We start from the raw sequence: 144179 nt of genomic DNA, 5'->3' as shown, positions 1-144179 counted from the left end.
AGCAAAGCAACCATCGAGGGTAATGTATCTCATAATGAATTCCACCATGTCCGCCTAGAGACTATGAAGGTCCAGTCAGTTGTAGTTGCCATCCACATTCTTCTTAACCCTACTTCTTTCACTCTGTTTATCGTAGAAAACAGAAGGATTCTTTCGAGTTCTTCCTTTCCTTGAAATTTTTTCTACCCTCCATACTGAGCCCCGAAATCTTGACAATGAAAGATTCATCAATTCTAAACTTTTCCCCATACACATGCAACACCCCATTATCCCAATTACTCACAAATAAGTCTGTCAACTGATGAATCTGTCCATGAAGTTTTCAAATAAAGGGCGCCATTCCTCCATCCACAATTTCCCTCCAAACCTCCTCATTCTTCTCCCAAAGCTCACACTAGGATGGCTCCATTTTGTTTTTGTCTCCGCCCATTATGATACTGCTTCTGTGATTTTTTTGGATGATACCAAAACTAGACTTTAGGCTGACACAAAACAAACAGAGCCATAGGAACAATCTGGAAACTCGTCTTCACTCTTTTCGATGAAAAACCCTACACGTGATCTATCATCATTAATGTTCAAGAGATGAAAGATTTTCGACGTCCTTTCTCGCCAACTCACACAACTGGAATGGGAAGGAATCCCCTTCCCGCCACCACTTTTCATCATCTCTAACCACACCTAGATTAGCCATGTGGTCAGCTAGCCTATTACCCTCCCTCAAAACATGTTATATTTTAATATCCTCAAATTTGGTCATCATTTCAAAGAACTCTTGTATTAAATGGTTAATCATCCAGCTAGGAGGAGATTTTTTGTTTAAGTAATTAATTATATTTAAAAAATCGCTTTCCAACCACACCTTCTTAATTCCTCCACAACTTGCCATTTTAAGCCCAATGTAGGCTACATTTGCCTTGGCAAAATGGTTTAAACTTTATGGTTTAAACCAAGGATGTAGGCTCTATAGGCAAGAAGCCCCACCATTTCTCCAAGGTTCTCCCCATGGTTAAGCATGCTCCATTGTTAACATGGTAGAGACAAACCCTCATGGTTTGAACCTAGGTTGTAGGAACTACAAGCAAGAAGCCCTGACATTTCACCAAAGGGTCACCCCCTATTTGATATATGAGACACAGTTGTTAAAACATCATATTCTTCAAATTATTTTATAGCTTTAGTAAATGGACTCAAAGTGATGTTATATTAATATTTAGTGGATAAATTTAGTTGATTTTTTTTTATCACATATCTAACTTAGTTAGAATGAATACAATTAGACCATATATTTCACCAAAATTGGCGTTTAATTGAAAATACTCAAACTCACTTGTACTACTAAGTTGGATTATAGTGTCACATGATTTTGAATTTCTTACTCTATGCACCATTGATTAAGTCCCCACCATAGACAAATGTATTTCATGAATACATCACATTGTGTGTTTCATGATGCAAAATGTCTTCTCCTTAGAATGACTTGTGCTCCTTCACATATCACAAATAATTCTAAGAGAGGTATCATAATCACAATAAACTTTAGTTTTAGAGATTTCTAAAAATTCGCTGACCTTATTTCTTAAATGCTATCTAGCATGGGGAAGCCTACTAGAATTTGTCTTTATACATTTTTTTCTCTTTTCTATGATTATCCGACAACATATTTTGCAACATTCACAAGTTAATTTAATTTTCATATCCAATCTCTAACATAAAACAACTTGTTATACATACTTATCCACATCTTTCATTTGTCTAAGGAATTTTGACATCACATTTTTTCTTCTTCACCTAATATGTTGGTTTGTAGCTAACATGTTTTTTCATGTCATAGTTTTATGCAAGATTGACATGGGTCTATTCGCTAGGGACAATTTATTGTAGACGTATAAAATTAATTAAATTAATATTTAATTAATTTAAGCCTTCCCATATAATTAATTAATTTAATTATGTTGATCCCCTTCCTCTTAAGATTAATTAAATCAGATTTAATTAATTTATCACTATAATCCGATAGTTAATTTTCCAATAAATTAATTATTTCCCATTCTTCTAAAGTCATATCAATCATTAATTCTTCTTAATTCCCATTAGTTAATTAATTCTAATTAATTAATTTAAGTCATGTGATTCCTACAAATCACCCTTTCTAATCCTATCATCTAGCCTAATTAATCCACCTACTTCTTGCTCAATTAACCCAAATGAAGAAAGAAGTGCATGAACCTATGAGGGAATTTGTGGCTCGTTTCAACAAAATAGTCAATAAATTAGCAGTTGATAAGAGGCCTACGGAGGAAAATAAAAAATGTTTCTTCATTAATGCACAACCTCCTGACATTAGTTTCCAAATAAGAAGAGGACGAGTAGCTGATCTCGCTACAACACAAAGGTTAGCCATTGAAGTTGAAGATGACCTACTGAGTGCTGGAAAGTGGAATAAAGAATTACAGAAAGGAAAAATTCAACAAGCCAATCTTGCACCTACTGATCCAATGATTCAAAAGCTAGCTAATGATTTACTTCAGTTGAAGAAGCAATTACCACAGAATCCACCACCTTTGTATCAAGATATTCCCAGAAGGAATTATATTCCATATCAACAAAACCGGCAACCAAAGCTACCATCTACAAGTAATCGTCAAACTGCTGCAATGTGTGATTTTCATCTCACAACAGACCATGGTGCAGCCTCATGTCCCGAGATGACTAGGTTTATGCAGATGAACCAGACCAGTGAAAAGATTGAAGAATATGTTGAAGATGAAACTAATCAACAGTTTGGTCCACCTACAGTTAAGTTTTTAGAATATGAGTCTGGCGAGGAAAACGAGAAAGATAGTGACATAAATAATCATTCATGTAATGTGTTTACAAAGAATTGGCGCCAGAAGCTCGAGGAGAAAGCTAAGTTAGCTACAAAAGATAAAGAGGTGGATGAGGTTCCTAAGCAAATTCTTTCCAGGAAACAAAGTAAAGAACTAGGATCATCAAGAAAAGCTGAAAAAGAAGTTGAACATGGTGATTCCTCTTTTGAAGATTCTTTTGATTTCATTGAATATTGTAAAAATACTAAGGTGCAAATTTCTCAATTTGAGTATCTTAAAAAGAATCCGCAGCAATTGGATAAATTGGTGCATTGTATCAAAAAGGATTTCAAGCAACCTCACTCAGACGTACATCAAGAATCGGGAGAGAATTTTGATGAGGATGAGCAAGAGGGGTTTATTTCAAAGTAATCATCTCTTGTTGCCACTTCCTTTTCTAATAAGCCAGATCCTTTCTATATTTCCTTGTACATTGCAGGTTGTAAGTTGAGTAATTGTATTATAGATTCTAGTGCATCTGATAACGTAATGCCTTCCAAAGTTGCTCATGCACTAGGCCTATCTTTAAATAAACCTACTGGTAAAGTGTTCTCAATGGAATCAAAGCAAGTACCTTTAGTTGGACAAATTAAGGATTCTCAAGTCGTTTTAGCTGCTCATCCTCAAAAGAAGTTGAAACTTAACATTTTAGTTGCTGATATTCTAGCTAGCTATGGTATGCTCTTAAGCCATAGTTTTTGTAAAGATTTGGGTGGAGAAATTCAATTAGATTGGTCACATGCCTTGATACCTCTTGGCAACAAGAAAGTTAGATTGGACCCAGAACCCAAAGCCAAATACACAGTTCTCAAATCTGATGATCCAAGAGCTGAAATATTATATGTTGAGACTGGCCTAGGTACATATATGATGTCATCAAAGAAAGAGAATGTTCCTGAAATTCTGGCTCCTGACATATCCACAGAACTTTGGGTAATGCAATTTTATGGAAGCTCATATTCTTCCGGTTCAGGAGCAGGAGTTGTGTTGATATCTCCTCAAGGGGAAAAGTTTCCTAAAGCCTACAAGCTCGCATTTGATACTACCAATAATATGACAGAATATGAAGCTCTTCTTCTAGGTTTGGAATTTGCCAAAGAAAAAGGAATCAAGAAGTTACAAGTTATGGGAGATGCTGAACTAGTTGTCAACCAGGTGAGGAGTCAATATCAGACCAAAAATAAAAGGCTCAAGTCCTATCAAAACAAAGTATGGGATGAGATTGAAAGTTTTGATGCTTTCTCTATACAAACCATCCCAAGAGAACAAAATACAAAGGTAGATTCTCTTGCTGTTTCAGCCTCCTTATTACTTCCTCATCCTGAGTTTGAAAAAGATGTGTATATAGTGGAAATGATCTACCGACCTAGTGTACCAGATAATAATCAAAATTGGCAAGTTTTTGATGATGATAAGCATATCATCTCATTTTTGGAGGGCACCAGAACCTTCTCAAATTTTTCCTTTGATGGTAATCATTCTTTGACAAGCCAACAAAATATAAAAGAAGAAGATAAAGAATCAGAGATTTTGCAACTAAATGGAAATACTATTCCTAAGGGATTAGTCACTCTTGAGAGTCTCTTTGATAAGAATGATCAGTTTGTAAAGAATGATGAAATGAAGCCCTCAAGTTCTCCAGATACAGAAAAAGTAAATATTGGTTTTGAAAATGATCCCAATATTGTTTTAATTGGAAAATGCTTGACCCACAAAGAAAGAAAAGTCATCATTGATTTGTTGAATAGCTATATTGATGTATTCGCATGGTGCTATGATGATCTCAAAGTGTTTATGAATGGTGAATTTAAGCATCATATTTCTCTTAAGCTTGATTCACCCCCATTCAGGCAAAAACAAAGGCAATTCAATCCAAAGATAGCAGATGCAATCTTTGCGGAAGTAGATAAAATGTTAAAGGCAAAAATCATTTACCCAATCCATCATTCCACATGGGTTGCAAACATAGTGCCTGTCAGAAAGAAGAATGGCGAGATAAGAATTTGTGTTGATTTTCACAATCTCAATCAAGCATCTCTTAAAGACAACTATCCCTTACCAGCAATGAACCATCTCCTTCAAACTATCTCTGGTTCTGAGATGATGTCGATGCTTGATGGTTTTTCTGGATATAATCAAATCGGTGTAGAACAAGATGATTAGCATAAGACAACTTTCACTACTCTATGGGGAACCTTTGCCTATAATCGTATGCCTTTTGGTTTGATTAATGCTGGTGCCACCTTTCAACGTGCAATGGATCTTTCTTTTGGTGACTTAAGAAATAAAATTATTGTTGTATACCTAGATGATTTAACTGTCTTTTCCAAGAAGCGAGAAGAACATGCTTATCATTTGGAGTGTGTGCTACAACATTGCAGGCAACAAGGTATTTCATTGAATCCAAAGAAATCCATTTTTGGAGTGACAGAAGGGAAATTGTTAGGTCACACTGTTTCGAAAGAAGGTATTCATATTGATCCAGAGTGAGTCAAAGCCATTCAGCAGTTACCATTACCTTCCAGTAAGCCTGGTGTTCACTCTTTCTTTGGCCAGATTAATTTTATAAGAAAGTTCATTCCTGATTTCTCAGAAATTACAAAGTCCATTGTTGAGATGATGAGAGGTGATGCCACATTCAAGTGGTCAGATGAAGGAAAAAGGGCTTTCAATCAGATCAAGTCGGCCATTGCGGATGCACCTACATTGGTTTATCTAGATTTCTCCAAAGATTTCAATGTATATTGTTATGCTTCTGACACTACATTATCCGCAATATTGACCCAACATCATAATGAAAACATTGAAGCACCGATTTCTTTTATGAGTATTCCACTAAAAAAGCATGAATTGAAGTATTCTCTAGTTGAAAAGCAAGCTTATGTAGTGGTCAAGGCTATGAAGCAATTTCGCTTTTATGTTCTAAATTCTCATTCTATAGTGTATGTTCCAGATATTGCAGTGAAGACCATACTCACACAACAAGAAATCGGTATGAGCAAGCGAGCCTCTTGGATTGCAAAGGTTCAAGAGTATGATATCGATATCAAACCAACCAAGCTTGTTCGCGGGCGTGGGTTGTGTAAGCTAATAGCTGAGAATAATTCTAATGGGAATGTTGCTCAAGAGTTTGAACTACCTTTGGTTTTATTTGTCAGCACCACGGATGAGTGGTTTTCTAACATAGCACATTTTCTCACATACGGAGAATGTCCTGCTCATCTCACCCCTAGGGAGAAATGAACTATCAAGTTAAAGGCTGCTAAATATATTATTTGGGGTGATGTTCTTTACAAAAAAGGAATAGATGACACATTTCTCAGGTGTGTAGACAAAGAACAAAGAAAGAAGCTCCTTCAGTTCTTTCATAATGAAGCCTATGGAGGGCATTTTTCTTCCTCAATAACGACCTTCAAAATTTTAAGAAATTGCTATTGTTGGCATGGAATGTTCAAAGATGCGGATGAGTGGGTAAAGAGATGTGACTCATGTCAACAATTTAAGGGAAGAGTACAACTTGCTGCCCTACCTTTGAAACCTGTGATTATTGAAGAACCATTTCAGCAGTGGGGACTAGATTTCATCAGTCCAATTCATCCTCATTCCAGTGTGGGTCATACACACATCTTGCTAGCCACTGACTATTTCACCAAGTGGGTTGAAGCAGCTCCAGTTAGACAAACAACATCAGAAGTAGTTTGTGACTTCATCAAACAAAACATTCTCATAAGATATGGAGTTCCGCAGAAAATTGTCACCGATAATGCTACCAACTTCTCTTCTTATGAAATATTGGCTTTCTGTTACAAGTATGGAATTATAATTTCACATTCATCTGACTATTATCCTCAGGGAAATGGTCAAGCTGAAGCGAGCAATAAGAACATCATCACTATTCTCCGCAAGTTAGTCGATGAAAATCAGAGAACGTGGCATAAGTATCTATATGAAGCACTGTGGGCTGATCGTACTACGAAGAAGTGGGCTATCAAGATGTCTCCATTTGAATTAGTTTTTGGTGCGGAAGCTAGATTACCTATTCCATTGGAGTTAGTTTCGCTTAATTTGCAAGAAGTAGTTGAAAATCCGGAGTTTAAAGATGCATTGGAAAAATGAATATTGTACTTAACCAAGATGGAAGAACAGAGAGAAACAGTGGTGGATAGAATCAGAGAACATCAAATGCGAGTGAAATAACTATTTGACCAGAAAGCAAGGGAAAGGTCTTTTCAAGTTGGTGATCTTGTCCTATTATGGGATAAACGAAGAGAACCAAAAGGAATGCATGGTAAATTTGACTCGCTTTGGAGAGGGCCTTTTCAGATCAGACAAGTTTGTGGTGAAAACACATTCTTCTTGGCCTATATGGATGGAACATACTTGTCCCTTCCTTACAACGAGCAACATTTGAAACTTTATAATTAGTAGGGCGGATATACCTTCGTCTATGTACATAGGTTAGATAGGTGTTTGTCTTTGTCCCAATTTTGGTTTGTTGTGTGGTTTTCTTCCCTCTTGGTTTTGCATCTAGTTGGTCCTTTGCATGCTTTATCCTTTCATTCCTCATGCTTCTTTCCCAATGGATAGTGTACTAGTCTGCGAACCAGAGATTTTGGGTTCATCCTGCATCCCTTGTGGTCCTTGTCCCCAGTCAGAGCCAGCTGTTTGTCCCATTTGTGAAATAGTGAAAGTTCAAACTTTGGGCGACAAAAGTTAAAATATTGTTAACCATTGAAAATTTTCACAAGTGGATGGAAGATACTCGCATGCATTTAATGTGGTTTCATTGTCTTCATGCATCTTCAAATGGTCATGGTTGTTTCAATTTATTTTGGAGGGTACAATGGTTGAAAGAGGGCTATCTTCCCATTTTAGTCGAAGTCCTCAGAGTGATCCAAATTTAGGTTTGTAAAGGAAAAGTTGGCAAAGAAAAGTAATAAATGATACTCATTTTTCGTATAAGAGACGACTAATGTTTTGAAAGTATTGACAAAGAGGACTTATGGCATTCTCATGTTGTCACAAACATTGATATTCATTACTATCAATATCAACACTTACTCTGATCACTTGTATTAAACAAACCCAAAGCCATATCATTCACATGAGAGTTCGGCCTATAGCAGCCAAGTGTACAAGTGTAATAGATCATTTGTAGATGTGTGTGCAGAATGGAATAAAATGATTGCAGGCTTCTCACAAAATGTATGAATTGAAATTTCAAATCTCTTAAACAATTCCAAATACAGATGTATTAGTCTCGCATGAACTATGTGACAAAAATGTTGGAGTTCAGAGACTTTCAAGTGAATTAAATCTACAAGTATAAAGCCAAATCCACCTGCCTCTCTCATGACATGCAAACATCCATGAAGCAGGGACGAGTTGAGAGCTCAAGTCATTTAGCTGATGCAAATCGATGACCATGTGTATTGTACTAAAATGACAAAAGGGAAATCTTGTTAGATGTGGTGTGCACAATAAGGAAGCGTAGACAAGGCATATGACTTGATGTTATTCGAAGCCTTGAAATAGAACATGCACTAAACAAACTTGGTGAAAAGACTTCAAAAAATTTGAGTCAGATGCAAGTACAAAGTCAAAGGCGTAAAACCATAATGCAGCAACCTTCGCCAACATTCTATCTGTAAGCTTTCTGCTATAGAACAAATATTTGTAAGGTCGGTAATGAAGTGTTAAGCACTCAAAATGGCATTATGATGTTAAAATTGGCAAGTTGGAACAAATTATTAAGTGGCTGACCACATACTCTCGCTCATCAAAGAGTTTGTTATTTTAACTTATTTTTGGACATTTGGTAAAATTGCAAGTGAGCCGTGATACATTCTTTCATCGGTCATTTGGAAGAAAGACACAAGTTGCCGATAATGCCCAAGCATCCGCAAATTGTTTGTGTTGAAGTAGCCGATAGCTCTTTTATCACTTTACGTCTTATCAAATTCACAAAGTGTTGAACATTGGTTGATACGTATGCTGAGTATTCAATTTGCATTCAAAATCGAAGTTCTCTCTCCACTCAAATCGATAACTGCATCAAACTTACTAATGCATGAGATGATATCGGTAAGTTGACCAAAAAGATAAATAAGCTGAATACAAATATTAGCAACCAACTTTCAGATTTAAGTCATGTTTAAAGCAAAGTATGAATTGGTTGTTATCGGCAACTTGGCAAAGATGATCAACATGCTGATACCTTTCTAATTGAAAAGTGGCACCTCCATAAAGCTCGCCTGAAACCCCAGTTGGCGGAAGGAACTTACCACGTGGCCATGAAGGAAGGCGGAGTTCGGTTTGTAACTACCTTCACCATTTGCTTTGCATGCCGATAACGATGCATATCGTGCTACCCAACTCCACTTGCAAATATCAAAGATGAAGTATTGTGTTTAGATGTGTATTCTGCAGATTATCAATAACAATAATAAAAAAAAGTCAGTGAATGATATGAAAGAAAGGAGAATATAAGCTTTGCGTGTCTATTTACATATTATTTGCAGCTGAAATAACTGCATGAGCATTACATGAATCCTTTGACTTGGTGGAAGACGTAAAATCCAGAGTTAAAGCCTTCTATTCCTCCTCATGGATATGGAGAAATGAAAGTCTTGCGATGATGCACAAGAAGTACGCAACAATGTATGGAGTCATTAGATGTTCCAGAGTTTCTTAGAAAGGATACTATCTCATGGACAACTGTGAATAGCAATACGCCACCTTCCTTAGCGTCCTCACTCCTGCATGTAGATATGAAAGCTTTATAACAGTGCGTTGAGGGATTTGTTCAAATATTTCAAAGAAATACGATCATTATTGAGCTAGGTTCTGAGCATGAAAGGCCAATATTCTCTCCACCAGTGCAAAATTCAAGTCTTGGAAGTGGCTATAGACATTTATGAAAACATAAAGATTAGAGTTTTGATTATAGTCTTGTCAGCCTCCCTGTATACAAACCAGACAATATATGGGGTTGGGATAATTTATTGAACACATCACCAAATCCTTCAAGTTGCAATATGTGTAGCATATTTATTTAGTTGGTTTCAAAATCAAGGAAATACAAGTATGGCAGTATAGAGACAAGGTACAGACTGTGTATAGAATGCCATGATTGTGGAAAGTAGGCAAGCGGTTTAGTAGAAGTTTGCAATCAAAATGAAAATGATGTAGAATATTCTACATACATGAGATTTTCCTTTTGATAGAAAGACTCCAAGAAATGAACATATGAAGGCATAAAACCCTTTTGTACGAAGCATTGTAGTTTGAATTTTGTAGTGTTGTATGCCGAATATAGAAGCATAAAGGTATTCTGCCCTGAGAAACCAATTCTCATCTCAGATATTCTTATTTTCTCGTGAACATGCTGATACACTGAAGTATAAAAGCTAAAGGTTGTAAACTTCTTCATATGCACATTCTGCGGGCGTAAAGGAGGTCACTAAAGATGTTTTCTAAAGTTTTAAATCCCTACAATAAGTTGATGTAAACACAGAATACATAGCACCGATTGAAAAAAAAAAAACCTTCTTTCAAAAGAAAACGTTCCAAAGACAAAGTTTCAGTAACATTGACATAGAGGAATTCAATATAAAGAATCTGCAAAAATACCATTAGGAAGTACAAGGCTCAGGAGTATGAGTATGCCCCAATGATCAACACCATGTTTTCGGAGGTTCATGATACCAAGATTGGGCATATTAATTTGCAGGAAATCAAAAAGTTCTTCATGGAAGGTGATAGATCAAAGTTGTCCTGTAGAGTGGTAGGAAGCGACTTGATTGAAGTAGCATGTTTTTCCATAGCAATTCAATGTACAGATTTGATGATAGAATGCTCAAAAAGATATAATCCAGATGCAAAAGAGATAAGAGCTGCAGATGGATCCTTAATGGCCAAACTTGATGGAATTTCAATAGCTATTATTCTTCATTTGCCATATAAGGAAAAGTTCACTCACATCGATAAGCAAAAAGCTTACAAATACTTCAATGATAATAGAAGCAAATGCCTCAACAATCTGGCTAAAGAATGGATGGTTGCACCATGAGGAGGACAATCTCAGCTTCCAAAAACACTCCATCGTTCTCTTTTCATCAAAGAGATTTGTTACTTGATTATCTTACTCCATAGAGTGACAGGAAGTCCCTATTCCACTGAGTTCAAAATGTGGATGTACCTCTTCATAACAGTCATCTCTGCCGGTAAGAAATTCATTGACTGGGGCCATCTCATCAACAACTGCATACATGACTAGTTAGTGCACTTCAAAACAAGTCAACGCTTCCATATGACCTCTTACTTGATATATGTTATTGCTAATTTGAGGTCATGGCTAGGGTTAAGTACTAATGGTGTCCTGAATCAAGAAACTCAAGTTTACCATTATTACAAGCAATTGCAACTTGAGGAAAGCTTTGTGTATTTAAGGCGGGTGAATGATGCTTTCACAATGTGGGCAGTAAGGTTATTACAAGGAGACATTGCCACCAGAATATCAAAGGAAGCCGCTAAATTGATAAAGAAATATGGAAGTCTTTTCATCCAGTTTCCGAGATTTACCTATCTTCAAGTAGGAGGATTTGAAGGTTATCCACACAAGTTACCCAGATACGTTGATGATAAGCTCATTTTAGTTGAGCTTTGTCGGCAATTGGTTTCAGTTCAAAAGAAATGTAGAGATAGAAAGAATAAAGGGGTAGCCTTTCCTATTTGTCTCGGGCACTATAGATGTGAGTCAAGTTCAAGAGCAGATGAGGCAGAAAAATCTTTATCTAAGATCAACTTGTATCCATACCAGATGAGGTTCCCTTTTGATAGCAAGGATTATGTCAAGAACAGCTTAAAGATAGGTCCTGGCTATTTTCATTTTCCTAATCTCGAAGACTTTTGGGAGGATTGCGAAGATGAGTTCGAGGTTAGAAAAAGAGATTGGACAAGGTTAACTTTGAAGCAAATGAAAGATTTCAAGATGGATTGGACTATAGAAGGCATTGAAGATGATGGATCTGATTTGATTGATCCTATCTATTTTGAGCAAGTCCAGTCCCAGCCACTTCCCAGTTTGAATTGGGCAGATCCAGAAATGAGAGATGTCAGAGAAAGAACAAGTTTTGTAATCAAGAATTCTGAAGCTTGGATTAAGAGGAAGATTACTCAAATGACTGCTACCAGACCAACAAAGGAAACTCCAAGAAGAAAAGGAAATCAGCTTGAGAGCTCTACGTCACTGCATTCTTCCCATACTCCAGCTAGGGATACTCCTTCTTACCAGAATACTCAAGGAAGTGATGGAGATAAAGACCCTCCAAGGAGGAACAATCTTCAGAACACATGTGGTGATGAACCTCGACAAAAGAGAAAGAAATCTAGAGCAAAAGGCATAGAAGAAGATTCTATTGCAAATCAAGAAAAGGATCAAGTTCCAGTGGAATTCTTGGATGACACGAGATTTGATGATGGAATGCATTCCATATCTCCCTCAGTTCCTATTGAATCCCCATGACAAGAAGTACAACAAAATACTTTAGTCATGGATTCATCATTTCCAAGCGATCCAAGTGATCAATTTGAAGAAATCAGAGAGGTGACAACAACACTAGTAGCAAGACAAGAAATCATCCAAGAGTCTACAGAAAATTCTTCTTTCCCATGGTTAGAACAAAGTCTATTGAAGAACAGGAAGGTAAAAAAGCTGGTGGTACCTGAATTTAGTAGCATATCTGATCTCTTTGGAAGAGCTGAAAAATTGAAGAAACTCAAAGTATCCTCAAGAATAAAGACTGATCCAAATTCAAGGAATATGTGCTTAGAGATTGCTCAACCCATATCTGAGAAAGATACAAATGAGGCCACCTCTGCGGACTTTGTTGTGACAAAGATTGATATGGGACCTTCTTCTCATGAGTCTGATATTCAGAACTTTAATGTGATGGCAGCCAGAATGGTGGAGAGAAGTGAAAAGGATAAGCAATCCAAAGATCAATTGAAACAACAAGTGCACACTTTGTCTTCTTACTTGAGATCCGTAGTTGATACCTCCACTATGCCACTAAGTGTAGATCACCAGCCAATTATATTGACATTAGAATGAGTAATTGAAAGGAATGTTATGGATAATCTTCAAATATACCAAGCCTATGGAAAGGTAATTGAAGGTTGGGTAGAAAAGGTCAAAACTCTTGCATGTGATTTCCTAGTCCAAGCAAAATCTATCCATGATGAGGCCTTAATAAAGAAAAATACTATTGAGAAAGACTTGAAGAATGTCAAGAAAGAGGAAGCAACTTGGAAGGAAATTGTGAATGATTTCAAACAAACGATAGAAATTGGAATGGACACCCTTGCAACTGAGGAAATCCTGCCTAGTAATGAAAAAGATTATCTAGAAATATGGATAGAAAGCATTAACTGGAAACTAGTGATCATAGATCAAGTTTCATCAGAGTTAGAAAAGCTCATGCTTTTATGTGATCAAGTGTGTACCAAACTCCAAGGACAACTCACTGCTCTTCTCCCAGATGTGACATTGATGGAAGATTTGCAGGTGTTACAGAATAGCTTCCAGAACATGGTAGATCGGCAGCTTTTGAATAGGACAAACTTCAATGAAAATACCATGGAAAAATTGATTGATATTTACTCTTCCTTGAGAATCTCTATGTCTCAGATACTCAGCATGGTGACAGAACTAAGTGGCATTCATAGAAACTTGAAGACATGGAAAATGAGGATAGCCAACATCCTAATTCCCAAAGGAAAATCTGCCACTTCAGCCATCCAACTTTTCAGAATCTTCAGAGACAAAGGACCTGGACACTACAGAAGCAACAGCCTCATCAGCAGCACAAGGAGTTAGCTTAGAATAAGTGTAGGGATGCATTTTGTATAGTCTTCATTTTTGTTGTGTTACTCGCATCATGTTTTTGTCTTTCTTTGTAAATAACTCTCATGATCGAGTTTCCTCTCTCTCATCTCTATTTCTTTATTGTAATAAAGGATAATCTTGGCTCTTTTCATATGAGGTAGTTATCCTAGGTTCTCATTTTGGGAAGTTATTTCAAGTAGTCGAGGAAGTTATTTCAAGTAGTTGAGGAAGTTATATAGTAGTTATAAAGGTGGTTAGGGTATGTACCTCAGGTGGTTATCACTTCACCTATATATACCTCATTATTATTCAATGTGAGGGGGGATTCCACTTTTTCACAAGCTTTGTATGAGAGACTTGGATAGTATTATTCAAGCAATTAAGCAATAGAGATCAATTTGGATGTGTGTTCAACTTATTCTCATGGGTTATTATCAATGTTCTTATGTTTAATTGATGATTACCTAATGCTTTCCCTTTAACATTGAATGTGGAGAAGATTATTTCAAGTTGTGGTATCTCAAACTTGATTATATGGAATTTATTTTAATCTAGATTCATACCTTGTATGGCATTCAATCTTTCTTTATTGTTCGTTCTTTAAATTTTTTGAAAAATCCAAATACCCCCATTATATGAGGGAGCTGCCCCTCTCAAACGCGGAGAAGAATTACCATTCTTTTTTTTGTGATTCTTCAACTGTTGTGAACGCTTTGTTGCTAATTATAGGGAAAAATAGAGTTTTTCAAGAAAGTTTCTTAAAGCAACAAATCCGTTTACCAACAGATTTTTGGCGACTCTACTGGGGAATCGAATTGAAACAAGAAGACAGTCGCTTTGATATTGTTTTTACTTGCTTGTCATGAAACGAGATGGTTCTTCCGCATGAGAACCTCTTCCCTGTGCTACAACCGAATCTTGATTGGATTCATGTAGAGCAAGAAGATATACTTTTGCAATTGGATACTTTAGCCTGGAGGAATAGAAGAAGTAGGGCTGAATATCAAAGAGTAAGTGCTATATTGGTAGAAGAAGAAAGACAAGCTCAGAATACAGTGGTGGTCCGTGAAAGAATAGTGGAAAGATTTCCTCGTGTGTTCTTGATTGCATTAAATCAGCAACCAAATCAAAGACAACCTAGAATATGACAAATTGATCTAGAATACTAACAAGTGCATCAAGTGTTGGTGGAAGAAGTTGAATTATTACTTTCTTAGGAGAGTACATCCTAGACAAGAACTTATTGTCATTAAGAGAATTTTTGTGCTTCCTAGGTGAAAAAGACAAAATATTTGATGTACGCAAGACCAGTACAAGCAAGGTAATTAGGAAGCACGCTGGCAAGCAAAAGGTATACTAGAGGTGATAGAAGCAAGGGTATCATTGACCTTGATACTGCTATGTTAATATTGTGGAACCGAGAACTCAATCTTTGCCACCTATGGGTTATGAGATTGATTTTGATAGCACACAACAATAGATAGATGTTTTTCTTACATTACCAAGGCATGCTATCGAGCTGAGATATGATACATATGAAGAAGTTAAAGAGAAAGTTAAGATGAGTATTGTAGTACCAAAGGCTATAAGGAAAGCAACAAAATTGATCAAGGCTTTAACGGAGAAATTTGGAGAAGGTTCTTCCTCCACACCTGTCAAGGGCACTATAGTCATCACCAAGGAGGAATCTGAAGACCAAGAGGCAGCTATTACATTGAGCACTGAGTTGCCTAAAGGGAATTTTTTGAAAAGGAAGAAACAGGATACATCAAAGGTATAACCGACTCCTTCAGTCAAGCGCCCAAACACAAGATCATCTGTAGCGTCACCGAGTAAGAAACCAAAGAATGTTGCCACACCAAAGGTAACAAAAACTTATAAGAAATCTACTCGGAGACTCATTTTGACTAAAGAGTCCAGTGACACCGAATCTGAAGATGCCAGCAAATTTCAGATTGTTAAGAGCAAAAAGGAAGAAGTACATAGTGTTGATAACTTTTGTGCTAATCTAAAACAATATGGTGGAATTTGATCATTTAGATATGTTAAGTATGAATCCATATCTGATACAGAAAAGAGACAAATAGAAGAAGTTGTCATCTGCACTCTTCTGAAATTCCGATTGGTCCCATTGGAAGTAACTAATTCTCTTCCAAAAGAATTGTATTTGCATATTGATAACAGGTGGAAATATGCCATGGATTCGGAAAATAAGATGAGAGAAAGAAGTCTGGTACATCTCTTTCCAGACATGTCGGTAGATGAAATAAGTGAACATCTGAAAAACTACCACTCAAACTTCCTAGTCAAGCAAAGAGCCTTGAAATTGATGAATGGATTTTATTTGGATGTAGAGAATGAGACCAAGGAAAAATGGCAGGAAATCTTTCGAATCAAGAATGATGGTGAGCAAGTTGAAGTTGAAACAATTGATGTCACCAAGCAAGATCCTGATATCACCGAGCAAGACCATGTTGACACTATTCAAATTGATGAGGATATCATGGATACCGAGGGACAAGAACAGGAAATGATAGAAGGGAATGCATATGCCAAACTAGTATCCAGTGAGTCAGTTTTGGAACAAGCTCAACCCTATCCTCCGTTCACTCAGCCTATTTCAATCGAGGCCCCTCAGGATACTGAACAAGGAACAAAGGGTCACAAGTCTACAGAAGGAGAAGCTACTTCTCAGGCCACCGAGGAACAGACCTCTCAAGCTCCTTCTAGTACTGAAAATGTTACAACTGAGAACCCAAGCACAGAAGCACCGAAGGAGAAAATAGAGGCTACAGGAACCGACAAAAGTGTTGCCTCTACCGAGCAACCTGTCGAGGGTAATCAAGCCTCCCAAGCCATTGTATTAGTTCAACCGATGAAATCTAAAGAAAAGAAAATGAAAAAGCATAGTTTCAAATTAGATTTGTCAAAACCAATAGTGTTGCCGAATGTAGACATATCCAAATTAAAAGGGCAAGCACTCATTGAATTCGGTGAACTATGCAAAGCCAAAGCATAACAGGAGAAACAAATGGCTATTCAAAAGAAAAACAAAGTACTTTAGAAGGTGAAAGAACTATTAACATATATGCTACCTGAAGCTATAGTGACAGCAGATGCAGCCATCCATATTCAACTGGATGAACTCCTAACTAAAATTGAGACATCTGGAGTAGACGCATCTGAATATTTGAGCAAGTTAAAGGACAAAGAGGTCACTGCTAAAATGATTGAAGAGGTACAGAAAGCTATTGCTATTGGCAAAGTAAAACTTGTCAAATTTATTGCTGAGTTGTCCCCTCAACTCAAGCACATTCTTTATTTATTTTAGAAACTCTGTACATTCTCTTTATTCATTAAAGACATCAAAAATAAAATAGAAGTGACTGAGAAAGAGATCACCGATCTCTCAAATAAGTTGACCACTGAGCCAAACTCTATTCAGAATTTCTATACCAAGCTACAAAAGCTCATGGCTCAACAATTGGAACTTAGGAAGGAAGAGCACAAGATCAGGATGGATATAATGACTCTTAAAACATTATTCATTCCACACTTGTCCTCCGTCCAAGAACAGATCAACAAGGCTACCTCCCTATCCACTCAACAAGAGGGAAGCACCTTAGATGGACTAATTTCACTGTTAGCTGAAATTATAGCTCAGAATTCACTCATGGACAATGTCAAGGATGCCCTCTCTACCTCTCTTACTGATGCAAGGACAAAGTACAAATCCATTTTTAACCAGTTGCCTCCATCGAATGGTAACTAAGTTTTGATGTTTGTCAAAAAGGGGGAGTATAGTATCAAAGTATCAAAGGGAGAGTGTAGTATACAAGGGGAGTATACTGAGCAGAACAGAGTATCCAAATGCGCAGTTGAATTTGACAGGAAGAGCAGTGAACCGAGCAGTAAACACAAAACATTGATCACCGAGCATGCAAAATCAGAGTTATGTATAGTATATTGATAAGGGGAGTATATTTGAATATACTATTTTATTGACTAAAGTATATACTGTCTGATTAGTCATATTTTGTAAGTATATAGATTTTTGAGTTATGACTTTAAAAGAAGTTTTGTCAAACATCACAACTAATGTCAAAAGGGGAGATTGTTACTACTCATTAAGTTGCAATTAGTTTTATGTCCAAAGTCATTCTATATACTCTAGTCGGTTACTACTACCGAAATATTCAGTCGGTAAGCATAGAGCAGTCGGTTATAGAAGAAAGTAATCACAGAGCCTAGTATACATCGAGCTGTCTACTGAGTAACACTCTATGTCTACCGAGAAGCAATAATGATACACCGAGTCGATATACACCGAGTGAAACGTGTTACCAGATTCATTGAACCTAGACACACATATGGAAACATGTTACAAGATCGAGGAACAAAGAACCGTTATCACATTGGAAATTGCACTTAAGCATTGTGTATGATTTTGAGGTCATCTATCCAATGAAATATTTTGTATGGTTATTCATTCGATAAATCATGGTTGTAAGATCGAGGCAATGAACCAGATCACCGACATAAGAGATCTATTTATATAGCATGCATTAGGATCAAAAGAAGATATACAAAGAGGTGTATGAAGCAAGACATGTGTGATACATAAGAAAACACTGAGTATTATGACTGTCAGAGACACAGAGGTCACCGAGAAGGATTTCAGAGAACAGCCAAGGAACAGATTAAACAGAAGGGTTTACCAAGTTATTCTATGGGTTATCGAGGTATGCTATAAGCAAGGTAATCTCATTTTGAGCACATAGAAACTGCTATAACATTTCAGATGTGAAGTTGCAGATATTTGTAAAGATTTTATTGTAATATTTTGAGTTGTAAGAGAAACCTTTAACAGGGTAAAAGACTCTAACAAAGTCTATAAATTGTAAAGCCTTTAACCAGGTGCAACATTTAGAATAAGTGTTGTAAAATCCTTTAGCAAGGTAGATTTAACGATCTTGATACTCCTAACAGGGTAAGCTATCAGAAATAGCTAAACATGTAGCTCTAACCAAGCACTCATTATTATTGCAGTAGTGAAGTTGTGGGTGCCATCCCCACCACAATTTTTCTCTCTAACCAAGAGTTTTTGCGTAACCAAAATATATGTGTTATGGAGTGAATCATGTATGATTGTTATTTATTTGTTTTAGCTTTATGCTATGTTACAACAGTTTTTGGTTTATGCTTAATAGTAAAGTTATTGTTCAAGAAAGGATTTGAAGTACTGATTCACCCCTCCCCTCTCAGTACATTAGCTTTCCATATTGGGCCTAACAGTTGGGCGTCTGAGCTTAATTAAAAAAATAATTTTCGTAAAATGAGCATAACGTTTTGCTCGTGTGTCAGATTTTCAAAATCTAAAATGTGTTGGAAAGAGGACTCAGAGATATAAAATGGGTTGTCAATAGATTATCTTTATAATTCTTATAAAAATAGTTTAAAATGTTAAAAGTCAACCCTTCTTTTTAAACTTTAAGTGCACATAATTTTAGCATATGAAATTGATTTTCATTAAAGTTTTTTTTGAAATCACCTAGAAAATCATAAGGAATATAATTTATAATTTTTTGGGGGCTAATCATCTTGTGTTTTCAGCTTTTTTTTTCCGATTGTGCAAGATTAATCATCGTAGACTACTAATCATCTTCTGTAGGACGTTTGTCGCAGGATTTTCCATTTCCACTAAAGTATCTCTTGTATCTAGAGTAGACAATATTATATATGTGGGACTAAAAAGAACTAGTGTCTACCATTTTTTGTGCGCTTGCACATTAGTAGAGTTGACCCACCATTGCACCAAGTATCCTCTCCCCTCGCCTTCGTGGACCTTGGGTAAAGAGAAAGGTGATCAACAACACTCGCCTTTTCTTTTAGTAGTTGAGGGGTATATTTGATTGGGTATTTCATAACCCCACAAGGGTACTTCAAATTGGGACACGTTAGGGATATCATCTCTCCCAACGTGATCTCGAGCGGTGTGTTTTCAAGCTGCTATATAAAAACCCGATCAAACGATCGAAGTGCTAAGTGAATTTGATGTATGTGGAGGCCTTCTCTGCAGCGATAAGCTCAGTTAGAGCCTCAAGTGGCTTTCTTCGGGAAGTTGTTGTTGGATTGGATCTGTAAAAAAAAAACTAAGAACCTTGTTGTAGTAGCCCAAATCCCAAATTTGATGGTGCAAGGGATGTGGATCGCACCCCGAAGTTACCTCTCATGTACCCACTCAAGATGAGACAGGAATCCCTCATATGATCTCTGAATATTTGGGGTACAAGATAAATATAGTATGCTTGAGAAGTGAGTGCGTTGTAAGGGGGAGACAGTGCTACTAGAATCTCTATTTGTCTACTTGTTTGAGGTATCGCTTTGTGTGAGAATCCCATTGGATGGTTTCGAATTTCCAACCTTAGTTGTATGTCTGACAAGTGTCTTCATTGTACAAACTAGTGAAATTTTGTTACATTTGGCTAATTTAGGCCCTCCTCACTTTGACACTTGTCATAAAGCGTTACCTTGGCCAACATGCATTCATTGCCTAATATCTCTTGCCAAGTCAAAAAGTCCAAAAAATTCCTGAATTTGACCAAACCCTTCAATTTTCACTTTATCACTGTCAAACCCCTATTTCACTATCTTCGCTTTAACCAAATGCCCAATCCGTTTTCATCCATCCAAATGATCATCAATCCTAAATTAATATCTCTAGTCAATCCTCTATCCAGTCTTGGGCAACCTTCCCCTTCTTCTGCCTATCATTGATACATTTTCCCATTATCTTTTTTTTTTCCATCCTCAAGGACTTAGCACATCAAATTAATCAAATTTCCAATCCAAAGTCCCAATCAATCAACCATCAACCCTAATCAATCAATCAAATCAAATCATCCAATCAATCAATCAACCTCATTCTTAGGCTCACACTTTGTGAAGGTTTGATTTAGACCTTTATCCATAATCAATCAATCAATTAGCTTTTATGCTTGGGAAATAATCTCCCCCAAGTAATTTTGCTTAATCATTTTTGTTTGATCAAAACCCTAATCCTTTTACCCTCTTTTTCTTAGGAATGTAAGGGTACCCTAAGTAAAATAAGGCTTGATCAATTGTACCTTAATCCAAGGGTCTAAATTTTACCTATCTTGGTTGTCACCTTGCTTTGTGGTCCAAATTATCTATTTCACGCCTCATCTAGGTCCTAGTCCAATGGCTAAGGTGTCATCCTAATCAAAATCAATCTTGTCCTAATCCAAGGACCAATCCAATCCCATCATATCAAACCCAATCCAATCCAAGCAAATCAAATTTAATCCAATCAATCCTTAATCAAACCTAAAGTTGGTAAGTCCTAGTCCTCATATTCATATAACATCATCTCATTACTTTTATCGATCAAGTCTATCCATTCAATTCCAACTTGTCACCCCATTCTCATCATTTTGAGGTTACCCTTGCATGGTCTACACATGCTCACAAAGAAAAATCTTGCTATTCAAAACCCACATTCAAACATCATGGGTTGGTTTGAGGAAATAGTTATGGAAGTTCAAGGATCACCCTATCAATCATACCCATCTAACTCATGCATGCCTCAAAGTTATCCAACTTCTGCCTATTGATGTCTCCCTCCCAAACCCACTTACCAAGTCAATCCCAATTCATCTCACATCCCTTATCTTTCCCCTACGTTTGACAAGGGAAATCTATATTATTCCCCATTCATGTCTTCGTATTATCCCTCATCCACATACCCCTCCAATCCAATATGTATGTCCTCATATTCCCCCCCATCTACATCCCAATCCCCATCTTTTTATAACACCTCCATCATATTCACTCACCATTTAAATCCTTTACCCCATAGTTCTCCTAGCCTTAATCCTAATCCCCTTATCCATAATCCCAATCCTCCATCTAACACTAAACCTCTACATAATCCTCATCCTCCAAAATCCACAACATCCCCATCCTCCAAGTCCTTTCTCCGCAATTTTATCTAAAAAATACTAGCAAAGGAGACAAAATCCCCACCTCAAAACAAAGTTGTTGAATCTCCCCGGAAGTCCTCCATCCACCTCCATCCCCTCCAAATCAAGACAACCCTAAATTTCCTAAGATTCATGATACCACTATCCCCCCATCTACCCAAGTTGAAGAATCCATATCCTCTGACATCACACCATCCCCACAACCCCAAACATGTCAAGACCTTGTTCTAAAGCATACTAGCATAGATTCCTCTCCACATCAAGATCCAGTCATCCCTCCATCTCATGATACCTCTGCATCTCAAAATCCATGTCTACCCTCCACTCCATCTCATGATCCCATCCCCTCCACCCCATCTCATGATCCCATCCCCTCCACTCTATTGCAAGAAAAAATAATCTCTCCATCCAATGCTCTCCTTCCATCTCAAGATCCAATCATCCCTTCCACTCCATCACATGATCCCATCCCAAGTCAAGATCAAAGCATTCCTCCATCTCCATGTCATTATCCCAATACCTCTCAAGATTCTAATATTCCTCATAATTCCCCACATTATCCCAATCCTACACAAGCTACCATCACCCCTATCAAGGCTATCAATGAATCCCATACTTATCAACTTGGCTCTTCCACCTTCATCCACTCTGGTTTCCTCCAAGAGCTTACAATCCCTTCCGCATCCCAACCCCTCAAAATGGATTCGCATCTTATTTCCAAAATAATAAGTATACCATTGGGAAAAGAATTTGTGAAAAAATGAATTATCAAGGCAAAGGGTTAGGCCTTCATAAACAAGGAATATTGGAACCCCTTCGAGTCAAAGAAATTGAAAGTTCATATGGCCTTGGCTACAAAGCTCATGCCCAAGATGTCGGTATATCTTCCATCCGTCCTAAATCCAAAACCCCTTCATATAAATCAAAGTCACACTATCCCCCATCTTCCAAACCCCTTTTGGATCCTTATGTCCTAAAGTCCATCTCTTCCTCATCCACATCCAGTTTGGGTCCTTACACTCCAGAGCTAGACCCTCCATCCCTTCCATCCATCTTGGGTCCTGACATCCCTCCATCCACCACTCCATCACCTCAAACAATTCCTAAGAAAGATCACTGAAGGCACACATCCTTGAATTCCTTCCAACAATCTCCCTCCGTCATCCCATCTATAAAATCTCTAATTCATTAATCCTCATACACCCGTGTGATTTCTATTGGAAGCAACTTGGATGCCAAATGTAAAATGCATAAATCCATAAATCCACAAAAATCTAAGAATCAACATGTCCCATAAAAAAGACATGCTCAAGAAAAGAAAAACATGATCCAAAAGAAGGAAAAATCTAAAAGGCCACAAAGACCCAAAAAGAAAAAAGAAAAAACTATGTGGATTCCCAAGCTACTCATAGAAGAAATGCACCTCAAAATAAAATATAAATTGGCATCCAAACTTGATAATCCAAAAGCTCCCTCCACTCATATGTCCTCTAATCCTCTATCTAACAATCCTCAATCTTCAAAATCCATTTTGGGACCTTACATCTCAAAATCCACTATCTTAATTCCATCATCCCCTTCATCTATTTTGGGTCCTCATGTCCCAAAGTCCACACTTTACCCTCCACTTAATTCAAAACCCTCTCTTCCACAGTTCCACCACCCTTCAAGATGTGTGCCAATGTTGATCTTCCCAACATCCCCTTCAATTTATCCACAAGTCTTCCAAAACCCCATGGATCATCCAACATTTATTTTCCATAATCCCATCCCTTTAATTTAAGATTTTTATCTATTTCTACCAACATCTATGAGCATACCTCCAGTTATCTTGGTTCAATGAAGCACATATTTAAGGGATAATATCCATGGAACTAGATGCTTGAGTCCCCCCTCTATCTCCCTTTCATGCACCCACTACCTTTTACATCTCCTTATCCACCATCCTTAACCTAATTCATATCCATCCAAACTATTTAAAAAAAAATTAAAAAAAGTAAAAAAAGTAAAGAGAAAAAAAATCCATCCAATGGTGAAAACCATTTCTTGTGGCACCTTGGGTAAGTACCATGATGAAAAATTGGTAAACAAACGTCATGTGTAATCCCCTCATCCTATTGCACACTACACTTGGGGGCAAGCTTCATTCAGGCCATCCTACCATTCACATCATCCATATCCCTTATCCTCTATCCACATTCTATCTAAGTCCATCCTCCTTTCCTATCTTTGATCTTGGCTATCCTATCCATATCTTCCATATCATATCCCATACTATCCAAATAAATCATCCATTCCTACCAATGATCTTTATTTAGCTAGAGGCAAAAATAGTGTCCATGCATTCTTTGAAACACACAAGCCTACATTTTTCCTCCATCCATATCCATTCCACATTATTCTTCCATCTCATACATCATTATCCACCATCCGTCTATCCTTAAATGCACTTTTTTTAGTGGGGCATTTTCCTCCTATGCACAATAGTTCTTGGATCCCCATTCCACATATCTTTCATGTTTTACTCCTCCATATCCTCTCACTATCCATCTACTTAATCCATCCACCTCATATCCAAGAAATCTATTCCTCCATTCCATCTTTTTACCAAGCCTCGGTTCTCCCTTGTCATTGGTTCCAATCCATTTATCCTATATCCATAATCCAATCCTATTGTATTCAATCATATTCCCCATGTCATCCAATCAAATCTAATCATATTCCCTATCCCATCCAATCCTATTCAATCATTAATCCCCCTCCCATATTATCCAATCCATTTATGATCCCCATCACACTAATCTTTTCCCATCTATCTGAGCTTATATTGACTTGTGCATAATCTAAAAATCCATCTATATCGTGTTAACCAAATCCAAGTGGCAATCCTCCTATCTACAAATCTCACACAACCGTCTTATTTGTTCCCTTCCATCAATCTATTCACACCTTTCCCATCAGGATTTATCCTACCCATGTCTGACAGTTTATCCAAATCCATCACCTGCCCATTGAGATTTATCCTTGCCATGTCCAGCAGTCTATCCAGATCCATGTGCTACTCTTGGCAAGATATATCAGTTAGCCATGTGCATGTTGTTTGCATGATTGAGATTTTCACTTTGATTTTTATCTTATGTCCCAGGACTATACCTATTCATGGTTGCCTTGATCATCCTATATCTCGATATGTTCAAGATTGGTGTACATTGGGGAATGTTTTTTTGGTCTGATGTGTTTGATGGTTTCTCTTGTATGATCCAATAGTCTTGTATCTACACCACCATTGGTGTTTGTGAACTTGTGTCCATTGAGATACCTAATGTTTGAGAGTCTAGTACATGCATTGGATATTCACAACATCCTGACTTCTATAGTTAGTGGTGTAGATAGTCTATTACAAAATCAAAAATAGGTTTTCTCTCCACATCTACACAACAAGAAATATCATCCACTTACTTAATTTCGTTCATTCATCTCATTTCATCAATTTATCTTGGAGACTCCAATTCATTCATTCCCCCTTCATCATCCTTATCCTTTTTACATTCTTTCATCCTCAATCCTCTAGTCCTCTAATCCATTTTGAGAGCACACCCGTGTTCTTAGAACCCCCATGTCCTCTCAAGGGGGCATACCACTACCTCCTCATCATCCTTCCTCATCTCACCTATGACCGGGGCATCATGCTACTAGTCTTAATCCCTTTTATCCACTATGTTTTATTCTTCTTTGATATAACATCACTTCATGATGCTATATCAAAGGGGCAAAATATATATCAAAGAGGGACACAATTAATAATTTAATTGTGTTGATCCCCTTCCTCTTAAGATTAATTAAATCAAATTTAATTAATTTTATCACTATAGTCCGATAATTAATTTGCCAATAAATTAATTATTCACCATTCTTCTAAAGTCATCTTAATAATTAATTCTTCTAAATTCCACTTAGTTAATTAATTCTAATTAATTAACTTAAGTCATATGATTCCTAAAAATCACCCTTTCTAGTCCTATCATCTAGCCTAAGTAATCCACCTTACTCATGCTTATCATTATCTCCCAATTTTATATTCCTCCACTCATTCTCTCTCCTCATGTCACATCCTCCTAACTTTCTTATTTGTAATCTAATCACTCATCAAGCCACCTAAACAATCTCCTTAATCATTTGCACATCCCTAATCACTGAGTCAACTCTTTGCCATTAACGGCTTTCCCATCTCATCCTCCACTCTTAAATGCTACCCACTTTGATCCTTTCAAGGAAATTCAAATTCTTTGAATCTCCCAATGCCACCACTTCCCAAGGAATTTTTATTTCTTTTATCCATTTAGTCTTCCCACACATCCTCTTATTTTGAAATTTTTAATTCCTCTCCCTTATGTTGGCAACAAGGCATAAAAATGAGAGGGGGGGAGGTGAATCAGTTTTCTCCAAAAACTTTACACAACTCAAACACAACTTTAGATTTGATAATTAACAGTGAAAGCATAAATCAACACCACATCATTAACATGCATAACACCAAGATTTTTGATGTGGAAAACATGGTCAAGGGAAAACCACGGTGGGAACCTACCAATAATATGATGACACCATGTTAGAAGTATATAAAATATTACAATGGGGGATGCACATGCATTCAAGCACACTGCCTAGAGCTCACTACTCAAACACAATAACAAGAGGGCTACAACCCTTAGGAAGAATCACTATCTTACAAGAACATTCAAATTACATCTAGAAGAACATGAACTGATAGAATAGAATCTCCTCATGCCTGGTTACAGTTCTGATTAAGCACAAAACAATTATTCTACTCTTTCGCACTTCTTCACACTTCTTCGCACAACTTCACTACTTCTGAAAGCTCAAAACATTGTTCACACACATAGATCCATCCCTCACATGATTATTATATTTATTTATACATGTCATCAACCTATCTTTCAAGGTTGGCTCAACACACATCACACATTATAAAGATATAACCATACACACTACAATAACATATGTAGACCAAAACAATGTCAGCTAAGACATAGTATGGACCCAAATCAACACCTCGAAAATGAAACACCTGCATGAATTATGCCTCAAACACATGCACAACATGCTACAAGCATTCGATCACCAAGAAAGTTGCATAACAAGAACATATCAGAGAAATCACCAACAACGATCACAACGATCAATGCGTACCACCAACACAAATATAACACTATCTAGAAACATCCACAAGATATGTGAATTACCACAAAAACAACCACAACATCACCACTTACTAGAATCATCATCATCGTCATTATATCGAACTTCAAGAACACTCACTGAACTGACTGTCAAACTAAAAAAATCACTTGTGGACTTTCAAATCATGAACCATCTGAATTGAGGACACACCAAAATGTCCTAAACACTTTGCCAAATCCGCAAACCAAAATATTGCAACTTGGAGCAATGCAGAGAAAAATCTAGAACATTGATCAACACTGAATAAATGAAAAACCAACTGCAATACTGGATCACATAACTCGATCAAATCATCTTGTGAACCAACAAAACTTCAACTGAATCAACTAGAGATACTTATCTCAAAACCCTTTAATCTGCAACAACTCATTTGCAACACACTGGCCAAACCAACTCACTTAATCTGACTACAACACTAGAACACATAGAGGAATATGTTGACATCAATGACAGTTACACATCACTCAACCAATCCAAACACATTTTTTCACATTATCCAAACACCTTCCCCCAGGGAATTTTATAGTCTTTTTCTCTTCCCAAAATACTTCAGGAACTCTTCCCCATGTACCTTGAGAGGTGTGGAGATAAGAAATGCCTTTATAGAAAATCTCTTGAATCTCACACCTTGTCCTCTAAATCCTTTCCTTCACTTTCTTTCAATCATAGCCCTTCATTTCAAAATGAATCTTGTACCTCCATTTTTCCCTCCTCCAATCTATAAATTGGAGTCTCCTTCCTTCACAAATCATCCACTTTCATCATATTCTTATGCTATCCATTTGAGGATGAAGATCCTCTATCATACCATCTTAATGCCAAAATCTTGTTTCATCTAAGCCAATCCATCTAATCCTCACTTATGATTTGATCCAATCCTCTGTTGTGTAGTGGAGAGAAATCCACAATCCACCTAAGGACCAATCCAATCAAGTGAGGAAGGGGCACATTCTTCACTTCACCGAAGGTCTAGTCCAAGGAGCAAGAGATCATCTTCATGAAGGTATAATAGTTTTTGGTATATTTGATTATGTGTTTTATGCTTATTTTGATTGAATCTAACCATTTACCCTTGTGTTTATTTTCCCTTGGTTCATTTATCACATATATAAGGCTATATGTTACCTTCATATCCTTGGAAAAATCCTCTTTAACCCTTCTCTCTACTTCAACTCACACATATGGTATATTACATATGATTAAAAAAATGGAAGAAAAATATAATTTTGTAAATTGCCTACCCTACAAATTCACATCACATAAACCTCCCTTTAGATTAATAAAAAATAATTACATAATATGATCCTTAATCCAAGTAATTTTTTTCTTCTTTGATAAGAATGTTTGACATCTTGACTATTAAGTCTAATTTATTCCAGATAAATGTGCCACACATAGACATCCTCATGAAATGTTAGTGTCTGGGGGAATGTGATTGTGTTAAACAATAGAATATTGAACTCCTTTCATTTTGGTAGTGTAACACCCATGTTAGCTTGCATAGACATTGAGAATGAATTCGGGCTTCCTATCTGTGTAGGAGAAAAAGTGACACTAAGCAAACATGCCCTAACCTCACTTTCAACCACACACTTGTGGAATACGAAAGAGCCTAGAGGTATCACACAATTGGCTACTTCTTCTTGTGGAAGAGAGAGCCACGGGCTACCTATTAGGATTTCTATTCCTTTGTTGTAATTGAAAGATAAAATAATGCAAGTTCAATCCCTAACCCCAAAGAGCAAGTATGAACTAATAACAAGATTGCAGAATTGAACTTAAATAATGGAAAGCTGTAAACACAAGGACAAAACAAGAATGTAAATGCGTACCTGGTGTTAAAATCTGACTGAAAATGTTCGGGACAGGGGCGCGGGCGCCACTGTCCTGATTCTGCTCCTGAAACTGTTGTTTTTGCAACCTGAAAAGCTGTCAGAAAGTTGCTGTCTGACAGAAGGACCAGGGAGCCCAGCGCCCCTGTCCCAGGGACCAGGGTGCCCAGCGCCCCTGTCCTGGCAGGACCAGGGCGCCCCACGCCCCTATCCTGGTCTTGTGCTCTGAAATTTGGTGCGGAGTGCTGTCTCGACCTGCTATTCCCGGATCTGCAACCTGCGGCGTCGTCCGAGTCCCGAAACCTGCACTTATATCTGAAAAGATGTTTGGGCAGCTATATAGGGTTTTGCCTTAGTCAAACCCCCGCTTCGGTGATTTCCACCTCCACGAATAGCCAAGTTGTATTGTAAAATGTATTGTGTGTGCAGACCTAGTGTGTGCGCAAGGTCCTTAAATGCAAGAAAGCAAACTAGAGCAACCTAGAAAGTAAACCCTAATTGCTTGTAAATGATAATGTAAATGCTCTAAATCAAGATGCAAAGTGATCTAAAGCATGAATAAAGGATATATTGAAGCTTATGCAAAGACATGAAAACAACATGAAATCATACCCAACCCTCAAGGGAGGAGTACAAGCCAATCTTCAGTCGGTAATCTCTTATTGCTCTTCAATGTCTTCCAAGCCCTAAATGGATGAATGAAATTGATAGATGCTTGATGGATGGATGTTGGATGTTGTTGAAGTCTTCAAAGATCTGCTCTTTCACTACATATGAGGTTCCTAAAAACGAAAATCGGATCCTTTCAAATGAAGAAAGAGAGCTCTTATATATGAAACCCTAGGTCTTAATTTCAACTTTAGGCCAACTTAGAGATTGAATCTCCCGCCAATTTCTTGGGGTTAAGCTTTATTTTATGATTGGATCGCGCTCCTAAAATTTTGGGAAAAATGTCCGGGACCATGATGCACTCCGGGCGCCATGGTCCCGACAACTTTTCACCAAATTTTTAGGACTGTCGGATATGATGATTTTAGAGAGAATCCCGAAGTTACAGGTGATTTCGAGATGTTTTGACCCCCGAAATCAAGCCCCCAAGTTCAAAATAGGACCTAATTAGGGTTTTTGATTAAATGATGTATTGGAGGAATAAAATGAAAAGGGCACACTTTAATGAAAGGGACCAACTTTATGATGTAGGAAATGATAAAATAGGACCTTAGACCTAATTAATTTAATTAATTAAGTGCTAAGGGGAAATGCAATGCAAAATGCAAAATGCACCAAGGCGGGTGCTAAACTAGGTGTGAAATTGTACCACCCTAGCAACTGCGTACAATTTACGACGCTACACTATCCTATGATTTTTTGCATCTCTCACATTCTTACCATTTTTCTCTACAACAACCTCTTTCATCTTTCTCACAACAATATATTGAAGCTCCTTTCTATCACACTGAGATTATTGGCATAAGCTTGGAATATTTCTCATTCATTCATTGTGGCATTGCTGTGGAGACAACTCTATCCCTACAAATAGCTTGTCCTCCTCTCTTCAAGCATTAGTAACTAGTGCCCTTAGAGATCTTTTAGCATATTTTATTATCTTTACTTTGATAACATATTATTCTTGCATTTATGTCTATACATTTATTTTGTCTATAAATTTGCCTTGTTTGTTCGTGGAGGTGGATACACCAAAGTGGGGGTTTGACTATGGAAAATACCTATATAGTCAGCCCCAACATTTTATTCAGTCTTATATTTGTTTATTTTGAAGGGAGATAGATGTGTGGGAGCTCATTTCATTTTCCCACAATTTTGGGTAATATTACTTCTCCTTTATGTTATTTAATTTGGTTTAAAGGAATACATATTTATTTTTAATTATTGTTATATCACATTCTAGTGCCTTTTGAACCTTGGAACTGATGTAGGTGGTTTTATTGTCTTTCTATTGCAAACAACATGGACATAGAACTAGATAGATTGTTTAAAAGATCCCTATCACATGTACTATTTATTTCGAGGTCCTCACAATTAAATTTTGCCTGCTATTATGACATAAATAGAAACACATAATATTTCCTCAATTTCATAATTAGTGCTTGATAAAATTAAAGGTTGTGATAACCTTCAAATTTATTTGAGTGTATAATAGGAACTTGGGCTGTCAAGGGATTGTTGTCGTTTGTACTAGTATTTCACTTTTCCCACTCTACACTCTATAATAGCACTATTCCACTCTATAATGCTAGAAGCTTATGAGAAACTCTATGGATCTAGAGATATATCATGACCTAAAAAACTAGTGCTATAAGTCTATTATCAACCATGTCAAGAGGTCATGAGTCACTACCTAAAGAACCAACCTCATAATTATTTCCTTAGTCCCACTTGGGTTGAACATGAGTAGTAGGATGTTGAAATGGTGTTGTAGTTGGGAGAGGTGATGAATCAGGATCATTATTTGAAGTATCATTACATACAAATCTATGCTCATTAGATGCATAAGATATAGTACGTAGTGAGAAAGTATATGGGGGATCCATCTATGTGAAATAATTTTCTAACTAGACATGTTTATGGTAGTGAAAGTCTCTAGTGATAAGATAAAACAATCTTCACAATAGCCATTAAAAATATATTGTTGACTCTTCTTATCCATCACCTTATTTCAATCATATATTATGAATATCTAATGATTATTACCAAGTTCCTTGAAGAAGGAAACACCATGCTTGACTTTAGGCTAAGAATCCTTTAGATTAATATTTTAAAACTCCTTGTGGGGAATATATTTTCAAGCATAGTTGGGACAATTGATTGCTTCATCCCAAAATGATGTTACCATATTTCTAAGCTGAAGCATACAATTTCCCAACCCCCTTAGTGATTTGTTCTGTCTTTCAACAACACCATTAGATTCAGTAGTATAGAGAATTGACTATCAATGTCAAATAATGTATGCGTAATGCAATAGTCCATAAATTCTTTTTTCACATATTCCTTCCCATTATTTGTGCATATTTATCAAAAAGAACTTGACTACTTGTCCATGAACACCTTAAAAGTCTTGAAAGTGGTGAAGATATCACTCTTGTACTGAAGTAGATACACCCATGTATGATAATATAAATCATCAATGAAGGATGAGTAAATAATTGGTTCTTCAAAGATGAGTTGGAAATGGCATGAGGTGACTAGGAACCAACTCAAGTAAGGTATTGACATGCTAGGCCTTACCCTTTGGAAAGGCTTCCTAATGATGTTTTCTAAGAACACACCCCTGGAAAATTACCTCTATAGAAGAAATCTTAGGAATTCTAAATACCATATTCTTAGTACTCAAATATTGAAGATTCCTATAATTGAGGCATTTGAACCTCCCATGCCAAAGTCTTCTAAAAAAATTTATATTGGAAATATGCGATGCACCACACGATGATCTAAAACCATGAAACTTACATAATTGAGACCCACAATTTTTAATTTGTAAATAAACACTCCTCTTTGGATGATGTAGTTCTCAAATACTATATGTGTGTGGGGAAAACTATATCATGTTCCCATCATTAGTATGATAAATCTAGTAAACTAATAAAACATTAGTTGAAATCATGGTTGAAATACTAGGAACATAGAGAACATCCTCAATGTAATATTCAGTCAACTGTACTATACTTGGCCTAAAACTTGTGAATAGCTTTCTACTAAAAAATAAGAAGTAATGGTATAAAAAATAGACTCATGAATTGATCATGTGAGTGAGTCATGTGATGTGAGGCTCTTGAGTCAATTATCCAACCACATTTGGTTGAATCCAAACCTCAAGCTATAAGTGCATGTTCTTTACTAGGTTTAGGAATATCAATGTTATGTTTCTTCACGGCCTCTTTCAATGTCACAATTATGACAAACTTGCTATAATGATTCTATAATCCATAAAAAGTACATGTCCTCTTCTTTTCTTCTTATAATTTGAAGTATTTTTATTTATTGTTAAGAGAATGTGGTTGGTGTGTCAATTTTATTCTTTTGTTTAGATGACTGCTGATTTTATGAAAGTGATTCTCCATTTTCTTGAAAACTTCTTACCTTTTTCCCTTATATGATTAGACAACAAGTGAATAAATTATTGAAGAGGTGATAGCATCCATAAAGATTAACTTATATTATTCTTGAGTGAGTCTATTGCAAAATTATTCAAAATCAAGCATTTCTAATGTTGTTCTACAAGATCATCCATTATAGAGTAAAGGGAAGAAGCAAATACTTGATAAGGGCCTTTTAGCTTTGACAAAACAAAGGAGACATGCCATTTATTTGTTTTTATTTTACCACAACTTGTAAGTGGAGAAAGTAGAGAATTAAACTTGACCAAGTAATACTCAATAGAAGGAAATGCACCAAGAGAGAATGTTGTTAAATTGACATCCAATTGAAATATTGTGAATTCATCAACTATACCAACTAGATCTTTAAGCTTGTCTTACACTTGCTTAGAAGTTTTATAATTAACAATATGAAATTGTAAGTTATCAGATTCATGGAGACTAATTATGCCCATTGCCTCATCTAGCTTGTTCCAATAATTAAATTGTTCAAAATCTCTTGTGGACTACATTGGTTGTCCATTTACCATTTTCTATAATCCCTTAGATTGAAAAAGTTATACTTTTACATTTCAGGTGTGAAAATTATGTGGAGTTAACAAATCAATTTTTGAATCTACAATGCACACATTAAGATGCACTTGAATTGTGCCTTACAAGCCCTTCGAAATTGGATTAAAATTATATTTTTTCATCCCCCAACCTCCTTCCCTTTCCCACCCCCACTCTCACTCTCCCCCCGCCCCCTCCTACCCCCCAAAAAAGATGCAAGACAAGATACAACTATTTGTTAAGCTTGGATGCCAAATTATCCTATTATAATTCATGAATTTTTTTTACAATTGGTGAAAAATGATTGTCCAACACTTAATTTTAATTATAATATGAAATATTTGTAAAAGTTTGATAAATTAAAAAAAAAAAACGATTTGTCAATTTTTGATAACTAGGGTGAAGTTATGTACTGTCCAAAATTACAAGGAAATAGAATTTTTTTGAGGCAAAATGTACAATTTTGCAATTTTTTAAAAATCATTATTGTGTTGATGACTAAATGAACTTTCCCTTGACTACAATTTATTAAAGAAAGCTCCATTTTTAACTAATGATAGAAAAGGGAAAGACACCCTTCACATACACTTGACAAATATTTCTTAACCATTTGATTACGGTTAGAATAAACTGTTAAATGTTAAAACCACCAAACCTTGCATAAAATGCTAACAAAAGATGGTAATTACAAGCATGACATTTGTTGGACAATTAATTTCACATGAGAACTGTTTGTCGAGTCTCATATGATTTGCATTACGATAAAAATAGATTGTTTGATCTCCAACTCTGCATGAATATGCATGAGATATTTTCTAGTTTTAGTTGTCCTTAGATTTGTCTAGGAGTTCTATATAAAAAACAATTTATAACAAATTCTTTGTCTCTAATCAATTAAAGATTTATTTGTGTATTTGTTGTGGAACACCTTTCCACCCATGCCTATCTAGCAAATTAAAACGTAACACTTATAATGCACTTTTCAAAATTAGGTTTTGGTATGCCATTCGTAAGATACACATTTTAGTTCGCTAGATAGACACTTCCCACTTTTTTTTTTTTTGTCTATTTTGCATTTCTTTATCATTAACTATGTAATTGTTAATGTGCATTGACTTGAGTGACCAAGTCAAACGGTTGAATGAAGGAATTTTAATGATGTCCACGAGACCCAGTGGTTTAAGGGACCAAGATGTACCAAATTAAGCCATTATCAAGTTATTTTCCATGTTGGATCTTCTGTTATGCATCTTGAGTAAGAAATTGGCTGTTTTGTGAAGCCTTGTCTCAAAAGCTCGTTCAAACTATTCACCTCCAATTTGATATCAAACTGACTATGAATATCTTCATATGCTGAACACCCCTTAATGAAATGCCATTATGTTTCCACATCCTTCTTTCCAGTCTTCTTTGGGCACCTTCCAACTACCAATTTCACATCTCAAATGGTGATATTGAATCCTTGATTACGCAATTAAAATTTTCACTTTCCGTTCATCATGCTCCCAAATATATTTAAATAAAAAAGGATATTTGAAACAAGAAGGTTATTTACAAAGCCCGCGAGTCTGGTCTGTGAAGTACTTGGGAAGGTGTGACGTGAGAGTGAATAGCATTTAATTATTAGGTATATGACCTCGCCACCGACCATAGTATTTTAGTTTACAGGTCACAGACCAAAGCACAAATGTCTCTCTGGTTGGCAGAATAAATGCTGAGGTTGACAAATTAATAACTATCTGTAATGCTTTGTTTTGGTGAGGCATTCAAGTGTCCTTAAAGAGGAGCAGGTAAAGTGAGTGCCAATTTGGTCTCTGTATTTAATGAGGGAACTATTCTATGGCAACCACTCTGGGATGACTGGTTCAAATCGTGCAGGAATTTAAACATTAGTTGTAGATTTTGTGATGTTCATTCATAGTTAGGGTTTTCTTTCTGACATGGAAGCTGTATACAATTTTAGTATTTGCTTACTTTAACACAATAAATTATTTGACAATGACAACAAAGTATTCTATGTTATGTAGATATCACCTCACTTTGAATATGTATGCACATTGGAGACACATTAATGAAAAGGTTACCCAATGATTTCACATTTTAGACTCAGTTTTGTATCAAATGTTTATTTTCTTCTTGTTTCATTAATGTTTTAGTATTACTTTAAATTGTGGTCTAATTAATTTAGTGCATTAGAATTTGTTATGTTTGTAAATAATTTCAAAGAAGTTAATTTTTTTTTTCCGTTGGCTTTGTTTTTTCTTTAGTTTAAGTTGATAATAATAAATGGTTTCATATTCTTAACAACCTCTTCCTTTGTATAGTTGTGAATTCACATATATGCAACGTTTTCTTGTTTAGTATATTATATTATAATATATTATTTAAAGTTCGTTATTTGTTAGTTAAGAGCGGTTTTAGGTTAGTTAGTTTATTTACATTCCTATTTTAATAGAACATTGTATGCATTAGTTATATAGAAAGAGAAAAAATGCATAAGCCTACTCTACAATTCCTATTAGTAAATCAGGAAACATTAAGTCTTAAATTTTGTTATGATCCTTTTAACTATTGTAGTTTCTCTGCTATTGAAGATCAAATACTTTTACCTTACAAAAATATTTCATTATTTAATTAATAAAAATAATGAAATATTATTTTTAGTATAAAAAGATTGAAATATTATTATTAGTATTTAAAGATAAAGTAGAATTGAGCAAAAATAAGTAGTGCAAATTTCTAGAAGTGCGAGAGTGAAGCTAGGGTTAAGAAAATGTGAGATGGAGGTCTATCATGAGTGGATTGTGACACAATAGAGCATGGAGGAGAGGGTGCACTAGCAATCATGGAGGATGTTTTAGGTGGGGAGCCACAAAAAGTTTTAGGGAAGGCATTTTTCAAATTGTTAAAAAAAACGTTAATGTGCAAGTCTCATATGCCATCCCATGAATCTCCATCTTGGACACCATCCTCAATATAGAGGGAGAGAAACTTTGGAAGTAGGTAGTTATTGCAAAATTTGTGGGCATTTGGTCGTCGATGGAGAGGATTTTTACCTGGATTGGCCACAAATGGACATGATGTAATCTAGAAGTAAGCTTTCTATCATTAGGGTTTTTGAAAATTGATGAGGGCAGAACCCGACACTTTGAAAAACACAACAATAGAAAGAACCAAAGACTATTTTATTATTATCTAAAATCTATTTTCAATACATGCAATTACATATAGGAGGATTAAATCCTCGTAGGCTACAACACATTACAACTTATACAATTTTTGGAAATCCCTTTTCTCACAATCCAACTTTTCCCACCCAAAAACTAGTACAAGTTTCCCCAAAATGGGTCCTAAATAGCCTCCCCATGGTTTGGAGCCAAAATTACAATTTGAAATTTAATTTGGCGGTCCGGTGCCAAAACTTGAAATTTAAATTTTTTAATTTGAGCCAAATTCAAAAACAATTTTTTTTTTGAAAATTTCTCCAACTTCCGACAACCATAACTTTTGATCCGGTGGTTGGATTGATGCACCGTTTGAACTGTTGGAAAGAGCTCAAAGTGAATAATATGCTAAGAATTTTCTTTGCCAATTGCTGCCATTTTTGGGGCTGTTTGAGACCGTTTAGTGCCTCAAATATGACTTGAAAGAATGTTTAGGCGATTTTCAAGAAACTGAAACTTGAATAAATTTCAAACCACAAATGATTTTGACTTGATTCTTTTGCCAAAGTGCTTATTTTTCTGTTCTGAAACTTCCCTCAATTTTTTTCTCTCCATCCACCTTCAAATTGAAACTTTTTAAAAATAATAGGTTGGCTAGAAAAAGCAACAAAACAATTCTGATAGTTGGAATTTCTTATTCGCCCAAATGGGTATCTAAAGATGCAAAAACATTAAAAGAAAAGTAACAAAAAGGAATTTTTTTGCATGATGCACATTTGCCCTTACACCACTGGATGCTCCTACATCAAAAATTGTTGTTTGTTTCATGAATTGAGAGAAAATATTTTGAATGGGGGGACTTGGCTCATGGGATGTGTCAGTCTGTATATGTGTCCTTGGTCTTTGGGGTTTGATCCTCATAGGGAGGTGATCTGGGATGCTCCCCACTAGATTAGATTGAGTAATCTTTCGATGGAGCTATGAATGGATGATATCCTTCGCTTGATCAAAGATCCAATGGGAAAGTTTGTTCACAGTGCTTATTTTCTTAGAGGTGGCCAGGTTGTTGAACACACCCCAAGACTAAGAAAGGGGGTGAATAAGTCTTGATCAAACACTTGAACTTTATTCCATAATTCAATACCAACTTAACTGTAACAACCAAAAATTCTAAAATAGATAATGAATTAAAACTTTTCCATAATCTAAGAAAATAAATCCATGAATTACATGTTTAGCTAAAAATGAAACCATTAATAACTAACTTTCACTTCAACTAACTATCCATTTCAGCATAAAGGAAAATAACTAACATCTCATCAACTTTATATTTTTAGAAAAGAAAGAGAAGGGTTAAGGTTTTACATAATAACAAACTTTTCGATGAACATATGCTTACTAAATGAAAAGATCTTCCTCCTAAGGCTAGACCTATCCCTCCTCCTCATGATGGAACTAGTCTCCTTACACCTCCCATTCCTCCTTTATATGGTGCGGTTCCTCCTCCTTCATCTTATAGAGAGAAACGAACGCTCTCTACTATTGTCCAACATAAAAGACCTCAACCCATTAGGCAATTATATCTCTAACACTAATCTTAACCCGAATGAAATATTTAAATATATATTACTAGATTATTGGACTATTAGTATGCATTAGTTAGTTATTCCTTATGATATTCAATTAATAAATTTGCTTTAGAAAAAAACTATCAACTAATTTTATTGAACTTGAAATTTCACATATTATCTAAAATTTAGATATTTTGAAAAACATGGATCTTTAATTCAATTTTATATTTAATGTTTGATGGCTACCTTTAATAATTTTGTATAAAGGAAACCCTAATTTAATTGATCACAATTAAGGCTCAGTTAGGGTGAGGATTAGAGTTTGAGGTAAATTAGGGTTAGTGTTAAGGTTAGCGTTAATATTTAAAAAGGGTTAGAGATAGAGTAGGGTTAGGGTTAAGGTTAAGGTTAAGGTTATGGGTTGATTAGGGTTTCTATTATGATAAATCTTGGGGCTAGGGTTATGGTTAGTATTAGGGTTAGGGGTAGTATTATGGTTAGAGCTGGTGTTATGGTTAGTGTTCAATTACTATAATGTGTGTGCACCAAGATGGTGTGCAAAAAAGTGGACACACCCAAAAAAAACTTGAAAAAACACAAAGCGCGCATGGGTTATTTGAAATTAAAAAAACCCCGTACATGTTTTGGCTCGTTTTTCCGAGCCTAACCGAAGAAAAACATCGTACAATTTTTTTCTTATACTAAATGCGTATGTGGTTTATTTTTCAAAACCTCGTACGAGTTTTTCTATCAATAATTTTTTTTTTACTGCAGCCACTGTGTCATTTTCACCCGCGCCCGCAAGAAAAAACACTTTAAGAGTTTCAAGCTAAACAATATGTGAACAGGGTTTTTAAAAATCAAACACGCGCATAATGGAAAGAGGTATGGGATCAAATTTTTTCATCTATTCTATGTATTTGATAAATTATATTCACAATTATAATGTAAATTCATCACTTTTGATTATTTTTATATTTTTTTGTTATGAATGCATCTTAGATTCAGAAAATAATGCCCCCCAGCAAGACACCTCTTGAAGACTTAGGGAAAAACCCACAAGATAACCCATAGGAGAACCCACAACCAAACCCTGAAGATACAAACCCTCCAACTCCTCCAATAGACCATTCACAAGCTACACAAGAGGATTTAATAAACCAGTTAACACAAAACACTACCAAAATAACTAGATTGGTGATTAGACTAAAGGCATCAGAGAATGAGCATCATGTATCCCTTGCCACAACCCTAGAATCATTGGCTAGTAGTGCCAATGAAGTTTCCAATCAAATTACAAAATGGGGAAGCTATAGGGATCGATGTCGTGCTTTTTATGCTAGTGGGTTGTCATGTAATGAAGTGAAAAAAAAACATAAGTAAAGCACAAATATGTTCTCTTTTTATTGATTCCAAAATGGGTGAGACCTTACCTCTTAATTCAAAGAGGTTTCCTATACACTGGTGCAGCCATTTGCAAATGAAAAATGCTTTTTGGGATAGGTGGTGGATGGTATTTGACCAACTACCTTGTAATAATTTTGAGGAAACTATATTGTGAATTTATCCTCACTAAGTGGCCAAACTATTTTGATATGAGAGAGTTCTAGGGTAGAGGTGGAGGCTAGATACCTAAGGCAAACCCCCAAAGTCGCATCCCCCTAGCACCAAAACCTATGGTCCATGTCACGATCCCAGTAGCCCTCAAACAGTTGATGGAGCTACAGACTCTTTAGGCGGCCACTGCATGGACTGATGTCATCATTCAACATGGCACACAATTATCACACCCTCTTGGCCTGGACGATGATCCAATAGTTGAGCCATCTAGCCTTGGTGAGCCCATTCAGCATGTGTGTCCTAGTTGTTCAGGTATATGCTCTGGGATGGATGTCGAGGCTAGTGCATATGGTTCCATGTCCCATCTGTGTACAATTTGAAAGAGTAGATGTCAAACTACCACTGTAGAGGATGTGGCGTTGACTGATGATTTGATGGATATGGTGCATGGTGGTCACACACAGACATAGGTGTATTGATTTGAATTGATAACATTTTATTTATCAATCTCTTAAAACTTGTAAATGTAAATTAATTTTTGTTGGTGTAAATAATTATTCATCATGTATATTATTACACTTTACTTAAGTTTACTTAGGAAATGCATTTTATAGTAGTTTGGGTATGAGACACTTGGGTGTTTGTGCCACATTGGGATAGTGTGTGTAGGAGAATTTCCACCTTTTATGGTGTTGATCTTGTTGTTACACTCCACATTCAGTGGGTGATCCACCTCATGTGAACTATTATATTGTTTCTCCTACCTACCCACACCTATTTCCTACCTACCCTTGTTTCTTATTGAGCCACATGTCATGTTTGTGTGCTCACATATCCATAAGCCTTGCTTATATAAGCAGACTCATCTACATTATATGAAAATGGAACAATTGATCATTTATCTATTGATGAGAATACAGTTTATTATTATCCTATATTTTGTCTCTATTGTACTTTTCATTGAGCTCTTGATCTTGGCAAAAACTCACATGGTATCAGAGCCATTAGGGCTTCATTGATTGGTTTTTGGAGACATCGTGGAAGGTTTCTATTTTCGGATCTGAGGGACTGCATTTTTTGGAGGCATTTTAGAGCGTTTTCAACCTCACCATTGCGTCCGAGAGGCCATTTCCATAAAAATCGAGTATAAATTCGACCTATTTTGGCGAAAATCGAATTTTGGGTGTGGAGGAAATTTTATGCCCAATTTGGGCGGTACGGTACGAAATTTTCGGATTTTTTTTTCTTTTAAAAAAAAAAATCTGAAAATTATTTTCCAGTTTGAAATTTTTTTTGAAAAAATAAAATAAAATTTTTTTTTGGAAATTTTTTTCGGGATATGTGCCTTCTGCCCAGTCAACAACGCACAATCAGTGCCACATCAGCCATGCCACATCAGCAGTCCAGTTGGTTGGCAAATCACCCTGCCACGTTAGCAGCCCAGTTGGCTGCCACATCACCTACCAAATCACTTGCACAATTAGCGCCACGTTAGCGCCCAGTCAGCCATGAAGTTTGGGCGACGGTCATACGACTATCAAATTTAACCCCGCAGTCCGCTGACATCATCATTTTTTCAAAAATTTTGCAGGCCCCTCTCATTAAGCTTTTTGATTTTGCAGTTCAACTTCAAATGGTCATATCTTGCTCATTTTTGCTCCTTTTTTGGTGCAATATTGTTTGAAATGGGCTAGAATTTCGTGTACTTTCACGTGGTGGAATTATTTTCTGATTTTGATGGACAAATTTTTCAGAATTCTCAGTTTTTGGTGACTATACTTGTCCAATCCTCGTTTCTGCAACTTCCAGGTCTCCATTCGGGCTCATACAAACTCCTTTTCAGGTGCCATTTTTTTTGAAAGTGCATTATTTTTTGCCTACTCTCAGAATATGCTATCAGTTTGCAGCAATTGTGAGTAGAAATTGTACTTTCATCATATGGTCTTATTTGGCCAGTTTGGCATTTGTATTGCATAGATCTATCTTTCTGATCTTTTGCTTTGAAGTTCTCAGCCTATTGGGGTAGTTGTAAAACAAAATCAGAATTCCACCTTATCATTGTTTGCAAGTGGCCTATTGTACATGCACTACATATAAAGTGCCAAAATTATCATTTTTTGGGGGGGTACTTTGATTGAGTGAATTTGGGAGGGTGTCTCTTGTTCTTTTGTGCTCTTGTGTTCCTTCCTTTCTGCTGCTATGGGTTCTTCTAAGTTTCCTCTCTTAACTCCTCATAATTATGCTACTTGGAAAATTGATGCATGGAGTAAACTTATGGAAAAAGGACTAACTCATTACATTGATGGAACTATTGTTGCTCCCACTGATCCTAAGGTTGATCCAGTTGGTCACTTGGATTGACTCACTAAAAATATCATCGCAATTGATACCTTAAGAAAGTATGTATCAAAGGATCTCATTTTTCATATTGAGAAGTGTACTCTAATCAAGGATGGTTGGCAAAAGTTTCAAGACTTGTATGGTCAAGTTGATGAGATTAGGGGATATCAAATTGATAGTGATCTCACCATGTTAGATCCCAAGAACTTTGATACTATACAAGATTATGTTACTAAGGCAAATGAGTTGAGGGCACAACTCAAAGATTGTGGCATTGATAAGAAGGATACTCAATTGATCTTCAACTTGATAGGCAAGCTTCCACAAGAATATGCAACATTTGTTTCTAGTTTCCAAACCCATAGGATGACAATGGGTTCAAGCTACACAATGCCTACATTTGATACTTTCAATGAAATGTTGATGATAGAACAAACTAAGTTGATAAGCATGGTCATTCTTAAGGCCTCTAAGTCTCAAGCATTAGTGGCAAATCAAGGGAACAAAGGAAATCAAGGAAAGGACAACTCAAACAAGAAGAAATGGCAATCAAAGCCTAAGGACAAAACTTCATCCTCTCCACAACAAGGAGATACATCCTCTTCCAAGAGGGATAAATCACCAAAGAGGGAGAGACCTACTTGTGCCTATTGTAAAAAGTTTGGTCATGAGGAGCATCATTGCCATTCTAAAAAGATTGATGAGCTCACACATATCATCAAAAAGCATAACATTGATTTGCCTAATGTCTACAAGAAGGATGATTCATCAACTTCCACTCCCTCACATTCAAAACGAAAAGGGCAAGCATTCATGGCTTCTACAAGTGGGAAGACTCACTCTTTTGGGACAAGAAAAGGAAAAGCTCTATGTGCTACTATTAGTCATGATTCAGAGAGATGGCTTCTAGATTCAGGGGCTTCTAATCATATGACATCTTCGCAGTCTATGTTCTCTACATTTGAGCCTTGCACCATGTCGCAGATATTGATGGGCAATCATACATACATGGATGTGATTGGGAAAGGATCTATTGACATTGGGGATAACTCCTTCAATAATGTGTTGTGTGTACCCCACTTGACAAACAATCTCCTTTCTATCTATCAAATCACACATGGCACAACTAAGAGAGTTGTGGAGTTCACACCTAAGCTAGTTTTCATTAGAGACTTGGAGACTAGAGCTATCATTGCGACTGGGGTGGTTGATCATGCATCTCGGTTATACTCCTTTTCAGATTTTGTTGATGATGATAATTTCACATTTGATGATTCTAAACATGATGATCACACTTCTTTTGATGGTTCAGTTTTTGAGGAGAACTTTGGGCACTTGAACATGGGGATTCTCACATGTGACCCCATTCTTGAGCCTTGTATTTTATCTCCTCATATTGATATCACATCACCTATTGCACCTGATGATGCAGATAGTGCGACAGTTTTGCCTTCATGTGATTCAGTGCAACAAGATATTTATTGTCTTCCAGTTTTAGATTCATGGGATGATTACTTGACAGACATTGTAGGTTTATTTATGGAATCCTACATTGCAGATTTGGGAGACATCATTGATGACATTCATCTTCTCTTTGATGAAGGTGATCCTTCTTCGATTGTTGTGAGGGAACACTCTGACCGTCTTGTTCATTCTCTACATGATCATTCTTTCGAGGTTGACATGATTGTGGATACTTATGTACAACAATTGGAGGAGGTCTCTTTATTTTTTGAGGAGACATGTGAGTCTTTGGGACATGTTCTACATCCATCTCCACTAGATCTTGGAGTGCCTTTTTCAGCAGTGTGACACAGTTTACCACCTTTGGAGGGGGTATCTTTCAACATCAACATGGGGACACTTGAGCAGTTTTCAGAGATTCCTTTCATCATGATTTTTCTTCATACATCTTCCCTTCATGATTGGGGAGACTTCATGGATACACCTTTGGTTTTGTTTCTTCCTAAGGGGAGGAATATTGTTCGACGTTCATGGAGCAGTTTCTTCATATATCGAGCTTCTATCATTGGTGCAGATTCCACATTGAGGGGGGGCTTCCTAGCTTCTCTTCTTCTCTCATATTGGGGGGGACTTTTTCCTCACATGGGGTTTTGTCCTTCACATTCTTCTATGAGATTTCTCTTGTATGTTTTCATCTCTCTTTTGAGGGAGGGTTTTTTCCCATTGGGTTTTTCTCTCTTTCCCCACTTTGTGAGAGATTTCATTGCATTGGTTTTCATACATTTGCATTTATACATGGGTACCTAACATGGCCTAGTAGCCGGGACCCATCTTGCATTTCTTAGTTTCATTGTAGACTTAAGTGCATTCCCCTAAGTTGCACTTAAGGGGGGGTGTTGGTGTAAATAATTATTCATCATGGATTATTACACTTTACTTAAGTTTACTTAGGAAATGCATTTCATAGTAGTTTGGGTATGAGACACTTGGGTGTTTGTGCCACATTGGGATAGTGTGTGTAAGAGAATTTCCACCTTTTATGGCGTTGATCTTGTTGTTACACTCCACATTCAGTGGGTGATCCACCTCATGTGGACTATTATATTGTTTCTCCTACCTACCGACACCTATTTCCTACCTACCCTTGTTTCTTATTGAGCCACATGTCATGTTTGTGTGCTCACATATCCATAAGCCTTTCCTATATAAGCAGGCTCATCTACATTGTATGAAAATGGAACAATTGATCATTTATCTATTGATGAGAATACAGTTTATTCTTATCCTATATTTTGTCTCTATTGTACTTTTCATTGTGCTCTTTATCTTGGCAAAATCTTAGAATTTTAATTTATAGATCAATTTAAATTGATACAAGCAATATGCATTTTAGGATGTGACAACGGGTGTTAATACACCATCTGATATTCCTCCCACACTTGTTGCAGTTGTAGCTTTGACGCCTGAGGTATAAATTTTGTAACATGTTAAAATAGAATAGTACCTTGAATTGAAAAAATAAATTATAAGATATACTAAAGTTCTCTTTAATGTATATTTATTTTGTGTTTTAAAGGTGTTGTCAGGGGATCAAATGTCCCAGAATGATAATGTTACGCTCTCTGCCATCAATTTTGGCCTAGAAAGCTATGTGGTATCATATTTTGCACACCTCTTTTTATGTATTCTTTTGATTGAATATGGAAGTCATTTAAATTTAATTTATTAAATTTAATTTAATATTATCTATTGATATCTTGTGTTAGTTTTGTTTCTTTTAAGGTACACCACACGTGTCTAGGCCACCTCCTCAACGAAAGAAATCCTCAATGATGCCTAAACATCAAAAGGTAATTGAATATATTTTTAATTGACACAATTGTTTGAAAAGCTTGAAATTGTCTTAATTGGAACTTATAGATTGATTTGTCTTTTTTGTCTCTTTTATATACAGTGGCAATTGGGATTTGTAGAACTGATGAATGCACCTGATATGGTAGAGGATCAAGAGATGGAAGAGGTATGTATCTCTACTTTATTTTCTTTATTTGATGATTATATGCACATGTACATGTGAACTTTAGACAAATTCTAATCTCATCATTTTTCATACAGGAAATAGCCATAGCTGCTTCATCAATGGTGAGCCCTTCTAAGTCTACTAGAGAAGCATCCCAGGCTCTGGTACACTTTTATTCTATATATTGTAGATTTTTAGTGTTTTTGATCTATATATGTTATTACATTGTATTAATTGTATTTAACCTACAATACTTATGATTGTATTAATTATATTTAATCTTATCATTTTTCATACAGGAAATAGCCATAGTTGCTTCATCAATGGCGATCTCTCCTAAGTCTACTAGAGAAGCATCTCAGGCTTCAGTACACTTTTGTTCCATATATTGTAGATTTTTAGTGCTTCTGATCTATATATGTTATTACCTTGTATTAATTGTATTTAACCTATAATAGGCCCCTTCTCGGTTTGGGCATAATGTGGATCTGCTCAAGTTCCATTTTAAGAAGAGTCCTAAGTCTGACAAGGCAAGGAAGGAAAAGACGGTAGATCCCAGATTAGCAGATGAGGTAATCTACAATTCAATTGCAAAGAAATTATAGTTGAATGTATAGTTATGTTGATAATTGTGAACTATTTTGTACAAAAGGATTCTAACTCGGCTTTTGAATTGTGGTTGTGCAACCATCTAGAGAGCCGTGTACTGCATCAAAGAGGCTCCATTTTGATGATCCACCACAACTATAGGATCATATAGTGTTAGTTGTGGTCATCGAAGGACCAATACATCTAGATATAGTCTACATTTTTATTGTATATCGATTTGGACATGGCATATGCCATATTTTTGTAAAACTTTAATTGACTTGGCATATATGCCATTTTTTGTATACATACACAATTATTGTGCATTTTGATATATATAAATATTGATATTCGATCCAATAAATGTGCATTGTGTTCATTATTGTGCATTTTGTTGATATTGATTTGATATTCAGTACATACAGAATTTGTTCATTGTGTTCATTATTGTGCATTTTGATATATATAAATGTATTTTTATAATTGATATAGTTAATTTTTGCTCAAACAAAGACATACAATTCATTATGTGAGCAATATATCCAAAGCGCTCAACGAAATAAGTCTGAATGACAACAACCAAGCTTACAAAATTGTAATAAAAGAGCCTCCAACACATAATCATTAAAATTTCTCTCTACCTAGAATAGTAGTTGCAAGATAGGTATTTCCAAAACCAGTGACTTGCTAATCAATCACCTCAGCTAAACAAATGCCTTTTGTTGAATTCTACCCCATATAAAAGACTTAAAAATTTCCATCACGGAATATGAAGCATTGCAACTATGGAATATGATTTGATAAGCTTTTAAAGATATTGAACTACCCCTAGAAAACTCCATGTCTCAATCACAATGAAAGTCTTTGATCACTTCAAAATAGCTTCCACTTTTACTAAATTCCTAACAATAGCTAGCTCCTTGTCTGATAAATTTTGATCTCAGGTACTCCACAGACTTGGCTAATCTCTGTGTTAGTGTAATTAATTATTCATGTTGGATATTATTACACCTTACTTAAGTTTACTTAAGATAATGCATTTCATAGTAGTTTGGGTATGAGTCACTTGGGTGTTTGTGCCACATTGGGATAGTGCGTTTAGGAGAATTTCCACCTTTTATGGTGTGATCTTGTTACTACTTTATCATATCCACTTATTGTGGAGTGATAATTTCACCTTCGGTGGGTGATCCACCTCATGTGGAATATTATATTGTTTATCCTACCTACCACACCAATTTCCTACCTACCCTTGTTTCTCATTGAGCCACTTGTCATGTTTGTGTGCTCACATATCCATATAGCCTTGCCTTTATAAGCAGGCTCATATTCATTGAATGTATTGATTGGTTGATGATCCAGTTGATCAGTATTTTCATCTTGATAGGATACAGTTTATTCCTATAATCTATTTTGTCTCTCTATTGTACTTTTCACTAAGCTCTTGATCTTGGCAAAATCTCACATGGTATCAAAGCCTATAGAGTGTCATTGATTTGTCTTGGAGAGGCATTTTTGGAGGCTTCAATTTTTGGATCTGGGGAGGTGATATTTTTGGGGGCATCCTACAACGATTTGGACATCACAGTTGAGTCCAGGAGGTCGTTTGCATAAAAATCGAGTATAAACTCGACCTATTTTGGTGAGAAATTTGTTTTAGCCAATTCGGTTATTATTTTACGGTTTTATTATATATATATATATATTTTAAATATTCTGCAAAAAAAAAATTCGTAGGGGCTTTGTTAAAACAAATTAATTGTAAAAGATCATTTTTGTTTTTGTTTTTGGGGGGGTTCATACCCCCCCCCCCCCGTGACCCCCCTGTTGTATGTAGACTGCAAAATTATGTTTTTTGCAGGGTCTGTCGGTCGTCGTATGACAACCGACGTCATCCCTCGGTCGACCCTCGCCTGCATCTTCAGTGTCAGCGTTGCTTTTACCGCCGACCGCTTCAACACTTGACTCCTCCAAACCTCACCGGGATCTCTCGAGTCCCTATCGATACGTGTTCTGCACCCCGACAACGTGTCCTTTTCGGGGACCCGACAACCTGTACACCACCCCCGCTAACTACAACTCCACCACCGACCGTCCTTCCTTGCACCTTCAACAACCTATTTTTCTCTGGTGACCGTGGTCCTCCCGACCGCCGCTACTACCTGTCCAGGCCCCGCCACACCATTGCTGGTCCACGTGGACACCTCACTAGTAGGCCACATAGGTGAATGGCCTACCACCTCACAGTATGAACATGCCACCTCAATGTACGGAGCCACATAGTCTCGCCACGTCACCATTTCATACAATACAAAATCAATCGCAAGCCGCCATGTGTCATTTACGTACAGTCAGTCACAGGGGAACGATGACTATTTTGACGGGCATACGACCATCAATTTTAATGTAGTGAAATTATGGCATCAGCATACATCAACACTTTTTGAAAATTTAAACCCCCCCTCTTATTTGCATTTTTTAATTTGCAGTCCAACTTCAAATGCTCGTAACTTGCTCATTTTTGCTCCTTTTTTGGTGCAATGTTTTTAGAAATGGGCTAGAATTTCGTGCTCTTCGCAGTGGTGGAGGAATTTTCTGATTTTGATGGACGGTTTTTAGAATTTGCATATTTTCATGACTGTACCTATCTAATCCTAGATTTTACAACTTCAGAGGCTTCATTCGGGGTCATATGACTTCCTTTTCAGGTGCCATTTTTTTTTTAAGTGCATAATTTTTTTGTCTACTTTCATAATATGCCATTATTTTGTAGTGATTTTGAGTAGAAATTTTACTTTCAGTATTTGGTCATTTTTGGCCTATTTGGTACTTGTATTTTGCTTGGATCTCAGTTTAGATCACTTGTAGTATTGTTTGGAGTCTCTTTTAGCCTATTTGAGGTAGTTGTAAACTTGAAATTAGAAGTCCACCTTGCCTTGTTTTGCAAGTGGCCCATTGTATATGCACTAAGTATAAAGTGCCAAATCATTAATTTTTTTTTTTTGGGGGGGGGGTATCTTGTGTGATTGTGTCTCTCTCTATCTTGTGTTTTTTCATTTGGTGCTATGGGTTCTCCTAAATTTCCACTTTTAACTCTTCATAATTATGCTTCATGGAAGATTAAGGCATGGAGTAAACTAATGTAAAAAAGACTGATTCATTATGTAAATGGAACTATAATAGCACCCCCTGATCCTACGGCTGATCCTAATGCTCAAATTGAATGTATCACTAAGAATTCTATGGCACTTGGAACATTAAGAAAGTATATATCAGATGACTTCATTTTTCACATTGATAAGTGTACTACAATCAAAGAGGCTTGGGATATTTATGAGAAATTGTATGGTCAAGTTGATGAGATTAAGGGCTACAAGCTTGATAGTGAACTCACAATATTGGATCCCAAGGATTTTGATACAATCCAAGATCATGTCACAAAATCAAATGAGCTAAGAGCAAAGCTAAAGGATTGTGGCATTGACAAAAAGGATGCTCAATTGGTTTATAACTTGTTGGACAAGCTTCCTTTAGAGTATGCAACCTTTGTATCCAACTTTCACACCCATAGGTTAGCTCAAGGTTCCTCATACACGTCTCCCTCATTTGATGCATTCACGGAGATGTTGATACTGGAGCAATCTAAGTTGACCAAGATGGGGATTCTCAAATCTTCAAAGTCACAAGCTTTGGTGGCTAATAAAGGGAATCAAATCAATCAAGGAAAAGGAAAGAATCAAAAGAAATCTAAGTCAAAACCACAACAAGATGGAGCACAATCCTCCTCTCCACAACAAGATGATTCTACTTCCTCACCTAAGAGGAAATCATTTAAGGACAATATTTTTTGTGCCTATTGCAAGAAGTTAGGACATGATGAACAACATTGTTACAAGAAGGACATTGATGAGTTGAAGCATCTTCTTGAGAAGAACAAAATCAACCTCCCTTCTAGAATGTCTACTTCGGCTTCCAAAGAAAAGGATAAAGGAAAGGATACTCTTTTGGGACTGATAAAGGAAAGGGACAAGCTCTTTGTGCTACTACAAGTCATGATTCAGGGAGATGGCTTCTAGATTCGGGGGCTTCTCATCATATGGCATCTTTGCAGTTTATGTTCTCTTCATTTGAGCCTTGCCACATGCCACAAATTTTGATGGACAATCACACATACCTGGATGTGATTGGGAAAGGATCTATTTCCATTGGGGATAACTCCTTTAATGATGTGTTTTGTGTACCCCATTTGACAAACAATCTTCTTTCCATCTATCAAATCACACATGGGGCAACTACGAAAACTGTGGAGTTCACACCTGATTCAATTATCATTAGAAACTTGGAGACTAGAGCTATCATTGCGACTGGGGTGGTTGATCATGCATCTCAGTTGTACTCCTTTTCACATTTTGGTCCTATTGATGAGGTTGATTCTTCACATGATGATTCATATTTTAAGGAGAAATTTGGGTACTTGAACTTGGGGATTCTCACATGTGACCCCATTCTTGAGCCATGCATTTCATCTCCTCCTATTGATATAACATCACTTATTGCACCTAATGATGCAGCTAGTGAGACAATTTTGCCTTCTTGCGATTCAGTGCAACAGGATATAACTTGTCTTCCAACTTCAGTTCATTGGGATGACTACTTGACATACATTGTTGGTTTGTTTGTGGAATCCTACATTGCAGATTTTGGAGACATCATTGATGATATTCATCTTCTCTTTGATGGAGATTATCCTTCTTCGATTTTTGCGAGGGAACACTCTGACCCTCTTTTGCATTCTCTACATGATCACTCTTTTGAGGTTGAAATGATTGTGGATACTTTTGTACAACAGTTTGGGGAGGTCTCTTTATCTTTTGAGGAGACATGTGAGTCTTTGGATATTGTTCTACATTCTTCTCCACTAGATCTTGAAGTGCCTTTTTCAGCAGTGTGAAGCCGTTCACCACCTTTGGAGAGGGTATCTTTTAGCATCGACATGGGGAGACTTGAGCAATTTTTAGAGACTTCATTCATCATGAGTTTTTTTCCTACATCTTCCCTTCATGATTGGGGAGACTTCATGGATACACCTTTGGTTTTGTTTCTTCCTAAGGGGGGAACATTGTTTGACATTCATGGAGTAGTTTCTTCATTCATCTTCGAGCTTCTACCATTGGTGCAGATTCTACATTGAGGGGGGGCTACCTAGCTTCTCTTCTTCTCTCATATGGAGGGGACATTTTCCTCACATGGGGTTTTGTCCTTCTCATACTTCTATGAGAGTTATATGTATATAGTTTTCATCTCTTTTTGGGGGAGGTTTTTTCCCATCGGGTTTTTCTCTCTTTCCCCGCTTTGTGAGTGATTTCATTGCATTGGTTTGCATGCATTTGCATTTGTACATAGGTACCTAGCATGGCCTTGTAGCTAGGACCCATCTTGCATTTCTTAGTTGCATTGTAGACTTAAGTGCATTCCCCTAAGTTGCACTTAAGGGGGGGTGTTGGTGTAATTAATTATTCATGTTGGATATTATTACACCTTACTTAAGTTTACTTAGGATAATGCATTTCATAGTAGTTTGGGTATGAGACACTTGGGTGTTTGTGCCACATTGGGATAGTGTGTGTAGGAGAATTTCCACCTTTTATGATGTGATATTGTTACTACTTTATCATATCCACTTATTGTGGAGTGATAATTCCACCTTCGATGGGTGATCCACCTCATGTGGAATATTATATTGTTTCTCCTACCTACCACACCTATTTCCTACCTACCTTTGTTTCTCATTGATCCACATGTCATGTTTGTGTGCTCACATATCCATACAACCTTGCCTTTATAAGAAGGCTCATATTCATTGTATGTATTGATTGGTTGATGATCTAGTTGATCAGTATTTTCATCTTGATAGAATATAGTTTATTCCTATCATCTATTTTGTCTCTCTATTGTACTTTTCATTGAGCCCTTGATCTTGGCAAAATCTTATATTTGATATCAGACTTAGACAACTATTCGGTGTATTTGGTGACTGCCCTTTTATAAAGTTAAATGAATATTTACCTATGTAATCAACAATATGAATGTAAACAATAAAAATCTATTTTATACAGTCATGAGTTACAATGACATAAGGTGTTTTGATAAGCTTTCTGATGCAAAGGCTAAGGGTTCACACCAAAACTCCCAAAATGACCTATCTCAGTTTTTGAAGACTCGAAGCCATTTTCACATGGTAGCATTTTTTCAATTGGTGCAAAAATCGTTAGATGCATGCAATGCAAGGTTGAAAGATAGGATAAATTTGATTCCATTCATCATGGGAATGAACCAATAGCACGAGTGCGCTCAGGTAGGCACGTTTACGATAGGCATGCTCCTATTGTGCCTCCCAGCTCGCTGGAACATGCAGAGCCATACTGTAGGAATACACATGCACTCATAAATAGTCATAAATTAGGTCATGTACTCATAAATAGTCAGACAAAATTTCAAGTATAATTAAAAATAAAAAATGCATCACAAAATTCCATTTATGCACAAATTTACATATACAAAAATTTACATATATAGAAATTGACATATATTAAAAAATTTGCCTCTATAAATGGACAAATGAGCTCTTGGCTGATTAAATATACAAAAAAATTATTTACAAATCAGCTCATGGGCATTTATATATAATTTGGCATTTAAATATGCAAAATCCAACTTATTATCGTTTAAATATACAAAATTTGGCATTTAAATATGTACAAATCAACTCATGGCCATTTAAATATACAAAATTTTGTCTCTAAATATGAACAAATTATCTCATGGGCATTTATATATACAAAAAACAAATATAGAATAATTCACCGATGATATATACAAAATTCTCAAAATCATTCTACCCTGAACCGTATAATCATTATAATGCTCCAACAATTGAACACTTGTAGATGACCCAAAATCAATCAAGTAAGCCTTCTAGATCGACTCTAACCCGTATTGTGTCAAGTATTTCCTCGTGGTTGGATTCACGAACTTTCCATAAATTCTTGTTATGAGATCTACCATGATACTTAATCAATTGAATATTTGTTGCAACAACAAGGTTGGAGAAATGAAGAATATGTCTATGTTTTTCAAAGTCCTCGAACAACTAAACATCTGAATTATTGATAGGGTATCTCGTAAGACATGTTCCTGTCAAGACAACAGACCCTATTGGGTACTCAATACCCACTTCGTCAATGATTGTGGTTGCCAATTTTCTTTTAGGCTCAATACAATGAAACAAAAAGTAATATGTTCCTTCTTCATTGTTCTCTTTTGCAACAACTGCGTACACATGATGTGCATTTTATAGAATGATAATTAATACCAAAAATAATGTGTGATGTAACAAAATGAGCCAAAAAAACTCCTACAAAAAAATTAACCAAAAAATCACCTGGTCCACTAGGTCGGATACATGGTCGAAATCCATTGATGCTTCCATCTGGTTCAATTGCACTTCTTTGGGAACTTGATATGTATCAATTGGAACTAATGGTCTACAAGACCATTTTCCAACCCACTCTTGTGATTCACATTCTTCCCACAAAAAATACATACATGAAGAGAAAAATCATACAATCTGTCTAGTATAAATTACTAGTGAACTTGCATTTGAACTTCTAAATGAGTGATTTCACTCGATCCTGCAACTGTACAACAATCTTGATATTTTGCAATATTAGATTCACTGATCAACCAAAAATATCTATGAACCATTGAGGTACCTGCATTACCTAGTCCCGTTGTAGAGTTACACCATTGCACAATTGTTGTTGCATGTATCAACTCAACACCACCTTTGTACTTCAATTCTTCTCTATCTAGGGATCTTTTTACGAATGCTCCTGCACCATCGTGCTCCCCCTTTCCATGTCCAACCTTAGTGAAATTCCAAAAAGGTTGTACACCGCTTGTCACATGCATCCTAGTCAACCGATAGAACATCCTTTCATTTTTGAATTGTGAGGTGCAATTATCTGACCATATTAATTGTTGGTTGTATTGTATGTTTCTTTCCCTTAAATTATCATAGAACACTTTAAAGAATCCTTGCACAAACTCTGATGAATGAGTACGAACATCATTTATGCAGAAGTGATACTCTCTTACAACCTTTCTATCCTCCTCTGTGCTATCATTTGCATGCATGAATGCTATGTGTACAAAAATAGAAACTTGTGTAGAATGGTAATACATAGATTGCACTTCATTTTGAGGTTGTAGTGTATAATTTTTTAACAAAATCAACAATAGAGACAATGGTACCAAGAGGAAATGTGTCCTTGCATAACTTTAATCGCTCATCTAACCACGGAGCTCTATGTGTATGCATTATGTACTCATAAACTAGTTTCTCTTGAAAGATTTACATAAATTTAGCTAAACATATATCGTTTTTCACTAACTCACATCTATTCAATTATTTTCCATCTTTAACCCCATATGTGACTGCATTGTATTTTCCAAAAGAAACTAGTTTCTTACCAATTTCATTGTGCTCTCCAAATGTACAGATCTTGGTAAATGTTACAAACCAAAACATGTAGCACAAGAACCTTTTAGACACACCATCTTATAATAAATGTAACTATCATGCCTTTTACATAACACGCTTGAAATAAATTTTCTTGGTGATTTAGGAGGTGCTTGCATATTGTGTTCCTGCAAAACATCGTTAGAGTGCAAAGTACAACATATATGACGATAAATATCATAGTGCATGGAAAATTCAATATGTATCCTACAACAACATGTAGCGCATACATGATTAATCTTAATATAAAAAGGTTTTGCCATTTCAAAAAATCTTTGACTAACTCATATTTGAGGAAACTTTTGAAGGAATCTTTCATAAAATTTTGTTTGAGTCATATCCAAATAGTGTTTGGCATGTGGCTTATGATTTCTAGATCCAATTCGCCTTCTAACAACATCTCTTTGGTTGGGCAAAAACCTTGTGCTGTCATGCCAAAAATTTTCAATTAATGTTGTTAGTGCATCAACAACCTTGTCTTTGCGTGGTAGTCTACCCGAGAACACCCAAAGAGAATTATTGTTAGGATCCTCTATTTTCTCCCGCCTCTCTAATTCTTTACGTAATGTTGTTCTACTTATGTTTAATGACTTACTTGTTTTTCTTATCAAACGATCTTTTTTTATTTTCTTGCTCATTATCGTTGATGTAATAACACACCGAGTAACATTGGAATCTTTAGTACGTGATTTTGAACCAATATCTTGATATGTATCAAATAGATTTCTCACAATAGGTCTTTCATTATTACTTTTTGATGCTCTTAGGCCTAGAATTTTCATTGTCTCTCTAAAATTCAAATTTTTAATCATTTCAACAATTAATTGGCATATTCTAGTTTGATTTAAGTTTTCCAAATAATGTTTCCATGTTCTTTTAACCATTCTTCTAAAAGTTCATTCATTTATTTTATCGGGCATTGGCTTCAAAATATTCTCATCGATGTCAATTAGATACTTTGGTTTCCTACAAATAATTCTAGGAGGTGTTAACATTGGTGCATTGCATGCATTAGGTACATCCATCGCATCAAATTGAGCTAGTGTATGTTCATTATTTGATTGATTATTCATTGTGGTCTCTTCTTCAATTGCATTAGGTTCATTCGGTATATCAAATGTTGTTGGTGCATCTTTATCGTTTGTTTGATTATTGATTGTGATTTCTTCTTCAATTGCATTAGGTTCATTTGGTACATCTAATTGAGATGTTGTAGATGACATACCTTCTTCTCCCATTGTTCTTAGTTCACGTAATTTCTTCATATGTTGCCTTTGTCTTTCCTTTTTAGCCTCTCGTCATTCGATTGTAATGATTTTCCATCGTTAGTAATGATTTTCTTAAATAGAATCATTTTGCACTAATTAGAACAACAATTCAAAAATTTGAAATCATGCAAAACAAAATTTCCCTTACTTTGACATATAAAACTATCATAGAATCGTAGTATCAGTTGCAGTGGGGCCTTCAACGACTTCAAAAACTCCTTTTGTGGTCATTGACCAAATAAAAATATGTGCAAGAAATGCATACGGGTTATGTTTAGTTAATCCATACGCGTAATTAGTCCCTAAAAATACGCCAATAGGGAAATGTTCATAATTCCCATAATGCGTACGTGCTTTTTATGTTAAAAAATTGTGGCCCCGTAGGGCTGTGGGCCCCCCTCCCCAAATCCCTTGTAGGAGTGCGGTGGTTACAACACTCCCACAAGGGATTTGGGGAAGGGGGCCCTCGGCCTTGCGGGGCTATGGGGTCCTTGCCCCCCCTTTTTAAAAATAAAATAAAAATAATAAAAATATAAATTAAAATAATAAAAAACTAAAATTAAAATAATATAAAATGGAGAGAGAGAGAGATGTGGTAAGGGAGGGAGGGAGAGGGAGAGAGAGGATGGGAAAGGAAGGGAGATAGAGGGGGGAGGGAGAGAGAAAGAGTGGAGAGAGAGAGAGAGAGAGAGAGAGAGAGAGAGAGAGAGAGAGAGAGAGAGAGAGAGAGAGAGAGTATGGAGGAAGGGAGAGAGGGAGAGCATACTGGTTTATTATTTTCATCCTTGACCCTGATGCTCACTCTCAGGTGATGATCTGAACTTATTTTTGTAAGCAGTATTGGTACTACTTTTTATAATGTAATAACGGTTCATCTTGCCCCTCAGGACACCATATGAACCCTTAGGACACCATATGACCCCTTAGGACACCATTATACCCCTTAGGACACCATATGACCACTTAGGACACCATACAACACCTTAGGATATCGTATGGTCCTACTTGGGGTCGTATGGTTTGCTAAGGGAACTTATGGTGTCGTTAGGGGTCATGTGGGGTCCTAAGGGGTCACATGATGCCATTAGGGGTCACGTGGGGTCCTAATTGGGCCACACATGTGTTACAATACCATATGACCCCTTAGGATATCATACATGGTCCTAAGGGGTCCTAATGGATCTGCACATGTGTTAGAACACCATATGACCCTTAGGACATCATACGACCCCTTAAGATATCATATGGTCTTAAGGGGTCATGTCGTGTGCTAAGGGGTTGTATGGTGTTGTTATGCATCTTTGGGGTCCTAATGGGGCCACACATGTGTTAGAACACCATATGACTTCTTATGACACAAGACGACCCCTTAGGACATCATATGGTCCTAAGGGGTCATGTGGTATTCTAAGGGGTCTTATGGTGTTGTTAGGGATCTTATGGGGTCCTAATGGGTCTATACATGTGTTAGAACACCATATGACCCCTTAGGACACCATACGACCATTAGGAAATGATATGGTCCTAAGGGGTCATGTGGTGTGCTAAGGGGTCATATGGCCATGTGGAGTCCTAATGGTGCCACACATGTGTTACAACATCATATGATCCACTATGACACCATATGACATCATATGCTCATAAGGGGTCATGTGGTGTGCTAAGGGGTCACATGATGTCGTTAAGGGTCATGTGGGGTCCTAATTGGGCCACACATGTGTTACAACACCATATGACCCCTTAGGATATCACAGATGGTCCTAAGGGGTCATATGGTGTCATTGGGGGTCATGTGGGGTCTTAATGGGGCTGCACATCTGTTAGAACATCATATGACTCTTTAGGACATCATATGACCCCTTAAGATATCATATGGTCCTAAGGGGTCATGTTGTGTGCTAAGGGGCCGTATTGTGTCGTTACGGGTCTTCGAGGTCCTAATGAGGCCACACATGTGTTAGAAAACCATATGATCCCTTAGGACACCATATGACACCCGAGGACATCATATTGTCCTAAGGGGTCATGTGGTATGCTAAGGGGTCATATGGTGTTGTTAAGGGTCTTGTGGGGTCCTAATGGGTCTGCACATGTGTTAGAACACCATATGACCCCTTAGGACATCATACAACCCCTTAAGATATATGGTCCTAAGGGGTCATGTGGTGTGCTAAGGGGTCATATGGTGTTGTTAGGGGTCATGTGGAGTCCTAATGGTGCCACACATGTGTTACAACACCATATGACACACTAGGACACTATATGACCGCTTAGGACATCATATGCTCCTAAGGGGTCATGTGGTATGCTAAGGGGTCACATGATGCCATTATGGGTCACATGGGGTCCTAATTGGGCCACACATGGGTTACAACACCATATGACCCCTTAAGACACCATACAACCCCTTAGGATATCATACATGGTCCTAAGGGGTCATATGGTGTCATCGAGGGTCATGTGGGGTCCTAATGGGACCACACATGTATTAGAACATCATAAGACCCCTTAGGACATCACACGACCTCTTAAGATATCATATAGTTATAAGGGGTCATGTCATGTGCTAAGGGGTCATACGGTGTTGTTACAAGTCTTTGAGGTCCTAATGGGGCCACACATGTGTTAGAACACCATATGACCCCTTAGGACACCATACGATCCCCGAGGACATCATATGGTTGTAAGGGTCATGTGGTATACTAAGGGGTCATATGGTGTCATTAGGGGTCTTGTGGGGTCCTAATGGGTCTGCACATGTGTTAAGCACCATATGACCCATTAGGACATCATATGACCCCTTAAGATATCATATGGTCCTAAGGGGTGATGTCATGTGCTAAGGTGTCATATGTTGTCGTTACGGGTCTTCGGGGTCCTAATGGGGCCACATGTGTTAGAACACCATATGACCCCTTAGGACACCATACAACCCCTTAGGACATCATATGGTCCTAAGGGGCCATGTGGCATGCTAAGGGGTCATATGGTGTCATTAGGGGTGTTGTGGGGTCCTAATAGGTCTGCACATGTGTTAAACCACCATATGACCCCTTAGGACACCATACGACCCCTTATGACATCATATGATCCTAAGGAGTCATGTGGTGTGCTAAGGGGTCATATGGTGTCATTAGGGGTCATGTGGAGTCCTAAGGGTGCCACACATGTGTTACAACACCGTATGACCCACTAGGACACCATATGACCCCTTAGGATATCATGCATGGTCCTAAGGGGTCATATGGTGTCATTGGGGGTTATGTGGGGTCCTAATGGGGTCGCACGTGTGTTAGAACATCATATGACCCCATAGGACATCATATAACCCCTTAAGACATCATATGGTCCTAAGGGGTCATGTTGTGTGCTAATGGGTCGTATGGTGTCATTACGGGTCTTCGGGGACCTAATGGGGCCACACATGTGTTAGAACACCATATGACCCCTTAGGACACCATACGACCCCTTAGGACATAATATGGTCCTAAGGGGTCATGTGGTATGGTAAGGGGTCATATGGTGTCGTTAGGGGTTTTATGGGGTCCTAATGGATTTGTACATGTGTTAAGCACCATATGACCCCTTAGGACATCATACGACCCCTTAGGACATCATATGGTCCTAAGGGGTCATGTGGTGTGCTAAGTGGTCATATGGTGTTGTTATGGGTCATGTGGAGTCCTAATGGTGCCACACATGTGTTATAACACCATATGACCCACTAGGACACCATATGACCCCTTAGGACATCATATGCTCCTAAGGGGTCATGCGGTGTGCTAAGGAGTCACATGATGTCGTTAGGGGGTCACGCGGGGTCCGAATTGGGCCACACATGTGTTACAACACCATAAGACCCCTTACGACACCATATGACCCCTTAGGATATCATACATGGTCCTCAGGGGTCATATGGTGTCATTAGGGGTGATGTGGGGTCCTAATGGGGCTGTACATGTGTTATAACATCATATGAACCCTTAGGACATCATATGGTCTTAAGGGGTCATATGGTGTGGTAAGGGACCTTATATGATGTTATTAGGGGTTATGTAGGGTACTAAGGGGGAGAGAGAGGGAGAGAGAGAGATTTAAAGAGGGCAGGAATACAACATACTAAGATATTGAGAGACTATATATGCATATATTTTACATATATATATGTATACATACACATATGTATACATACACATACACATTTTAAATACATATACATTCATATTATATATATATATATATATATATCATATTATATATGTACATATTACATACATACATACATACATACATACATACATACATACATACATACATACATATATATATATACATATATACATATATATATATATATATATATATATATATATATATACATACATACATACATACATACATATATATATACATATACATATACATATATATATATACATATACATATATATATATATATATATATACATATATATATGTATATGTATATGTGTATACATATACATATATATATATGTATATATATATATGTATATGTATATGTATGTATGTATGTATGTATGTATGTATGTATGTATGTATGTATGTATACATACACATATTAAATACATACATATATATTTCTATATATTAGGATGTCTATATGTTGACATAACCCGTACGGGTTTTGTTCTCTCCAAAACGCATATAGGTTTTGTTCTCTCTAAACCCCATACACGCTATTGTTTCTAGAAACCCCATACATGCTATTAGTAAAACAAAACCTGTAAACATTTAGTGTGTTTAGGCTTGTGATTAGGCTTGGATGATAAGGCTGAGGGTTGAAAGTTTGATTTCCCTCCATTTCCCTCCTTTTTGATGTGTTTTGTTTTATCAAATTGGTTTCTTGACTTTGTCATCATCATGTTTACACCTCATCAACTAGGTATTTCTAAAATTTCCACCATATTTTTACTCATCTTCTGAGCTTTCTAACAATATATTTTTTGTTAAATTTGAACAACATTAACATATTAATCTTGAATTTCTTTTACCAGTGTCTCCATAGTTCTCAGAGACATATGTGTACCATTTTTTTAATAAATTTTGATCTACTTATCCAAATTTTTTTAAAAATATATATTATTTTAGTGTACTTGATTCTTTACACTTACAATTTTTTTTTGCATTTTTTGATTATTTTGGTGCAAGTTATGCTTCGTGCATGAATAGGCGCCTAATTTTCAGGATGTGCCTATTTCGAAAAATCATAAAAAAAAATACTCAACAAAAAATTATAAAAAAATACACAACTTCTAGTGCTAACTCTTAGATATCTTTCTACCAAAGGATTTATCGAAATACTAAATATAACTGTAAAGTGGAAAATTGGATCCTAGTGACTCCCCACCTAGGAGAGAGAAAGGAAGCCACTAGGATAATTTTCATTTGGGAATAACTTTACATTCAAAAGAGGGGTTGAATCCACTAGACCCAAATCCAAGAGAGACAAGGATTTGAATACTAAGTGGATTGCAAGTGGTTGAAGTGATTTACCCTCTTTTGTAAATGAGAAAGTTGACTTGTTGAGTATGTGGAAAATAGAGAGGAAATGAGTGAAATGAGGAGCTACCAGTTTGGGATCGCGTTGTAACTTCGGATCTGAGCTAATTAAGCTAACACGGATCTGCCATGCAAATTTGGAGAAAAGTCATCAGGACCGTGGCGGGAGTGTACATGGTCCACCACAAAATCCGCGAAATGAAAAGGGTTCTTCTTTCTTTGCAAATGAAGCCCAAACCTGTAATTACATATGCACACCTGCAACTTACACACAGAAATGAGAAGAAAGGGGGGTTGTGGATAGGGGTTTGCTGAGGCAAACCCCAGTCGAGGAATCAACCTAGAAAGAAAGTATTTGAAAATGCTTGAATGTAAACAATGGAGTTGTATACCTTGTAGATCTACAACTTGTTGATGATGATTGATTTGCTTCTTGAATGCAACCACAAATGTTGTATGAAATGACAAGTAACATGACAAAACCCTAACATGCACATGCTTGCAAATGAATGTTGTAATGTTGCTCCCATGGATGAATGAAGAGTTGAATGCTTGATAATGACCTTCAAATATTGTATCTTCTCCTTGGGTAAGTGCACAAATTTGTGGTACCAAATAGGTGCCACTTTTTACCTTTTCACAAAAACGCGTCATTGGCATGAAAAGGTCGTCCAAACCTTCAGGTTGGATGCCTAAGGAAAAACCAACCCAAAGGGTTGGTATTTTCCCATGCAAAACATCTGGTGAGCGCCAAATATGGCTCTTGCCAAATTCAAATTTTTTAATTTTCACATTTGGCGCACGCCAAATGTGTAAAGTCATTTTTTTCATTTGGTGAGCACCAAATTAGGCGTGTGCCAAATGTGAGAAGTCATTTTTTACATTTGAAGGTTTTGTGAGTGTGCAAATTTCCCATTTTAGGCACAAGTTATACCCATCCCAGAAGGAGAATATATACATGAAATATAACATTTAAGTATAAGAAAGAAGATTCTTATACTTTAATTTATATTTCATGTATATATTGGCAGGAGGTTTGAGAGTGGTTTAAACACTATAGGAGTTATAATTTAGATTCTAGTTTTTAGAGGATCATATAAAAATTTCAGACAACCAAATTTCAGTAATCAGCATATCAAATTTTAGTAATCAACATGCTCCTATTAGCATTCTTTAGCTATGTAGATCTGACTCTCTTTATCTTCCCCAAACTCTAGACCTATCTCTATCCCTCTCTATCTCTCTCACTTCCCTCTCCCCTCTTTAGGTATACGTCACCCTCTCTATCTTTTGTTCCTTCCTTAACTCCATATCTATCCTTGACTCCCTCCCTCTCTCTTCTTCTTTCTAATTCTCTTATTATTTCTCTCCCCTCCCTCTCCATTCTCTTGGTCACTACCTATCCCTTCTATCCTCTCTCTCCCCATATCTAGGGATTTCCCTCCCTATATTATTATCCATCTCTCACCCTCTCTCTAGGTTTCTCACATATCTAATTGTCCACCCTCTAGTTCTCTTCCTCCATCTCCATCTTTATATCCCTCTCCCTTACCCCTGTCCATTTATGAACTCTCTCCCTCTATTCTCTCTCTCTAAACCTATCTACTTCATCATTCCTTATGTATTTGAATTCTCCATCTATCCCCTCTTACTCATTTCTTTACTCTTTTATCTATTCCCTCTCTCCATTGTCTAGGTCATCACCTCTCCCTCCTACCATATCTTCTTCTCAAATTTATAGGTTTCTCCCCCATTTCCTCTCCACATATATACCTATCCATCAATATCTCATTAGGAACCCATCTCTATGACCCCCCTCTCTCTCATCTAGGTATTTAACCTCTCTCTCACACTCTACATATCTCATCTCTCTATTTATCCCCTCTCTATTTATCTCCCTTCCTCTCCATCTATCACCCCTTACCCATCTCCCTTTATAAACTTTCTCCTTCGTTTATCTCTCCTATAACCTCTTTATCTTCCATAAACTCTAGACCTATTACTCTCCCTTTCTCTCTGTTTCTTCTCTCTCTCTCTCCCCTCTCTAGGTCTCTCTTATACTCTCTCCCTCTCTCTCTCTCACCTTCCCTCCTTATCTCTATATCTATCCTTCCCTCCTTCCATCTCTCTTCTCATCCTATTGTTTCTCTCCACTCTCTCTTTGTTCTCTTGATCACTACCTATCCCTCCTAAACTCTATCTCCATGCCTAATTTTCTCTCTTATTTTCTTCTCTCTCTCTCACCTATCTACCCCATCCCTCTTTAGGTCTCTCAGTCACCCCCTACCCAACTTTCCCTCTCTTCTTATCTCTCTCTTTCTCTTTATTCTTCCCACTCTCCTCTTCTCTCTCTTTCCCCTCTCCAGGTCATCACCTCTTCCTCCCTGATATAGTATTTAGATAATGGGTTGTAGGATATAAGATACAAGATTGATGGTACATAGTTTAGGGAACATAGGGTTGAGGGTAGTGGTCACAATTACTCCTCCCTCTTTCTCTCTATCTTCCTCTCTTTCTCTTCTCTATCACCTCTCTCTCTTCTCCCTATGTCTCTCCCTCCCTCTATGTCTCCCCCTTCATTACCCTCATATATATCTTCCTCCCCAACTCTCTCATATATCTTCCTTAATCTCTTATTCTCTCTCTCTATTCTCAAGGTCACCATCTCTCTCTCTCTCTCTCTCTATTCTTAGGGGCTCATATGGTGTCCTATGACCCCTTAGGACACCATATGGTGTCATTATGGGTTGTATGGTGTCCCAAGTGGTCATTAGGTGTCTTATGACCCCTTAGGACACCATATGACCCCTTAGGTGTTGTTAGGGGTCATATTGTGTCCTAAGGGGTTATTTGGTGTTCTATGAACCCTTAGGACACCATATGACCCCTTAGGCGTTGTTAGGTGTCATATTGTGTCCTAAGGGGTCATAGGGTGTCCTACAACCCCTTAGGACACCAGATGGTGTTGTTATGAGTCATATGGTGTCCTAAGGAGTAATATAGTGTTAGATGAAGGACACCATATGGTGTCATTATGGGTCGTATGGTGTGTTAAGGGGTTATATTGTGTTTTATGACCCCTTAGGACACCCTATGGTGTTGTTATGGGCTATATGGTGTTTTAAGGGGTCATATGGTGTCTTGTGACCCCCTAAGGGGTCATTAGAGGTCATATTGTGTGCTATGGCCCCTTATGACACTATATGAACCCTTAGGATACAATATGGTGTTGTTATCGATCATATGGTGTCCTGAGGGGTCATATGGTGTCCGATGACCTCTTAGGGCATCATATGACCCCTTACGATACAATATGGTGTCGTTATGGGTTGTATGGTTTCCTAAGGGGTCATATGGTGTAGGACACCATATGACCCCTCACATGGTGTTGTTATTGGTTGTATGGTGTTCTAAAGGATCATATGGTGTCCTATGACCCCTTAGGACACCATATGGTGTCATTATGGGTCTTATGGTCCGCGAAGGGGTCATATGGTGTTATATGACCCATTAGGACACCATATGACCCCTTACGACACCATATGGTGTCGTTATAGGTCATACAGTGTGATAAGGGGTCATATGGTGTCATATAACCCCCTAAGGGTTTATTAGGGGTAATATTGTGTCCTAAGGGGTCATATTGTGTCCTATGACCCCTTAGGACACCATATGACCCCTTAGGACACAATATGGTTTTGTTATGGGTCGTATGGTGTCCTAAGGGGTCATATTATATACTAATGGGTCATATGGTATCCTATGACCCCTTAGGACACCATATGGTGTCGTTATGGGTTGTATGGTGTCCTAAGGGGTCATATGGTGCCCTATGATCCCTTAGGACACCATGTGACCCCTTAAGACACCATATAGTGTCGTTATGGGTCATATGGTATCCTAAGGGGTCATATAGTGTCCTATGACCCCTTAGGACACCATATAAACCCTTACATGTCGTTAGGGTTCATATTGTGTCCTAAGGGGTTATATGGTGTCCTATGACCCCTTCAGACACTACATGACCCCTTAGATGTCGTTAGGGGTCATATTGTCTTCTAAAGGGTCAGATGGTGTCCTATGAGCCCTTAGGACACCATATGACCCCTTAGCACACCATATAGTGTCAAATATGGGTCATATGGTGTCCTCAAGGGTCATCTAGTGTCGTATGACCCCTTAGGACACCATATGGTGTTGTTATGTGTCGTATGGTGTCCTAAGGGGTCATGTGGTGTCCTATGACAAATTAGGACACCATATGGTATTGTTATGGGTTGTATGGTGTCCTAAGAGGTCATATGATGTCCTATGGCCCCTTACGACACCATATGACCCCTTAGATGTCATTAAGGGTCATATTATGTCCTAAGGGGTCATATGGTGTCATATGACCCCTAAGGACACCATATGACCCCTTAGGTGTCATTAGGGGTCATATTGTGTCCTAAGGGGTCATATGGTGTCATATGACCCCTAAGGACACCATATGACCCCTTAGGTGTCATTAGGGGTCATATTGTGTCCTAAGGGGTCATATGGTGTCCTATGACCATTTAGGACACCATATGACCCTTGAGGACATCATATGGTATTGTTATGGGTTGTATTGTGTCCTAAGGGGTCATATGGTGTGCCCTTAGGGCACCATATGACTCCTTAGGTGTCGTCAGGGGTCATATTATGTCCTAAGGGGTCATATGGTGTCTTATGACCCCTTAGGACATGACTTGGTGTCATTATGGGTCATATGGTATCCTAAGGGGTTATATAGTGTCCTATGAACCCTTAGGACACCATATGACCACTTAGGACACCATATGGTGTCGTTATGGTTGTATGGTGTGCTAAGGGCTCATATGGTGTTCTATGACCCCTTTGTACACCATATGGTGTCATTATAAGTTGTTTGGTGTGCTAAATGGTCATATGGTGTCTTATGAACCCGTAAGGGGTTGTTAAGGGTCACAGTGTTGTAAGGGGTCATATTGTGTCCTATGACCCCTTAGAACACCATATGACCCCTTAGGATACAATATGGTGTCATTATGGGTTGTATGGTGTCGGAAGGGTTCATATGGTGTCCTATGACCCCTTAGCACACCATATGACCCCTTAGGACACAATATGGTGTCGTTATGGGTCGTATAGTGTCCTAAGGGGTCATATGGTGTCCTATGACCCCTTAGGACATCATATGACCCCTTAGGTGTCATTAGGGATCGTATTGTGTCCTAATGGGTCATGTTGTGTGTTATGACCCCTTAAGACATAATATGACCCCTTAGGACACCTTATGTTGTTATTATGGGTCGTATGGTGTCCTAAGGGGTCATAGGACACCATAGGACCATACTAACACCATATGGTGTACTAGGGGGTTATATGGTGTCCTTAGGACACCATACCGACACCATATGGTGTACTAAGGGGTCATATGGTGTCCTAAAGGGTCATAGGACACCATATGACCCCTAACGACACCTAAGGGGTCATATGGTATCTTATGATCAATTATGACACCATATGGTGTTGTTATGGGTTGTATGGTGTCCTAAGGGGTCATATGGTGTCCTATGACCACTTAGGACACCATATGTTGTCGTTATGGGTTGTATGGTAATCTAAGAGGTCATATGGTGTCCTATGACCCTTTAGGTGTTGTTAGGGGTCATATTGTGGCCTAAGGGGTCATATGGTGTCCTGTGACCCCTTAAGACACCATATGGTGTCGTTATGGGTTGTATGGTGTCCTAAGGGGTCATATGGTGTCCTATGACCCCTTAGGACACCATATGACCCATTACGTGTCGTTAGGGGTCATAATATATGGGGAAAGAGAGATGAGAGACCTCAATGATAGGAGAGAGGATTGAGATTGATAGAGGGGGCGAGAGAGAGGTGAGTAATGAGACTTGATGTAGAGGTAGATAGGTAGAGAAGAAGGAAGTGAGAAACCTAGAGAGGGGAGAGAGAAAGTTGATGACATAGAATGAAGAGAGAGAATACAAGAGAAATAGAGAATAAAAAAGAGGGGAAGTGATATATATGTCGGTATGTATGGATGGGGAGATAGAGAGGGATAGGGGAAGAAAGGAAGAGAGACACCTATCGAGGGGAGGGAGGGAGAAGATAAGAGATAGAAGAAAAAAGAGAGGAGTAAGAGGGGACATATGGAGAGGTAGACATGAAGTGAGAGACCTATGGAAGGAGGAGATAAAGAGGTTAGGGGAGGAAGAGAAGAGGAGGGAGTTCATAAGGGGATAGGGCTAAGGAGGAAGGAGACAAAGATAGCGAGGGAGAGAGAGAACTATGGAGGGGACATATAGATAGGTGAGAGACCTAGACTGCGAGAGAGGAGTGAGATAGATAGAGGGGGATAAAGAGAGGTGGGTAACGCAACCTATATGCAAAGGTAGATAGGCAGAGAGGAAGGGAGGGAGAAACCTAGAGAGGGGAGAGAGGGTGGGTTGGAGAGTTAATGAATTAGACAATGAAGATCGAGAATAAGAGAGGAAGAGAGATAATGAGAGAGTGAGGGAAGGAGATATAAATGGAGAGGGGAAGAAAGGAAGGGAGAGATCTACAGAGGGAAGGGAGAGAGAAGAGAAGAGATAAAAAAAGAAAGAGATGAGGAAGAGGGGATGGATGGAGAGGTAGAAATGGAGGGAGTGAGAAACCTAATGAATGAGGAGATGGATCTAGGTTTGGAGAGAGAGAAGAGAGGGAGAGTGTTCATAAATAGATAGGGGCAGGGGAAAGGGAGAGAAAGGTGGAGAGGGAGGGAGAGAACTAGAGGGTGGACAATTAGACAAGTGAGAAACCTAGAGGGGAGAGAGAGGTGGGTAATAATATAGGGAGGGAGAGGTAGTGAGGTGAATAGGGAGGGAAGGAAAGCCCTAGATATGGGGAGAGAGAGGATATAAGGGATCGGTATTGAATAAGAGAAATGAGTGGGAGGAGAGAGAAATTATAAGAGAGTGAGAGAGAAGAGAGAGGAAGGGAGTCAAGGATATAAATTAGGGTACAAGGAAGGGATGAAATGTAGAGAGGGTGGGATATACCTAGAGAGGGGAGAGAGAAGTGAGAGAGACAAGAGAGGGAGAGATACAGGTGTAGAGTTTAGGGAAGATAAAGATAGTGAGATACAGATCTAAAGAATGTTAATAGGAGCATGTTGATTACTAAAATTTGACTAAGTATGGAATTCAATATGATCCTCTAAAAACTAGAATCTACATTATAACACCTATAGAGTTGAAACCACTCTCAAACATCCTACCAATATATACATGAAATATAACTTAAAGTATAAGTCATATTTCAATATTAAGTCACATTTCAATGTCTTTTTCTTTCTTATACTTAAATGTTATATTTCATGTATATGTTCTCCTCTCAAGATGGGTATAACTTGTGCCCAAGTTGAAAAATTTGCATCACAAAACCTTCAAATTGGACAATGTAGGACATTTGGCGCTCGCCAAATGAAAAAGTTGACTTTTCTCATTTGGCGCATGCCAAATTTGGTGCGCACCAAATGGGAAAAGTCAAATAGGGCGAGTGCCATATTTGGCGCTCGCCAAATGGTCTGCATTGGAAACCACCAACCCTTTGGGTTGGATTGTAATTGGGCATCCAACCCAAAGGGTTGGACGACCTTTGTAGGCCTGAGACATGTTTTTAACAGAAGATTAGAAAATTTCACATATTTTTGGTCGTGCTCTCCATCAGGTTTGCACGTGTTTCAATAAAACTAAAAAGAACACCATAGAGACCTCGATCTCTCTATTAGCTATCCAAGAATACAATTATTTTCACATTTTGATTCATTAAGGCTTTCATCTATAATTTCTTTTGTTAGTGTGTCTGTTTTTGGTCAAAAACCAACATGCACTATTTTGGGTATAGTTTTTTACACGTTCGTCGAATTTTGAAGAAACTTACATTTTTAGAAACTAGACTCCATTCTACACAATTTTTTTTCATTTTTTAATTTTTGACTAGTTATCAATGATTTTAGGGGGGAGCACGCTCAAATTTTTGTTTTTTCAGGATGTGTCCACTTTGAAAATTAGTAAAAAATCATATACTCATTAAAAAATTAGATGAAAAATCTGGCATAAACTACAAGGTGTTAGCTAATTTCTCACTGAAGTTATTTTAAAAATTAAAAAAAAGAGAACATTTTAGGGGGGGCACAACAAACGCTATGTTATGTTTTTTACATAAAAATAGGACCACTTTTTGTGGCCCCCCTTTTTGAAGCCCTTAATCTCCACTATTTTCAAAACAAATTAGTAGTTTAGAAAGTAGACTCAAAGCACTCTGACTCTTGTTCTTATTGCATCTTCAAATTTAGAGTGTAACTATCTTAAATTTGTTGTTGAAGTTTAGACTTTGTTGATTTCAGAAAAAAAGTGTCATCTTAAGACCCCCTTTTGGTACCACAACTTGGTGCACATACCCCCTTATGCTCTCTATCTCTTATCATTTGTCATCTGTCTATGCGCTATCCATCTGTCTATGGTCTGTCCTCCCTTGAATGATGATATTTAATTCTCTTTTATATATGCCTCAAGGATTAACTTTCAACCACCGGAGGTCGACAAAGCAGAATAACAAACCCCAAAGACAAGAAGTGCATAGGAGATCAGGCAACCCGCAAATAGGACCATCCTAAGAGATGGGGACAAGGGCGCTATGCCACTATCCTAGGGGGAGAGGGGCACCACTCCCTTTTCCTAGAGGGGGAAAGGGCACCACGCCCTTGTCCTGCCCTATTTTGGGCCCCAAACAAGATACAGAGCAACCACAAGACATAAAGGAGGAAGGGAGAAGGGTTAGAAATGTAGAAGTAGGTCCCGGTTAGGGAAGAAGATGTTGTTTCCAAGGTAAGGACCCCAAATGTGGTTAAAATTGCAGGGGTTGCAATTTTATGATACTACATTTAGCCCCCATTTTAGCGAGCGTATGGTTTACACCACTACTGTCGGTAAATTAGAAGAAAGAGAGATGAAGATGGGAGATGCATAACCAGACCACAAGGAGTATAAGACATCACTAATATCGAGGAATGAAAATCCCCCAATCTTAGGGTTTTAATTCATGCCAACATATGAAAGAGCACACAAAAAAATTAAGGTACAAGACACACAAAACAAAGACAACGCAAAAAGACACACGACAAGAACAAGACACAAGACGACAAACTAACTAGCCAAAGAGATCTCGAGCTCAGATGTCTCAACAACTAATCATAACACAAAGACCAATGCCATCACATAAACATGAGCGATCACATAAAAGAGAAAAGATAACATCATCCATGAACTGTCAATAGTAAAACTATGAGTTCATGAGAGGAAGAAGAGATAGAACATGAATACACACTTTGGTGATCCATGAGAAGAAAGGCGAAGAAGAAAGAAACCATGGATGTCTCGCCCTTAAACATAGGTGATCCATGGAGAGAAGGACATGGAAAATATCACCCCTTGAGGTTGTGTAGGTTATCCATGTAAAGAGAGAGAGTGAGAACTCCGTTAGTTCCACTCAACCTCATGCGCGTGTGTGCAAGTGAGGTTCGAAGCATCTCATAGGATTCTATGCCCGAGTATGCTACAACCTGTATAGAATGTATATCACAAATGTCAAGAATGGTGTGATATCTCGCTCTAAGAGACCATGCTCTGGGTTTGAGAATAATCACCCCGCATAAGAGAAAAGTGGCGTCATCTCACTCTAAGAGACCATGCTCTGGTTCTGAGAATGACCCACTGTACAAGAGAGAAGTGACAACATCTTTCTCTAAGAGGTTTCCCTCTGGTTCCAAGGATGTCTCACTGCACAAGACAAGAAGAAGTGAAGACATCTCACTCTAAGAGACCGTTCTCTGGTTCCGAGAATGACCCACTGTACAAAAAGTGATGACATCTTTCTCTAAGAAGTTTCCCTTTGGTTCCAAGAATGTCCCACTATTCAAAAAGTGACGACATCTTTCTCTAAGAGGTTTCTTTCTAATTCCAAGAATGTCCCACTGTTCAATGCATGAGAGAAGTATAGTACAAAGGAGCAGTGTGGGTGCCCCCCTTAAGATGTCAACATAGTATAATGTTGATATCTTAAGGAAAGTAGAACAAGGATACCTACCTTCATCACAAAGAAGATATCCGCCATGCAACAATGTCATAAATTCAAGTAAGAGAGGGAATACTCTTCAAGGAAGGATAAGATAGTTGAAAAGAGATATCGTGCTGTAAGTGTAAAGGTGATCCTTGGAGGAGAAGAGATCTTTGTTCAAAAAGACATCTACCCCCAAGAGGAGTAGTCTTAGATAAATATAGCATCTTCTAGAACAAGAAAAGGAAAGAACAAGAATGCAATCCTTCCCCCTACTTCTAGGTGAAAGGGATTCTTTATGAGGGATGAATCACATTTATCCCCCAGAGGGATGGTTGGATTTATCATAGATGTACATTAACAAGTATAAAAGAGGTCGTAGTCAAGGATTAACACTTCTTTGTATAAGAGAGAATCCTTAAGTCAATAACCAACAATTATACACAAGGAATGACATCAAGTAATAGAACTCACACCATCCACTTAATAGGAAAAGTGGATCCCTAGAGAAAGAGAGAGAAGGATCATTGCCCCCCAAGCTAAAGGACAATGAGAAGAGCTTACACAATCTACTAGAGAGAGATTAAACATAGGCAAATGTGCAATGAACTTACATGAACACATGCAAGAAAGACATTAGTAAATGTAAAATACACTTCTCAAGAAGTGGTAATCTTTGAAAATAAGAGAGAAAAAGCATGATACATTCCTCAAGGGGGATTAATCATAAAATCATACCATTGTAAGAAATGATAACCACATATGAAAAATGCAGCCCCTAAAGGAAATAATAATACAAGGGAAAGGAGTGAAAATCCTTGCCCCCCAAGTGAGGAGAACAAGGAGAAATATTACACATTTTATGATGGTGATTAGTTTCAAGTGATATGCCATCCTAGTGGTACAAGTCCTCTCAAGTAAAGGGGACATACCTCCCAAGAGATCATTCCTTGCTAAGGGGCATATCATACTTGCTAATAATCAAACCCATAGAAGAGGTAAGATTTCCAAGAGAATGAAGGAAAGAGAAGAAGTGCATTATTCATTGAAGATGCCCCTCTCCAAGCAAAGAGGAAAACCAAAGAACAATTATATGCTCATATGAGAATAACCCTATGCAAGAAAAGAGATCTAATAATGAATAATGCACAAAGATAGAGATAAATGAATAGAAAGAAGAGAAAAATGGACTTCATATTGCTGCCCCAAAGTATGTTAAAGTAAAATACTACCACCACTAATGCTAAAGAGCCCCCATTGCATGGGCTAATTATGCCATAGGGTGAAGAGCAACATGAAAGGAAAGGAAGTGCTAAGGCACAATGTTTTTACCAAGAAAGACAACTAGATCTTCTATGAGACAAATGTGTGCAAGATCATATTGTAGTTGAACAAATTTATTAAATGCATGTAACATTTTCCAATACAATGTGAATATAAATCATGAAAAATGCAATATTCAATACCGTTCATTTGCTTAAGATTTTTATTTTTTATTTTGAGGACGAAAGGAAATGTTCTTGTCATATTTCAATCTCCAATAGATTCTTCCAGCTAATCTGTTAGGATGGTAAATATCATCTTCCCATGAAGAAGAAGGGTTGTTAGATGAAGGATTTTCATTATCCACAATTCTAATTTTGCCACTATCTATGCCATCTTGAATAGATTTTTGAAAATCAAGACAATCATTAGCATTATGGTCATGGGTTTGATGAAATGAACAAAAAGGACACTTTGAAGAAGAAGCATTGTTGCGGGCTCTCTTGATTTGTTGTTTTTGATGGTAATCTTGAAAGTTTTGAAGTCTAAGGAATTTTCCTATAGAAAGAGGAGTACCACTTCCTAGGCCTCTTGTAGTAGTTTGTGTAGGAGGATTTATAGGTACACGAATATTATGCTCAAATTTCCTGATTCCTTGACCTTTAAAACCTTGTTTTGTAATTATATGAAAGCCACAACTATAAGAATGTTGCAGTTGACTAGATGGAGGAACATGATCATGAATTTCTTTGAAATCTGATGTGTAAGGAGGTAGAAAAGGATTTGTAAATGAAGGAGGAGTATCATGTGGAATAATAATCTCTTTGCCTTTATCAAGCTTATCCATTTTGGAAGATTGGGGAATAACATCTTCATCATCTAAAATCTCATTTTTAGTGATTTCTATGCGAGGGGAAAGGTCATGAATAAAATGAATGACATCATCCTCTCTATATAGACTTTGATATTGAAGGTAGGTCCTAGGAGAATAAGGAGGATCTAAAGATGTAAGAATGTTGATGTTGTCATATGTCTCCCCTTGCTCAAGGGTGTGTGTAGAAGAAGAAGATGGATCCATATTACTTTCCAATGCTTTCTCTCTTGTAGAAAGATCATTGGGTAAACATTAGATCTCATTTCTTTCACACAAGATATCCTAGGAGAGGTACAAAGATTAGGACTTCTAGGTTTATGATCTACAAAACCTTTAAGATGATTAACATAGAAAATGCATTTTGTTAACAACATAACCATAATGCAACATAAATGATACATGAAAGCTTTGAGATCTAATTGAAAAGAAAATGATTTGGAAATCCTAACAACACAATATGACCAAGTGTTAAGAAGAAAGAGAAGCAAAAAGAAATGGAATAAACTCTTATCCGACACATGATAAATATATGCAAAAATTAATGTAATCACATGTGAAAGTGCAAGTAAATCCAATTTATTAATTGCCATTAAAAGTCTCTTAATTGAAATATGAATTTGTTGAAAAAGAAGATCTAAAATTAGGACCTTCTATGAAATTTAATTTTAAGATTTGAATTTGACAAAATTTGAATTTGTGTTCGACCTTAGAGAGTGTTAAAATTGATGAAGTATGCTGATTTTTTGGATTTGAGCAGAAAAATACAGTCAATTCCGTCTCTCAAAATTTCAGGAAAAAAGCAAAGGACCATGGTGGGAACACACACGGTCCAACCAATTTTTTTTGAAATTTTTAGGGACGATAGAGATTATGATTATAATGTAGAATCCAAAAAAACAACCGATTTGGAGATGTCTAGATCGGTCAAAATTACAGTCAAAGATAAAAAATGAAAAGATTTTAAAATTAGGGTTTTATGATTTAACCATTGAATTTTTAGAATAAAGAGACAAATTTGAGTTGCAATTTTGAAATATAAAACATATCTGAAACAAGCAATGCAAATTTTACACTTCACAAGTTTAATTTCTACAAAATAAAAAAATTAGGGTTTTTATGCAATTTAACCTCTAAAATTTGCAAATAGATCAAACTTGAAAATGAGAATTTGAATTTCAAATTGCAATAAATCAGATCTAAGAATGAGAAATCATATTTAATGTGTAAGACATCAGGATCACCAAAATGTGAAGTGGAAAATTGGATCCTAGTGACTCCCCACCTAGGAGAGAGAAAGGAAGCCACTAGGATGATTTTCACTTGGGAAGAACTTTACATTCAAAAGAGGGGTTGAATTCACTAGACCCAAATCCAAGAGAGATAAGGATTTGAATACTAAGTGGAATGCAAGTGGTTGAAGTGATTTACCCTCTTTTGTAAATGAGAAAGTTGACTTGTTGACTATGTGGAAAAGAGAGAGGAAATGAGGAGTTACCAGTTCGGGATCACACGGTAACTTCGGATCTGAGCTAATTAAACTGACACGGATCCGCCCTGCAAATTTGGAGAAAAGTCATCGGGACAGTGGCGGGAGTGTACATGGTCCACCACAAAATCTGCGAAACAAAAAGGGTTCTTCCATCTTTGCAAATGAAGCCCAAACCTGCAATTACAACTGCGCACCTGCAACCTACACACATAAAAGAGAAGAAAGGGGGGTTGTTGATAGGGGTTTGCCTCAGTGAAACCCTGGTTGAGGAATCAACCTAGAAAGAAAGTAATTGCAAATGCTTGAATGTAAATAATGGAGTTGTATACCTTATAGATTTACAACTTGTTGATGATGATTTCTTTGCTTCTTGAATGTAACCACAAATGTTGTATGAAATGGCATGTAACATGAAAAAACCCTAACAAACACACATTCTTGCAAATGAATGTTGTAATATTTCTCCCATGGATGAATGCAAAAGACTTGAATGCTTGATAATGACCTTGAAATCTTGTATCTTCTCCTTATGCTCTCTATCTCTTATCATATGTCATCCATCTATGCGCCATCCATCCGTCTATCCTCTTTCCTCCCTTGAATGAGGATATTGAATTCCCTTTATACATGCCTCAAGGATTAACTTTCAACCACTGAAGGCCAACAAAGCAAAATAGCAAACCTCGAAGATAAGAAGTGCATAGGAGATCGGGCAGCCCGCAAATAGGACCGCCCTAAGAGATGGGGATAGGGGTGCCACACCACTGTCTTAGGGGGACAGGGGTGCCACACCCTTGTCCTAAGGGGGGACAAGGGCGCCCACCACACCCTTGTCCTGCCCTATTTTGGGCCCAAACAGGATATAGAGAAACCACAAGACATAAAGGAGGAAGGGAGAAGGGTCAGAAATGCAGAAGTAGGTCCCGGTTAGGGAAGAAGATGCCGTCACCAAGGTGAGGACCCCAAATATGGTTAAAATTGTAGGGGTCACAATTTTATGACACTACAATAACTATGAATTTTTTGATGTGCACGCTAGACACTATGTTATGTTTTCAGAAAAAAATTAGGGACTGTTTTTCATGCACGAAGGATTTGACCCCCTTAATCTTGTCCAATTTTGAAAAAAACTAGTAGTTTGGAAACTAGATTCAGAGTAATACAATCTTTGTTGTTTGAGTATCTTCATATTTTGAGAGAATGTCTCTCAAATTTCTCCTCCAAGTTCAGGTTTAGCCGATTTCAGAAAAAAAGTGTCCACCTATACCTTTTTGCCCACCATCTTGGTGCACTTACGTTATAGTTATGGAGTACTTAAGGTAATGGTTCAACTAAGGTCAACACTATAGTTTAATAAGTGTTAGGGTGTAATTATGGTTTGAGTATGATTAGAGTTATGTCTTAATTATAGTTAGGGTTATGTCTTAGCTAGGTTATGATTAGGATTAGAGTCTAGTTAGGGTTAGGGTTAAGATCAAGGTTAGGTTTTAATTAAGGTTAGGGTTAGTATTAGGGTTGATAATATGTGTTATATTTAAGATTAGAATTATAATACATTTAGAGTTAAAATTAGAAAATAGGATTAGTGTTAAGGTTTTGGATAAAATTGGGGTTATGACCCTAATTTAATTGAAATGTAATCCACAAAACTTATCCTAACTCTAATCCTCATTAATTTAATGTCTTGAGTGTGTTGGGTTCAAATTAGAGTTTGAGTTAAATTGTGGCTATGGTTAATGTTAGGTATGTATCTCCATTAATGTTAGGATTAGGGTTCAATTAGGGTTAGTGCTAGGGTTTAATTAGGATTATAACTAAAATTAGGGTTGCAATTAGAATTACAGTTAGGGTTAAGGTTAAGGTTAGGACTAGGTTTCAAGTAAAATTAGGACCTTCTAGGAAAAATATTTGAGTTAAGATTAAATTATGGTTAGGGTTTAAATAAGATTAGCATTACTACTCAATTAGGGTTAGATTTAATGTTATATTGGGAGTAATGTTAGTGTTACAATTATAATTAGTTTTTTGATGAGGGTTGGGGCTAAATTAGCATTATGATTTGTGTTAGATTAACATTTAAATAGGGTTTAGGTTTGATTGTTGTTAGATTTAATTTAACATAAGGATTAAGGCTAGAGATATAATTAGTATTGGAGATAGGAATATGGTTAGGTTTCAGTAAGGGACAAGGTTAGGGTTAAGGTTAGTTTTCAATTTGAGTTGCAATATAATAATTGTTATCATCGTTGTTGGGTTTACTTTATATTTCCCGCATTTTGTATATGTTTGTGGGTTTCTAGATGGCTTGCAATTTGGGGGTAGTTTTGGCTGGTTCTACCCCCATTTTGTTAAGATTTTCTATGGGTTTGGAACACAGATTATGTATGGGACTGTATAGGTTAAACAAGTATCTTTTGGATATATGGACATGATGATCAACCTAGAACACACTTTTATTATCAATATAATGAGAGTTGGCCCTTACAAGCTATTTACTGACTAAAAAATTATTAAATATATATTATATTTTATTAATATGATAATAATATATTGTAATATACTAATAAGATTTTTATATTAATATGTGAATATTAACATTATTATATATAATAATGTAATAAAATAATACTATAATATAAATCTGTTCTATATTTTTATGTTGTTTCATCAACTAGCATATATATGTTGAGAGACATCCTTCTTGAGGCACCTAATTTTTAAAATCAATTTATCATAGAAAAGTGTAATAGGCACCTTCAGAAGGATATCCCTCAATGTATCTAATATATTGGGACTTGATATTTAAAGGTAGAATTAAAATATATTTAGAGTTAAAATTAGAATTAGGGTTGGTGTTAAGGTTAAAATTAAATCTAGGGTTATGGCTCTAATCCTAATTTTATCCCCAACCCCAAACCTAACTCCAACCCTTGCTAATTTAATGTCTTGCATGTGCTTAGAGTATGAGTCAAATCAGAGTTAGTGTTAAGGTTAGACACAAGGTTTAATTAGGGGTATATAAATCCATTAAGGTGAAGGTTATGGTTTAGTTAGGGATAGGGTTATGGTATAATTAGAGTTATAGCTAAAATTAGGTTTTCCATTAGAATTAGGATTAGGTTTAGGACTAGGGTACAATTAGGGTTAGGGTAAAATTAGGGTTATAAGAAAAATATTTTAGTTGGTGTTAAATTGTGGTTGGGGTTTAAATAGGCTTAGGTTTAATGTTGTATTAGGGTCGAAATAATGTAAGTATGGGTTCAATTAGGTTTAGAAATAGAAATAGAGATAGTATTAGGGTTAGGATAAATTTTAGATAATGATTTAAATAGGGTAAGTGAAGGTTCAATTGGGGTTAGATTAAAAATTAGATAGGGGTTACAACTAGGGTTAAAATTAGAATTAGAGATAAGATTATTGTTAAGTCTTAAAATGGTTAGGCTTAAGTTTAAAGTTAGTCTTCAATTTGAGTTACAGTTTAATAAGTTTTAAAGTTGGGTTTAATGTTTAATTAAGGTTATCAATAGGATTCAATTATGGTTAGAGTTAGGACTAAGATTCAGTTAGGGTTAGGGTTAGGATTTTATAAGTGTTAACCATAGAGTTCAATTAAATCTAGTATTAACATTGTATTAAGGTTTAGGTTAGGCTTTAATTAGGTTTTTGATTCAATTAGAGTTAGGGCTATGTTTAGAGTTCCATTACAATTAGAGATAGGGTTAGGAATACGATTACAACTAAGGTTAGAATTAGATTTAGGGTTAGGGTTGGAGTATAGTTAGCTTTCAGGTTAGGGTTATGGTTAAAGATTAATTATATGTTGGTTTAGGGTTTAATACAATATTATATATTAATAATGTTATTAAATATTAAATACTAATTATAATATTATTATTAAATATTAATAATAATATTAATTTTAATCAATAATATAAATAATATTATTTAATATTAAAGATTGATATTATTGATATTAACATTATTATCATTAACTCTAAGAAGATTATGGCGGCTCCCTATTAGATGCTTCTGTCTAGCGATCCCCTTGTGTGCTGCATGCTTCCTTTTTGTTTGTTTTTTATGGTCGAGGTTTGGGGGGGGGGGCTTTACGAGATTCCCAATAGGCTGGGTCCCATAAACTTGTTCCATGTGATTGCCCTTGTTTTTTAGGAGGACCCTTTGGTGGCAGATTTGTCCTGTCACCCTTCTTCTCCCTAATACCATTTTAATCTTTTCGCAGAACTAGAATCTTCAAATTAAGCAGAGAAACTCCTAGGGGAAAGCGTTGCGAAGATGAGGAAAAATTCTGATAGTCCTGCTCCCTAGGCTAAATGTGTGGTTAGTGAGCATGAGGTGGAGGTACCCGATGTGTTAGTTAACTCGACTATTGCTGAACTAAGCCTTGCCTTGGTTGGGAAGTTGCCAACATTTTTTCCTCCTCTAGACTTGGCGAAAACATGGGTTGCTACTAGGTAGAAGTTGAAAGGAAGAATCACCTCTAGTGCTATGGCTAATGGCCTCTTCCTTTTTAGCTTCACTAATCAATAAGATATGGCTAGTATTCTCACAGATGGGCCTTGGACCTATGGGAAAAACAACATCCTTTCCTTATGCAAATGGAAACCTAACCTTGATCCCTGGTCTAATCTTGTTGTTGTAGCCCCTACGTAGATTTTTCTCCCAGGGTTACCGCTTGATTTCTAAAATCTGGAGATCCTCAAGGGGATTGCTAACTCCTCCAGGAAGTTTCTTGCTATTGATAGTATAACACAATGCATATCTCATTTACTATTTGTATGGGTTTGTGTTAATGTTGCTATTAACACAACGTTTCCTACTAAGGTTACCCTCCGCTCTAAGCTGGGCTCTTGGGTTGAACAAATAGAGTATGAGAACGCCAAATCCTTCTGCTAGAGTTGTGGCCATTTTGGACATCTTAGTTTAGCCTGTAAGAGAAAAGGCACCCATAGACAATTGCGCCCTAAAAATATGGAGATTCTAGAAGAGGAACAAAGCAATAAGTTAGAGATTCATCTAGAGAAAGCCCCCATGGTGTTGGATGACCCCTCCAATCAAGAGATTGAAAATAACTTTCTTAAGGATAAGAAGAAGCAACTCGACGGCCACACAATATCCTCTTCTGTGATTGTGGAGACGTGTGAAGACCCTCCACCACCTATGAATCCTCTTATGGAATGTCACTTGGTCATGGAGACTTTAGGGGATAATGAGTTGTTTATTGACTTGAACCATAAGCAAGGACATGAGTAGAAAGAGAAAACTACTACTAGAGAAAAATCAGCTACTCATGCAGGAGAACACATCCTCTCCCCCCAAAAAGAGAATATTAATTAGGAAAATCAGATGTTAACTCCTAAAAAGAAAAACCATGGAGTGTTTGGTAACGTTAAGGAAAATCTACACTTTCTAGGATTCTCTTCCGCCCCTCCACCAACTAAGCCAAAATTTTGGCTACTTGAAGATGAGAAGGAAGATAAAGAGTGGACAAAGGTTTCCACTAAGAACAAAAAGAAGAAAAAAAGCGGATGTGGGAGCCAATAGTATGGCTGGAAGACCTACTCAGAGAGATAATAGACAAACGGATGCATAACGAGATGTAGTGGTAGGGAAACAAACAACCTTGGATGGGCTCTCAGAAAATAAAAAAGAAGAAAATTTAATAACACTTGAGTTGGGTCCTTCTCTATTCAGGTGAGTAGAGTTGCTTTTTCTGGATTTGGTTTTGATGAAAGTCCTCTCCTGGAATGTTTGGGGTTTGAATAGCCCGATAAAACAACATATGTTAAGATGCAAGCTAATAGAAAAAAAGATGGATATTTTAATGATTCAAGAGACTAAAATGAATAAGGAGAATTTTCAGAAGGTTACTAACTCTTTTTAGGCTGCTTCCTCCTTCCTGAATTGTGACTTTGATGGTGATTTTGGGGAAATTGCCACTCTCTAGAACACTACTTTTTTTGAAGGCTCGCTGATTCACTCTAAAAAAAATTGTCTGATAGTTAGGATGAAGACCTTAAGTCCCAACTCCAATGGTACCTTGTTAATGTTTATGCCCCTAGTGCTAGATCCCCTAGAGCTCGGCTCTGGTCCACTTTGTGTTGTCTTATTAGGAATAAGAAGAATGACCTGTGGATGGTTGTAGGAGATTTCAATTCCCCCTTGTACACTTATGAGAAAGTAGGTGGTAGTGAGGACTACTTAGACAATATGATTGATCTTGCCGATTTCATCTCCTCCTCTAGTTTCATGGACATTAACCTCAGTGGTTCTAAGTTTAGCTAGTCTAATCAGTGTCATGGGAGCCATTTAATTTAGGTTCAGCTGGATAGGGTGTTGGTTTCTACCAGTTGGGCAAACTTTGATTCTTTCTCCCTCTGCTCCTTCCCTAAATCGGGTTCAGATCGTAATGCTATCCTTTTGGTGATGGATGACCCTTGTGATCGTAAGTATTACCTGATGCCCCTGCAAAGTGGACAAGGTTAGGAAATGACAAACAACACAAGACACACAAGAAAATCGTTAGTGTTAGTCAATCAAAAACTAATCTAAACAGGCATATCAAGAGAGACACTAAAATCATGCTAATACATCTAACTAATGAAATAAAGATAATGAGGCATCTCCAAATGCCTCTTAGCATGCTCTTAGTTCCTTCTCCCTTGTTCCTCTCCTCTCCAAGTTCCAAAATAGTGTAGCTCTCAGCAGCTTTTTGCACTATGGATGCTTATGGAGGATTGAGATTGAAATATTGCTCTAAATGTAAATAAAGAAGCTAATATTAAGCTATTGATACTAAAATAATTGATTTTATTCAAAATGACAAGATATTAGTTAATTATGCTAAAATTCTCTCTTAAAATGCCTATAGCTTAAATGCATACAAGTTTCAGGATCTGGATTATGAAGAAATGGGCTCTATTTATAGGAAAAATGGAGCAATGGATGGTTGAGATTGAATAATCTCAACAAGGGTCAGGATTGAATGATCTCAAATCCATGTGAGGGCTTTCAACCCAATCCGAGGATGACAAGTGTCAATGTGAGATAGGTTGAGAGGAGAGGGAATAAGCATTAAATGCTTGATATGACTTTGAGAGTTAAAGTCAAGGTTGGTTGAATGAATAAACTCTTTATTCAAAGAATAAAGCTTTTATCCAATGGATAAACTCTTGTGCAAATGTGAAAAGGATAAATATGGTCAAAACAATAAATGTTTGGGGGGACAAGTTTGAAATAACCATAAATGGTTATGTAAGAGCCATAAATAGTCATGTAAGAGCCATTAGTGGTCTTGGAAGACTTTGGGGGTTAATTTGTTAAACACACAAAGCATTAAATGCTTTTCAAAGACTTTGGAGTATTTGAGAAGTGACTCCAATTTGCTTAGGAATGTGACAATATTTAGGGGATGGATTAGGTTAATTAGGAAGGGTTTAGAAGAATCTAGAAGGGGTTTAGGCATGCAAGTGGATTTTGTAGGAAAATGCAAGTGGGAGGAATTTTGGTATTTTCAATTAAAATAAAATCATTTATTTCAATTAAATGGTGTAATTTGCATTTGGGTAAATATTCAAATAAATATTAATTTATTTAAATGAGAAAAAGGAAGATAAAGCATTAAATGCTTGAAGACTTTAAGGGAAACCATTAAAGGTTTGAAGACTTTAAGGGAAGCAATTAAAGTCTTAAGAAGACTTTAAGGGAAGCCATTAAGTAAGAAGACTTTAAGGGAAACCATTAAAGGCTTAAGAAGACTATAGAAGGAAGCCATCAAGTTTGAAGACTTTAAAGCCATTAAGTTTTGAAGACTTTAAGGGAAGCCATTAAAGGTTTGAGAAGATTCTAGAAGGAAGCCATTAAGTTTGAAGACTTTAAGGGAAACCATTAAAGGTTTCAAGTGGGTGAGGATAAATAGGATTTTAAATAAATAATTTATTTAAAATAGTTGTGCAACTTGCATTTGTAGGAAAATGCAAGTGGGTGGAGGATAAAGGTGATTTAAATAAATGATTTATTTAAAATAGTTGTGCAACTTGCATGAGTAGGAAAATGCAAGTGGGTAGCGGATAAAGGTGATTTAAATAAATGTTAATTTATTTAAATGTGAGAGGTGGGATTTTGGGGGAATTTAAATAAATATTAATTTATTTAAATGTGAGAGAAGATTTAATTAAATAAATATGATTTATTTATTTAATTAATGGTCTGAATTTGGTTAAGTGAATTAAATCAGATAAATTGAATAATTTATTTAATTGACAGGAGAAGAGGGTTAAGATGAATTAATTAAATATATTACTTTAATTAATTATTGATTGATGGTTAAATAATCAAATAAATACTAAATATTCATTTTAATTAAGTGGACATATTTATGTGATTACATTACCATTTCAGATATGAGATGATGTGGTCTCATCACCCTGATTTCAAAATGCTTGTGGAACAACGGTGGACTATTCTATTCTTGGGCACTCCTATGTACCAAATTGCTCAAAAGCTTAAACTTCTCAAAGATAAGGTTAAGGGTTGGAACTGATACTCCTTTGGCAATATCTTTGAGAAAAAAAAGGCCATTATCACCGACCTGAGGAATATTCAAACTAAGATTGAAGAGAGGAATGCCTTGGAAAAAGAGTACAAAGAGGAAACAAATTTGAGAAATCAATGGTTGCTCCTTAATAGAAAGGAAGAGGTGTTTTGGAAACAGAAATCAAGGATACAATGGCTAAATGAAGGTGATAAGAACACTAATTTCTTCCACCAATCTACTATGAAGAACAAAAGTAGAAGCATAATAAGGAAACTCCTCAGAGAGGATGGTACTACGGTAGAGGATGAGGACGATATGGCTGCTCTTTTCACTGATTTCCTTAGCCTTAACATTCCTAATGGCAAAAGAGGTCTCCAAAACCCCCTACAACCTTTTGGATGTTATCCTTGAAGTTATTAGGGATGAGGACTTATCTAAGCTTACTGAAAGGGTCACCCTGTAGGAGGTGAAAACTTCTCTGTTCTCCTTTGCCCCTTGTAAGGCCCCAGGGCCAAATGGATTTCCCCCTACCTTCTTCCAAGTTCACTGGGATATCATGGGATTTGATGTCTTCAATGCGGTCAAGGACTTCTTTAGAATATGTAAACTCCTTAAACAGATCAATGCTACTTTCATAGCTTTAATTCCTAAAAATGATAATGTTGTTTCCACCAAAGACTTCAAACCTATAAGTCTTTGTAACACAATTTACAAGGTTCTCTCAAAAGTGCTTGTCAATAGAATAAAACCCTTGCTCGATAAGTTAATCTCTGGTAAGCAGAAAGGGTTTGTGAAAGGGAGACACATTCTTGATGTTGTTATTGTCGCGCATGAACTTGTCCACTCTATGGAGAACAACAAAAATCTACCATGGCTTTTAAATTTGATATCTCTAAGGCCTACAACAGGGTTTCTTAGGAATTCCTCTTTGAAGTCCTTAGAAGATTTGGGTTTAAAGGAAGATTCTTAAGAATGATAGAACAATGTGTTTGTACCCCAAAATTTTCTGTTCTTCTTAATTGAAGCCTCAAGGGATACTTCTCCAATGAAAAAGGGCTTTGTGAGGGAGATCCCCTATCTCCCTAGCTATTAATCATTTTTGCTAAAGTCTTGGGTAGAAGTATTGAAAAACTCAGAAGGGTTGGTTCTCTCAAAGGGGCCAGGGCTCCCTCTACTCTCGATCCTATCACGCACCAACAATTTGTGGATAATACTATAATATTTGGAGAGGCCTATGTCTCCGAAGCTAATCATTGGAAGAGAGTCTTGGAAAAGTATGCTCAAATCTATGGTCAATATATTAATTATGAAAAGAGAAAGCTATTCTTTATGATAGTTAACCCCACCCTTTAAGCCAAAATCTCCACTATTTTATCTTGTCAAATTGCTTTCCTCCCTGAATCTTATCTTGGGCTACTCGTCATCTCTAAAGCTCCTTCCTCAGTCTTTTGGAATGACATTCTTGAAAGGTTCCACAAGAAATTAGCTGGTTGGAAAGGGAAGCTCCTTAGTATGGTAGGCAAAATACAAAAGGTTAAATCTTGTCTGCAAAATTTACCTATCTATTGCCTTTCCCTTTTTAAAATGCCCAGGGTGGTAACAGAGAAGATTTAAAGAATCCAAAAAAGATTCTTTTGGTTGGGCACTAAAGAAAGAAATATAATCTCCTTGGTTGCTTGGGAAAAGGTGTGCAGATCTGTGAAGGTGGGGGGCTAGGTATCAAGAAAATTAAAACCTTCAATAGAGCCTTATTAACTAAAATTGGGTGGCAAGTATCTAAAGAGGAGAAGGATTGGACCAACATTCTGAGAGCTAAATACCTTCATACTCAGAGCTCTGACAAGTTCCTAAATCAACTGGAGCTACCTTCTGGTTCCTCCATTTGGAATAATGTTGCTAAAACCAGAAAGGACATAAAAAATAATGGTAAAATGATTATAGGTAATGGGAAAATAACTGCCTTTTGGAAAGATGTTTGGGCACACCACTAGGCTCTTGCCGATCTCCCACATCTCAGAAACATCAATACCTTTCTAAGTAGATACTACGGGGATAAAGTTCAAGACTACATAGTGTGGCAAGGGGAGAGAGCTTCTTGGAGAGATCTAAAAGAGACTATCACTAATTGTTATGATATTCCTTTGAATGTTAAAGATCAGCTTATGAAGGAGGCTAAGGAGCTCTTAGAAATTCTTCCTGATTTTTCCCTTTTCTCTTCTTAAATGGAGGATGAATGAATATGGAAAATCAATTCTTCAGGAACCTTCACAATCAAATCAGCTTACTAGGATATGGAGGAAGAAACTGTAGAGAATTTCAACTGGAAAGAAATCTGGATCAAAGGCCTAATTCCTAAAATAAACTATTTTTAGTGGGCTATGACTCATGGGAGGATTCTAACTTTTGATAATTTTAACAAATGGGGCTTCTCTATTGCCAACAGATGTGAGCTTTGTTATAAGGACATGGAAAGTATAGATCATATTTTTCTGCACTACAATTATACTTAGGAAATTTGGGAAGCTATTTTGAATGTCTTGAAAATTTATTGGATTCATACTAAAACTATGAGAAACTTCATGGATTCTTGGACTATTTTCCCCTACTCTCACCCTGTTGCTAAGAATATTTGGCTTCAAATCCCCCCAATTATGGCCTAGAACATCTAGAAGGAACGAAATAAAAAAGTTTTAAGAGAAGAAAGGAAAAATAGCAATATTCTCTTCAATATCATAAAACAACAGGTGAGAGAGAATGTCAATGTGGGCTCCCCGAGTAACTCTAAGGTCTTATCTACTTTGCTAGACCTCCACTAGAGACAAAAATGGGGTATTAAACATAACTTGTTGAAGCTAAACTAACATAACTTGTTACTGAGAAAAAGCTACTCTTGGCTCCCTCTAGATCGGGGATGGATCAAGTGTAATTTTGATGGTTGCTCTAAAGGTAACCTTGGTTTGTCAAGGGTAGGTGGCTTAATTAGAGATCACAGGGGAAGGTTGATTGAAGGATATGGCACCAATTTGGGGATTGGCACGAATAACAGAGCTGAAGCTATGGCGGCCTAGATGGGCCTCTCTAGGCTTCAACATATTTCGATAGAGAATATAATCCTAGAAGGAGATTCAAAGTTGATCATTGACTGTGTTAATAACTCCATTTCTCTCCCCCTAGGAGATCAGAGGGATTATAATCAACTGTAAATATCTCCTTAATCTCTTTGGGAATATTACTGTTCGACATACCTTCAGGGAAGGAAACATGGTGATCGACCTAATTGCTAATCAGGGTTTGAGAAATGCGGATTGGTGATTTTTTAACTTTATTGAAAATTGTAAGGAGCTCAAAGGGCTTCTTGCTTGTGAAAGGCTCAAGTGCAAATAGGGGAATAAGGGCAGATGCCAAGAAGGGTTTTAACAATTGAGTTTTTGAATACTTGTTTACATGACCATATTTTTTCAAATTTTTAAAGATTATGTGGGCCTCTACAGTATGGTGGGTAGGGTTTGGCTGATCTGGAGCTTTAGGCTTATGTGTTCTTTTTCTAGTTGGACTGTGTGTGACGAAGATGACATGAAACCAAACTATCTAGATCCTGGTATGAGAACGAAGGCTCATGATTTCGAATGGATCTCTTTAGATTGGGTTTCTATTAGAAATAAAGGCGACGCTTTTGATTTTTGTGGAGCCTTTAAGTTTAATAATTTTAAAGGGAATGATACATGTGATGACAATGGTGTGAAAGAGATAAAAAATGACCTTTCCAAAAATAATTCTTTATGTTTGTCTACGATTGTGAAGAACCTAAGCTATTTCTTGGGTCATTTTCGTAGAGATAATCTGCACGCTATTTGTCCAACTTCCGAAATGGGGGGACTTCTTAAGAGAATTGAGCCTAAAAACTGTGATGGGTTGCGTGATAATGAGGAGATTTGGGAGTTGTTTCAGAATGCTGGTTTCAGACCTTTTTTATGGCTTTGAAGGGTTACAATAAAGCCCTGATGACACAGTTCTGCAACCCCTGGTAGAATGGTGTTGTGATCATTGAGAGGATGTCCTTCATGGTGACACGAGATTACATTGCAGAGGTCACCGATTTTCTGAATAATGGTGAGCGGGTGGAAAGACACAACACTGGTGACTACAAAGGGTTTATGAAATTTTTCTTTGAGAAATGGGAGAAAGCAGAGGCAATTCAGAATGGGTATGGTCTCCTGGCTCTACCTAAACCTTTCCTCATGGTTAGCTATTATGTTATGAAATATTTTACGCTTGAAGGTAGATACACCACTGTGCACGGTTATCATTTTCCTATTCTCAACCATATTAGGCATGGGGAGAAAATAAATTTGTCTTTCTTTTTGTTTTCTTCCTTAGAATCCTGCATTCAAAATGGTGCCAACCCCTCACTCCACCAGGGCCTCATTTATTTTCTTTACAAGTTTGTTGTGGACCACTCTCCCAGCCTTAGTAGTCCGACTCCTGCGTCTGGGAATGAGGAAAACCCTTAGAAAAATTTGGGGTAATTCCTCCAAGATTGTGCTTATTGACTCTATGTGCCATTGTTCACTTGGCTCCACCTCCTCTACTAATACAAAAGGAAAACAAACCCTTGCTCTCCTGGATAAAGATCCTCTGGAGCTTTCTTTGCTACATGTGAACCCAGATAAGGGGAAGCTTGAAACCCCCAAGAATACCTCGGTTAATGCTAAAAAATTTGGCAAAGAGTTGGTTAGTAAAAGTATCACCATAGACCTAGACCTGCACAATCTGGATGACGAGGAGGAAAAACCTTTGGAACAGGACAAAATTGAAAGCAGCTTGGGGGAAAGGAGGTTGGCTAGGCTTTAGGATAAGGAAAGAAAAGAGGAAAACAAAAAAGTTAATAGCATGCCCAATGTTAAAAATTTGGAGGAAATTTATGATATGGAGGAGGATGATAATTCTAAGGACAATTCTAAGGATGAGGATTTCTAGGAGGAGGAGGATAACCCTAAACAAATTTTCAAAGAGGAAATGGAAGAGGAGGAAGAAGGGGATGAGATCAACGAGACTGAGGATGACTCGGATACCCTGAAACAAAGCCCTGAGGTCCCAAATATGTTGGGTGATGAGGAGATGGTCCCCTGTTCCTAGGATTCCCCTGTTAAGACTGACAACAACAATAATATGAATGAACATTTATAGGAGCTTAAGGTGAGAGTTGCTAGTCTTGGGACGAAGAATGAGGAACATAATCTGAAGCTCCAAAACCTATGTGATGCGTTAAGCTCCCTTTGCTGCATTACATATAGGGTTATGAAGAATGTTGTTCTAGGCACAGTTTCTCGTCATCGGAGGATTAAAAAGAACAAGAATAAGTTGGCGAAGCAGGGTCATAAGGAGCATGATGCGGATGATGACGAGGAGTAGATGGACACCTAGGAATACAATCTTGGAAGACTCTAGCGAAATTGGAATTTTCTTAAGAAGGACTAGTTGCTCTTTGGGTTTTGGTTTTTTGCTCCTTTTGTCTTATGATCATATTATGGATGTTGTGCTAGGTCTACTTACCCTTTAATGTTAACTATTATTATGATAGTAGTGTTAAGACTTTTAGTAATATGCTTCCTGCAAATGTTACTGTTAAGACCTTTACTAGTATGTTTACTGAAGATGTTTATATGGAGGTCGATAAGTCAAGAAGTTGGAGGTTAGTTAGGATGTGTAGAAATAACTACACAACTATGAAATTTTTTGAATATTTTTGAAGGGTGGGCTCAGTTTTTTTGGACTCTAGGTGGCTGTTCTTTGCCTGGTGATATAACTTTGTAATTCTCTATTGTTCTCAGTTTGTCTCCCTGCTTACATAATAAAAAATATTATTATCATTAAATATATAATAATATTTTTTTTAATTAATATAATAATAGTTTTATATTAAATATATTAATATAAAAATCAATATAATATAGTCTAGTCATATAATAATATATAATTATAATTATATTTATTCAATATGTTGTGGTGTACACAACTGCTGCTAGAATATATGTATATGCATATGTATACGTGTGTATGTGTATGTGTATGTGTATGTGTATGTGTATGTGTGTGTGTATTACATATATATGTGTGTGTGTACATATATGTGGATACCTCTATGTGTGTGTGTGTGTGAGAGAGAGAGAGAGAGAGTGTGTGAGAGAGAGAGAGAGAGAGAGAGAGAGAGAGAGAGAGAGAGAGAGAGAGAGAGAGAGAGAGAGAGAGAGAGAGAGAGAGAGAGAGAGATATGCCAAGAGATATCCTTTTTGAGGGACCTATATTTTAATGAATTCCTCGCATAAAAGTCTAATAGAAGAATTTGATCAAAGAGAAAGGCAAAATGTGACTCATGAAAGATATCTCTAGGCATATATATGTATGTATGTATGCATGTATTCTATTTATGCTCTCACATTTTTCTAAACCTATCTATTTTTACAAGTTTAAACCTTATTTATTTGAATTATAATATTTCAGTGATATTTCTAGAATTTTCAAAAGGATATTATTGATTTTTTTTTATAAAATATATTTTAAACTTTTAAAAATAAAGAAAATAAATTTTTATTCTTTATCATAAGTATGTGAAAATGTTAATAATATTATTAAAAAATGTACTCCAATTCTAGATTCAATGAATTTGTAAAATAGTTGGTTTAAAAATAGTTGAAGCATCAATTATTAATAGAATCCAGGTTCTTGATTTTAAGTAGACTCACAAGATGGTTTCAAAGAGTTGAAAAATTAAATTTTGCAACTACTTTGGTAAAGATTTTTGCAGTTGTTCTTGAGTCTTTATATGTCTCAATTCTAATTCTTTTTTTTAAACAAAATCTCAAATATAATAATATTTTAAATTGTCCTACTATGATGAATACAATTTATAACCAATTTAACTACACTCATATGTCACAAAATAGAATAGATTAAATTTTCTTCTCCCCAATATATTTCTAGAGCTATAATGATTATGTACTTGTGAAAGTGAATAAAATATACTATATTTATATAGATGAAAGAAAAATTGAACTTTGATTTTTTAACCCTCATTTAACGAAATCCTAACCAAGTGAAAAATGTTTAAGTAGACTCAAACAAACTAGGGGAAGAGTATCAGCCGTTGAGCACCCTAACTTCACGCTTCTTAAAATCTGACGTGGAATTTTCAAATCACTCCCAATTCTTTACAGTAGCTTACTTGGCAAGTCCCTTGCTTATAATGAAGCTTTCAACACCACATCATCAAGTATGGTGCCACATCAGCATGCTTTTTGCCAAGGTGTCCAAAACAACCCAAAAAAAAAGTGAGACCAATAGACGTGCAAAAGAGGCCCCAATAGTTGTGCAACTAATATGGCATCACTTGATTGGTTACTTTTTACAATATTGGTACATTTCTTAACAACTATTGGTACATTTCCTAACAACTATTGGTACATTTCCTAACAAAAATTGATATTTTATGTTTCAAACAATAGATTTTATTTGTTCAATTTTTGGAACAAAAGATATCAACAACCCTCACAACAATTGGTACATGCTCAACTACTAGTGCTCTTCCCCTACCTCTGTAATCAAAATCATTCTATGTAAAATCATTTACTACTCATTGTGCCTTATTTATATAATAAAACTACCATCATTATTGTACCTAATCTTATAAAACCACTTAGGTACCATACAAATATTTTTATATAGAAGATAGGTATCCATTTACAATCACTTATTTCTCTCTTTCTTGAAAAATCACAAGGTTTTCCCTTCTTTTCTCTAACAAAGTAAATAGAGAAGACTCATAGTCTTTCGAATTGTATGACAACTTTTTTGTGTCTTCAAGACTTTCCTCATACTATCTACTTTTTGACCAAAACCTTAAACTAATGATATATAATAAAGCAATGGCTTCCCTTTAGTGATAACAAGCAATCGTAAGAAAAACAACTCAAATATTATAACCTTGCTTGATTACGAATTTCTTTGAAATGTGAATATTCATATTTGTTCAATTTTTTGAAAATATTGTAATATTTTGTTATTTAGTTACATCAATTCATCCACAATACATCCATGCACAATATTTCATAGATTTTATGTTCCACTCTTTATTCCAACACTATTTTAAAAAATGATTTGTCAATTCTTAAATAGTACAAAGATGAACATCTTAACATATTTATTTTTAATACCCTTGAACATTATAATAAGAACACTATATATATTGAATTGACTTGTTATAACTATATTATCAGAAATATCATTTGTATTTTTTCAATTCTAACATATCCAGGGCCTTCATTCTTCAATCTCACACTTGTTTCAAGGGTCTCTCTTTAATTTTCCATCCATACTTTTCAAAATCTTTTCCATTATAACTCATTCATTTTATAATCTTAAAACCAAAATTCTTTACGATCTCGTGTTCACTACATTAAAATTCCTCTATCCTCTTCGTGAACATATAAGCTTGATTTCAATCAAATGTTCAGACCGTGGTGACAGGTGTATAACTTTACAAAATTTAACACATCACATATTTTTTTCAGTAGCCTTCTCTGTACCGTACATACTTTATTTTAGGAAGCATAAAGTTCCAAACTCAGCATACAACATATTATTTTTCACAAGCCTTTTGTACTAGACACACTTTATTTTTGTTTTATTTAGACGCCCTGCAAAGCTACTAGACTTCCAACAATTTGTTGATCTTTAATTAAACTGGAGAACCGAAAAATTAAGTTTATTTCTACAACACTATGATATTTCTACTAATCTGAATTAGACATTCTTCTAAGAATAAAAACTAATCGAGGGACCAGCAGTCTGGTTTATCTCTTCAAAGCCTTGGTCAGGCAACAATATAAATGCTACCATGGTAATCTGATGAGATTTTACGCTGCTGTTTCAATTCTGGCTTACTGAGTTTTCCCGAAGAAGTTGCGGCCACTTTTACAAAGAAAGGTTCACTGTAAGAAGAGGCTTACTACTTGAGAGCTCATTACCCAGATGAAGAAGAATAAAAGAGAAAGAATCCATCATTGATGTACCTTATCAACTGTAAGATCTATAAATACCTTTTGCTCACTACTTTGAGTAGCTAACACATGAAAGTCCACATTGCTCAACACTTTTCATCAACTCAAACAACATTGATCAAATGATCAGGAAGATAGATCCTCTTTCACACACCTTCATCACATTTCACTTTCTCTCAATGCGCACACACACACACACACACACACACACACACACACACACACACACCTATATCATCCTCATCAAATTATCCAAGTTTATTTATATCATCATCGCACATGCAAAATCTCCCAAGGTCCGCTAAGCATCTTAACTGAACGTCACAATTCAAATTAGGTTGGCACTATACATTCCCATAGTGGAAAAGAATGTAAATTGGACCACAACAATTCTTAATTGAAACCAAAAATAATATCAAACACTTTATACAACAACCCATAATCATTAGAGCAATAATGTGAAGTGTAAACACCCGAGGTCAGCCAAACCTAGAGTAAAACACCATCAAACTTAGAAACCATGCTTTTGAAGCCCAAGAACAAATGCCAATTGAATAGAGTGAAGCTAAGGACATTATCAACTTAACTCCAAATCTTCAACATCGGAAATCATAAGGCAGAGCAAGCATTTCACACGGAAACACTATCAAACATCATCACACTCTGATGAACACAACTTCCTTAGCACTGCAAACTGAAACACCAAATCTAGAATATAGCATCTTTATAGACTTCTTAACAACATATCCAAACTGCATGAATAGATGTACAATATAAAATATACACAGAGCAAATATCTCACCTTATCTGCATAGGAAACTCAATATCAATTATACCAAACAGTCACTAATGACAACAAAAGTATGTTAACATCAATGACAACACAACAACAACTCATTCTATCCAAACTTGCAACAAATGATGTAGTTGTTTTATTTTTTCTATTCCACATAATATGACACGATCCAAGCTAAAAAACATAACTACTAGTAGATTTTCTATCATTTGTATCACCTCCCCAATTTGAATCTTTATATCCAACCAGTGAAATTGGGGACACATAGCTACAGTGGATGACAAAGTGTAGAGTTCCTCTAATGTATCACAGATTCCTCTTATCAACCAACCAATGACTTTCTTTAGGTTCCTATAGAAATCTAGATACTAGATTGATTGGAAAATGAATATCTAGTTGTGAACGATTCAAATACATCAAGCTTCCAACAAGCTATCTATATAAATTGGCATCTAAAATTTTAGAAGTACATTCTTTAGTAAGCTTGATTCTTGATTGAAAGAGAGTAGAGGATGGCTTACATTCAAGCATGCTAAATTTTTCTAAAATATCCAAAGCATACTTTGATTGTGAGATAAATAATCCATCATGAAGTCTACATACTTGTAGTCCAAGAAAATAATTGAGTTCCCCTAAATCATTCATATTAAATTCCTCCTTATGATTAGATTTTAAATTATTGATCATCCAAATATTTGGCCCAGTAATAAGTAAATCATCTACAAAGATTGCAACAACAATAGTCTCATCTTTTATTTTCTTCACATAAAGATTTGGATTAGAATTACATGTTTCAAACCCGTGATGTTGAAAGTACTTATCAATCTTCTCATTCCATGCTCATGTTGCTTGTTTTAATCCATTAAGTGACTTCTTTAATCTTCAAACAAGATTAGGATTTTACTAATCTACATAGCCTTGTGGTTGTTCCATATATATTTCATCATATAATTTTCCATTTAACAAGGCATTTTTAACATGATCCATTTGATGAATTTCTCATCCAAGACTTGCAGCTAATGAAAGAATAATTTTGATTGTATTTAATTTAACAATGGGAGCAAACATTGCATCATAATCAACTCCTTTTTTATTATACCCTTTGGCAACCAATAACATTCTTACCATTTGGACATGGCACAAATATCCAAGTGCTGTTCTTTAGCAATGCATCATATTCCTCTTTCATAGCTTTCTCCCATTGTTTCTCCCCTCTAGCTTCTTCATATGAGTTTGGGTCATGTACCTATAATACTATGGCCATGAGAGCACTAACATTCCTTCCTTGGTTCTTAAGGCCTTGACTGTAGATTTCTTCAACACTCCTTTTCTTTTGTCTAGCTGAAATATCATCTTTTTCATCATGACTACTTGTAAAAAATGGCTGATCACATACATTAGTTGTTTCATTGGTGCATACTTCATTCTCAATAATATAGGGATAATTAGTTATGTAGAGTGAGAATAAGTGGCTAGAAGTTATGAATGTTCATCAAACTTTACATCTCTACTAACAATGGTTTTGTTCATTGTCAAATCTTATGACTTGTAAGCCTTTGATTCTTCACAATAACCCATAAATAAACACTTATGACTCTTTGGTTCTAACTTTTTTCTCTTTTTATTAGGAAAGTGAGCCCAAGAAATACACCCCAATACTTTGAAATGCCCAATGTGAGGTTTCCTACCACTTTAAGCCTCTCCAGGAGTGATATTTGTGAGGGCTTTGGTGGGTATTCTATTCATAATATGTGCAGTGCAAGAATCAACCAAACTCTTAAATTTATTATGCAGACTTTATGGAATACAACATACAATGAGCCATTTCTAAAAGAGTTCTATTCATTCTTTCGACGAGTCCATTCTATTAAGGGGTATAAGGAACTATTCGTTGCATCTTAATACCATATTTTGCACAAAATAATTCAAATGCATGATTACAATATTCACCCCCATTATCTAATCTTAAGCATTTAATTCTTTTTCCACTTTGGTTTTCAACTAATTCTTTAAACTTTTGAAAAACTTCAAATGCCTCATTTTTCCTTTCAAGAAAATAAACCCATATTCACCCGCTATAGTCATCAATAAAAGTGAGAAGATACCTAGCACCTAAAAGTGGTGGATAACCTGGTTCACATAAATCACTATGAATGAATTATAGTGCATGATTAGCTCTCCATTCTTTTCCTAATTCAAAAGGATCTCGATGGTGTTTACCTAATACGCATCCTTCACACACACCTTCATAAGTTGAAACTTTTAACCATGTCTTGTAACTCTTTATAATTTATATGTCCAAGTCTAGCATGCCAAAGTTTTAAAATGTAATCAACTTGAGCAATAAAAGCATGGGAGAGTGTGTGTTCATCATCAACAAACCCAATGAATTTAAAGAGACCTTCTTTATGATCAACTCTTCCAATATAAATTACATTTCTTGGGTCTTTTTTAATCTCCAACAACAACTTGATTTGTAGCGACAACAACCTCTTATCCAACTTGATAAATTTTAAATACTGAAATAAGATTCACCCCTAATCCTTCAGCTAATAATATATTTTTCAAAGACCAATTTGTCACATTAACATTCCCCTTGATTTGAATTCTCCCCCTCATGAAAATAAATAAACAAATATCTATCTCCAGTCATATGAAATGATGCTCCTAAATTTAAAATCCATTCCTAATTAGTGTCTAAAGAAAAGTATTCCCCTTTAACACTAGAATCATTTTTGGGTCTAGCACATCCCTACATATTTGGTTCTTTCTTTTTGAGGGAGATGGCTACCAAGCTATGTCTATCTGCCTTTCCATCCTTAAACCTTTCATCATTGGGCTTATATTGTTTTCTTTCATTTTATCTCTTCTTCAAACAAAATTTCTCCATATGATTCTCACCACCACAATACCTACAAATAATGGGTTTTCTTCACTCTTTCTTTTCTACACCATTATTTCTAGAAAAAGTGTTATAACTGTCATTATTTAAAAATTTATTATTGCTTTTCCAATTCTTCTTTCCATCAACATTTCTATAAAATGATTTTCCCTTAGCTACATATGCATGATTCTTCTTAATATAACCTTCTTTAACAAGTTGAACTTCTTCATCTAAAACTGACTTGTAAATTTGATCAAAAATTTGTTGGGGTGGTTGGGGGGGGGGGAAATTATGATTTAATTGAATAACTCATTTCCTTGATTCTTTAAATATCTTGTATGGTTGGGGAATTTTACTTTCAACCATTGAAATCAATTGAAAATATTTTTTTTGCATATTCAACACCTATTTTCTTTAGCCGAGCATTTAAATATGTAGCTTCATTAGAGTAATCACTTATTTTTTCAAAATCAACAGGATCCAAGTTCATCAAATTTTCTTCTATAGAAAACATACTAGCAATATCTGCATCTTTATAATATTTTTCTAACTTTTCCCACAACTCTATTGGATCGTCAATATCAACAAATCTTCTATTGAGATTGGACTGAAGGCTTTACCAATGATACCTTTAGCTTGCTCCAACTTGCACTTCCATAGCTCCTTTCCTTTTCCGGATTGAGGTTCTCCAATTTCTTTGTTCACTATCCTCCACAAAGCTTTTTCTCTTAAAGCATTCTTGACTAGAATCTTCTAATTTGCAAAATCACTTCCATCAAAGATAGGCAAAGCTTCATTTGAAGAACCCATGTTAGCAAAAAAAATTAATCTTTGAAAAAATATCAATCCAGCAATATTTATATTCGAGCCATATTAAAAATATTTGTAACTTAACTCTATCTTTGATACCATGTAAAAAACAAGCCCGAAAGATATAATTATGAAATAGCAATAAAAACAGGGCAAAAACAAGGAAAAACAGATTATAAAAATGAAGAAGAAATTGCTAAATTATTATATATATCCAACTTATATTATAGTCAGTATACAATCCAAATTACTCAACCAAGCTACAATTTGCAATGAGCAACATGCTATTTATTGTTGAGCTTAGAAACTTCCAGAATTCAAGAGATTTTTATTACTAGAATGTTCTTTTTTTATGAACAACTTCTTACTGTTTTAATATTTTGGAAAATTCATTTTTTCTAGATCATTTTGATCATCTTCTAGACAATTTTATACCTCTAACAGTTTCAAGGGTATCTCTCTAATTTATCATCCATACTTTTTCGAAATATTTTCCATCATAACTCATTCATTTTATGATGTTAAAACCAAAATTCTTTGCAAAACATCCTTTGTTATTGACATCACAACTATAAGCAACATTTAAAAATTTAAACACATAGTTATTTTCAATAATTTAAGCTACATCACACATGTCAAACAATTCATCAAATGAAAAGAAGAAACCATTTGTATCCAAATACATTGATGTAAGTTAATTAAATATGTTTTCTAATACTCCATTACAATCCATAAATAGTTTATACTAATAAATATGATTAAATCCTACACTAACTAGTTTACCCTCTTCTAAAATTGTATATCAGTAATACCAAATTAATTCAACTTGAGACATTGTGACCTTCAATAGGTTTTTTGTAATTTTGGAAATAGATTATTTATCGTATAACCGAAGCACTGGAATTGATAATGGAGATCATGATGAATTTGTTTGGAGTAAGGTCTTTTACTCACACCTTTAGGTTTCTATTTTCAAGACACTAGGAATATGAAGAAGACATAATTATTCATGGCGGATTCATTTATTTAGAAAAATAAAAATATCATTGTAAGAATAAGCCGTTCTTTACGATTTCCTGTTCACTCCATTAAATTTCAATCAACTGTTCAGACAGGTGGTGACAGGAAGTATAACCTTACAAAATCTAACACACAACATTTTATTTTTCCAGCAGCCTTATCTGTACCGTACACACTTTATTTTAGTAAGCATAAAGTTCCAAATTCAGCATATAACATATTATTTTTCACTAGCCTTTTCTACTGGACATACTTTATTCTTGTTTTATTTAGACACCCTACAAACGCTACTAGACTTCCAACAATTTGTTGATCTTTAACTGAACCGGAGAACCAAAAAATTAAGTTTATTTCTACAATACTATCATATCTCTACTAATCTGAATAAGACATTCTTGAAAGAATAAAAACTAATCCAGGGACAAGAAGTCTAGTTGATCTCTTCAAAGCCTTGGTCGGGCAACAACATAATTGTTACTATCGTCATCTGAGCTTTTACGCTGCTGTTTCGAAATAGCTTTACTGGCTTTTCCCGAAGGAGTTGGGGAAACTTTCTTGGCCAATTCTCTGACCAGAAACTTTTGTATTTCGCCGGTGGAGGTTATGGGCAGTTCCATAAACTTCACTACCTTGGGAACCATATAATGAGGAAGCTTGTCTCTACAGAAGGAGATTATCTCCTCCTCTTTTATCTTCTCCTTAGTGTTAACGAAAGCACAAGGCGTCTCACCCCAGTAAGGATGAGGCAGTGAAACAACAGCAGCCTCAGTGACCGAAGGATGAGTATACAGAACGGAGTCCACTTCAACACTGCTGATATTCTCCCCACCAGAAATGATCACGTCCTTCGAATGGTCCTTAATCTCCACATACCCATCAGGATGGATCACACCCACGTCACCCGTATGAAACCACCCGCCGGAAAAAGCTTCCGCGGTAGTGCTGGAATCTCTGAGATATCCTTTCATGAGTCCACTACCTCTTAACATAAACTCCCCCACGCTCTTTCCGTCCCGGGGAACGTTCAACATGGTATACGGGTCCTTCATATCCACGCTATCCAGGCTCAGAACATCCACTCCTTTGAGTGAGCCCCGATGGGACTCGGGCAACCCGTCCCATTCACTCTTCCACTCGCAGGCCAATGCGGGACTGCTGGTTTCGGTGAGCCCGTACGCATGACTTACATTGAATCCCATGTCTCCAATTTTCGACTCGACCGGCGACGCAAGCGGTGCGCCGCCGGTCAGAATGTGAACTCCACTGGCCAAGGGCGCGGCCGGCGTCCCCTGCGGCTCCGAGTTGACGATTATGTTGAGCACAATCGGCGCGCAACAGAGATGAGTCACCCGGTGGTCTGCAATGGCGGAGAATATTTCAGTGACAGTGGTATTGCGAATGCAGACATTGGTTCCGCCTCGTGCCGCAAGTGCCCAGGTGAAAGTCCAGCCATTGCAGTGGAACATAGGAAGCGTCCACAGGTAAACTGGCTCTCTCCTCATTTCCCACAGCAATAGAATCGCCAGGCTGCTCAGATATGCGCCACGGTGGCTGTAGACGACACCCTTGGGAGCCGATGTTGTGCCCGAGCTATAATTCAGCGCAATGGAGTCCCACTCGTCCTGTGGCACTAGTCCCTCGAACTGCGGGTCTCCCCGTCGCACCAGATCCTCGTACGTCATCATGTCGCCGGAGGTGTGGGACGGGTCGTCGTGAATGAGGACCAATTCGGGCTTTGTTTCCCGGTTGAGGATGGTCAGGGCCTGTTCGGCCAGAGGGAGGAATTGGTAGTCGACGAACAAGAGCTTGGCTTGGGAATGGGAAAGAATGAGGGCGATGTTGCGGGGGTCGAGACGGGTGTTGATGGTGTTGAGAATTGTGCCTGCCATGGGCACCGCGAAGTGCATCTCGTAGAGCGCTGGGACATTGGGGGCTACCACAGATACCACGTCTCCTCTCCCAGCGTACTGGGAGAGAGAGGACGCCACACGGCGACACCGATCCTTCGTTTGGGACCAGGTGAAACGAAGGTCTCCGTAGATTATCGAGGCTCGGTCTGCGTATACTTGTGCTGCTCTGTATAAGAAGCTGAGCGGCGACAGAGCAGTGAAATTCGCAGCGCATTTGGGTAAGTCCTCCATGTTTTCTTTGAGCTCCTTTCTCAAGTTTCTTGTGATTGTATTCGGAGGACCTCAATCTATCGACGTGAGTAAAAATTGGGTGGTGATGGGTGATTTACATAGTGTCAGATTGAACAAATCACACCTACTAGAACGTGAAGCACATGGAAATCCTTTGATAGATGAAATCACATGTTTAGATTTTTTTCCAAATGGAGTTGTCTGGTGGGGGCGGGTTCTTAAATATCAAAAGAATTAGTTTCAGTGAAATGGAAGATTTTGTCAATAAAATTGAAATATTTATATACTTTCACACTTACGTTGGATATAAGTTTTCAGTTGACTAAGAATTCAAATATTCAATGGTGAAACCTGAAACTTCAACGATGTTTATTCCAAGTCTTCTGGAAAATGGGAGGACAGCATTGATACCAATATATTCGGCTATGCATTTATTGCCGAAATTGTCGAGACTCCAGCTATCTGTGAGTAAGTTAGAAGCCGCCCGTCAGTCATAGCGCTGTAAATTCCACAATTTGGTCCCCGCCAATGGTATCATACGTGACCCACATGGCTAGTCTATGACAGCGAAGGGAAAACGGCCAACGAAAATGACCTTTGGAAATTTTACACGGCAAAACACGACCAGGTCTCTTTTTGCATTAAATGCCGGAGGGACATTGATTTGCTTGCCCTAAAGGCTTTTGCAGGTGGAAAATCCTCCCTCAGATCTCGGGAGAAGATCAGTAGTGGGATGGCTATGCGGTCAACAAAATGGTGCTTTCTTGTCTTAAATCACACACATTAAGCAATATATTAATTCTGGAGCTTTTTTGTCTTAAATTACACATTATTTACAACATATTAAACTTAGAGAATGTAGTGAACTCTGACACTCTTAAACCACAAACACTAAACAACATATTAAACTTAGAGAATGTAGTGAACTCTGAGTGCTTAACACTTTTAAGTCTAGAAGTCAAAGCCTAGCGTATGTGATTTAAGTTGTCTGGTGAGCTCATTATAATAGTTATTTTGATATTATTGCACTAATAATTGTCTTTAAAGTTGTTATTGTCAATGATGACTACCCATAATTGAATGAAATGACTATCCATATATTTCTTCTTTTAACCGACATTTTTTTATCTGTAGATTTTTTACCATAAAGATAAATTATATTAAATTGAAAAAATACATAATTTTTTTTAAGTAACAAATCAATGACATTTAAGATTGAGAAGAATTTAGAAAACCATAAAGGTTTAGACAACCTAAAAAGATAAACCATTAACCCAAATCATTCTAAAGCAATTTTAGAAATTTACGAGAGGGATATGAAAATAGGGATCTATAGTCCATAACATTTTAGATATTATCAACATAAGATACCCATTTAGCCAAACATGTAGTAACACCATTCACTCTTTAGTAAATATGAATAGAAAAATGGTATCACTTTTCAAATGACGAATTTGCTCCACATACAAATCTAACCTCTAAGAAGACATTCTCAAATTTCTATTCTTCAAAAGGGAATTCAAAATTATGGAATCCATTTCACAACAACATTTTTCCAAAATCATTCACAATATTTCTCTACGTCCATAAGGATAACCTATGCCTACATTTGATTATTAGTGCCATCCATATACTTGAAGAGTAAAGGAAGTGAACTAACATGTTATTACCTCTTCCAACTCTACAAATCCCTACAAGACTTGGATTATCTCGTGAAGAAACATGAATATTAAGTTTTGAAATTCCGGTGATGAAGGAAATCATTTAGGAGCTCAATTCACCTTATTTATTAATGTTGAGAGACATTCTACAATGGCAACAAGGGGTGGAGAAAAATGGTGTGAGTGTATTAATGTTAACTTTTATCTTGTAGGTTAAATTTGACAACCATTCACAAGTCAAAATATTGATATTAATTATAAAATTAATATTTTTAAAATAAACATCATATAAAACAAAATATATCCTCATCAACATTATAAATTTTAGATAGCTATATACATATAAAATAAAAACAAAGATATTTAAAAAAAATATCTACTATTTCATAATTACAATATTCTTTTTAAAAAAAATATTTAATAAATTTCTATTTTTGATAATTTTTGAACAATGATAAGATGTTTAAAATTTAAATATAAAAAATTAGATTTCAATTATCCAATAAACAATGTAGATACAATATAATTGCAATATTTTTGTATATAGTAAAGTGAAATAAAATAGTTTCAGTTGATATTTCTTAAGATAGATGTATTTAAGATATCTATACTAGTTTTTATATATCAAAAATTTTCAAAAAAGTCAGGTTCATCTCAGTGGGGTGCAAGCTCATTCCTCTGGGTTGGTGGATTGGCCTTTGTGTTGTGGTAGGGACTGATCCATCTGTATGGGTGATTGGTGATTATATCCATTCATATCCATCTGTATAGTTGGAACCCAAGACAAAGACGCAATATTGAGAGGAGAGAAACTTTTTTCATTTCCTTTTTTTTCCCGTACTATGTAGCAATGGAGAGACATCATTATCCATAGAGATGGGAAAGCTCTGGAGAGAGTCAATGGCCATTTATTCCAAAGGTGACCACCAGATCTCTCTTTTTCAGATGCAAATATCCCATGACACCCACAAGGCTATTCATTTCTACATATCTTTTCTAGGGTAGAAATGGTTTCATCTTTTCCACACAAAATCAAATTTCAGACATAAGAAAATTATTCACAATCTTTCAAATAATACATAAGTTAGGAGACAAAATTTAATAGCCAAACACATTTTAATAATGGTTATAATGTAAAAATTCATTAAGGTAAGTACATGTATAAATGTTTAATATATGCATTTTTTTTAATTGAATCAAAGTAAAAAAAATTATATAGAATTAGATGATTAGAAGATTGTTGAGAAAATAAATGAAATTATACTAATCCTGTATAATTCGAGTAAAGCTTGGGGTGTGAAGGAAAAAACTTCAAAGCCATCATACAAATTAGAATCATATTACATAAATTGCTGAATTGAACTCAAAACTTGAACAACCATCAAGATTGGTAATAGCACAATAAATTTTTAGTTGTGGAACTTGTAACTTGCATGTATTTTATGGCAATCTTACACTAGCTAGACTTTTTATCATGTTGAAATTGCAAAACTTGTTCCTTAACTATAGCCTTACTATTCTTCCATCGTAGCTCTTGAAGCTCAAAGTAAAGCCATTTTGACCTCAAAAGAAACCATTTTGGATTTTGGTATGAATAATAATGTGGTTTCAGATTCTATTAGACAAGTCATTTTAAAACATATATGGAAATATATGTCCATATATGTATTGTTGTATTTTCTAACAATTTTCACCAAGAAGTTCAATGTATGTTTAACATGTATAAAAGATGTTTTTAGAATAGATTGTTTGCATAATTGAACAATAAGTAGAAATAAAATTAAAAACTTAACATGAAATTTTTCCCATCCATGAAATAAGACTTCTAAAACTAACACCAATAGCATAAGAATCATTTCATTAAAAAAGAAAGAATAAAATAATATGCATCAGAAAATTAGGCATGGATAATACTTATTAGACAATTCATTACTAATAAGAGAAAGAGCTTGGAATGGGATTAATCATCCAAGATACGTCAAGGAACAACAAATATTTCCAAGAATAATCTCCTAAACAAGTCCAAATTGAACACATGTCTAACCCAAGTGTAGTATCCTTGACCATCTTACAAAAAAATCATTAAAGTGTAACCATCCCAACACATGATATCTAGTTTCATTCAAATGTAAAATGTGTACAAGTAATCATCTCATAAGAACTTTACTCCAATGTAACACCATAATAAACAACATCTCACAAGAAAAATTATCACACCACTCATAAATGATCTATATCTCCTCAAAAGAAAATCATATGTCTTAAATGAACATATTTTACCTTAAGAGAACCTATATCATATTAAAAATCCAATGTGCAATTAATATTCCATTATGGAACAATAAAATCCATCCTCTAAACCATGCATCATTTATTAAACTAATAATTCATAATTGATACCTTAGCCAAAGACTCCAAGAGTCTTGCATTGTACCAAGATTTCAACATCTCAAAAAATCATACAATGATAACCATATCCTATTAATAGAACTCAAGATGTTTCTCTCATTTTAAAAATGAAATATGATCCAAGATCTCCTCCATGACACCAAAACACATCATAGATGATCACCAAACATCAAGTGATGAATCTAAATCAATACAAGAGCTCCCATTGAATCATAATATCATACTATAGATGGTATTATGAAAACTATCTCCTAAATAAAGATCATGCATGATTGACACATATTCATCTATAAAACTAGTGGTTTTAGAGGATAAATTAGAATCAATATATCCAAACCAAGAAGACAAACCACCAACTAAAATCAAGAATAATATGAACACTATCACCATTGTGTTTGTATAAGAAACCATGTTGTACCAAAGCTCCAAGCATACAAGAAACCTCCATGAAACCATGATCACCATCTAATACACATGTATCAAAGTGTCCACTAAGGCTCATATACTTATAATACAATTGACAAGTATAGGTCACACAAGATAATTATAACATTTAACATAATCTCTCTACCTCATAATGATGCCAATATAAAGACACCAAGTGAAATAATAAGTCAATATGACCCACATCCAAGTTATCTCTACAATTTTTAAGTATAGAAAGATTAGATAACTACATAGCTCATAGATCTCATAATGTAATAAAAATGTAACATCACACTAGTAACCATGTAAAATATGCATAATTAGAGATAATTTCATGTACTTTTTGTACAACTCAAACACCAAATAACATTTACATTGAATTTCCCAGAAAATCACAAAAAACCAAAATTAGAAGAACCAAAAATAGCTCAAATAAAAATAAACAGGTCATATATAGACATCTTAAAACTTAATCTAACTTGAGTTTATTGTAAGATGCTCCTTGTAACCTATAAGAATGTCAAAATCAGACACCATGGGCACAAGATAAGACTTGTTGAAATAAGGAAAGAAAAATTAGCTTCAAAATAGTATTTTTTATCATAAATAAAAAATATGGAAAATTATTTGAAACCACAATGTAGTACTCTAAAAGATCTTTCTTTCAAATATAATATTGTGAATGTATCACTCCCTAAGTGAAATTGCATCTTTCTCTTCTCTGGAGGAAATCTCATAGCATAATAGTAGTTCAAGAAATAATCAATTGATCCTCATAAATTAACTAACATAGAAATTATATAAATATGTGCAAGCTAGGTTCCAAAAAAACATCCTCACTCTTTTTAAAAGAAAAAAATTAAAAAATCTCAACATCCATAGGCTCAAGCTTCAACTTAGTAGTCTAAACAAAGCATATCAGGTCATCTTAGGCATCCAATTTTGAGAAATATATTATTATTCATAAGTTGGGTGCCTTAAATAGATAACTAAGATAACTAATTTATTCCTATTTAGTTATGAAATAGAAATTTACAATCAAGACTCTTTGTTCAACAAAGAGGATTGACCAATTAGCTTTAACACCAATACAAAAAAAATTGATTTCAACCTTCTAAAAGATAGGACTTCCAAAGGTGGGCATACATTTTATAAAAAATAGGGATCTTGTCATATCTCATCACTTGTCATGTAGGATAACACCTAAACAATAGGACCCATAAAGTGTATGACAACTTAGAGAATTAACAATATTAGAATAAATTAATATTCACCAAATAATTAATAAATTTGTGCTAGGACTCAAAAGTTACAACACCTTAATCCTGACATGGACTAGAGCCTCTTAATGCAATTAGGGCTACTAGCTCTAGTGGCTTCTTTCCATGTGAACTGAGAATGGAGTTCCTACTGTAGATACCCCCATTATACCTACTAAATACTATTGACATAAACTGATACTTACTAACCAACTAAAATTTATTTCTTTAATTTTTTTTTCGTACACAAATCATAGTTGTAATGATGTAGTTTGGTGAATACAATATTATTTAAACTAATCTAATACCTAGTAATGACATTTATGGACCATAACAATTTATAGTCATATAATTCTTTTACAATTAAAGATTCTTCCATGGACTTAAAAATGACCCTAATTTACTTTCGTCAAAATCCATATTTTTTAAATGTTGATGCATAGGATTTATTATTAGTGGAACTCAAGGTGAGTTTATTTTTCCAATGATTTCTATGGAAAACTCTTACCTCTAAAACCCTTACAAAAAGAGCCTAAATAAAAACCCGCTTTCCAAATCTCCACCAAACCTCAAGCATAGAACAAACTACATCTCCAAACATATTTGTAACCTTTAATAGACATTTTTATTTTCTACAAGACCATAGATTTAACTATGCAAAAGATTCTACTTATACCAATGGTTAACAATGAGTAAAATATGTTTTTTTAACAACTTGAAAACCATGCTCTGATACCAAATGGAAGAAAACTTGGAGAAATTATAAATTATTTATACCTAACATTAAGAGATAAAAATCCATAAATAAGTATTCAAAATTCACAATGTAAGAGAATAGATAAGTATACCATTAAGATGACACAAGATGTACCTTGGGAAACCCTTAAAGAATAAACCTAATCTCTAAAAGAATTCACACTCAATATATCATCTCACAAAAAATATTATAATATAACTATAGAATATCCATACAAGGAATCTTAGAGATCAAGCTCCCTAATTGTAGTCCATGTGAACAAGTGAATGAGAAGCACATAACCACACATCAAAATACATGATATATTTCCTTAAATATGCATCCTAGAAGAGGTTCTGAATGAACGTTACCTAACAAGCTAAAGTAGTAAACAAGCTTACTTATATATAAACAAGCTTGAATAAAATTAGTTAGTACTACTACTTAAACCATATAATTTTAAACCATGACCTTACAAAACCATGTTCTCGGCTATTACATTATGGTACTAAGTTGTCTTAGTATCAAGTATTCTCCTAATGTGTAACCAACATTAAATATTCATTCCAATGTTATATATATATAATACAAAGTGTTTGCATGAATAGCTAGCTTATGTGATGGATGCATCCCTTGATTCTCTAGGTGTGTTACACGTAGATCTTACTTTATATTATAAACATTATGCAAGGTGTACAAATCATCTTTCATAAGCAAAAGAACAAAATGAAGACCAAATGAACTAGAAGATACACAATTTTGATATAAAAATCAATTATCTTACGGACTAGGATCCAAAACCACACAAGAAATAATAGCTCTTACATAAAAATATAGAAAGAAACAGGGGTACACATTTTTATTGGGAAAAGCAAGGTGCTTTTTGTAAGATACAAATGAAATCATTCTAAAGCTCTTTGAGTGTTGTAGGATAGTATTTTTTTGCGTTCTACTATATTTTCCTCCATAACTTCTACTCTCAGACAATTAATAAAAGGCATCTATATTTTCAAAATACATTTTATCTTTTTTTATTAGTTATTTCAAATAAATTACATATTTTGAGGCAAATATATAAAACTATGTAATGAAATATTATAATTAGTTGCATTGTGAGAGGGAAAAAAAATTAATGATCCAAGTAGTATGAGATAAATACAAGTACATTAGATATATCTAAAATGATGATCTACGATATCATTAAATTAGTTTACTTTTGTTTTAATGTATTATGTATAATTATGCAATAATCATTATTTTTCTATTTAACACTTACACAATAATGACAAATATCTTTAGCAATTGTATGTTATTAATGTATATCAATCTGCATGGCTCTTAAAGGTACAAGTAATGATTCAATTGTTTATTTATTTACAAAATAATTACCCATTTAAATGTGGACATGCCAATTTGAAATTATTTATAAAGCTTCTAAGGTACAATGGATCACATCTATAAATGTTGAGTTTTATTTTATTTTATTTTATTTAAGCTATCAAATTATCATGTTTTTGCTAATTTAGGATCTCTAGATGCAAATTCATATGAAGATAGCATAACATAAGTTAATGACAAAATTTTGAGTCTAGGACTATGTTATAAGATTTTTCTTATTTTGAAATTAATTCTAAGATCCTTGGAATACCTCATAGTTGAACTTATAGTTGTTTAAATTTTTAGGTCAAATTCATCTTAAGATCTAAATATTTTAAATTCTTATCTAAAAATAAGATTTGTAGTTTTGGATACCAACAAACTCTTCGTTGAATAAAGCCAAAATATAAAAAAATGAGGGCATAAATATGGGGGGATTATGATGTAGATATAAATTTGTATTAATCAACTGCTTATTTCGATCATCAAGTCATCTAATATTTGAAGATAAAATATTTTTTTACAAGATTTTCTAATGCTAATTATCTCAAAAATACTTTTAACTACCATTCACAACATTTTTAACTCTTTCTTTAGATTCAATTTTCTTCCAATTGAATATCACTTATTGATTTATTAATTTTAAATTATATTTGTAACTACATATTATCTTAAGTTATTATAAGAACAAAAGAATTTAAATTAATAAAATATTAATAAAATAAAAAATTTAAACAAATATAATATAAAATTACATTCATAATACATATAATAAAGACAAAACTAAATAGTTAAAATGATAACCTACAAAATAAATTAAAAATCGTAAAATTAATTTCACTCAATACGTGATATAAAATCTACATTTCAAACATTGAAACACTCGAAAGTAATTTAATAGTAAGTTTCCAACCTTATTAACATCTACTATATAGAAAAGATAACAATAGATATACCTTAAAAAAGTTTAAGAAAAGAGAAATTATTGAATATCATAATTATGATATCAATATTTAATAAAATATTAAAAATATAAATATTTAAAAATTATTTAAGCGAATTAATTAAATAGTTAATAAAAAATAATTAAATTAAATAATTGAAAAAAGTGTTAAAGTTGTTTATGTCTTCTATTTTAATGTTGTTTTTCTTAAGATGTTAAAGTCATTTGTAAATGTTTTAAGAGGTTTATTCTATTGTTAATATATAAATATGATTATATATAATTTTAGGCTACTTTTACAATGTGTGAAATGATTCATAATGTATAGAAGTGATATTATAATTCATGGACTTTGTCTTAGTGTTCTTGTAAACTAGAATATATTAACTTTTATTTTTGGTTTGTAGATTTCTGTAAAGATAAGTGATCTAGATATAAATACTTTTCATAGAGTTTGTGTACTTATGGGATCAATTTCCATTTGATCAATTTTCTAATAGACTAGCTCTTCAAAGATACGAAACAAGTATGCAATAAATTTAATAGTATTTTTATAAATATTTTATTGATAAAATCTTAGGATGTTCCTTAATGACTTTCAGATGATACCCTTTAATTTTCAAATGTGTAAATGAGTGTCTTTTAAATACACAAATCAAGATGACAAGTCAATATAAAGTGCATTAATTGACTCATGATGATTAGCAAAGTGTTTCTAAAAGTTTGAATTATTAAATTTAAGTTTAAAAAGAGTTATATATGTATTTATGCACATCAAATATTCACTTATAAATTTAATCAAAGAATTAGAATTGAACCTCCAAGAAATAATGATCAACCAGATTAATATATATAAATATCATGAATAAAAATTGTATAAAAATAGTACCACTTATAAATTAATTATTATATCTTAGACTACCCACACTAAAATAGGCTGAAGCTATTCTGGCTCCAAAATAGACTTTTCGTACAGCGTGATAGCAACGTGTTAGTCAATCACAGCTGTTTATTGCAAAATCGATGGTGTAAAACGCACGACTAACACGCATGTTCGTCAATCCGTTCTGTCGTTTTGAAGCCAGAATAGACGCGTCCACTAAAATACACCCAAAACATAAGGAAAAGCAATATGAGCTAAAATTTCTCAAATATCATTAGGAAGAAATTTGAAACTGAAATCCCATAACAATGGAAGCTCCGGAAGGTTTTGTTAGTTAAATGGAGAATGGAGTTGTCTCCATTAAAATGGGTAATGATTATGTGAAGTAGATAGTGGGAGACAGATCTAAGTGATTGTTACTGCTTATTTCCTTTTTGGCATGTATCCCACTAGGATTTAATTGGCTTATTTCCTTTTTGGGCCTGTATCTCAGTCATCTGATCTGCCATGCTTATTTCTTTATCCCACCAGGGTTCCATGGCGGGAGATTGCCCACGATGATCAATGACAACCAGTCATTTTTTGCATGAAAAGACATAATTGTGAGATTCATTTTTACAGAATATACCATATCCAAAACAGAAATATCGCTGTCATGTTCTTCAGAGACTAATGAACAAAGATTCACCAAACCAAGAAATATTAAAATAGATATTGTTCCTCAAATCTGTAGAACTGAAAGTTGGAATGACGTATCAACATATTATAGAGTATTGATTGTAGGTGAGGATAAGCTTTTTCAATATATGAATTTGTTGTTGAAGACAGTTTTTTAATATTACATTGCTTCAATATTTTTTTTATTCATAATTGTAATGGCTGTATGAAGTTTTGTGTAGTTATTTTGAGAAAAGTAACTTATAATGACAGCATGGAATGGATGCAATGATATGGATATATTAATAAATGAATAGTCTATAAATTATAATAGTAATCATAAATATTTAGAAATATAGTTATAAATGTAATCTTAATAATGTGAAAAGTAACTTATAATGATATCAAGGAATGGATGTAATGATACGAGTATATTAATTAAATAAATGGTCAACAAATTATAATAATAATCATAAATATTGGGTGATCTATGTAGTACAATGTTTAAAACAATTGTTTGGTGAAACTGTCATCAGGGTTCAAATTCTTATTGGATCGATCAAACAAAATAAAATAATAATCATAACTATTTATAAATATAATTATAAATGTAATTTTAATAATAAAAACATATGTATGTAATATAATTATTACTTTTTAAAAATATATTTTTGATAATTCATTGTTGAAAACTATTTTTAGTACTTGCACTTGTCATTTGTTGTTAGACTAATACTATTGCAATGAGTTTTTGTTAACTAGTTATTATTAAGTCCCTAAATTATAGAAATTAGTTTTCTAGAATATGTATACTCTATTTTTGAAACATTTTTTTAGGTCAAGTTACCATCAAACAAATGTTATGACAATATTTTAGTATGTTTCAATTTTCTTTTAAAATTTATTTCACTCATCCACTAGAATAAAAAGAATATTTGTTACAATACCCCCGGGGTGTAGACCAGTTGGTTGAGCCATTGAAATACACGGACAACTGGCAAAAGTTCAAGCCTCGTCCTGGCCGAACGAGCTAGTTTACCCAACCATGCCCAAATGGGGCCTATGGGTTCACCGCACGGCCCAGAGGAAATGAGTTGTTGAGACACCTCTGAAATAACAAAAATTAATAAATATTTGTTACAATATTTATGGTGGTTTGCATGCCCATTAAAATAACATGTCCCTCATGTCCCTAGTCATCACAAGTAGCTTGAGCTCGTAAAAAATACAAAATTTGAGGGTTAATTATGTCTTGTCTTTGGATCACTTTTTTTAAGCTATTTTGTGGAAGACTCACAGTAGTTGTGTATTAATGCATTTAATTTGCCTATAGTTAAAAATTCTAACCTGCTATTTAGTGAGTCCTGACACTATTTCTATATTATTGCATTTGAAGTTGCTTTGTTTTTTATAGTATATTTTGAGATTCTTTGTTTTGATAAATAATTTTTGTTCTCAAGGTGTGTTCATTCTTTCATTTGAGATAGAAGAAAAAATATCAAAAAATAATTATGGTTTCACAACAACTTATATCTTGTAGTCAGATAATAGGGACCATACTTGGTGCAATATGGAAGCATTGTTAGCTTTAATTAGTTATAAATTTGTTATAGAAGTTTATATGATAGCATGCACTTTGATATTGTTCTGTTCATGTCAAGGTCTGTGTAATCTAATTTGGTAGCACGAAACAAAGAGAAATTGGTATCCATACCTGCACTCGTATCCGAACTGGTAACTCTCAAATTTTATTTTAAAGTGATTTCTATTCTCCATTTCAATGAATTCATAATTGGCCATATTGTAGCAATTTTAGCTTCTTGTCTTCACCTTGCAACCATTCCTTTGAATAATACAACCACCCTTATTTAATTGAGCAACTAATGTACAAAAAAAATGGAAAGACCCTTCAAATTTAAACCTTTGTTCCACTTAAAAATTATACATGCTTTAATAAACTATAAAACAATGTACTCGAACCATCAAATTAAGTGCAATAGGAGTGAGAACATATCAATTTTGCATTACTCTGATTTACCATGAAAGATTTTCTTATTAAGAGTAATAGAAGCCTAACACTAATTATTGTATAAAAGGATTGCATGTAGTCATGAATGGAAAACACCTAAACCAACATCAACAATCTTGTAAGTTTCATTACATAAGCAGGGATCTTGAAAGCGATCTAATCCCTTGTACAAAGAGAAAGATGAAGCATTAAGCCTAGCAAATAAGAAAATAGCTAAAACAAAATAGCTATAGAACAACAAAACAACAAGACGCAAATGGAACCTTAAGAAAACAAAAAACATCCTAAAATTAGGGTGGTTTAAAAAATTGGTCCAAAGCTCAATGATTGAGTGCAGTGGAAGGATTCTTCTCCCTAAATTATATTTTCATGAGACAGTTTGCAGACATAAAATCACTAGCACATACTTCATTAGGCCGCAAAGCATGTGTATCCTTGAATAATCCAAAAGGGAACTCCCTTTGTTAGAATCAATATTTTGAGCCTCCTGAAAAATAGGAAAAGTCCCATCCTTATTTGTCTCCTTCTTTATCCAAGCAAAGCATTGTTTCTTATTTTTTAAGAAAGAGTTGTAATCATGTCCCACCCTATTGTATGCATGACAAATAACTAGGGGGTAATCATATGAACCGTGGCACCCAATCCCAAAATTTAGAGGATAGGGTGATGTGGGTAGCCTAAGATTTCTCCATAAGAACACAAAATCCAACAAATAATAAGAATTTCTTAAACTTTGTAATCTTACCCATAACACTATACTTGTCAAAAGAATTAGCAATTATCTTGAAAATATTTTCATTCTAAAATTCCAATGGCAGTCTAGGGAACCAAACCTAAACATAAAAGAATAGTTTTTCCTTCCACGGGTTGAAACTAGGAGACCAATTTTAAAGACAAAGACCATTTGAACCCAAAAACCAAGGGCCTTCATTAAGAATCTTTGGATATTCCTCTTTGAAAGAAAAGGAAAAAAAGGAAAACGCTATTCAGCATAGTAGAAACCTTTACATTGCTATAAATTTTCCAAACTTGATGGATCCACTTACTGATAATATCACTATTGTGTCGATGCCCACAAAAGCTCCCAACAAGGGAACTCTTGAGCCAAGAAATTGAATCAACAAAAAGAGAGTTAGGAACATCAAAGTAGACATAAGCATCCTCCATATCCATAGCATTGTTGCTCCATGTAGAACAACCAATTGGAACCTCATTAAGAAAGGTTGCAAGGGATGGGAAAGGAGCAACAACCATAGACACAAAATCAACAACCAAATTAGTCGCTTATGAAAAAAAAAGATTTAAAAAGACTACAAACTTTCCAAAGGAATATCCTCTTCAAAAGACTTATAGTACCATTTCGCACTGTCTCAATTGGAGTTAGAACATTCTCTAAACCCTTATCATCTGAAACAGTCTCTTCAATATTCTTTTCATCACCATTTTCCTCTAGCTCAATAGGAGAAAAACCCTCAACATGTTGAGTAGGATTAGGAGTCCTTGGTAGATCAATAACTTTCTAATTCAATAAGGAAGATAATGAACTAAGAGAAAAGGGTAAAGAATACCTCTTCTCAAACCAAAAATCTAGTCACCATCCTTGGCCTCCATCACTGACACCTTGACCATCTTGTTAGATTTTGAGCGAGCCTCCAAAAGCATATTCATGATAAACACATCCTCATCATCTGGGTTTTCTCATCAAAAGGAGAGAAAAAAAGGTCTTCATCTTAGAATCAACAACCTCCTTTCTATAAGAAGGCTGCCATAGGACCTCTTAATACTACAAAACTCCCTCAAAAAAATCAAAGCCAACTCATAGATCTATACCAACAAAACCTTCAGTAGACCCCTCAATAGAGGCATCCTCTTCTAGGTTGTCACCATCAGTAGTTTCATCATCATTCCTACCTAAGCCACCAACACTAACACCTATAGAGAAAATGCTACCATTCCCCCACACATCTTTTCATTGTCGAAACCCATTGCTATTTGGCATGCCTCGACCTAAAATTGTTTTTAACAATCTTGTGAATTAGTAAACCCTTATTAGAAAATTTTATTGATACATATTGTGCAATAATTGCATTAATTGAGATAACATTTTTTGACATTTCTTCACATTCTGCATGCATGACTTCTAGGGTACTCGCTTATACTTTTATTAAATATTATCTTTTTGTTACAGGATTATGCATTAGAATTGGGTACTTGAAATAGATAATGCTATAACTAGGTCTAGATTTTATTTCAAAACATAATATTAAGAAGTTATATTTTCTAGCATGATTAAGTCATTCTTTTTGTATTATTTTGTACCAAAGAAAAGGGATTTGATTAACTACCTGTTTTTCTGTTACTTCTAGTCTAAAAAAAGAGGTTGAGTAGGGAGAAATAACATACAAATATGTTAAAAAATGGCGGAGCGCAGGCAGGAGCTAGGGTTTCATAGACCTCGAGATCAATGGTCAAGGTGTGGAAACATTGTTTGGCCCTTCAATAGGAGAAGTGGCAACCGATGGCCAACCAAGTGTTGGAGACCTCCTTTTCAAGCATGGAAAGCTCTGGGAAATATATCGAACGGGCAAAAGGGTTTACAAAGAAGTAATTCTCAAAAAGAAGAGAATGCTAAAAGTAACCATTGGGGTTTTGCAGGCTTGAGATTCGATGGACCTTTCGACTTCAGAAGGATAGAGAAGAAGTGTTGGTGTAAATAATTATTCATCATGGATATTGTAGACGTATAAAAATGACCATATTCCTAAATGAATATTCAATGTTCATTTTATTCAATTTCCTCTATTTAGTTAAATCTAATTTAATAAAATCACCCACATTCTTCTATTTAATTAAATAAATTATTCAATTTATTTATTTAAATTCACTTAAGCCTATTACATCATTTAATTGAATAAATCATTTTATTTTATTAAATCCCTTCTTCTTACTTTTAATTAAATTTACATTTAATTAATAGTTTACCCCAAATTGAATAAATGTAATTTATTTAATTTCCTAACTTGCAACCAAATTGAAATAAAGGAATTTATTTTAATTAATCCTATTATCCCCCATCCACTTGCAAAATCCTACATCTCCCACTTGCATCCTAACCCTATTCCTAATTTCTTCTAGAATCCATGTAATCCTAATCAATTAACCTAAACCCATCCATTATCCCTTTTCCTGAAATTTGAGGAGGTCACTTCTCAAATTTGGAGTAAAGTCTTCAAAAGGCATTAAAGTCTTTATCCATTCAACAAGATAACTTGTTGAATACCCCAAAATTTGGAAGGACTCTTACAAATTTGTCCCCAAAGTCTTCAAACCATTACTGGTTAACTAACCCTTATTGGCATGGTTAGAGACTTTTTGCCTAACTTAACCCTCATCTAACCCAGGAGTCTCATCAAGCATTCATTGCTTTGACCATGGTTATCCCTTTAACCTTTGCACAAGAGTTTACCCCTTGGGTAAAAGCTTTATCCATTGGATAACCCTAACTTAACCTTAACCCTTACCTTCTAAGATAACCATAAGGTCTTCTCAAGAATTTAATGCTTCTTACCTCTCCTCTCAACAAGTCTTATGTTGACAATTGTCACCATTTCATTGGTGAAAATTGTAAACATGGATTGATAACTTTCGATCTTGACCCTTGATTAACTCCTTAAATCTTGACCATCCATTGCCCCATTTTCACTATAAATAGAGCTCTCATTCCACCATTTTAAGGATCCATGCAATCTTTTAGTATCTCATTTATGCTCAAAGTTATCAATACATCTAGCTTATCTTTGTAATAAGAATTGATCTAATAAGCATTTTAGAGTATTTCCTTTATCATTAGCTTAGATCATTAACTAGTATATCATGTTAGGATAGTATTGCTACTAACCTTGTCATCTTATAATCTAGTTTATTGCATTTGTAGAATCATGCATAAATAGGATGCATTTCATAATTAAATCAATCATAAGCATCCCTCGTTCTTGCATTCGTCATCCCTAAGCCACTTTGCTCAGTGACCTAAGAGCAAAGACATTGGCTTGAGGGACCTTGTGAGATAGAGAACCATGGAACCAATCTTGGGAAGTTGAGTCAATCTTCATGACCCCATAACTTGCACCAAGAAGTCCTGTGGGTGTGTGAGAAAGCCTCTTTGAGACCACATTTTCATATTTTGAGTTTCATTGACCTGCTTTTCCCGCACAAATTTCCGGCGCCCACTGTGGGGCTCTACCCCATTAATCAAATCAGTTTTTAAAAATAAACATTTTTGCAGGAACACGAGAAACTGGAATCAGTGCGTAGGGAACATCCCTTAGCACATCTGGTTGATCTTTTAGCACATTCGGTTCACTATTTGGCATGTGGGACTCATTCCCCAGCACGTGTAGACCATACCTTAGCGCATAATCCTCACTAACATTTTCTTGTAGGTCTCGGTGCAGGAAAATAACATAGTAGCGTATTTGGAAAATAGTCGAATGCATCGGGTCTGTCCAATAGCGCATCTTGATTATCTCGTAGCGCATACAATCTATTCTGTAGCACATCACAGAGAAAGGCAAAATCAAAAACTGTAACCGAATGTAAAATTAGACTTGTTGAAGTCCACCAAACACACAGATTTTTCTAACAATTTTACTTGGTATCTTGCAAGGTTTTTAATAGTTTCTTGCAGATGGGAGCTTAATTTTATTTCTAGGATCATAAATAGTTTAAGGTTTTTACTAACTTAGTTAAGTTAGTTAAAATATAAAGCTCTTGGATTCTTGTTGGGTACAATTGAACTCACTTTGTTTGGGCTTTAAAAAGAACCACAAAACAATTTTTCCTTGTTTTTCTAGGAGAGAAATTTTTTAAATTGGATCTTAAAAAGAACAAATCAATTTTTCAAAGTTTTGCATCCAAATGGTTTAAAAAGAACTTCACCATCCTTTGGTGCATAAAAGGATCCATTTTAAGTTTTTTTTTTTTTGCAAGGTAAAGAATCACACAAAGTCCAAAAAGTCTTTTGCAACTAAAGAGGGAAGATCTTCCCCTTTCAATCGATTTCTTTTGTTGACGAAACATCGCATTTATTTTGTTGACCAAGTTCCTTCTTAAATAGATCGGAAAATCATTACCTTAAAAGGTTAAAAGGAACACCATGTTTTCGTGGAGCAACATGTCCATATAGAGTTAGCAAATTATTGCTTTGAAAGGCTAAAAGGAACTTGTGCGCTTTGCCTCGAAAGTGGAAGGTATATGCCCTCCCCTTAATTGGGTGATCAAAAATCCAAACCACTCTTAAAAGATTTCTTTACTTCAAGCAATAAATCCTTTAGCAGGCATGCCTTCCCGAGGGCTTGAAAAACTCTTAAAGCCATTTTTGGCCGGTGTGAAGGGAACGACCTAAGTGGGAAATGACTTTGATGCCAAGTGTTCCAACCCACTATAATCAAAAGTGGAAAGTGACAAAAGTCCTTTTCAATGGTTGCACACAGTGATTAGCCTTCCCCCAGTATCCTTGAGATACGTAAAGCCTTTGTTCTAAAGGTTGGGAAGCCTCCTGAGGGAGTTTATCACTGACGACCGAATGAGAAGCCTGATTACAAACCTTAGCATAGAAACTTTGAACTGAGCCAATATCCAGACATTTGCAATATCATAGTGCAAGGGTGGGGAAGAATCCGCCCCCAAGATCGCTCACCATATATCTCCCAAGATATCTACTCAATTGTGAAGCAATTCACTTTGAGTTAATTTCTGACAAAAGGCAAAAAAATGGGCGCCTCCTAGGGGGTGACACGGCTGTTTGAGTTGATGGAGTATCGAGACTAGTGGGCTATGATGTTGCTTATGACCCTTGAATAAAGAGTCCGACTGAAATGCATGTTGTATCTAAACCTGTCAAAACATTGAGGATTTGAACACATCCTCGCAGAACATACACTTATTGTTTAGATTAGGCAAAATGGTTGTCTCTTTTGTGTTGTGCTTTCATTTGTTACTTCAGAAAATCATCTATCAGCACTGAAAACTCAAAGCAAAATTCCAAAAATCATAGAAAAACAACCAAGTCAAAATATATTAGGGCAGTTTAGCGCATAAGAGCAACTTCTTAGCGCGTGTGAACCATCTTTTAGCGCATTAGACCTTCACCTTAGCATATTAAGTCTTAACATTAGCGCTTCTTAGAAATCCAATTCTAGCAGTTTCAAGTAGCACGTTTTGAAAATAGTTTAGCATGTTGAAGCATCAGCTTAACGCGTGGAAACCAAACCTTAGCGTGTAGGGTTTAACAGTTAGCGCATTGGTGGTCCATATTGGCGCATAGCGTTTTTGAACTGAGATAAAATAGAATTTACCAGTTAGCGCGTATCAGGGGGCAGCGTAGTGCATGGAGTCTTTTCTCTAGCACTTTAAGAACTTTCTATAGCGCATTGCGTCTCTGCTTTAGCACATAGCCAAAACCACAAAATATGGGGCAAAACAGAGGTCAATTTTGAAAATTTTAAAAACAATTTCGAAAGCTTTCCTTCATCAGCCTGAACTTCATCAAGTAGAAAACCAAAAATAGAGTATCAACAGCTGTTTCTAAAGCAAAATTTCCATTAAACAAAGTTGTCTAAAATCAGAAACTAGTCGTAGGATAAACATATCTCTTCTATCAAAATCAGGAAACATCATCACAAGTGTCAAATAGGTCCTTTAATCAAACGAATTTCTATCCCAAAACACACTTGTTTGAAAAACTCCAAGTTGTGAAATCGAGTTTCCATATTGAGAAAGCTCGTATTTCATATCATTTGACATGCTTTGTTGTGAGGGGGCATCTAAACCTTCACTTTGATAAAGTAAAACTTGAGTTTCCAAAACAAATCAAAGGAAACCATTGATCACTTGTGCATGACTAATCCTCATTTTTTGAGAAGAAAGAGTATTTATCATAACACTAAGTTGAAGAAACAACAACCCAGTTCTTCGAAACTTGCCAAAAGAAATAAGTTTTTATACATCAATCGCCAACTCTTCAAGTCTCATCACACATTCCTTCGTCATATATGCTTGTATCTTCAAGGAAAAACCAACGAATTTGACAAGGAACCATTAAGGAGTAGAGCATTCTGTCAAAAGTCAGCATTCAACCAACAAATAAATTGTGGAGGAAAAATCAATCCAGCATTCTTTCTCGAAGAGTGCATCACTTATAACATACCAAGGTTGCCACCACCAACCCCCGAATATGTCTAAATGCCCACTGTCACTCGCTCTCAACAAAACAAACAAAGCGAAACGCAACCGGAATCAAGCATGAATTGAAGATTATCAAATCCTTTTGAGGGTTCGCATCTAGAGGACACTGAAATTACTGAGGAAATCCTTCAAGAGTGTCAAGAAAGTGCTTCATATCAAAGGCTTGTGGAAAGGCTCATGGAAAATGACAAAGAAAAATATCTGCTCATTCTCACAAGAAAAGGAATTAAACTTCCTAAAGATTTGGACACTGACATTTTTAGAACAGAATCTCGACATTATGACTAAAAAGAACGACAAAAAGAGGAAGAAGCCCGTGACCCTGAACAAAACATACATGAACAAAATCTGCAAGAACACAATATACCTAAGCAAAACATCCCCAAACCAAACATACCATTCCACACACCATTTCAGCCTAGAACTAATGCAAGAGAAGAACTCTTCCCTCGGAAAAATAATGCACCTTTGATTGCTCTCACTCAACAAATGCAAGACATGGAACAAGGGACAACAGTACGGTACTCCTTAATTGAAATTTGTCCTTATCCTTTTGACAGATGATTAAACATGGTTCCTTTTCCCCCAAACTCAGGCATTCCAAAATTTGACAAATATGATGGGAAAAGCGATCCTCGTGATCATGTTCGAGAATTTTGTACCATGAGTCTTGAATTCGCCCATGATGACACCTATTTAATGAGGTTATTCCCCATAAGCTTGGGAGGGCAAACAATGGAATGGTTATCCAAAATCACACCCCCCATCAGATCATTCGATGAACTAGTCAACAAAATCATAACTCAATATTCCTATAACATTCAACACACCAAACAGAAAAACAATGAAACATTCATGGTATTCCTTCAACGTTGGTGGTGTATGGTTTCGAGATATTCCTCGAGATGTGCCTGAAAAGGAAAAGATGGAGATTTTCATCGACAACTTGAATAGTGAGATGAGTTACATACTCAAACTTCAGTGCATACCATCTTTTGCCAAATTAATTGAGAATGGCATTCAAGTAGAAGAGGCATGTGTCAAGAAAGGAACATTAAAATTTTTCAAAGAAGGAACAAGTTCATGCAATTACAACAACCAAAACAACAACTTAGACAAATCCAGATTCTGGACCAGAAACAAAAACAATGGAAATGAAGGAGGAAATGAATCAAATGATCCAAAATCAAAGCAACCTGTGCTAGCATTATCAGGTAATCCTCAAGCTACAAAGAATCCCAAAGGTGTTAACCAAGGCACTAATACTTATGCACCAAATAACAATCAAGATCAACTCAACACAAACAATGCCAACAATGCCCAAAACAATAATACCAATCGAGGACCTAATCCAAACTCATGGGGTAATGCAAACAACTTTCTAAAACGCATTTACACACCACTAGGACAATCACTGGATTCAACATTTAGAGAACTCTTGGCAAACAAAATTATCTCCTTACCAGCGATCAACAACTTTGAACCACAAATCAAACCACCCTGGTGGAATGACTCACACTTTTGTGATTTTCATCGCAACAAAGGTCATCAAACAAATGATTGCATGAGGATGAAAAACATTGTTCAAGACATGATTGATAGAGGCGATTTAACAGTCAATGGTCTCAAAACAAATGGTGACCATGGAGCCTTTAAGAATCCTCTTCCAAACTACAACAAGGGTGGAGCTTCAAACTCGAACGATACACGTGGAGCTCATATAAATCACATTTACAATAACACCATCAATCATATATCAGCTGAGGACAATCAAGTAAACGTCATCACAATTAGAGATAAGCGTGAACATGAATCTATCAACGTAAGAACCAGAGCTCAAAAATATGTCTTGAAAGGGCATATGTCAACAGCAAACACAGTACCCAAAATTCAATATGATCTAGTAAGTCAACTACGCAAAACTCCTGCTTAAATATCTATACTAGAGTTGCTGAAACTTTCGCCAAAACACAAAGACATCTTGGAACAAACATTACTAGAAACAAATGTACCTCAAGATCTGGATGCTGACAAATTCCAAGTCATGGTAGCCCATATGACAAGGCCTCATAACCTCACTTTTTCTGAACATGATAATATCTCATTGATTCATCCACACAATACTCCACTCCACATTGAAGTCTTAGTCTACAAACATCAAGTCAAAAGAGTATTAATAGATGGAGGAACTGGACTCAATATCTGTACCTTAAAACTTATCCGTGCATTAGGATTCTCTGAACAATTTATTGATCCATGCAAAAAGATCACTATCAAAGCCTATGATGGTGAAGAGAGATCATCCAAGGGACAGTAATGTTGCCAATACAAGTAGGCCCAATACAAAAGGACATTATGTGCCAAGTTTTGGACATAGACGTCACATACAATATCTTATTGGGTCAACCTTGGATACATGAAATGCAAGTAGTACCTTCTACTTATCATCAATGTGTTAAGTTCCCCTACAATGGGCAGGAGATTTCTATATCAGCAGATCACAATCCTTTTCAACATTGTAATGCTATGGGGGCAGCCCAAGATAGTTTGCTTCCACATAATAGAGAAAAACAAAGTAACTTAGCACCCGGTCTTCAACAAGAAAAGTCTACATCACTATCTATGGATTTCAAACATAAGATGAAAATCAAAAAGAAAGGCATGGGAGAATACTCTTTGGAACCCATGTGTTTGGCCAACTTACCAGCATCACCTAAATCTCATGGATTACCTACAACATCAACACATCAAGCAACACAACCCATCACCAAGTTTGATGGCACATTTATCCAATTAGGCACTCTAGCACATGAATCAGAGGAGAAAGACATCCTTAGTTGGCTATATAAGGATGAAGAAGAAGATGATAGAGAAGCTACTGTGGAAGTAGTTATACCAACAAACATGTACGGAAATGGTTACTTAATCATGCAACTCATGGGATACAATGGCAAAGGACCTATCAAAAAGCATCAAGAAGGTGTGACAGAACCAATAGATCCTCATTCACAGTTCAGCAAAGATAAAACAGGATTGGGCTATGAACATATTCTACTACCAAGGACGAAACCATGCAAATATCAAAAACCTCAGTGGAATGCAAAGAAGAAGTACAAAGAAGACTCCTGGCAGGAAGCACTATTTGAGTTAGCAGAGACAATATGCAAAGAACGTGAATATCAAGAACGGAAACAACATCAAGAGAAGCCCATCATTCAAAAGAAGGTAGCATCTATAGAAGTACATCATGTTCAAGAACCAATACCCAACAAAGAAGAATCACCTCTTGATGAAATCATTCCTCCCCAAGGAGAGACAATATATGAACAAATACAGAGAGTGGAAGTACGATCTGACACAGAATCAGAGAAAACTATCAAACTGGTATCGATCATCAAATACCTATTCTCACCCTACAACATACCAGTCCATAGCACTGCCAAAATCTGGGATACTACCTCTGAGACTGATTCCAATGAATATGAATGGGGTAGCTCTTCTAATGTTACTGAAGATATTTGTACATATGACAATCATACACCCATCTCTCAAGAAGAATGCAACATAGAATCTAGCCCACTTGAATTTGGTCCACAAAATATCTATGACGCCAAGGAAAATGAGTAGTGACATTATGAGAAAGTTTATATGGAAAATGATACTATCGAAGACCTTGATGAAATCCTTAACTTCTTTAACACCCAGGCCAACCATGAGGATACCTCCGTCCTGACACTTACAGCAGTAGAACTTGATCCACCTAATGACTCCTAACCACTTGTCTTTCCTGACCTAATAGAATGGGACAAACCTGAAACTCATGATATACCAATTTTACCAAATGACAAATCCATTATCCATTACTTATGTACCAGTGAACGAAGTGATGACATCTACAATCAGGGGAGTGCCAAGTCTCTCAATCGCAAAAATGAACAAAATAAAGGATCTACTGCTGAAACCAGTCAATGGCAGCAATGGATCACAAAAAAGTAAAAATAAAGGACGCATTTGAGGGTGAAAACCTTTGTAAGGTACCTAAAGATGGGAGACTTGACACTCTTCCTGAGCATTATCATGAGAGATCACCCATATTGATTGAGCCCACTCAATCAATCAACATTGGTACTATAGAAGCAACCAAAAATATACAACTGGCAGAATCTTTGACGGAGGAAGAAAGATCAGATTTTATCAAATTTTTTAAAGAAAAGTAAAACAACTTTGCTTGGTCATATGTAGATATGCCCGGGATTGATCCACAATTAATCATGCATCACCTATCCATTACTCCAAGAGCTAAGCCAGTCAAGCAAAAACTGCGAAAGATGAATCCACATGTGGCACTCATGGTTAAAGATGAACTGAAGAAACTATTAGATGTCGGGTTCATTCGACCTATCAAATATGCTGAATGGATTTCCAACATTGTACCAGTATCAAAGCTAGATGGCAGTATTAGAATATGCACTGATTTTAGAGATGTCAATAAAGCCTGTCCCAAGGATGACTTTCCTTTACCCAGTATCGACATAATTGTAGACCTCACAGCAGGCCATGCAATGCTATCACTAATGGATAGTTTTTTAGGCTATAATCAAATCAAGATAGCCCCAGAGGATCAAGATATAACAACATTTACCTATCCCTGGGGAACATATTGTTGGAATGTCATGCCTTTTGGCTTAAAGAATGCAGGAGCAACTTATCAACGAGCAATGACAACAATCTTTCATGACATGATGCATACCTTCATGGAGGACTATGTGGATGATTTAATAGCTAAATCATTCACTCGAGCAAAACATATAAACATCTTAGAAAAGATTTTTGACAGATTGGAGAAATTCCAAGTTAGGCTCAACCCTAAGAAGTGTGTCTTCGGGGTTACATCAGGCAAGTTACTAGGCTACATAGTTTCAGCTAAGGGTATTGAAGTGGATCCAGCAAAGGTACAAGCCATTATGGAGATGCCACCACCAAATAACATCAGTCAGCTCAGATCTCTACAAGGACGACTCCAATCAATCAGGCGATTCATTGCTCAATTAGCAGATAAAAGTCTTCAATTCAATCATTTGCTACATAAAAATGTATCGTTCAGATGGGAAGCCAAATGTGCAGAATCCTTCTATCAAATCAAGCAATATCTAATGAACCCACTAGTTCTAGTACCACCAATCATAGGGAAGCCACTCATTCTCTACATTTCAACAATAGATATATCACTAGGGGCATTGTTAGCACAAGAGGATCAACAAGGCAAGGAGCGAGCTATCTATTACATCAGTGGGACATTGAACGGATATGAACTCAACTATACATTCATTGAGAAAGCTTGTCTAACAGTGGTATTTGCCTCTCAAAAGTTTCAACACTACATGATTGCTCACACAATTAAGCTGGTTACAAAAATTGATCCTCTCAAATATCTACTCAGCAAAGCAGCTCTTACAGGTAGATTGGCTAAATGGGTCATGATTCTCAGTGAATTTGATATCCTCTACATAGAGCGATGAGCTATCAAAGGATAAGCAATTGCAGATCAACTAGCTGAAGCACCACTACCTGGAAAACAACCTATGGAGATCAAATTTCCAGACAGAGATGTTCTTGTTATTTCCACCACACAATGGACTCTATACTTTGATGGATCATATACTCAACATGGCTCAGGGGCTGACATTCTATTCATTACTCCTGAAGGGCACACCATACCAAGATCATATAGGCTTATGTTTCCATGCACAAATAACGTTGCTGAATATGAGGCACTAGTTATAGGCATCAAAATGGTCGTAGAATGGGGAATCATAGAATTAAAAGTCTACGGAGATTCACAACTAGTCATCAATCAAATCAACAGTGACTACCAGATGAAGGACGACAAGCTGCTGCAATACAAGAGAATGGTGGATGATTTCAAACAATATTTTGTACACATCACCTTCGAGCAAATACCAAGGTTGGACAATAGAGCAGCCGATGCAATGGTTACTATCGCTTCACTACTGTAAATTCCAGAGCAACAAAATCATTACAAGTTTCTGGTAGAGCAACTATTCTCCCCAGCCTATGACCATTCTGATTCCCATGTTATCTATGCCTTGACCAGTTCGGACTCTCCATTACATGGACCAATATATGACCATCTTAAAAGCAATATCCTACCCATTGACCTATCTCGAAACCAAAAACACAACTTTATCTAGCAAGCCGCCGGTTATACTCTTATTGCTGATACTTTGTACCATCGAGGTCTAGATGGTACTCTTCTTCGTTGCCTTGATCGTAATGAATCTGACTCTGCTTTACACGAGCTTCACAAAGGTATCTGTGGCACACATTCAAGTGGTACTACTCTTGCTAAAAAGTTTCTAAGAATGGGATATTACTGGTCGACAATGGAAAAAGACTCTTATCACTTTGCAAATAAGTGTCCTAGATGCTAAATCCATGGCAATCTTATACATGCACCAGCACAGGAACTGCAGCCATTCACAACATCTTGGCCATTTTGTTAGTGGGGACTAGACTTGGTCAGTAAAATTCATCCTTCATCTTCAAATGGACACAAGTTCATTATAACTGCAACAAAATACTTTACCAAATGGATTGAAGCAGTCCCCATGACCACAGTGACTAGGAAACAAATTTCCTCTTTTATCCTTAATTATCTGATCTACAGATATGGCATTCCAATTTCCATCATCACAGATAATGGACGATGTTTCAAAAACCAAGATGTATGAGAACTATGTGAAAAATTCAAAATCCAACATCGTTTTTCTACACCTTACTACCCACAGGGGAATGGTCAAGTAGAAGCATCCAACAAGACAATATTGAAAATCCTAAAGAAAACAGTGAATGATGCAGGCAAAGATTGGCATGTACAACTCAATCCAGCACTTTGGGCATACAGAACTAGCATTCGCACACTTATGGGAGCTACACCATATTCATTGGTATATGAATCAGAGGCAATTTTACCCTTGGAGGTAGAAATTCCATCTCTCAAAGTCTCTTTGAAAGGCTTAATCTCAGATGAAGAGTATCGAGTTAACTAACTACAGGAGCTCAAACTTCTAGATGAAAGACATCAACGTGCCTACACTCATCTCAAAGCATATTAGCAACGCATGTGCAGAAGCTACAACCACAAGGTCATTCCTAGAAATTTTAAAATTGGTGACTTGGTACTCAAGGAAAATCCTAGAAATCAGCAAGATCAGGAAAAGAAAGGGAAATTTGAACCTAACTGGTTAGGTCCCTATGTCATTATATCAGCCTATGGATCAAGCGCTTATTATCTAACAACTTCAGAAGGAGATGTGCTCGACGAACCAACTAACAACATCCATCTGAAGAAATACTACACTTGAGTAGTCTAATGCACAGAAAAGTCAAAAAATAAAAAATATCAAAAAATCAAGAAAAAGCAAATAAAGAGGTACAATAAAAGCAACTGGTGAAAACCTGGCAACAAGCGCTATTATGAGAGAACAACTCCTCTACCTATATCCATACCATTATATCCACAGTAAAGCACTATCGGCCATCGCTTGACATTTTATCACATTACCCAGGACATACTTAGCATAGTCACTATCTTGGTTTATCCACCTATCCTTTCACTACATCTCACCATGGCTTGGTAATCACTGTACATATCCACATTAAGAGGCACACTCAGCTAGGGGTAGTATTAATCAAAACTTTCCGCACATTCAAAATGTCAAAACTGGTAGCAAACTCAGAACATCATATCCAACAAACAAAACTCAAAACAAACACAAAACCACACATTGATCACTTAACGGGACACACAAACTATGATGGATGATTTTCTAAAGTATCAAATGTGGCATCTTGCATAAAGTTTTGACCATTTTTGCACTTGAACTTTTCGAATTATTGGATCCTCTACATGTTCTTAATAAAAGCTTCATGCTAGAGAAAGTTATGGGGACTCCAATATTTTTTCTTAGTTTTCTGTCTGTGAGGCGATCACTTGTATGATTTAAATACTTGTCTTGAGATGTGATTCACAACATATCACTGAAGACATGATTCCACTTTACGCATACAAATGGTTTAATCTTGTCTGTTTATACGCAATCTGCACTCAGGTCATTCTGGTTCAATTATACCTTGATGCTTGCGCTATTTTGCAAAAACAAAAATCATGTAATTTTTTCTCAGGTCATTATGGTTCAAATTATACCATTATGCTTGTATCAATTTTCAACATATCCCAAAACAAATCAATGCTCAATGATAATACCTACAAAGAAAGCAAACAACATGTGGCTATACAGTGATGACCAATGTAGAATGAGGATGCTCAAATCAATTAGTTGCATATCATTTTACAATTAGTTGCATATCATTTTACAATTAGTTACATATCATTTTACAATTAGTTGCATCTCATTGCATATCATATCATACATCTCATTTTCAAGATACATCTCACAAACATCATGCATTATCATATCATATTTATCACATCACATGCATCTATCTAAGCATTGCATCATCATCATAGAAACAACAAACATCATATAGAAAGCATAATCTATAACACATCACATGAGGATCAAAGAGAATGGTGTCATATATCTCAAAAAATGATCAATGTATAAAAATATGTCATGTCTATACCAATACAACAAAATGATCAAAATACAATAGAGACAATGTCTCTCGGGTATGATTATCTCCTGAAGGAGACGGTCTCGCAGTAGATGTCCCAACACTTGGATCTCCAGGTGGATCCTGTCTAGGAGACCCTGTCACGCCTCTGCTCTCTATCATCGACCCAGTCTCTTGAGATCGATTGGATCTTGACGCGATGAAACTCTGCACTCACCGCTCCCTAGGCACTGCATCCTCATAATGTCTCCGGTAGTACTCCACCTCCTTGGATGTTAAAGCCAGCTCTCTCAAGGTGTCTCTCATCGGGCAACCTGTTGTCGCTCTTTGCAAACTCACTGCGAGCTCCTATGCTTGACCCCGACGCTCTATCTCAGTATCACGCTTTGTGGCCAGCTAAATAATCTGGCGCTGATGCGCCAACAACTATGTCTTCAACTGCAGTGATCTAATATGCGCATCCTCCACATGCGTTAGAATCTGCATCTATAGGGGTACCTATGAAGGGGTACCCCCTGTCCCTCTGCCTATCCTTGGTGCTGGTGGAGGTAGAAAATATGACCTCCTCCTCTGGGCCGATCGTCTGAAGTCATCATACCCTCCCATCACTGCTATCACCTCCCCAACCCTCTGCTCACCCCCAACTTTGATAGCCAAACCTCCTCTCCCTCTATCCACCACATCCTGCCGCACTACTCTCTCCACCCATATCCCTCTGTCACCTCCATCTCCACCCCTATCTCCTCTCCTCCCCTAATCCAATCTCCCTCTATCTCCTTGCCGACCTTGGCCACCTCCTCCACCATCTCCACCATCACCACCTCCCTCATCTACCTCCTCACCCGCCTCTCCCCATCTCCCTAGTCTCTTAGGATAATCATCCTCATCATCATCAAAAGCGGGAATCATCTCAACTGGATCCAATATCCTGGCTAGTGCATGCGCTACAAAGAGTGCTTTAAACTCATCCGTCATCCCAGCATCCACTATCTCAAGGGCATAATCCCAATCCCAAATTTGGCCACATAAATGAAAGAACTCCTCCACTACCGCCGCGCTATCAATCATAGGTCCCCAATCTGGAATATCCTATCTCTGTCAAGCATAAAAGCATGCTCCTTGTGGAATCCCCTATTGTCGACCATACTGCCGCAGGACCCGGCTATGCAGAAACCTCTCAATAACAAAGGGTGTCCGCCCTATCAAATATCTGGACATATATACATAGGGCATCTCCATCCCGTGCTCTGCCCATACCTCGCAACGTGTATATGGTTGCCAAATGACCGTATCAATGTCATCCAAAACTCTCCTCCAGTGCTCTAGTTTTCCCAGCTTACGCTGGACAACTATCCCTCGATATCCGTATGCATACGCACACCTAACAGGCCTATCTCTGTCTGCCAATGGCCTAGCTGCAGGAATATGCTCCCATGCCCATACCTGTAGTAGTGTCACTCCAGCTAATAAACTGCCATATCCCAAATATACCACCTAATGCAAATCCCTGTATAAGTGGGCTAGCATAGCTAACCCCCATGCAAATCGGTGACCTTGTGTCACCATGTCCTCCAGAACCAATCCCCATCCCACTGCCAGTCCCTTTGAACTACAGTCGGGACATAAGAAACCACCTATAAAACCTGCCAGCATTGATGGTAGAGGAGCGTAATCCAAATCTAGAAACTCCTGCCAAGGGATCTCGTACCTGCAAATGATATCATCCTGTAGAATCCGATGCAGTGCCTCTATACCACCCTCCTCGGTCTGCCCATAGGGTAGCAATGCACCTGCCACAGGAATTCGTAGAATCCATTAGCAATTCTCAAGCGTCACTATGATCTCGCCTGTCGCCAAATGAAAGGTGTTCGTATCACTGTGCCACCTCTCAGCCAATGTTGTCAATAAACCCCGGTTCATGATAAATTGAGGCATCTCTAACAATGAGAACAGGCCACACCTCTCAATGATATCCCTGTCAACCTGTGTCAATTGTAGTATCAATGACCACAGTCTCAGAAATCGCTCATGTGACTGAACCACTCCAAGGCGCTCCTGTCAAAAAGCAAAGCAAGTGCAATAACAGTTTTCTCATCAAAAACATTGATATCAAAATCAAATTCATATCAAAACTTGAAACTTTGAAAATCTAATCAAGTTCCATATCATATCAAATCATATCAGCTTGTAACACAACTCAAGTTTCACAATCATATCAACTTGTAACATAGCTCAAGTTTCACATTCATAACAACTTGTAACACAACTCAAGTTCCACAATCAATGCAGCTTGTAAAAACAACTCAAGCTCCACATATATATCAACTTGAAACAATGCAAATCAAATCAAGTTCATATCAAGAACATCCATATCAGAAACCACATCATATCAAACTAGAATCAAATCAAGTTATCTCGGAACTCATATTGGACAACTTATCAAAACAATAACAACAGACACACAGACCAATAATTTACACCTATCCTGGCAAAATTGGCATCAACCTACCATTTTTTTTCATCCAAAAATCACACTTTACCAAATTTTTCCCCTATGCACTAAACAAACTTGTCTACGTGCTAAACTACTTACTATGCGCTACCCTGTCCTCAAAAAGCGCTACCCAATCCACCCTATGTGCTAGCCAACACCTATGTGCCCCCAATGCGCCACCTAACCTACCCCAAGCGCTAAACTACCCTATGCACTACTTTATCCTTCACTTACGCTACCTATCTAACCCTATGCGCTAGGTCATACCTACGTGCTACCTAGACTTACCCATGCGACCCCCTAGAAACCCTATGTGCTAGCTATCTCCTATGCCCTACGCATTTTTCCTGCCACGCTACCCTGTGGTCGCGGTGCACTAACCTAGTCCTATGCGCTATCCTAACCTGCAGATGTGCTACCCTAATCTTTTAAGACGCTATCCTATTTTCTTGAACCATATGCGCTACAAAACCTATCGTATGTGCTACGTTTTGACCCCGATGCGCTAACCCGATGAATCCGCATGACAAATTTGAAAACATGACTAAAAATGACAAAATAAAAAATCCAAAAGGGGTCAAAAAGGTTGACTTACCGGTGGTCCATATGCGATGGGCCTCCGATACCTCCGCACACGCTCGAATCGATGAGAAGAATACGGAATCGGCATGTTGACTTCTCTCCAAAAATCACTTTCTCAAAAGTCAACAAGCACAAATGAGACAAAAAGAAATAACTTTTTCCCTTTTATAGGGTAAATCAAAATTAGGGTTACGTAGAGGAATGCATAAATTGCTTGCAGTGTCTCATACAACCATACCAAACATCATTATCGGGAGATGAATCAACTAACCGCATTCAACATAGACAAAATTTTAAAATGCCATAAAAATTTATCAAAATTATCCAAATCAAATCAAATGTTCAAATTTTTTTATTCATCTCCCGAGGGGGCATTATCAACATCATTTATCAAATCTGGGGCATGACATGAAAATCTCAAAACGACATAAAAATTGATCATAACTAAATCATGATGACACATCATTTTCTTTGAATCAACATGTGCACACACATCACTTCAAAGAGGGGCAAAATGTAGATGTATAAAAATGACCATATTCCTAAATGAATACTCAATGTTCATTTTATTCAATTTCCTCTATTTAGTTAAATCTAATTTAATTAAATCACCCACATTCTTCTATTTAATTAAATAAATTATTCAATTTATTTATTTAAATTCACTTAAGACTTTTACATCATTTAATTGAATAAATCATTTTATTTTATTAAATCTCTTCTTCTTACTTTTAATTAAATTTACATTTAATTAATAGTTTACCCCAAATTGAATAAATGTAATTTATTTAATTTCCTAACTTGCAACCAAATTGAAATAAAGGAATTTATTTTAATTAATCCTATTATCCCCCATCCACTTGCAAAATCCTACATCTCCCACTTTCATCCTAACCCTATTCCTAATTTCTTCTAGAATCCATCTAATCCTAATCAATTAACCTAAACCCATCCATTATCCCTTTTCCCTAAATTTGAGGAGGTCACTTCTCAAATTTGGAGTAAAGTCTTCAAAAGGCATTAAAGCCTTTATCCATTCAACAAGCTAACTTGTTGAATACCTCCAAATTTGGAAGGACTCTTACAAATTTGTCCCCAAAGTCTTCAAACCATTAATGGTTAACTAACCCTTAGTGGCATGGTTAGAGACTTTTTGCCTAACTTAACCCTCATCTAACCCAGGGGTCTCATCAAGCATTCATTGCTTTGACCATGGTTATCCCTTTAACCTTTGCACAAGAGTTTACCCCTTGGGTAAAATCTTTATCCACTGGATAACCCTAACCTAACCTTAACCCTTACCTTCTAAGGCAACCATAAGGTATTCTCAAGCATTTAATACTTCTTACCTCTCCTCTCAACCAATCTTATGTTGACAATTGTCACCATTTCATTGGTGAAAATTGTAAACATAGATTGATAACTTTTGATCCTGACCCTTGATTAACTCCTTAAATCTTGACCATCCATTGCCCTATTTTCATTATAAATAGAGCTCTCATTCCTCCATTTTAAGGATCCATGCAAGCTTTTAGTATCTCATTTATGCTCAAATTTATCAATACATCTAGCTTCTCTTTGTAATAAGAATTGATCTAATAAGCATTTTAGAGTATTTCCTTTATCATTAGCTTAGATCATTAACTAGTATATCATGTTAGGATAGTATTGATACTAACCTTGTCATCTTATAATCTAGTTTATTGCATTTGTAGAATCATGCATAGATAGGATGTATTTCATAATTAAATCAATCATAAGCATCCCTCGTTCTTGCATTTGTCATCCCTAAGCCACTTTGCTCAGTGATCTAAGAGAAAAGGCATTCTCTTGAGGGACCTTGTGAGATAGAGAACCATGGAACCAACCTTGGGAAGTTGAGTCATTCTTCATGAATCCATAACTTGCACCAAGAAGTCCTATGGGTGTGTGAGCAAGCCTCTTTGAGACCACATTTTCACATTTTGAGTTTCATTGACCCGCTTTTCCTGCACACAGATATTATTACACCTTACTTAAGTTTACTTAGGAAATGCATTTCATATTAGTTTGGTTATGGGACACTTGGGTGTTTGTGCCACATTGGGATAGTGTGTGTAGGATAATTTCCACCTTTTATGGTGTGATCTTGTTACTACTCTATCATATCCACTTATTGTGGAGTGATAATTCCACCTTCGGTTAGTGGTCCACCTCATGTGGAATATTTTATTGTTTCTACTACCTACCCACACCTATTTCCTACCTACCCTTGTTTCTTATTGAGTCACATGTCATGTTTGTGTGCTCACATAACCATATAGCCTTGCCTATATATATAGGATCATATTCATTGTATGTAACAACAATGAGTAATGATCGAGTTGATCAGTATTTTCTTGATATAATACAATTTAATTCTATCATATATCTTGTTCTCTCTTATTTGTGTTTTCCATTGCCTCTAGATCTTGGAAAAATCTCACATGGTATCAGAGCCACTAGAGTGTCATTGGTTTGCTAATTGAGAGAAATTTGATGTTATTTGAGGTTTGCATTTTGGAGCTTTCTATTACAGGTTATTATTGAAGCTTGATAGGTCAAATATGAGGTCACCATTGGATTGAGGAGGTCCAAGAAAGTCAGTTTTGCCTTTTGTTTCATCCAAATCAGACTTCGGAGGCCAAATCTAGAGGCATTTGAAGTTTGAAGCTGCGACGAAAATTTTCTAGAAATTATAATTTTGCAGGCAATTTTCAAATAGCGATATCTCACTCATCCGGACTCCTTTTTTCGAGCAATTTTTTTTTTTTTTTTTTTTTTTTTGGGGGGGGGGGTAGAATGTCATGATCTATATAGTGGTGTAGAATCTCCTCTTGTTGATATCACATCACCTATTGCACCTAATGATGTGGATAGTGCGACAATTTTGCCTTCATGTGATTCAGTGTAGCAAGATATACATTGTCTTCCAGCTTCAGTGTTATGGGATGATTACTTGACAGACATTGTAGGTTTGTTTGTGGAGTCCTACATTGCAGATTTGGGAGACATCATTGATGATATTAATCTTCTCTTTGATGAAGATGATCCTTCTTCTATTGTTGCGAGGGAACACTCTGACCCTCTTGTTCATTCTCTACATGATCATTCTTTCGAGGTTGACATGATTGTGGATACTTATGTACAATATATGGAGGAGGTCTCTTTATGTTTAGAGGAGACATGTGAGTCTTTGGACATCGTTCAACATCCATCTCCACTAGATCTTGGAGTGCCTTTTTTAGCAGTGTGGAGCAATTTACCACCTTTGGAAGGGGTATCCTTCAGCATCGACATGGGGACACTTGAGTAGTTTTCAGAGATTCCATTCATCATGAGTTTTTTTCATACATCTTCCCTTCATGATTGGAGTGACTTCATGAATACACCTTTGGTTTTGTTTCTTCCTAAGGGGAGAAATGTTTTTCAACATTCGTGGAGCAGTTTCTTCATACATCATTGAGCTTCTATCATTGGTGCAAATTCCATATTGAGGGGGGGATTCCTAGCTTCTCTTCTTCTCTCATATGCAGGGGATTTTTTCCTCACATGCTTCTATGAGAGTTCTCTTGTATTGTTTTCATCTCTCTCTTGGGGGAGGGTTTTTCTTTCTTTCCCTGCATTGTGAGAGATTTCATTGCATTCGTTTGCATGCATTTGTGTACATGGGTACCTAACATGGCCTAGTAGCCGCGACCCATCTTGCATTGCTTAGTTGTATTGTAGACTTAAGTGCATTCCCCTAAGTTGCACTTAAGGGGGGGGTGTTGGTGTAAATAATTATTCATCATGGATATTATTACACCTTACTTAAGTTTACTTAGGAAATGCATTTCATAGTAGTTTGGGTATGGGACACTTGGGTGTTTGTGCCACATTGGGATAGTGTGTGTAGGAGAATTTCCACCTTTTATGGTGTGATCTTTTTACTACTCTATCATATCCACTTATGTGGAGTGATAATTCCACCTTCAGTGGGTGATCCACCTCGTGGAATATTTTTTGGTTCTCCTACCTACCCACACCTATTTCCTACCTACCCTTGTTTCTTATTGAGCCACATGTCATGTTTGTGTGCTCACATATCCATATAGCCTTGCCTATATATGCAAGATCATACTCATTATATGTAACAACAATGAGTAATGATCTATTTGATCAGTATTTTCTTGATAGAATACAATTTATTTCTATCATCTATTTTGTTCTCTCTTATTTGTGCTTTCCATTGCCTCTAGATCTTGGCAAAATATCACAAGAAGTTCTGGAGAAAGAAGGATTCGGATGCTGGACCAAGTTCAAAGAAGATATATCCTATTATTGAGCACACCACAATTGTGTCAGTGTCTATCAGCAGTCAGGCATGGAATGACCTAGTGAATAATCTGAAGGAAAGAGCTTTTTTCTTAAAATGGATTGGCCCCTGGCTGACCTTTAGATGAGTAAGAGAATGGTGTAATGCTCATTGGGGTAAGATGGACTCAAAAAATTTACTCAATGGTTTCTATCTGGTAACATGCCCAACTGTTAAGGATAAGGAATGGATCTTCAATAGTGGTCCATACATGATGGGAGGTAAGGGTTTCTACCTAAAAGACTAGATTCCAAATTTTAATCTGAAGGCAGAAGTTATTACAGAAACCCCAATATGGATTAGTCTCTATAATCTTCCCCATGAGTACTAGAACATGGATACTTTGCGACAGACAGGGAACAAAATGGGTACCTTTGTAAAAGTGGATGAGGCGATTGAATCAAAGGACTATAGTATGTATGCTCGATTGTGCATCTTGTGATAGGTAGAACATCCCCTCCCAAAAATCAGGGAACTTAGAACTGGTGAAGGTGTCTGGAATCTAAGTCAATTGAGGTGGAGGAGCATATAGATATTTGTAAAAACTACAAAGGTGTGGGGCACCTTGAGAATAAATTTCAACACCTAGCAAAAGGAAAAGTCCTGAAGCAAGATGCTCTAACCGACTTGTTGTTGGTAAAGGAGGACTTCTTTAGTGCTAAAGACTTGGGTTTTTTACAAGCTATTCCTCATAGTAGAGATGTTTGGAGTAGGTGTGATCAAAGTATATTTGATCTAGCCCTTGGTTTTGATTCCTGGGCTTTCTCAAAGGAGGCAAAATCAAGTTCTGTTAGGCGGTACCAGATGAGGGAAACTGGACATCCAAACCCCTCCAATATAAGTGGTAGTGAGCTCCCTCAAGGTATGTCTATTACCAAAGTTTCTTTTTCAAGAGATTTCGCATCGAAAGAAGATGCAGACGAACCATTACATGCTTAGAATAATGGTCTGTTTCCCACCATAGCGGACATGCACGAAGAGTTTCAATCCAATACATAGAGGATCCCTGAATCAGTGGGGGTTACTCTGAACCCTCCCCTTGGAAATACAGGTGATTATTCAGACACCATCTTTAAAGATATTCAGATATCTCCTATCAGAAATTTGGAGAGCTCTTTTGAAGAGGAAGAAGTGGAAGACAACTCCTTAGTGGACCTGGATCAAGAGTCTCACTCGGAGGAGGAAACGGATGAAGGGGACAAGTTTGGCTTATTAGCTAGCATGGGAATAACAAATATAAGATACTTGGATCAATCCTTGACTCTTATCACCAAATTGACAATTGGTGAAAAAAAGGAGGGGAAGGAAATCAATTCATGTTCAACTGGAAATGGCTGGTAGTGCTACTAGACAGAAAAAATTAAGATCAGGAAGAGGCTATGCCTTTCTCGGGAGCAATGAGGGTCCTTTTGTGGAATGCCAGGGGCTGCAATGCCCCTGACAAGGTGAGTTTGGTTAAAAGATGTTTTGACCAAACGAGAACTGAAATATTTCTTCTGCAAGAATTAAAGCTCGAAGGGGATAGTTTTGGTAAATTTACTAGGTGTTTCAAAGATTAGAAGTTCTTGATGGTTGAGTTGATGGGTGCTTCAGGGGGTCTTAGTGTGCTGTGAAAAGAATCAGTGGTTTTAGTTAGCTTAATCAAAGTAGAGAGACATTGGCAATGGGTTGAGGTATGGTCTAAATCTCTTCACTTCAGTTTTATTTTGATTAATGTTTATGGTCCGAATAACCTCAAGGAGTTGAAGATGGTCTGGGAATCTTTATCGACCATCTTGGTGAATAATGGGGATAAGATTTTTCTTTTGGGAGGCGATTTTAATGCAATTTTAAGACCCTTTGACAAGAGTGGGGGAATTCGTTGGAATAATTCAAAACATAAAGACTTTAGTGATTTTGTGTGTCTCAATGGTCTTATGGAGGTCCCTTTTAAAAGGGGATATTTTACCTGGAATAATCGTCGTAGTGGATTCTCCTATATTGCAGAAAAATTGGATAGATTCTTTTTAGGAGGTATTTGGGACAAGGATCAATGGCTCCTACAAGATGAGATCCTTCCCATCACTGGCTCAGATCATTACCCAATATGTGCTAGCATTCATGAGGATGTGGTGCCTGAAAGGTGCCCTTTTAAATTCAAAAAGATGTGGTTGAGAGAAGAGGGTTTCTTGGAGATGGTGGCTAGATGGTGGTTTGACGCTCCTCAAAGGTTAGGCAACAAAGCATCCATTTTCTTAAAAAAGTTATAGTTTATAAAGGAGAAAATAAAGCAGTGGAACAAAGAAGTTTTCAAGAACATTTTCATGGAAAAGCTTAGACTCGAAAATGCACTTGCTGAGCTTCATCAAAAGGTAATTGATGGTGGTATGGGTGAGGTAGAATTCAGCTTAGAGAAGGCTCTAAACAAAGATTATGCGGAGATTTTGGCCAAGGAAGAAATCTTTTGCAGATATAAATCTAGGGACATGTGGTTGAAAGAAGGTGACCGGAACACAAAGTTCTTCCACTGCTCAATCAAGGTTCGTAGAGCGAACAATAAAATATTCTCTATCCAAAAGGATAATAGTGTTGTACTCAGGAAAAAAGAGGACATCGGTGCAGAAGTGATTCACTTCTTTTTTTGTGATGCAATTTTTTTGGATCATGATTATCTTAGTGATGGTATTTTAGATGTTATCCCACCCATTATTTCGGAGGCTCAGAATGCCTTTCTCACTAATAGGATTTATTTGGATGAAGTTAGATCAACTTTGTTTAGTATGGGGGCTGAAAAAGCACCAGGTCTGGATGGATTTCCAACGCTTTTTTTCCAAAAGATGTGGGATTTCCTTGCTAATGATATATGGGAAATTGTAGAGGAATCCCAGATGGGGGACTTTATTTTAAGGATTTCAGCAATACATTTCTTGCTTTAATCCTGAAGGAGGAGGAGATTTTGAATTTTAGTGATTTTAGACCTATTTCTCTTTGTAACACAATTTACAAAATTATTGCCAAAGTGATGGCTAATAGACTGAAATCAACCCTTGATTCTATCATATTTGTGGAACATAGTGGTTTTTTGCCTAATCGCTCGATTTATGAAGGGGTGGTTATTGTGCATGAAGAAGTCCACTTAATTTGTAGTGAAAAAGTGGATAAAATATTGGTCAAGCTAGATATTTGTAAGGCATATGATGAAGTCAGTAGAGAATTTCTTCTGGAGGTCCTTAGAAAATTTTGTTTTTGTGTAAGTTGGGTCAATTGGGTAGAAAGCTGCATCAAAGCTCCCAACTTTTCTGTTATTATTAATGGTAGTCCTCAGGGTTTTTTTGAAACAAAAAAGGGATAAGACAAGGTGATCCCCTATCTTGCTTCTTATTCATTATAATGGCATAAGTTTTGGGAAGGATGATTACAAAAATGAGGTGTGATGGGAGATGATAGGGGTTGAAGGTGGCAAATGGTATTGAAAAATTTTCGCATCTCCAATTTGTTGATGACACACTGCTCTTAGGAGGGGGAATATTTTAGAGAAGCTAAGGTCATTAAGAGTGTGTTAAATAGGTATAGTAGAGCATTTGGCCAATGTGTGAATTGGAAGAAATCTGAGGTGTTTTTCTTTAACACCAGTCTAAAAAAATAGAGAGAAATTTGCTCCATTTTGGGGATGAAGCAAGGTTCCCTTCTAGGAAAATACTTAGGTATTCCTCTATTTAGGGGAGCCAACAGAGCTGAGTATGGAAGGACTTAGAAGAAAGTTGCATTCATCAGATGGATTGGTGGAAAAGTAAATGGCTCACCTTGGCTGGACAGATTTTGATGTTGAAATCAGTTGTATCTGCTATTCTGGTTTTCTCTATGATGTGTTTACAGATCCCTAAGAAGCTGGTTAAGGTTATTACCCATAAAATGAGAGTTTTTTTGGAGTGGTGCAAATGAGCAGGATAAGATTCCTTTGTTGGTATCAGACAAAATATGCCAGACTAAGTCAAATGGGGGGGTTGGTCTCAGAGACTAGCATATTATGAATGAAGCCCTTGGAGCCAAATTGGTATGGAACATATATTCACAACCCACCCAACTATGAGTTAAAATTGCTTAGGGATAAATATCTAGACTCAATGGATGGATGCTGAATTTTCACTATTCGTGATCCTCCCAAAGGATCTTCTATTTGGAATTTTATTATTTCTTGCAGGAAAGTGATTGCGGACCATATCACTTGGCAAGTTGGGAATGGCCACAAAGCAAAGTTCTAGGATGATTCATGGAATGGAATCCCCATCTTGAAGGAGACTCCTGAACTTCAAGAGGTTAGAGATTGGTTCCTTAGTAATTGGGGCAACAAAGTGAGTGATTACTTATCTTGGAGCAGGGACCTGCTGGGTGAGACGTGGCATTGGAAGTTGGTACAAAATTTGGATATTTCTAATAGATGGAAGTCTTTGATGGAAGATATTTTTAGATCCATATCTCCTCTACATTTTAGCAGGGATGATAGGGTTGTTTGGTGTGGTGTTGAGAATGAATTGTATTCTGTGAAGATGGGTTATTAGTTTTTGGACTCAAGGGCGATGTTGGAGAACTGGCCGGTTGATATTTTTTGGAGCAAGAAGTTCTACCTAAAGATGGTGCCTTTTCCTAGCTAGCCTATAGAGGCCACATACTCATAGGGGATCGCAGATAAAGATTGGGTTTTTGTGGTTCTTCGAAGTGTGTCTTATGTGGAGTGGTTGGAAAGACTTTAGATCATCTTCTTGTGAACTGCTCTTTCACTTCATCTTGCTGGGATATGTTAAGAGGTGTCTTGGGATGGCAAGGGCCAATGCCACTTTCTTTGAAACATGTTTTTGGCAGTTGGTTGTGTAATTGTCAGAAATCTCATTTTTCATGTATCTGGAAGATTAGCCCATCTCTTCTTATTTGGGAAGTATGGAAGGAGAGGAACAAATACATTTTTGCTGATAAATCAGAGTCTTTAGCGAGGCTTATAAATCGAATACACTGTACTATTTCTGAAACTGTGGGTGTTGCTGCCTCTTTCTATTTTAACTTGAGGCTACCATTTTCCATGGAAGATCGCATAGTACAAAGCACTTGGCTGGAGATTCACTTCAAGCCCGTCAAGGGGCTTAGTTGGGTTTAAACCAACCAATTTGAGGAGCCTATGAAATGGGAAAGACCGTTGGAGGGTTGGTTGAAAGAAAATTTTGACAGGGCTTCTAGAGGCAACTCGGGACCTTCGGGGGCAAGAGTTATAGTTTGGATTTGGAAAGGGTATACTTTGGCCATTGGGGCGAAGAGGTTGGGAAATGGCTCAAATAACTTGGCTGAAGTATCAACAACCCTTCTTGCTGTTAGGATGTGCGAGATTCTTGGCGCTAGGAAAGTGCACTTACAAGGTAACTCTTTAATTATCATTATTTCTTTAATGAAAAAAGGTTTAGATACATGACACTTACAAGGGTGGATCCATAATATCCTATAGGAGTTGGAAAATTATGAGGAATTCCAATTAAGCCACATTAAACGTGTTGGCAATGCTGAAGAAGACACTCTATCCAAGTGGGCTCTCACCTTTACGGAGGTGGGTGATTTTAGGTGGGAGGATTTTTCGTAATGTTAGACTAGAGGTGGAAGTGGACATTCTTATTAATGACATTGCGGACAAGGTGTACGATATCAGAAGTCACGGAAAGTATGATGACGCTTGAGTGTTGCATGGAGTCTTGTTTGTGATGCCTTTATTATTGTATGAGTAGGCATTTATTTCATTTTCATTATCTTTGAAGTATTGGTATGAAGGATTTTAATCCAGAAATAGATTTCTGTGAAGTTCTTGTATGCCATAAATTTTTTCTTTATTTGGAGACATTAACATTGGCCAGCTTCAAAAGTTGTTCAAATTTTATGATGAATTGCTTACACAGAGCGTAGCCTATGTGGCTGGGGGGGCTTTTAGCCATCTCAAATTCTATTTTAAAATCAGAATGGATATTTATGCCCTTATTATGGCTTGGGGGCTATAATTGGGTGAGGAAACAACAATGGTGAAAAACGTTATGTAGACAATCATTCACGAGGACTACCTAATAGGTTTGGATTCCTTTTTGGAATGGGTGGAACTAGGAGTGGGATTTGATGCCCACAAGGGTGTAGAGGATGAAGTGTAGGGTGGCAATGTGGGTTTATTCTTATTTCTGAGGTGGGCGAAAGGCATGTACAAATATTACTTCTCTCAAGAGGTTAGAAGGGGTTGGGATGCCCTCAAACTGTATGTGGAAATCAAAGACTTGGAAGATGTCATTGCGCAAGAGAAGGCGAAAGCGGAGCAGGAGCCGAGACGGATACTATAGCCAAGACCGGTAAGATTGCCGAAGAGCAATGGATCCAGGGTGGCGAAGGGCAATCGCCAAAGGAAAGTTCAGTGAGTTGCCGTATTTTGCATTTACAGGCAAGGTGACCTATTTTGTATGGTGGTTTTTTAGTCCGATTTTAGTATCTTTAGATGTTACTAGTTGTACGGGTAGCTGGTTGTTTCAAGCCATTTTGGTGGGGTGGTTTTTTATTACAGTTTTAGCTTTTCTGGATTTCGTGTTTTGATAAACTTTACTATGTGAACATTATTTTGAATTTCAATAAAATTTAAGTTATTACCGAACCAAAAAAAAATACAAATACAAATATGTTGTTTAATAAACACAAATAATTTTTTTGTTTTTAGTTATTTAATAATTACAAATAGATTCACATTAATTCCAATTACCATTGCAACAACAGGCATAATGCTTGAAATCTCAAGCAAAGTACAAAAAAGTAGTAGACATTGTCATGAAAAGAATGCATTGATAATTCTATTGTAGAACTATCAAAACCCAACCACTTTATAGTGATTGCAGAGTTATATAGGATATTATCAATTATCATTGTTTTGTGCTTCAATTATCAGCAACAAAAATCACAAGAAAGAATATCCAGTTCATAATTTTCCCCAGGTACTTGCATTAGATTGTTACTATTAAACCGTTTTCTTATTTCATATTTAGTAATTCAACAATAAGAAAGAAAGTAATTATGGAGTTTTCATTAAATTTATGATGGAATGGATGGACATGAATCTTACGTTAAAATGTTTTCTTATTTCTACTGTGTTCAAACATATTCTTATTATTTTCATTGCATGCAAGAAGTTTTATACCATTTGTTTAAGTTTAGAAGAAAAATAATAAGAATAAGAATAAGTGATCAATTTTGACCCATTTGCGATTAGTAATCACTAGGGCTAGACAATTTTATAACTGTTGAAATATCACAACCATTATTAAATACAATGTATTTGCCTGGCCTATTCTAAGGTAACCTACCTAAGGAATCAAGTCCCTAGAAAAGGCATAAGGAACATTTACAACTTCCAATATAATAGAAAACCCAAAAAGATTGTCCCTACAAAATTACTATGAGTATGGAATACCATACAGAAGAAAGAGTACCTACAAAAATGATATTAAGAATTAAAATAAGGATTCACAAATTCTAATTCGATCTAGAGGTTTCAACTAGATTTAATTTGCGCATATTTTGTGAGGATTGTACATCAATTGGAATATTTTTGGTCAAAGTAAACTACTACACCCACCATATATTAAAAAAAAATAGTCTTATTTATGTGCACCATGTTTTCAAAAATTTCTCCTCACGATTGCAATTTACACCAATTTACAATGAAAACTTGAAATAGTACAAAAACATGTAGTTTACACCATTTTGCATAGTTTACACCAATATGATCATATTTATAGGGTTTAATATTCTCACAGGTAAGAGCGTCCCAACAT

The 144179-nt window shown here is 36.2% G+C and overlaps 1 protein-coding gene across 1 annotated transcript; it reads right to left on the bottom strand.

Annotated features, from left to right (window-relative positions):
* Positions 1 to 98930: 98930 nt before the first annotated feature.
* On the bottom strand, positions 98931 to 100628 carry LOC131041594 (trans-cinnamate:CoA ligase, peroxisomal-like). The gene has a single exon (XM_057974729.2). It carries the CDS (start codon positions 100626 to 100628, stop codon positions 98931 to 98933), a length of 1698 nt encoding a protein of 565 aa, XP_057830712.2.
* Between the last annotated feature and the right edge of the window lie 43551 nt (positions 100629 to 144179).

The sequence above is a fragment of the Cryptomeria japonica genome, chromosome 8, assembly GCF_030272615.1.
Source record: "Cryptomeria japonica chromosome 8, Sugi_1.0, whole genome shotgun sequence".
In the NCBI taxonomy this organism is placed as follows: Eukaryota; Viridiplantae; Streptophyta; class Pinopsida; order Cupressales; family Cupressaceae; genus Cryptomeria; species Cryptomeria japonica.
Note: the sequence above shows the minus strand (reverse complement) of the source record. Positions and strands in the feature narration are given on the sequence as shown.

Coding starts and splice junctions, on each gene's coding strand:
- LOC131041594 (XM_057974729.2), bottom strand. CDS start 100,628: ATGGAGGACTTACCCAAATGCGCTGCGAATTTCACTGCTCTGTCGCCG.